The sequence below is a fragment of the Anomaloglossus baeobatrachus genome, chromosome 9 (genome assembly GCF_048569485.1).
Source record: "Anomaloglossus baeobatrachus isolate aAnoBae1 chromosome 9, aAnoBae1.hap1, whole genome shotgun sequence".
NCBI lineage: Eukaryota > Metazoa > Chordata > Amphibia > Anura > Aromobatidae > Anomaloglossus > Anomaloglossus baeobatrachus.
The window spans coordinates 92,909,335-93,021,833 of record NC_134361.1 but is presented as its reverse complement, the minus strand read 5'-3'; the positions used below and the strand labels follow the sequence as shown (position 1 = coordinate 93,021,833).

At 45.7% G+C, this 112,499-nt stretch overlaps 1 protein-coding gene across 2 annotated transcripts; it reads right to left on the bottom strand.

The window, feature by feature from the left end:
• Positions 1-27,938: 27,938 nt before the first annotated feature.
• Positions 27,939-88,881, bottom strand: C9H8orf48 (chromosome 9 C8orf48 homolog). Of its 2 annotated transcripts, none has more exons than XM_075322699.1 (7): positions 88,825-88,881; positions 82,698-82,842; positions 73,966-74,369; positions 53,994-54,080; positions 46,196-46,416; positions 45,870-46,022; positions 27,939-29,076 (listed from the first exon to the last, which is right to left on the bottom strand). In XM_075322699.1, exons 3-7 carry the CDS (start codon positions 74,360-74,362, stop codon positions 28,972-28,974), a joined length of 963 nt encoding a protein of 320 aa, XP_075178814.1. In that variant the 5' UTR covers positions 74,363-74,369; positions 82,698-82,842; positions 88,825-88,881; the 3' UTR covers positions 27,939-28,971. The 2 variants fall into 2 exon arrangements, with proteins under 2 accessions (XP_075178814.1, XP_075178815.1); XM_075322700.1 differs by having other exon boundaries at positions 82,698-82,798; positions 88,825-88,870.
• Positions 88,882-112,499: the final 23,618 nt, after the last annotated feature.

The following is a 112,499-nucleotide window of genomic DNA, read 5'->3' as shown; positions in this document are numbered from 1 at the left end:
GTGCGCCTTTTGTGCCCTTGTTCTCGGCAGCACAGGTCCTGTTTCCACAGAACAATGTGCAGCCGAGGGTTAGGACAACAATCTTTTGTGCCAAATGTTTGTTTAGACTACACGATTATCATGAAACGAGCTGTCCTAGGATAATCGTGTAGTGTAAATGGACCTTAAGTGAACTCTTTTATCAAACCCCAGGCTACAATAGGTAGCATTATAAAGCAGAAATAAAAATAATAAAAAAGCAAAAACATGTATCATTAAAATAGCTTTAAAGTCTATGGGCAACTTTTACGTGGAAAATATGATTGTAATATAAGTTAGTCGTTATCTTGGGTTAAAAAGTAGTATGCTAAAATCTTAATTTCTCTGTTATTTTCAGGACCCTTAGGCTTTTTCATGATGAGTACTTGTTTAGTTTTCCTGCAGTTTTTTACATGTATTTTTAACCTTTTTTTTCAGCTGCCATTTTTATTTCTTTTTAGCATGTGATGCTGTAAATGAAACGGTTTCGTTTTCTACCTGTTTGCTGAGTCGCCTAGTTATAATAAAAGTTTATTGATAAAGTCATGTGTGGATTACATTTGTTTTGTTGTTGTTGTTTTTGCATTTCCATAGCGGAAAACCAGTAAAAATGCATATGCAGCTTTTTTTCCAGCAGATTTTCTGCTTCTCGTTTAAGTCTATGGTGAAAATAAAAATCATATTTAACACAAGATAACCGGGCATGCTGACAATTTAAAAAAATGCACCGCATGTTAACCTCCACAACGTTAAAAAAAACAGCATGGGCATATATAATATGTGCACCATAATCATTGTGAAAATTTAGCCTTATATAAAGTCTGCAATCTTGTTGTACATTTTTCTCATTTGGGAATACCCCTCCTACTAATACTTACAATTGGTAAGGTTCTGTGTCTTCAGGATGCTGCTGTCTTTTCTAGATTTCATGTATCGACACAGCCTAATTACTGGATCATATCTCCCTTGAGCTGATGGACATTGATGTTGAGGAGCTTGTGCGGAATCTGCCTCCCTCTCGCTGTATAACTTACTGTGATGCTTCAAAATTTGTAAACCCTTCAGAATTTTCCATATTACTACATAAATTTGACCTAAAACTACATCAAAATTTTGCACAAGTCTTAAAAGTAGATAAAGAAAATCAAATTACGGATTATAAAATGCACTTTTACTCCCAAAAATTTGGGAGGAAAATGAGGGGTGCATCTTATAATCCAAATGTATCTTACCGGGGGTGGTGGAGAGGGGGGCACAGGAGGCAGGGGAGATGATGCGGACCATGGGCGCTGTGCTGCGGGCAGTGCTGCATGCTGTGAGGTAGTAGTGTGAAGGCCTAGGCTATGAATCGTTTGTTCAATATAATAATAATAATAATAATAATAATAATAAGATTATCTGTCTTTTGAATGCTTTATGTATTGCTTCTCCATATATTCCTAATTGAAATATTAACGGAATGTATAACAAAATCAAATTATGCTAAGGTCTTCTATGCCCCTGTGATATCTACCATGCTTGCTGCCTATAATAAGAGCTGCCATGTTTGTCAAACTTGTAACACGGGAAGGACAGAAGAAGTCCCACCCAGACACCTAGCAAATCCCCTGTACCCGTTCCAGAGGATCCAAGTCGACCACATCCAGTTGCCCAAGTGTGGGAGATACTAATACTGCCTAGTAGTAGTGGATGCTTTCTCCAGTTGGCCTGAAGCCTTCCCAGTGACCAATATGACGGCCAAAACAACAGTAAAGAAATTAATCAGTGAAGTTGTATGCAGATATGGAGTACCTGAAGTAATTGAAAGCGACCAAGGACCTGCCTTTGTAGCAACCGTCTATCAAGAACTATTGACCATGCTTGGAAAAACAAGTTGCACTGCATACCCCATATCATCCTCAATCCAATGCGAAGGTGGAAAGAATTAATGGCACCCTTAAGAGGAAACTGACTAAAATGATGCAGGTGTTGGCCGAGGGATGGCCGGATCTACTCCCAGTTGCTCTGTATCATGCGAGAACGACCCCATTGGCAGACACTGGTTGTCCCCTTATGAGATTTTGTTTGGATCAATTTCCCCGATTGCAGGGTTCAGCCCCCAGGAATTGTCAGAATCAAATGATAAGATTGTGCAGTTTGTGGTTAACCTTGCTAAAGAACTAACTAACACACATTCTATAGTTTCTTCCTCTCTCCCAGACTCTACAGGAAATGACACTTGCCACCGTTTGAAGCCAGGAGACTCGGTGTTGGTCAAGAGACACGTCAAGAGACATTGCCTAGAGCCACTGTATGACGGTCCCTACCAAGTATTGCTGGTGACTCCCACATCTGTTTACCCCAGTGGTAAACCCTATGAACTATGGGTCAATATGACATCACCTGTGAACACTTTTTTTGACTACTGCTCAGTAGTGGACTGTTTGGGGACTGCCTGGGCGCAGAGGGGAGCGCAATTTATATTTTATCTGTGCGTAACATAACGCTGCACATGTCAGCTGTTCAAATCAGCTGATATGTGGAAGTATCGTTGCCAGTACCTCATGTGTTGTGAAAAGGTTAAGGAAAATGGCGCCCATAGGTGGCACATGCGCAGATGAGATCTCCCCTGGTTATTGAGCCGAGAGCTCCATCTGCGCAGGCGCCAACTCTGGGCTCCATTTCTTTGAAGCCTGCACAGTTTCCGAATGCTTTTTCTGCCTCACAATGCCAGCAGCGAGCAACTAGGACACCCGCTACACCGCCCGCAGCAACGCCCTACTCCACCATCGCCCCTACCGCCTGTGACACTGCTCCACCTTCGCTGCCACCTCGCCTTTAGTAAGACACCTCCGAATTATAAGACAGACCTCATATTTTTTACCCTTTTTTTCCTCTAAATTTGGGTTGCGACTTAAAACAAAAAGTATGTTAAGCAAATTAGTAAAAAAATATCTTAGACTTTGTCATATAAAGATATCAGATAAATATGACTAACAAAAGTATGTGAACCTTTGGTTCCAGAATCTGCTGTGACTACTTTGTGCAGCAATAATAGCATCTAAATGTTTCCAGGTTGTTCATTTTTCCTGCATTTCAGCTTGGAGGAGCTTTAGCCCATTCCTCCCTACAAAACAGCTTCAACTCTGTTATGTTGGACCTTATCATTCACATCACTCCACAACATTCTTATGGGATTAAGGTCATGATTATGACTTGGCCATTCCAAAACTTTAACTTTGTTCTCTTTAACCAATCTTTTATAGAATGACTTGTGTGCTTTGGGTCATTGCTTTGCTGCATGACTCACATTCTCGAGATTAATTTCATGTATAGAAGTCCTTACATTTTCCTTTAGAATTTGCTTGCATAACTCAGGTATAATTCTGAATTTGTGGATGGCAAGCCGTCCACGTGTGGATGCTGCAAAACAGGCCCAAATCATGGTGCTACCACATTTCACAGATTGTATAAGGTTTTTATACCATAATGCAGTGTTATTCTTTCTCCAAACAACTAAAAATCTCTATTGTGGTCTCTTTCATCCACCAAACATGGTTCCAGTAGCTTACTTGCTTGTCCAGATGATTTTTACCATACTGCAGGTAAGCAGTTTTCTTTTTGGAGACCAGTGTCTTTTTCCTTGCAACCCTATGCACAGCATTATTGTTCAGTGTTGTGTCCAGATAGTGGATTCATGTACATTAACATTGAGTAGTTTGACAGAGGCCTTTAGTTGCTTAGAGATTAACTTGGGTTCCTTTGTAATCTCACAGACAATATTATGCCTTGCTCTTGGAGTGATCTTTGTAATAATGGTCTGAATTTCCACCATTTGTACATAATCTAAGTGTGGATTGGAGGAGTATAAACTCTTTAGAGATAAGTTTTAACCTTTTCCAGCCCGAGGAGTATCAGCAAACCCTCTGAGGTTCTCCAAAATTTCCTTTATTAGTGCCATGATACATTTCCAAATATTTGTTCTGTAGATCACACTTTGATAGATCTTAGTTCTTAAAATAAAAGCGACCCCACGCTCACTTTCATGTCATCCCATTGATTAAAAACACCAGACACCTATTTCACCTCCAAATTGTGTGTTAAAGGGAACCTGTCATCAGAAATTTTGCACTAAACCTAAAAGATTCCCCTGTTTGCAGCTCCTGGGCTGCATTCTAGCAAGGTTTCTATTGTTCTTGTGCTCCCTTTCAGACCAAAATAAAGACTTTATAAAGTGGTACCTTTTTGTATTCAAATCTTGATAATGGTACACGGTGGCGGGCTCTCTGGTGTCCGTTAGTCTGCCTCCTGCCGCTTTAGGCCATCCCCCATCGCGCAATTTCATACCTCAGGAGGCCGCCCAGACTATGTACGTCAGTAGCTCCTCTCCGTGTCTCTTCCTGATCACTGGTGTCCTGCTCCGCTCCTCCCATCTATTTCCTGATCCAGGGCAAGATGGGAAAGAGGTGACGTGAGGTAAGCTGGCCAGCGCTTGCGCAGAACGGTGGAGGCGGCGGTGAAAGCGCGAGCATGAGATTATGGGCGGGTACTTGCTGATGAAAATCACAGCGCCGCCCATAATCTCTTGCCTGCGCAACACGTCACCAGCGGTCACACTGTGCACATTGTACAGTCCCGCTAGAGTGGCACGGCGCATGCGCGAGACCTTGGACGCACTGGGCGGACTTCTGAGGTATAAAATTGCACAATGGGGGACGGCCTAAAGCTGCAGGAGGCAGAATAATGGACAACAGACAGCCCGCCCCCGTGTACCATTATCAAGATTTGAATACAAAAAGGTACCACTTTATAAAGTCTTTATTTTGGTCTGAAAGGGGGCACAAGAACAATAGGAACCTTGCTAGAATGCAGCCCAGGAGCTGCAGAGGGGGAATCTTTTAGGTTTAGTGCAAAATTTCTGATGACAGGTTCCCTTTAATCCTAAAGGTCCATATACTTTTGACACTCACAGACATTTGATAATGGATAATTTTCCTCATTTACAAAATGACGAAGTCTAATATATTGGACTTATTTTTTTTTATTTGGTTCTCTTTATTTACTTTTAGGACTTGTATGACAACCTGATGTAGTTTTAGGTAGATATATGGAAAATTCTTAAAGGTTCACAAACTTTCAAGCACCACTGTATGTAATTCACATTGTCTCGACCTTTGCATTCTTCCATACCTATCAGCTTGTGTGATTTGCTCTCCAAACTTGGATGCTTTCCAACCTTCATCTCACTCTGCTCTGTGTTCTTCAGCCACCCAACCTTCGTTACATTCTAAGTGATCTATAGCCATACGTTTTCACCACACTCTGCTCTGTTCTACAGCCTCTCCACCCGCACTACTCTCATCTCTCAACAAGAAAGTGGAAAGGAGCCAGCCAGAAACAGTATGCGCTGAGAATCTGCAGAACAGCTATCAAGATGAGTTATTTTAGCTCTACAACATTGACAAGATAGGACATTATTACATTTAAGAAGACTATTTAGAAGATTTCTTAATCTTGTAAAAGAATAATAAAATAAAATTTCAATGAAAAGGTGTTCATAACTTTAAAAGGGGTTGCCCAATACCAAAACTCATATAAAAAAGTTAAAAATAAACAATCCATCATAGCGGTTATTCATCTTCCACTAGGTTAGGGACAAGTGACTATTAGAGATGATGGAGCCTCCAGTAGAGAAAACTGGTGGAAAATGCAGAAGTCACGTAATGGTTAGTAATAGTGTTTTTCTTCATCTACACACATAAAAGATGTATTCTGAAACTGTAGGTAAGTTTTAATATCAGGTTCAAAACTGTTAAAATGGACTATACAGCCTATGTTATTTACAAATAAGGCTACATGACCATGCGGTTTGGGTGCAGTGTATTTTTGCTGTTTAAAAACCTCCGTGTTGTACAGTACAAGCACAGTGAATGGGATTTATGTAGGATTTATTTATGCCCACTATGTGTCTACGGCCCGCAGCAAAAATTGACCCGCGGTGCGGCTTTTCGAGCCCCAAGCATGTCAGTTCATTACTGCGGAGTCGCAAGCATCCTCCGTAGGGAGAACACAAGTGAGAGACTGCAGCGCACTGAACCCTGATCATGGGCATCTGTGGTCTCCTGTAGAGGAGACTCGTGGCCCCGAGTGTCAGGAACCGTCAAGTCCAGGACACAGCAGGTCCTGATCGTGGGCACCTACACTTAGATGCCATAGTGTAATCAGCTATTTTTTTAATTATATTTAAAAATGTATCCAGTCTGTATTGTGAAATCTGAGGACAGAGCCACTTCAAACAACATTGACAGGTTTATATTTTAAGACATATGAATGCCAAAGAATGAGTCTGCACATATGGAAGTGTCGCGGGCAGAGGAGGGGACGCTGCGCTCACGCACTGCTCGGGTCCGGCTGCTGCTGCTCGGTGGCTCGAGCGGTGGGCCGGATCCCGGGGACTCGAGCGGCGTTCCTCGCCCGTGAGTGAAAGGGGGTGGTTTGGTTTAGGGATATTGTCCGTGACGCCACCCACGGTTGTGGTGAGGTCGTGACACCACCGCTGCTCTGGACGGGGATCCCGTGAGCGATGACAGGGAGCAGCTTGGATGTTGGTTCTCCCCTCCGTGGGTAGGGGGGTTGGTAGTCCCGGGGCCCGGTGAGGGGTAGGGATGGATGTCAGGCGGGTTACAGGGCCTGGTGAGGTGCAGGGTCGCGGGGGCAGCGCGGTGCCGCACGGCACGGTGGTACTCACTCAGCCAATGACGAATGCAAAGTCCTTGGTAAAACACACGGCTGGATGGACGGGGCCCACTGACGGCTGCGGTGGTTTCTGCTCCCGGTAGGTTGATGGTGACTGTCTTTCCCTGCACCTTTGGTTTGTTTGTGGTACTGATGGCTTCCCACCGGTAACCCGCTCCCCAGCTTGGATGAATGCTGAAGGAGCCCCTTTTGCCCGCAGGCTCTGGCCCTGGGAATTGTAGCCTTGGCGGTGACTGTGTTTCCCTTTACGGTGTGAGCTGTTGCCTTCAATCGGGTCTTGACTGCTGGGAAACCCCGGAGGTTCCCTTCGCTAACGGATTTGACCAGTTTTTACGGCGACTCCTAGCCTGGTCGGGGTCCGTAAGCCCTGCCGAATGGTGATGGCTTCTCTTTGCTCCCCGATCCGGTACCGTCGGGCCACCGCCCATCCCCGGTCCTTATGGTTCGCTCCATGCAGCCTCTCCTGCAGACGGTCACCACCGTCTGCCAACCTTGCTGTTCCGTCCGGGCCACACACCCGGACACGGTCAGTCTCCTCAACTGCCACTTCACCTCTCTCCTCAACTCCAAAACTAATCTGACTCCTTTTCCCGCCTCCAGGACTGTGAACTCCTCGGTGGGCGGGGCCAACCGCCTGGCCCACCCCCTGGTGTGGACATCAGCCCCTGGAGGGAGGCAACAAGGAATTGTGTTTGACTTCGGTGTGCCTAGCCGGGGTGTGGAGTGTGTTGTTGTAGTACCTGTGACGTCCTGGCTTGTCCATGGCGCCACATTCCCCCTTAGTAAAATGCAGACCTGCCCGTCCATCATCGGTTTTATTTTTGTTTTTAACTGAAAAAGAGTAAAACATGTAAAACATAAGCATTTCTTCAATCTTCCCACAACGGGAGGCACATTCTTAAACGTTACTAAACGGAAGAAACTAAGAAGTGGGCAGCACCCCTTGACCCCAGTCCATGACCAGGCTGCCCGAGCGGGTTCTGTCAATTTCAGGGGACCCACGTCCATGGGGGACCCCTGAACCCCCGGAGGATCACCACCGGTTATGGTAGTGGCGGGCCTGGGCCATCACTTTCCTCCAGGCCCATCCTCCCAAATCAGCCTCTCTGGAGGCGGTCACGGTATCAAGCCAACAAATTTTTATTTACATCCCACAAGTTTGTGGTTGCCCTGCTAGTTCTCGGGCTTGTCCGTAGCAGTTTCTACGCAATGGTCTCAAGGGTCCCTACGGGGACAACAGTTCTTCGTAGCCAACGGGCTACCACAAACAAAACTGTAGGGTCCTAACGGAGACTTGCCGTAGGGTCCCAACGGGGACTGTTAGCTGGGTCCCAGGGGCCGTCCACAACACCTGGCTCCGGTACAGCTTCCTCTTGCAGCTTTCCCACAGTCCACCATCGAACAGCATGAGCCCCCAACGCTACCCTCACACAGGGGTGACACTGTCCCACAGGACTACATTTTCAGCTGCCGATGATGCGGGTACGACTGCTCCTCCAACCGGACTCCTTAGCCTTGAGGGCCGTCTGCAATGTCAGCAGAGTCCCAATGGGGACCAACAGCAAGGTAACCGAGAACCGCTACCATGCTCTAACTTTTCTTACTTCAAGGCCGTCCATTTGCAGGGCACTGACCTGCAAAGTGCCCCAGTTGCCAGCAGTACCTGCAGCACGCCACCCACGTGTCTCCGAAGGCGCGAATGACGAGCGGGGTCTCATCTTCCGACAGGGACTCCGTATCTTCCCCTGATCTACCTCCATCTGTCATCTCCTATCCCGAGCTGGCGCCCCCTGGGTCTTCCGCGCCGGCCGCCACTCCTGTCACAGTCGGGCGGATTGCTGGGGCAGACATCCTCCCTGCGGCAGGCGGGCCGCTGTCAGCTGCCGCGCGGGGAATTACTGCCGCATGCTCGGGGCCCGCTGCTCCTGTGACCGGGGTAGGGGCTACAGCCATCTCGCCATCCTCTGCCCCCGCAGGCGCCGCCGCTCCATCGGTCGGCGTGGGGTTAGCATCAAACTCGGGAGCCGACATCTTCCATCCCGTTCCCCCTTAGTCTTTTTCCGGCTCCTCCTCTACAGGGGCGGGGTTTTGGCTTTCGCACCTCCACTACTCGGGAAGACGCTTGAGCGGGGACTTTTCGCGCCCAAAATGGCAGCTTCTCAAAATTTTCGGCCGGACACCTCCGGCGGTCACAAGGCGCACCTCTACCAGACGGCAGAGCAGTAAGATCCTGTTTGTGACGCCAAGTTGTCGCGGGCAGAGGAGAGGACGCTGCGCTCACCCACTGCTCGGGTCCGGCTGCTGCTCGGTGGCTCGAGCGGTGGGCCAGATCCCGGGGACTCGAGCGGCGTTCTTCGCCCGTGAGTGAAAGGGGGTGGTTTAGTTTAGGGATATTGTCCGTGACGCCACCCACGGTTGTGGTGAGGTCGTGACACCACCGCTGCTCTGGACGGGGATCCCGTGAGCGATGACAGGGAGCAGCTTGGATGTTGGTTCTCCCCTCCGTGGGTAGGGGGGTTGGTAGTCCCGGGGCCCGGTGAGGGGTAGGGATGGATGTAGGGCGGGTTACGGGGCCTGGTAAGGTGCAGGGTCGCGGGGGCAGCGCGGTGCCGCACGGCACGGTGGTACTCACTCAGCCAATGACGAATGCAAAGTCCTTGGTAAAACAAACGGCTGGATGGACGGGGCCCACTGATGGCTGCGGTGGTTTCTGCTCCCGGTAGGTTGATGGTGACTGTCTTTCCCTGCACCTTTGGTTTGTTTGTGGTACTGATGGCTTCCCACCGGTAACCCGCTCCCCAGCTTGGATGGATGCTGAAGGAGCCCCTTTTGCCCACAGGCTCTGGCCCTGGGAATTGTAGCCTTGGCGGTGACTGTGTTTCCCTTTACGGTGTGAGCTGTTGCCTTCAATCGGGTCTTGACTGCTGGGAAACCCCGGAGGTTCCCTTCGCTAACGGATTTGACCAGTTTTTACGGCGACTCCTAGCCTGGTCGGGGTCCGTAAGCCCTGCCGAATGGTGCTGGCTTCTCTTTGCTCCCTGATCTGGTACCGTCGGGCCACCGCCCGTCCCCGGTCCTTATGGTTCGCTCCATGCAGCCTCTCCTGCAGACGGTCACCACCGTCTGCCAACCTTGCTGTTCCGTCCGGGCCACACACCCGGACACGGTCAGTCTCCTCAACTGCCACTTCACCTCTCTCCTCAACTCCAAAACTAATCTGACTCCTTTTCCCGCCTCCAGGACTGTGAACTCCTCGGTGGGCGGGGCCAACCGCCTGGCCCACCCCCTGGTGTGGATATCAGCCCCTGGACGGAGCCTAGCCGGGGTGTGGGGTGTGTTGTTGTAGTACCTGTGACGTCCTGGCTTGTCCAGGGCGCCATAGAAGTTGCCATCATATAAGCCTGTGTGACCAGTAGGTATTACTGACAACACACCTTGAGGGGAAACATTTTATCCTTCTTTCTGTAACAAGTCATGTATCTGTTTATACGACCATCATAGGTTCTGTTGGCAGTCTTGATGAAAACCACAATGGAACCTCTTTCACCCATTAGCTTCCAATGTGATCCATCAGCTGCTGCTAGTATCTGTTGTACATTGGTTCCAACAGAGAATTGTGGCAACATAGCCCAAAAACGTTGTGGCATATGACAAGTTCTCGTTAAATAACCTTTATCCCTTGGTTATTATGAAATATCTGTTAGATCTTAAATATTGTTTAGTTTCTGAATATATTTAATGCTGTGATCTGTGTTTCCGCATACTGTAGTAAGTTATACCCAGTTTCGGAACTAACCCCCTTCATGGTAAAAATGTATTTAAATATGATCATCATATTTAGACTGATTGAAGCCGAATAACCAGTTTTCTAATATGAGTCATATTATTTTTTGGAAATGGTTCATAGTGCTTATCAGAATTGTAATATATATAGCTAAAGAAAACTATTAAGAATATTCTGGTCATAGATTTGTATTCTTTGTATCATTATAAATTATGTCTTTCAAGTTTTTTGGAGAAAAATACCCCAAAAGTACAATGGCTTTCTTTTATTTCTATTTATTTGTATATCAAAAGGGATAACCTCACTTCTCCCTCATTTCTAAAAGCAATTTTAAAAAGTAGTATCCAAAAAACAAACCCCACTAAAAGATGAAGCTTTCTTAGATGGACATTAAAAAAACAACAAAAAATCTAAAATCACGCTAGATAAATATTCACAAAACACATATAATGAAGGAGATACATACAGATAGGCAAAATGGTAAAGGGGTTAGGTATTGTTCTCGCCAGTCCCTAATTTAACCATTCCTAACCATATAATATATAGATATTTTGTTGGAATCCAATATTTCACCTCTCCACCTTGTGGTCACAGAAGTTACTCAGCACATATTCCTTACACGTACTGTATTGTGATGATTGTTAACTTTTTTTTTTCATACGTCCCCTGATGAACCTCAAAAATTTCTAGGGGAAAATATGTTGGGAAAGTGGACTTCAGCTAAGTAAGAACATTTCTACTTGTCTGCAGTTTGCTAAAAATCACATGGACAAGTCATAGGGATATTATATCAACGTACTGTCGACAGATGAGCGGAAAAAAAAGCTTTTTTGTTAAAATGAGAAGTGTTATATTTGGAAAAAGAATAACACTGTACTACAGCATGAAAGCCTCATCTGTGATTCACGATGAAACAATGAATTCTGAATTTTACCAGCAAATTCCAAGGAAAATTATCAGAACATCTGCCCGTGAGCATAATCTCAACAGAACATCTGTCATGCAGCAAGACAATCACCCAAAGCACACGAGCAGTCCAATAAAAAAATGGTTAAAGAAGAATAAAGTTTTGGAATGGTCAAGTCAAATTCTTGACCTTAATCCTAAAAGAAATGTTGTGGAAGGACCTGAAGAGAAGAAATCTGTGTGAGAAAATCAACCAGTATAACAGAGTTGAAGCTGTGCTGAAGGATGGAATGGGCTGCAATTTAGTGTTTAGCGAGTAGTTGACTATTTGTACTCGCTGTGCTGTTAGCGAGTACTGTCCGCTACTCACATATTCGCTACGAGTAGCGAAAGCAATGTAAGTCAATGGGAAATACTTGCTAACTAGCGAGTAACCCGAAAGCCGTACTATTCGCTACTTGCACGAAAAGTATGGCTTTCGGGTTACTCGCTACTTAGGGGACTATTTCCCATTGACTTACATTGCGCCCGCTACTTGGAACGAATATGCGAGTAGCGGACAGTACTCGTTAATAGCATGGCGAGTATGAATAGTCAACTACTCGCTCAACACTAGCTAAAATTCCTCCAAGCAGATGTGCACAACAAGTCAACAATTACCGGAAATGTTTAGATGCAGTTATTGCTGCATAAAGCAGTCACATCAGATATTAATGGCAAAGGTTCACATACTTTTGCAACTCACAGACATGTGACATTGGATCATTTTTAAATTAAAAAATAAGCCTAATATTTTTTACACATTTGTTTTATGTGATTCTCATTTTCCTAATTTAGGATTTATGTGAAAATCTTATGCATTTTAAATCACATTTCTGGAAAATTTTGAAGGGTTCACAAACTATCAAGCACCACTGAAAATGAGAAACTTCTTTAGACCACCTATTGGTTGTTTTTTTGGTACAGAGAGATATGTAAAGCACAATAGGGTCTGATCAGGGTAAAACAGTGGAGAGGGGGAAAGCTGGGAGTTTACTCACCTGGTAGGGTTACATGTGACACTACCATTATAGTGTGTAGTTTCAGGCTTTCTACAGCATCCAAAATGAAATGTAAAACATTTCCATTGGGACGGATATAATGTGGCTGCTGACTTAGGCTGCTTTCACACATCAGTTTTTTGCCATCAGTCACAATCTGGCAAAAACATGAAAAAACGGATCCGGCGTCTGCTGCCGCCGGATCCGTTTTTTCCCCATAGATTTTCATTAGCGCTGGATTGTGCATGGCCTTGCATTTCATCTGTTTTTTTGCCAGATTCGGCAAAATTTACTTGTTCGGCGGCCGGATGAAACGTTCAAGTGAACATTTTTGTGTCCGACAAAAAAATATGGATCCGGCGCCGTATGGCATGTTTTATAATGGAAGACTATTTACACCGGATACGGCGTAATGCGGCAAAAACCGGATCCGGCCACCGGATCTGTTTTTTTGAACTGAGCATGCTCAGAATCACACCCGATCTGTCAAAAAAACTTATGCAACTGATCAATTTTTTCGCCGAATCCGTCGCATCAGTTTTTTCGCAGGATCGTGCCTGATGCCAAAAAACAGATGTGTGAAAGAAGCCTTAAGGAGATCCAGAAGCTGATAGATGAATGGTGGTTTAAAGGGAACCTGTCAGGTGCAATATGCATCCAGAACCACGAGCAGTTCTGGGTGCAAATTGCTAATCCCTGCCTAACCGTCCCTGTATACACTAGCATAGATAAAGAGATCTTTGGAAAAAGTATTTCTAAAGATGTTTTATCTTATGCTAATGAGCGAGGGGACTAGTTGTGAGGGAGTTACTTCCCCCGACTAGCGACCCTCTTAGCGTGTTAGTACGCCCACAGGGGTACTAACATGCTATTCAATACAGCATCACCAGCGGTGATACGCTTACCTGTGTCCGCGATAAACAAAGAGCTTATGAACACCCGCACTTCCAGTCATGTGCAGTGTGAAGCCAGGTGTACGCATCCTGGCTACAGACAGGTCTGGTGGGCATGACCGGAATGCGGGACATTCAGCTCAGTGTTCACCGCAGACACAAGTACACGAGGTACCGCTGGTGATGCTGCATTGAATAGCATGTTAGCATGCCCCTGTGGGTGTACTAACATGCTAAGAGGGCGGCTAGTCGGGGGGAAATAATGCCCTCACGACTAGTCCCTGGCCTTATTAGCATATTATAAAGAATCTTTAGAATTAGTTTTTCTAAAGATCTCTTTATCTATGCTACTAGATGCTGGGGCAGTTAGGCAGACATTAGCAATAGGCACCCAGAACTGCTCGTGGTTCTGGGTGCATATTGCACCTGCCAGGTTCACTTTAATGTCAACACGATTCTGAGTAAAACAGACTAAAGGGCCATTTACACGCTAACGATATATCGTCGGAGTCACGGTGTTTGTGAGAAACATGTGGCGTCGTTAGCGACATCGCAGCATGTAACACCTAGAAGCGACCTTAAACGATCGCAAAAGAGAAAAAAATCGTTGGTCTGTGATACGTCGGTCATTTACCAAAAATCGTTGTCTGGTCAGTAGCAAGGTTGTTTGTCGTTCCTGTGGCAGCACAAATCGCTATTTGTGACACCGCAGGAATGAGGAACAACCTCGTACCTGCGGTTGCCCAAAATGAGGAAGGAAGTAGGTGGCCGGGATGTTCGTTGCGCTCATCTCCGCCCCTCTGCTTCTATTGGACGGCTGCTGTGTGACGTCGCTGTGACGCCGCACGAACCACCCCCTTAGAAAGGAGGCGGTTCGCCGGCCACAGCGACGTCGCAGGGAAGGTAAGTCCGTGTGACAGGTGTAAGCGATATTGTGTGCCACAGGCAGCGATTTGCCCGTGATGCACAACAGACGGGGGCGGGTACGCTCGCTAGCGAGATCGCAGCGTGTAAAGCACCCTTTAGGGTCTGTGTGCACTGGGTAGATGAGTTTCTTAAGCAAAATACGCACCCTCTGGCAGAATTCTGCATCTGCGGCAAAAAAAAGCACCCAAAATCCGCTTGCGGTTTTACCACGGTTTGTTGCGGTTTTGTCCCTGCGGTTTCTACTCATTATCAATGGCAAAACCGCAGGTACCTGCGGAAAAGAAGGGACATGCTGCTTCTTTTTGCTGCAGAAAATCTGCAGCAAAACCTGTAGGGAAAAAAAATTGCAGTGTGCACTCAGCATTTTGGATTTCTCATAGATTTAGCTGGGGAAGGACTGCATGAACTTTCTGAACAAAAACTGCACCTTTTCTGCAGCAAAAATCGCGGCAATTCCGTGTCAAAAAACAGTGTGCGCACAGGGCCTCAATCCTCAGAACAACCACATGGTTTTTGGTGCAGAATTTTTGAGACAGAATTCTGGCCCATTGATAATCCAATATTTGTTTAGCCAAAACAAAGCCATGTATAAATCTATATTGCTCATATTAAAAATACATTTTCATAACAAAAGTCAAAACACACACAAAAATGAGATTGATTGGGCATAGAGATATACTGTCCTCAATTACATGTCCCTGTTTAACCTGTAAAATAGAAGTATGAGTTTAGAGTGAACAGGGATAATCAGGAACCAAATAAAAGTGGGACTTTTCTGCTGTAAGAATAACGAAAATCCAAAAGTGCTGAATAAAATGTAGGTGGTCTTATTTTATGCGTTTCAAGTATGGCCTCACTTCTTCATCAGAAAACCCACCGATTTAAACTGATGAGTTTAGAGTGAACAGAATTTACACCATGTATTGCTATTTGCGAGCTTCTCGTAGAAAGACCCGAGAATCAGCTGCATTTTAGACCTTTGTTTACGTGATTGCGTTTCACATGGAGAGGACGGCACTTCTAGTGACAATTCTTCACTTCATACTTGTGGAACAGCTTGATAAAAACTTGCCTATTTTTTGCAACCCCTTTGTCATATGGTGTATCAAATAATACAGCAAAAAGACTACATCATGCACATGCAACATATATACTGCTACAAATGTTTACAAGGTTTGGTAAACTGTGCAGACATTTTCAATTATTTAAAAATAATTATTTTACAAAAGGTGCTTAAAGAAGCAGATTGTGCCATGAAAATAAAAAAAAATCAATTTATCATTTTGTATTTGTCTTACACTGGAATCCAAGTTGCTTCATAAATTAGACATCAATGGTACTCATTTATATAGCAGTCGTCCCCAACCTTTCCTACCTTGAGGTCCACATTCAGCTCTTAGAGAGGGAAACAAGCCACATTCAGATTTCCCCCGAGTAGTGACATCCAGCTCCTGCTCTTCATCTCACCTATAGTAGTCACATCCAGAGCCCCCATTAACGGTGTGATAGTCAAAGCTTCCCCTAAGAGATCCAACCATGGCAGTATACCTGAATATAGGGGTTTGCACCTTACCTAGATTCGGTATTCTCACCACATCGAAACCAGCTATAAGTAACTCCTCTGACTGGCAGTATCATTCCATACCAAGGTCAATATATAAAAAATGAGCCAGCCCGCATATCAGCAACTGCCACCAAATCCCAAGAGACGAGCTAAAAATTATCTCAAGGTGGTACATGGTCCCCTTCTCTCTCCACAGATGGTATCTAAGGGTAGAAGAGTGTTGGAGGTCTCGGGGATCACGGTGCCTAGACGGCCTGAGGCTGTCCTGCTTTACATGTTCCCTCCCAAAAAGGCATACAAAAAATCTCTGCTCAGACACCTCCTTCAGGCTGCCAAGATGGTTATCCCCCATCTTTGGAAATCCCCTGCCTCCCGAACTCTGGAAGAGTGAGTCGATGAAGTGGATACGATCTACTGGGTGGAGAGGATACTACCCCAGTCTCGGAACGACGTTGTAGCTATGGAAACAAAGTGGTTTGACTGGGAATCCTACCTGGCCAGTCCTAGTTTCCATGCTGCAGTTGACTCGCAGTAACTGATGGAATTCATGCTGCAGACTACCCAGAGTTGCACTTGGCCACCTTAAGATGGTCCTGTTGCTTTCTAGGTGGTCCTTGTGGTCTCCTCCTCTTCTTCCTTTCCTCTTCTACTTCCCTCTATCTCTTATTCTAGCCCCTGCTCCTTTCCCCCTTATGGATAATAAAGGTTTATTGTTGCACGTGATAGTCACACCTTGTGGCGCTAACAGCGTCTCTTGACCATTTCGGTTTTCTACACTCCCTTTTGTTTTTTTCATGTGGTGTCACCTGAAGCAGGATTCTCTGCTGTGTCAAGGATCCATGCCTACTATGTCTATTTTTGGTTCTTGATAAGATCAATAAAAATGTTAAATACAAACAAATGAGCCAGAGCATAAGTCGTTATATGTATATATAGGAGCACTTTCACACCATGGCCATTTCACAGACAAAACCCGAGACAAAAGCATATAGCCTGTAGTAAACTAAATAATTAAATAGTAGAAGTACATTTAAATAACATTGTGTACTTGGTTAAAACTGATAAAGCGTAAAAGCCATGCCACCAGGACAAGTTGTACTCAGTTGGGATGGTCATACTCTAGTATAAAATCTTACCTTGTGTCAGAGATATCAATGTGGTGTGAGGTAGCGTCGTCGGCTGCGCTGCAGAAGACACGGGATCCAGGCACCAAGGTTCACAGCACACGGTTTATTCCAAAGAAAAAGTCCACAATAGTACATATGTGCCTTTCCGGCAGAGAACTCAGGGAGATGTGATCACTCCCTCACACCCGGCACACCTGCCCTTGTTCCTGAATCTATTTAACCCTCCCTACAGCCTGTAGGGAAACAGCATTAACCCTATAGTGGATTATCATGGAGTGAGCACAACCGGGGCGAGACATACCGGCCGTCATAGATAACCCCGGTCACAGTCTCACACACCCCCCCCCCCTCAGTTCAAGCGTGCGGGGTTGAACTCCTGCCATCAAACACGGGCCGCGGGACAAGGCATCGGCGTTGCCCTGCAACCTACCGGCCCGGTGTTCAACCGTAAACCGGAAGTTCTGCAGAGAAAGGAACCACCGGGTAACCCGGGCATTCCGTTCCTTGGCGGACCTCATCCAGACCAGTGGAGAGTGATCCGTCACCAAGCGAAACTGACGTCCCAGCAGGTAATAGCGTAGGGACTCCAAGGCCCACTTGATCGCCAGGCACTCCTTCTCCACTACGCTATAATTCCGCTCGGGAGGGGTGAGCTTCCTGCTTAAGAAGGTGACGGGGTGTTCCACCCCCTGAACCACTTGAGACAGCACTGCCCCCAGGCCGACCTCCGAGGCGTCAGTCTGTACTATGAACTCTTTCCGGAAATCAGGGTTTACAAGAACGGGCTGTCCGCACAGGACCCCCTTCAGGGCCCGGAAGGAGTCCTCGGCCTGCGGAGTCCAGCGCACCATGACGGACTTCTTGCCCTTGAGAAGGTCCGTCAAGGGGGCTGATAGTCCCGCAAAATCTTTTACAAACCTCCTGTAGTACCCCACGATACCCAGGAAGGCCCTAACCTGCTTCGTGGTCAGGGGTCTAGGCCACTTCTGGATCGCCTCAACTTTGTTAATTTGGGGCTTTATCACTCCTTGGCCTATCACGTAGCCCAAGTAGCGGGCTTCCGTGAGTCCCAACGCACATTTCTTGGGATTGGCTGTCAATCCGGCTGTTCGAAGCGCGTCTACCACCGCTTGTACCTGTTCCAAGTGGGTCTGCCAATCGGAGCTGTAAATAATGATGTCATCAAGGTACGCTGATGCATACGCCTGGTGCGGTTCCAGCACTAAGTCCATCAACCTCTGGAACGTGGCCGGAGCGCCATGTAACCCAAAAGGCAAGACAACATAGTGGAAGAGACCCTCCGGCGTAACAAAAGCGGTTTTCTCCTTGGCGGACTCCGTTAGTGGCACCTGCCAGTACCCCTTGGTCAGGTCGAGCGTGGTAAAATATCGCGCCTGTCCCAGCCTATCAATCAGCTCATCCACCCGGGGCATGGGGTAGAGATCAAACTTGGATATTTCGTTCAATCTCCTAAAGTCATTGCAGAACCTTAAGGAGCCATCGGGTTTTGGTATTAGGACAATCGGACTAGCCCATTCACTCCGGGATTTTTCGATGACCCCCAGGCGTAACATTGTCTTTACTTCCTCCGATATGGCTTGTCGTCAAGCCTCCGGTACTCGGTATGACTTCAGGCGTACCTTCAGGTGGGGCTCGGTGACAATATCATGTCGTATCAGACTGGTCCTACCGGGCAGCTCGGAGAAGACATCGGGGTTCTGCTGAACCAACCGTCTGGCCTCTCGCCTCTGTGTCTTGGTGAGGGCTTCTCCAATCCTTACTTCCGGTTCGTCCTCTCCAGAGGTCGCTGGAGCCGGATGTGAACGACCCGAAGAGGAGGGAGGTGGGGAAAAAACAGCCATCAGGCTTTCCCGTTCCTGCCACGGTTTTAATAGGTTGACATGGTATATTTGTTCAGGTTTCCGCCTACCGGGCTGCAATACTTTATAGTTAACCACCCCGACTCTTTCCTTTATCTCGTAGGGGCCTTGCCACTGAGCCAGGAATTTACTCTCCGCCGTGGGGATTAATACCAACACCCGATCCCCGGGATTAAAGGTCCGCACGGTGGCTTGTCTATTGTAGCGGCCGCTTTGCGCGGCCTGAGCCTCCTGTAAATGCTCCTTCACAATTGGCATGACCGCGCTTATGCGGTTCTGCATACCCAAAATGTGTTCAATCACACTTTTATGGGGGGTGGGCTCCTGCTCCCAGGTTTCTTTTGCCAGGTCCAACAATCCCCGGGGATGTCGCCCGTATAACAATTCAAAAGGCGAAAACCCCGTGGATGCCTGTGGCACCTCTCGTATGGCAAACATCAAATAGGGAAGCATCATATCCCAGTCTTTCCCGTCTTTGGAAATCACCCTTTTGAGCATGGTTTTCAGGGTTTTATTGAATCGTTCCACTAAACCATCCGTCTGAGGATGATACACGGACGTACGCAACTGCTTGATCTGGAGTAGCCGGCATAGCTCTTTGGTCACTTTAGACATGAATGGGGTCCCCTGATCCGTAAGGATCTCCTTGGGCAACCCCACCCGGCAGAACACAGCAAACAACTCCCGAGCTATAAGCTTGGCTGCAGTATGTCTGAGAGGTATCGCCTCTGGATACCGGGTGGCATAGTCAACGATCACTAGGATATGCTGGTGCCCTCGAGCAGACTTTACGAGGGGCCCCACCAGATCCATCCCTATCCGTTCAAAAGGGACTTCTATAATGGGTAACGGTACCAACGGACTGCGAAAGTGGGTCAGGGGTGCGGTAAGCTGACACTCCGGGCAGGTTTCGCAGAACCGTTTTACCTCCCCAAAGACTCCGGGCCAATAGAACCTTTGCAATATTCGCTCCTGCGTTTTCTTGACCCCTAGGTGACCACTCATCAGGTGTTTATGAGCCAAGTCGAGGACCCGCCGGCGATACGGCTGGGGCACCACCAACTGCTCTACCCCTACGCCCCGTATTTCATCTACCCGGTAGAGTAAATCCAGCTTAAGAGCGAAATGGGGGTATCTTACCTGGGCACCAGGCAGCTGTGCCACCCCGTCAACTACTGTCACCCGACTCCGGGCATGTATTAATGTAGGGTCCTGGAGTTGGGCTGTCCCAAACGTATCCGGGGACGCCTCCAACTCCGGGATGGGCTCGACCGTCTCAGCCTCTCCTGCCAATACCTCTAGGGGCGACCTATCAGGTTCACATCCTGTCCCTATCATGGGGACCCCTACGGCAGGCGTCCCGGATTCAGGATTGTAGGGCTCAGGTCCCGGACTGACCAATATCTGAGGGGACTTAGGAGGTCCCTTCCATAAAGTCCAAAAATAGGGCAGATCCCTTCCTAGGATCCCATCATAGGGAAGAGTATTAATAAGTCCCACCTCATGTTGCACCTGACCGCAAGGTGCTGTGATGGTGACTATCCCCGTGGGATAGTCTCGGCGGTCCCCATGTATGCAAACCACCCCCACGGTACGTCCTGTGGCCTTTACTTTAGCCCTTAGGGTTGATCGCACAAGGGTCACTAAGCTTCCGGAATCCAACAAGCCTGTAACCGGACATCCATTCACCTGAATTTGGCACAAGTGGGGCTCAGTCTCTGGGTAGACCAGGTCAGCGGTATACACCACCTGAGCATACATTGAACCCCGCCGGGTAACCCCACAATCCATGGGCTCCGTGGTGAGTGGACACTGGGCTTCCATATGTCCCACCCGCTGGCACCGCCAACATCTAATAGGGAAGGACACCCCCTTGACGATTTGTCGTTTAGGGTACATAGTTTTCCGGACCTCAGGGACGGAGGGTGCGGCTTCAGACGGGACGGTAGCGGACTCCCGCACCGGTGTCAGCGGTGGGTCCTTGGCCCTAGGCTTGGAGGGGCCGGACCGACGGGCGGTACGCAAAGTCTCAGTGTCCCGTATCAAGTCCTGCGTAGCCACATGCCGCTCTACCAGGGACACTAATTGGTCCAGGGTACTCGGGTCACCCTGTCCGACCCACCGTTGAACGGTGACGGGTAAAGTGCGCACAAAACGATCCACTACTACCTTTTCCACCATTTGCGCCGGGCTCAGAGTGTCAGGCTGCAACCACTTTTTTACAAGATGTAACAAGTCATAGGCCTGGGAGCGTACGGGTTTGGCTTCCTCAAAGAACCACTGATTTACCCGCTGTGCCCGTACATAGGTATTCACCCCCAACCGAGCCAGTATTTCGGCTTTCAGGGTCACATAGTCAATGGCGTCCTCGGTACAGAGGTCCAGGTATGCTTTTTGGGGTTCCCCCGTCAGATAGGGTGACAATACCTCAGCCCACTGCGGGGTCGGCAGCTTTTCCCGCTTGGCCACCCGTTCAAACACCGCCAGGAACGCTTCCACATCATCACCCGGGGTCATCTTTTGCAACGCTTGTCTCACCGCTTTCCGGACGCTGCCGTCGTCACCTGGTCCCTGGGTTGTTGCTGCCGGTCCGGCACGGATCGACTTGGCCAGGAGAACCATCTGTTCTTGGTGCCTTTTTTCCTGCAATTGCAAGGCTTGCTGCTGACGTGCATTGGCCTGATCCATCTGTTCTTGGAATTTTTTTTCCTGCACTTGCAAGGATTGGAGCAGGTGTGCATTGGTCTGTTGCTGCTGTGCATTAGCCTGTTGCTGCTGTGCATTAGCCTGAGCCAAATGCTTTATTATGTCCTCCATGGCGTCGCCGGGTTTGGGCTGTAGTATAGCCGCTCGAATCCAGGACATGCGCAGCTGGGTCACCAGGGATGGATGCTACACCTCACCGGCTGTCATGCCCGCCGATTCTCCACCATATGTGAGGTAGCGTCGTCGGCTGCGCTGCAGAAGACACGGGATCCAGGCACCAAGGTTCACAGCACACGGTTTATTCCAAAGAAAAAGTCCACAATAGTACATATGTGCCTTTCCGGCAGAGAACTCAGGGAGATGTGATCACTCCCTCACACCCGGCACACCTGCCCTTGTTCCTGAATCTATTTAACCCTCCCTTCAGCCTGTAGGGAAACAGCATTAACCCTATAGTGGATTATCATGGAGTGAGCACAACCGGGGCGAGACATACCGGCCGTCATAGATAACCCCGGTCACAGTCTCACAGTGGTTAAGGGCAGGGATGCAGAGTGCTCCAACTACAGCCATCTGGCTATGGGAAGCTAAATAGAAGAAGTGCCTAGCTCAGAAGGGACCCACATTGAACAGATGTATAAAAACATACCGGAAAGCTTAAAAAATGAGCCAGAGTAGACGTTGGTATCCGTGCAATAGTAGCATATTCAGATCATGGTTATTTCAGACAAAACACAAAATGAGCATATACCCTATAATAAAGTGAATAGTAGTAGGTCATTTAAATAACATAGGGCTCTGACCCCATTCCAGACCACAAGTTATTTCTTCTAATACGTCTTTGTGAAGGCCTTTCTAGGTATCTAAGCAGGTCCACAGGATGTATGTCATTAACTGCTAAACAGCCAGAGGGCAGATCTGGCTGCACTGATCAGCCACATGACTTGGAGACTGAATCAGTCCTAGCTCTGCCTCCACGGTATATCCTGTTGACCAGCATCAGACCTTACAACATGGCCTTGTGTGCACTATGGACAGGTAAAGAAAGCGACACAGGTGGAAACAGGCAGCCCACCAGGAATCTGCCCTACCGAGCAGAAGGCCAGTCTAGGGCTCATATTTGGTTTTAGTTTATTTGTGATCTTTTAGAAAGAAGATTTTTTTTCCCACATTTTAAGGAAGAACCAATCATTAATATAGTCCATGGTCATCTTATAAATGTACTTCATTCTTTTAAAGGTAGGAACACACTAAAAATTAAAATCTTGTGGCATAAGGGTATGTATATCAATAAATTTTGCTCATATTTCATGTGTTACACTCTTGTTCTTTTTTGCGTAGGATGACAAGAGCTTCCATATGTATTCAGCCCCCCTCTTAATGTAGAATACATATAACAAAGCATTCTACATATGTGCCCATATTGTTATTCCAGAATTCATATCTGAAACAATCTGTTTTAACTTGAAAGAACATATTGTATGATAATATATCTTTCCTATGTACAATACAAAAGAATACTCAGAGGGTTGTATGGATAGTAATGGATTGTAAGACTGCTAGGAGAGTAGGTGTTTATATAGCAGGAAAGTACATTCATGGCTTCTCGATGAAAAGCTATGTTTTACTGTTCGCGGTGTTTCTTTGAACAGCATACAGTAAGTCAAATGCAAACAGAGCTATTAACATGAATGTTTAACAAGTGAGCTAGGAAATAATAAGCCTCTCATATTGTAGTGTCAGGATATTACACTGTGTTTGAATAAATACGGCTCTTAGTAATTATCTTAATGCTTCTGTTCTTCGCAGTGAGGTTTGCTAAAAGGCACGTTGTGAGCCTAACCTTCAATTTATCTTATTATTTAGTGGAAAATAAAAGAGAATACAATGACTCTGAGTTTAGTGTTGCTCATGTTGGCTTAGTAGATGGAGAAAAGCAAAATAATAGTTTAATTTGAATATAATAACTATGACGTTTATCCAAAGCCAGAAAATCAGAAAAAAACAATGTGTGACTATAATGAACTCTACATTCCTCACTTAATACATGAAAATTCATTAGGGTAAAGCCTGCTTTACACGTTACGATTTCGTATACGATATCGTATGCGATCGTAACCGCCCCCATCGTATGTGCGGCATGTTCAATTTGTTGAACGTGGCGCCCAAACGATTAACCCCCGTCACATGTACTTACCCTTCCATACGACCTCGATGTGGGCGGCGAACGTCCACTTCCTGGAGTGGAAGGGACGTTCGGCGTCACATCAACGTCACGCGGCAACTGGCCAATAGAAGTGGAGGGGCGGAGATGAGCGGGACGTAAACATCCCGCCCACCTTTCTTCCGCATTGCTGGCCGGGAGCCGCGGGACGCAGGTAAGATCTGTTAATCGTTCCCGGGGTGTCACACACTGCAATGTGTGCTACCCCGGGTACGATGAACAATCTGACGTTCAATTCATGAGAAATGAACGATGTGCGTGCGATGAACGTTTTAACGTTCAATCGCAATCGCACGTACCTGTCACACACTACAATGTACCTTACGATGCCGGATGTGCGTCACTTACGACGCGACCCCGCCGACACATCGTAAGATATATTGTAGCGTGTAAAGCGGCCTTTAGTAATCCAGGACTGCACTTTGTCCATAAGTCCCACTGACACTAAATGGAGCAGTAGTGATTACGACTCTAGTAGCGCCATTCCTCCAAGGTCGTTCAAATTTGGAGAGTAAAGGGGTAATAGGCCGCGCTGCCGTAGAAAAGAGGATCCATATGGAAGGAATGATTTTATTTTGTCTAAGCGTTTCAAAGGCTTATGGCTTCTTCCTCAGGACAAATAATATATGATCTATTACCGCCTTTTCTCTCCAAATTTGAACTGCATCTCTACGTGGGTTCTGCTGCAGCCATATTTACGCCAATACAGTGGTTGTGACTCTCAACCACACCAGGTGAGTCTACCCTTACAACACCTTTGCTGACAGTGTTTTAGCATAAGACCATATTTGCACTTACTATCTCTTCCAGCATTTTTAACCATTCCTCCAATGTCAGCACTGCTATTCTTTGTTCCACATACTTTAGCACTGCAGAGGTCAACTCTCGCCTTTTTGTTACTATGTTTCATATTCAGTTTGTACCTGTTCACATTAGAAAGATAGGATGTGAGTCTTTTTCTTAGATTATAGGGTCATGCCTTCTGATTGAGCACTCCTACTCTTCAGCCAATTTTAATTCTCCATTTCCAGGTTCCTGTCCACCCATAAATTGTAATGTTTTTTATTCCAAAGAGAGGCATTAGCTTGATAGGGACCCAACAAAAGAGGTCGCCTTGCCGTTGGCCATTGGCCTCACACAAAACTGCCCATTTTTTTGTGCTAAGTATCTAAATTTTTACATGTTTTTCATAACAGTAATGCATATCTATATGCCTATATTCATTGTTAAACATATCTTAGCACTACAGAGTGCAACTGTCTCCTTTTTGTTACTATATTTCTTATTCAGTTTGCACCATTCACCTTAAAAAAGTAGGAAGTGCCATCAGTCTTTTTCTTAGATTACAGAGTTATGCCTTCTGATTGAGCACTCCTGCTCTTCAGCCTTCGGCTATTTTAATTCTCCATTTGCAGGTTCCGGTCTGCCCATAAATTGTAGGTTTTTTTTAACCCAAAGAGAGGCATTAGTTTGATAAGGACCCAACAAAAGAGGTCACCTTGCCATTGGCTATTGGACTCACATGAAACTGGCCATTTTTGTGTGCTAAGTATATTTACATGTTTTTCATAGAAGTAATGCATGTCTATATTCCCATATTCATTGTTCCACATATGTTAGCACTGCAGTGAGCAACTGTCTTTTTGTTACTATGTTTCATGTTTAGGTTGCACCTGTTCACATTAGAAAGGTAGGATGTGCTTTCAGTCTTTTTCTTAGTGAAAAAAGGGGTATTTCAGCTCACCCATATGTGCTCTCTCAGTTCCAGTGGGGTGCACGTAGTCCACCAGACAGGCAGGTCTGTAGGTAGAGTTGAGGAGGAAAGAGGTAGGGACTCAGCACCAATGCCAAAAGAGAATTTTTTTTTTCTCTTGGCATTGGTGCTGGTTCCCTACCTCTTTCTTCCTCAAGTCTTTTTCTTAGCACTGCTTTACCCTGTGGGTCAGGTGACACTGCTGTTTCGCGTGACCACTGCAGCTGATGACACGTTTTGAGGCAACAGGGTTACTGAGTGTTCAGCCAGGACACGGCGACGATCGGTAAGCAGAGAGGTTGTGGAGGACATTGCGAGTGCATTCATTGAACAGGGCACGAACAACCCTGCCAGGAACAGCAGTGCACAAAGTGTTTCTAGCACAGTTTGGAAAATTCTCCAAAAGGTCTTGTGGGCACACCCGTACAAAATTAGCCATCATCAACAAAGTCTTCCTCGTGACAATGATACCTGCATGACATTTGCATTCATGTTTCTGGAGAGAATGGAAGTGGATGGCAATTGGCCATGGAATGTTCTGTGGGGCGATGAAGTGCATTTTTGCCTGAATGGAACGGTGAACACAGAAAACTGTCGCATAAGGACAGCCGAAAATCCGCATGCGGTCGAGGGGGCTCTACTGCATTCGCCAAAGGTAACCGTTTGGTGTGGCTTCACCTCATCAGTCATCCTCGGACCATTCTTTTATGAAGAAATGAAGCCAACTGGGGTTGCTACCTGTTCTGTGACAGCAGCGAGATACCAGACAATGCTGGAAACAGTAGTCGCTCAGCAACTCCAACAACGGCAGTGTCTTCAGACGACCACCTTCATGCATGATGGAGTACCTCCTCACATCGCAAATCGTTTGAAGAATGTTCTGCGTGTAAATTTTCCCGATGACAGGATCTTGAGCCACTTCTTCCCTAACGCATGGCCACCACATTCGCCCGATCTCAATCCTTGTGATTTCTGGTTGTGGGGACACTTGAAAGAGCGTTTTTATAGGGGAAATGTCGACACCCTGGCTGACCTCAAAGACCGCATGATTTTGGAAGTGCACAGCATCCCACCAGACATGTTACACGCAAGCATCGAGCATGTTCTGCATAGGATGAACATGATCACCATACATGATGGTGGCCATATTGAACAGTTATACTAGTCTGTGGAGCAAATGTGACATCTCCAATTATCGGCACATGGTTTTTGGGCTGCTTGCTCACTGTACAGCACCACTTTTTCACCTGGTGGGGAATTTTGGTTTAAATTTTTTTTTTAAGATGCCTTCCATTTCCCTATGCTATGAATAGCACACATCCAATTTTCAGCCAATTCTGTCAGTCTGCACATAGCTCCAAACACCTTAGGTTATTTTATGGCCACCTTGTATTTTGGATGATTGTCATATTGGAAAAGTGCACATCTAGCAAGGGCACAGAGTGTTAGTAGCATCTTCTCTTTCAAAATAGAGCGGTACATCTGTGAATTCAGGATACCATTATTGAAATGTAGCTCCCCGATATAAACAGCACTTAAGCAGCTGCACATAAGGACACTGCCACTACCATGTCTCACTGTGAGAACCAGGCATTTTTCTTTATACTCCTCACCTTTACGACACCATACAGCTTTGAAGCCATCAGTTGCAAAAACATTTATCTTGGTCTCATCACTCCAGAGTATAACGTCTATAGTAGTTTTGATATAGGCCAGGCATATTGTAAGCAGGCTTTTTTTTTTTTTGCATGGGCTTTAGGAGAGGCTTTCTTTGTGGTCAACACACATGCCATTCCCCTGAAGTGTATGTCATATTTTGCCACAGGAAATACCACAGTTTGGGTTTCTACTTCTGTGGCGACGGAAGTGAACTTTCTTCTTGACTGTCTTTAACTCTTCTTAACGGAAGATGCTTCTGTTTAGGTGTTAAAGACAGTGGCTGGCTTGGACAGCTCTGTGGCTTGGTTGCACTTCCATTCATTTTTGTATCATTTTTGCTACAAAATTCTGACTGATAAATAAAGCTATGCTGATCTTTGTGTAGCCTTCACTTTTCTTATGTAAAAAAATTATTTTCTTTTTCTGGTCTTGTGACATTTTTCTTCAATGTGGTGCCATTGCTGACAGCATGAAATGGGAAGAGGTTTCCTTTGCGAAAGCGGTGGTCAGGGACCTAAAATGTCCTTGCCAAATATGCTTCCACTTTTATACACAATACCCTACACTTCTCTTTAGTTAATCCCAAAATGTTTTACCTCACTTCCTGTGAAGTTTTGTCTGAGAGGAGTCTCAAATGGGACGCCATAAGAGGCTGGGGCTGCACTCATTTCCTGCAGCGTCTAGCTCTCCTCCTGGCACAGGATATTATCAGTGGCCACTGCTGCAGTTGGTTACTGGTTTGTTGAATCGCCGCTCCCTGTATAGACGTCCAGGTGTCAATGATTATCGACTCTGTGGAAGATGTAAGTGCAGTGCTGGCTCTTTGCTTTTACCATAGCATCTAACTGAAAGAAGACGTAGTGTGGGGGGCCAAGACAGAAGCAGTGACAGCTGCTGCTCATTATGACGATTCATTGATGGTAGTGCTAGTAGTTGTCGGACAGTGCATGTTGTTACTTAATGCTTCTATGCTTCTATCTCTTTCCCCTGATGATGTCTGTTACGCTCTCACTGCCGGGGGATGGGGCAAGTGCGGGGATGACGCATATCCGAAGGGAGAGGTGGATCCACTGGACCACAAGGGGAACCCGAACCCACCTAGACAAGTGAAGGCTGGCGTCCAGGGACTGTGGAAGCTGAACCAGGCTAGGTGAGCAGGACGGGGGACAGTTCACAGTTCAAGGTCAGACACAACTAGCACCCGAACACTACAGTTCAGGCAGGGTTCCAGTGATAGAAAAATAATACCATACAGTTCTGAGAAAACGGTGACAACATTTTTTAAAAAAATTGGAAGAAAAAAAAAAGCCTAAAAATGAAAATTAGCCTTCAAGAGAAAGGGATTAATCTTCAGTGTGTTCATCCCAGGAGTCCAGAGTTTCCTATTCCTACCCACATATAACAAATACTGTAGTGTGTAAGGAGCATTGATGGAGCATGGGTGCCGCTGACACTTCATACAAGCTCTATGCGCTGAACTTAACTGTCTTCATTTTCTCATAACTACAAAACCTCAAAGAATAAAATAAAATCAAGCCTTGATCAATAAACTGTATGTAGTGGGGCAGACGGTGACAGATGTGGAAATAGAGGGCACAATATGAAAGATCTCACATCAGTTTCAGAATCAGCTTTGTACAAAATGTTTACACGTTCCTCTGTGTGAAATCTTTTCTTCAAAGTTTATTTTCACATTTTAAGATACAAATAAGATCTAACATCAATGAAAACACTGTGCTTCACCGAGACACGAGTTCACGTCTTCATAACACCGGTGGACAGTCTGTGCCAGATAGCAGCCGGGTCCTCGGAGGGTTTGGGCAGAGTTTGGAGGATTTCTCCAATACAAGTAACCAGATCCTTAAAGAAAAAGTCATTATTAGTACAAAGTTAAGCAAAGCATAGCAATAAGACTTGAATACACAGCTGATTGTCTCATAGACTTGTATGTCCTAACTGCACAATGTTGGCATAGACTAATGAAGGTTATGGGAGGCCTGTATGGGGTTGACCAACATGTGCCAAGATGTATTGGTAGGGTGATGTGCAGTGAAATAGACTGCTTTTTTACAGTAAATGTCAATTTTCGCTGATACTCATGTTTTTAACATGCTTAACCTACAGTGCCTACAAGTAGTATTCAACCCCCTGCAGATTTAGCAGGTTTGATAAGATGCAAATAAGTTAGAGCCTGCAAACTTCAAACAAGAGCAGGATGTATTAACAAATGCATAAATCTTACAAACCAACAAGTTATGTTGCTCAGTTAAATTTTAATAAATTTTCAACATAAAAGCGTGGGTCAATTATTATTCAACCCCTAGGTTTAATATTTTGTGGAATAACCCTTGTTTGCAATTACAGCTAATATTCGTCTTTTATAAGACCTGATCAGGACGGCACAGGTCTCTGGAGTTATCTTGGCCCACTCCTCCATGCAGATCTTCTCCAAGTTATCTAGGTTCTTTGGGTGTCTCATGTGGACTTTAATCTTGAGCTCCTTCCACAAGTTTTCAATTGGGTTAAGGTCAGGAGACTGACTAGGCCACTGTAACACCTTGATTTTTTCACTCTTGAACCAGGCCTTGGTTTTCTTGGCTGTGTGCTTTGGGTCGTTGTCTTGTTGGAAGATGAAATGACGACCCATCTTAAGATCCTTGATGGAGGAGCAGAGGTTCTTGGCCAAAATCTCCAGGTAGGCCATGCTATCCATCTTCGCATGGATGCGGACCAGATGGCCAGGCCCCTTAGCTGAGACACAGCCCCACAGCATGATGCTGCCACCACCATGCTTGACTGTAGGGATGGTATTCTTGGGGTCGTATGCAGTGCCATCCAGTCTCCAAACGTCACGTGTGTGGTTGGCACCAAAGATCTCGATCTTGGTCTCATCAGACCAGAGAACCTTGAACCAGTCTGTCTCAGAGTCCTCCAAGTGATCATGAGCAAACTGTAGAAGAGCCTTGACATGACGCTTTGAAAGTAAAGGTACCTTATGGGCTCGTCTGGAACGGAGACCATTGCGGTGGAGTACGTTACTTATGGTATTGACTGAAACCAATGTCCCCACTGCCATGAGATCTTCCCGGAGCTCCTTCCTTGTTGTCCTTGGGTTAGCCTTGACCCTTCGGACAAGCCTGGCCTTGGCACAGGTGGAAACTTTCAAAGGCTGTCCAGGCTGTGGAAGGCTAACAGTAGTTCCATAAGCCTTCCACTTCCGGATGATGCTCCCAACAGTGGAGACAGGTAGGCCCAACTCCTTGGAAAGGGTTTTGTACCCCTTGCCAGCCTTGTGACCCTCCACGATCTTGTCTCTGATGGCCTTGGAATGCTCCTTTGTCTTTCCCATGTTGACCAAGTATGAGTGCTGTTCACAAGTATGGGGAGGGTCTTAATTAGTCAGAAAAGGCTGGAAAAAGAGATAATTAATCCAAACATGTGAAGCTCATTGTTCTTTGTGCCTGAAATACTTCTTAATACTTTAGGGGAACCAAACAGAATTCTGGTGGTTTGAGGGGTTGAATAATAAATGACCCTCTGAATAAACTTTTCACAATTTAAAAAAAAAAAAAAAAAAAAAAAAAAGAAATAACATTCTTTTTTGCTGCAGTGCATTTCACACTTCCAGGCTGATCTACAGTCCAAATGTAACAATGCCAAGTTAATTCCGAATGTGTAAACCTGCTAAATCTGCAGGGGGTTGAATACTACTTGTAGGCACTGTATTAATCTGTACATGAAAAACACAGTTATTTCGTCCCCATGCCAAACAATCATTGCATGCTGTCACGTATAGCAACAACCCTGGCTAAATCCTAAAAACTAGATATATACAGTCATATGAAAAAGTTTGGGCACCCCTATTAATGTTAACCTTTTTTCTTTATAACAATTTGGGTTTTTGCAACAGCTATTTCAGTTTCATATATCTAATAACTGATGGGCTGAGTAATATTTCTGGATTGAAATGAGGTTTATTGTACTAACAGAAAATGTGCAATCTGCATTGAAACAAAATTTGACCGATGCAAAAGTATGGGCACCCTTATCAATTTCTTGATTTGAACACTCCTAACTACTTTTTACAGACTTACTAAAACACTAAATTGGTTTTGTAACCTCATTGAGCTTTGAACTTCATAGGCAGGTGTATCCAATCATGAGAAAAGGTATTTAAGGTGCCACTTGCAAGTTGTTCTCCTATTTGAATCTACTATGAAGAGTGGCATCATGGGCTCCTCAAAACAACTTTCAAATGGTCTGAAAACAAAGATTATTCAAAATAGTTGTTCAGGGGAAGGATACAAAAAGTTGTCTCAGAGATTTAAACTGTCAGTTTCCACTGTGAGGAACATAGTAAGGAAATGGAAGAACACAGGTACAGTTCTTGTTAAGCCCAGAAGTGGTAGGCCAACAAAAATATCAGAAAGGCAAAGAAGAATAATGGTGAGAACATTTAAGGACAATCCACAGACCACCTCCAAAGACCTGCAGCATCATCTTGCTGCAGATGGTGTCAATGTGCATCGGTCAACAATACAGCGCACGTTGCACAAGGAGAAGCTGTATGGGAGAGTGATGCGAAAGAAGCAGTTTCTGCAAGCACGCCACAAACAGAGTCGCCTGAGGTATGCAAAAGCACATTTGGACAAGCCAGTTACATTTTGTAAGAAGGTCCTGTGGACTGATGAAACAAAGATTGAGTTGTTTGGTCATACAAAAAGGCGTTATGCATGGAGGCAAAATAACACGGCATTCCAAGAAAAGCACTTGCTACCCACAGTAAAATTTGGTGGAGGTTCCATCATGCTTTGGGGCTCTGTGGCCAATGCCGGCACCGGGAATCTTGTTAAAGTTGAGGGTCGCATGGATTCAACTCAGTATCAGCAGATTCTTGACAATAATGTGCAACAATCAGTGACGAAGTGGAAGTTACGCAAGGGATGGATATTTCAGCAAGACAATGATCCAAAACACCGCTCCAAATCTACTCAGGCATTCATGCAGAGGAACAATTACAATGTTCTGGAATGGCCATCCCAGTCCCCAGACCTGAATATCATTGAAAATCTGTGGGATGATTTGAAGCGTGCTGTCCATGCTCGGCGACCATCAAACTTAACTGAACTGGAATTGTTTTGTAAACAGGGATGGTCAAATATACCTTCATCCAGGATCCAGGAACTCATTAAAAGCTACAGGAAGCAACTAGAGGCTGTTATTTTTGCAAAAGGAGGATCTACAAAAGATTAATGTCACTTTTATGTTGAGGTGCCTATACTTTTGTACCAGTCAAATTTTGTTTAAATGCGGATTGTACACTTTCTGTTAGTACAATAAACCTCGTTACAAACCAGAAATATTACTGAGTCCATCAGTTATTAGATATATGAAACTGAAATAGCTGCTGCAAAAACCCAAATTGTTATAAAGAACAAAGGTTAACATTAATAGGGGTGCCCAAACTTTTTCATATGACTGTATTTAAAAGGGAATTTGTAACTATGTTTTTGCCCCTAATCTGTCCAGTTGTGCACGTTAGAGCAAGGGAGAAATTGTAATAAGAAAATGACAAAGTTGCTTGTTTGATCAAGCACTTTGCAAAATCCCACACCCTCACCCAGTTTTTTAGTAAATTATATGGTAAAATGAATGGCGTTATTAAAAAATTGCAATTCATCCCACAAAAACAAGCCCTTAAATGTCTATGTGGGAAAAATTAAAAGTTATGACTTTTGGAAGAAGGGGCGCAAGGAAGTACTAGAATTTCCTGGGTCATTAGGGGTAATAAGTTAAGACAACTCCTTTAAGATGACAATCTGCAGCCAGGGAAGGTTTGACTAAATATTATTTATTAGAAAAAAACCCAATGTATTTTATTGGGATGTTATGTGATATACTAACAAAAACTAGCAAATATTTGTGAAGTGTAACGGAAATTATACTTGGTTTTCTAAGTATTTTAAAAATATATTTCTGATAATAGCGACGTAAACTTGTATTCAACCCTCTGTAGTCTGATACCTCTAAATAAAATCCTGAGTGACTAATTGCCTTTGTAAGTCGCCTAATTAGTAAATTGAGTCCAACTGTGTAGTTTAATCTCAGTATAACTACAGCTGTTCTGTGAAGAAAGGAGAAGGGTTTTTTTTTAGAACATTAGGGATGAAACAGCATCATGAAAACCAAGGAACTCACCAGAGAGGTCAGAGATAATGTAGTGGAGAAAAGAAAATCAGGGTTAGGTTATAAAACAAATAGCCTAGGCTCTGAATATCCCACAGAGCACTGTTCAATCCATCATCCAAAAATAGAGGAAGTATGGCACAACTGCAAACTTACCAAGACATGGCTGTCCACCTAAACTGATCCCAAGCAAGGATAACACTAATTAGAGAAGCAAACAAGGGGTTCATGGTCACTCTGTAGGAGCAGCAGAAATCCACAGTTCAAGTGGGAGAATCTGTGTACAGGACAACATGTAGATTATCTCATCTGAGAGAATTGGGTCAATTATGCTAATGACACTACAACCAAACTTTGAGTTTAATCCAAGTGTCAGCACAGTGTGATCCGAATTGTCCGGATGAGAAAATCTAAGCACAGTGTGAGGAGAAGATGGAGGACAAAATGTGTCCACGTTCTCCCTTGTGTGAGTACGTGATTTTATCAGAGTGCAGTCCAATGTAGGGGACACAGCTAGCATTTGGAAGAAGGTGCTATGGTCAGATGACACCAATGTAGAACTCTTTGGGCTAAATGTAAAACGGTGTGGCAGAAAACCTACACTGCACATCAACATGACAACACCGTCCCCATCGTTTCGCATGGTGGTGGCAGCATCATGTGGGGAGGCACAGGGAACCTGGTCAGAGTTGATGGGAAAATGGATGGAGCTAAATACAGAACACTTCTGGAGGAAAACCTGTTAGAAGAAAAAGACTTGAGACTGCGGCGTTGGTTCTCCGTCCAGCACGAGAACAACCCAAACATCCTGACAGAGCTACAAATGGATGGTTCAGATCAGAGCATAGTCATAACCGTCGACCCGTAGCATTTTCATTTTTCGGGATCTATGGCTCAGTGACAGCTTATTTTTTGCATCTCGAGCTGACGGTTTTAACGGTATCATTTTTGCGCAGATGCTACGCTTTGATCGCCTGTTATTGCATTTAGCGCAACATTTGTGGCGACCAAAAAACTTAATTTTGTCGTTTGGAATTTGTTTGCCACTACGCCATTTACCAATCGGATTAATTGATTTAATATTTTCATAGATCGGGCATTTCTGAATGCAGATATACCAAATGTGTGTATATTTTTCATTTTTTTAACCCTTTAGTTTTCAATAGGGCAAAAGGAGTTGATTTAAATTTTTAGGTTTATTATTTTTTAATTTTTTAAAACTTTTTTTAAACTTTTTTTTTTTTATTTTACTAGGTCCTCTAGGGGACTGTTATGATCAGCAATCTGATCGCTCATTATTTTCTCCTGATCAGAGCAGCACCGTTCAGACCGTGAGAATTGATCATCTCTTGTAACAAGCAGCACTCGGCTGTTTCTTACAGGATCTGAGTCATGTGAGCACAGGAGTCATCACATGACCCTATGCTACCATGACAACCACCAGATCCAAGTGATCACGTCACATGACTTCTGATATTGGGCGGTGAGTACGGATCTAGTGCTATTGCCACACCGTGACAGCGCCATTTAAGGGGTTAAAAGGCACGGGCGGATAACGATTTCGCTCGTGCCTATGGGTACACATGTCAGCTGTATAAATCAGCTGAGATGTGCGCTGATCCCCACCTGCAGCCCGCAGCAGCAGGTGGGGATTAACGCTATGACCGCTAGGATATAACTTTACTGCCCGCGGTCGTTAAGGGGACAAACTTCACAAATACTTGTTATTTAGTGTTGGTATATCACATAAAATCCCAATAAAATACATTTAAGTATGTAGGTGTAAGGTGAATTTCTCAAGGCACTGTAACAATCCCTGATTACCATATAAAGGACCCAACTTTCTAGTAAACGTTGGGCCTGACCTTCAGGATTGTGGGATCTCTGCATGCTGCGCAGGATCCCATAAGCCCTTACGTCCACTGTAACCCTCCATGGCCGTTACTGACAAAGTTCGAGATCTTACACTTAACTAAAATAGTGCTGCATATTTTGTACGGAACAGTTGCAGAGCAATAACATATGTCACAAGAAACTTGAAATCTCATGCATTGACCGTAAAGGGTGCTTTACATGCTGCGACATCGCTAGCGGTAGCTAGCGATGTCGTGCGCGATAGCACCCGCCTGTTACGAGGGGGACCCGGGGAAGCGTGCCAAGATGGGAAATGGACTGCTTCCGCCGGTCAAGGTCCACTGTGCGGTGTAAGGGACCGCCGCTATGGTGGGTGAAGAGTGAGCGGGTTGCTGCTAGCGATCGTCTGGAATGTCACAGACGATCTATGTACACCGATCTGCCCTAACCCGTGAGGGTTGTATGGCACAGATCTCACGTCTCGGTGTACCTGTTGCACGGGGAAGCACAGAGGTGCCCACGCACGTGTGCCAGTGGAAGTCACGAGAATATGGCACGAGGGTAGCACAGAGGTGCCCACGCACGTGTGCTTTCAATAAGCAGGTGAGTCCAATGGAGACTTGAGGAGCTCACCTGGGACAGGAACACGGCCTGTTGACGGGGGTACTGCCGGAGCAGCAAGGCAGGAACACGGCCTGCAAACGAGGTACTGCCGGAGCAGCAAGGGCCAAGCCCACAAGAGACAGTAATGCCTGAGCAGTGGCGTGGCAGCACGCTGCCAGACATCCAAACATAGAAGGACGGTCGCGCGCCGCCATGATGGCAGGGGGAGCTTTTAAGGAGGTGCAGCTCCACCCGAGGGCGGGCGCGAGGCGGAGATGACGGACTTGACCCAATCAGGGTCCACGACGTCCCAGCCTGGCCAGTCAGGATTGACCACGTCACCAGCCTTGTCATCAAGCCGTGTGACGTCAGTGAGCGAATCAGGACCCACCACGCATTGCACATGCTCACCCTCCTGCCTCTGGGAAATAGAGGCGGGATCCTCGGTCTCACAATGTGCAGAGATAACGGGAATCTCACTGCTTCCCTGAGCAGAAAACCTCTGCACATTGCGCAGCCTCGCAGACCTTCGGGGCCGCTAAGCAGGAGAGTCTGCGGCAGGCCAGGAATGGGAGACCGCTTCACTCCTTGTAACAGGAGAACCACTAGGTGTCACCCTTCTGCTGCCTCTCTGAGAAGGTATCTCCTGCACACTGCGCAGTCTGGCAGACCTTCGGCGCTGCTGAGCAGGAGTGCTCGTGGCAGGCAAGGAATGGGAGACTGCCTCAGTCCTTGCCCCAGGAGAGCCACGAGATGTAACATTACCCCCCTGTCTAGGCCCCCCCCCCTGTCCGTGCTCGAAGGCCGCTATCAAACCCGGGGCGCGGATATGATCCTCCAACTCCCAGGATCTATGCTCCGGACCACGGCCGGCCCACTCCACGAGGTAGTACCTCTTGCCCTGTATGACTTTTGTCTCCACAAGTTTTGCCACCTCAGGGTCGTCGGACGGGGAGTCGGTTTGAGCCGGCAGGGACCCCGAGAATTTATTAAGTCGTACGGGTTTCAGGAGGGACACGTGAAAGGTGTTGGCTATAGCCCAGCGTGGAGGGAGCTGGAGTCGGTATGCCACTGGGTTTACCTGCTGTAGTACTTTAAACGGACCCAGATACCTAGGGGCGAATTTGGCTGCCTGTACCCGTAGGTTAACATTCTTAGAGGACAGCCATACTAGGTCACCAGGGGCGAAGGATGGTGCAGGGCGGCGGCGAACATCAGCCGTTGTCACCATCCGGTCTTTAGCCCTTTTAAGAGCCTCTTGGGTGTCATCCCAGATCTCCCGGGCCTTGGTAGCCCAATCCTCCACTCTAGTATCGGGTGACGTAATGGGCATCGGAACCGGGATTCTGGGATGTTGTCCGTTATTGAGTAGGAACGGAGTCTGGCCAGAGGATTCATGGACCGAATTGTTAATGGCAAATTCGGCCCAAGGAAGGAGGTTAGCCCAGTTGTCGTGGTGCGCGGATATAAAATGGCGGAGGTAAGTTACCAAGGTCTGATTAGTCCTCTCCACTAATCCATTGGTCTCGGGATGGTATGCGGAGGAGATGTTCAGCTCTATCTGCAGGAGCTTACAGAACTCTCTCCAGAAGCGAGACGCGAACTGGGGACCCCGGTCGCTCACCACCTTGTCAGGCATGCCATGCAACCTAAATACATGCCGAATGAACAAGGTGGCGAGAGCACGTGACGTCGGGAGTCGTGGGAGAGGCACCAAGTGGACCATTTTAGAGAAGTGGTCCGTGATGACCCATACGACCCTGTGCCCTGCTGATTTGGGCAGATCTCCCAGGAAGTCCATCCCTACCACTTCCCAGGGACGATCCGGCACTGGCAGTGGGTGAAGAAGACCTGCCGGTCTCTGCCGGGACGGCTTATTCCGAGCACACGACATACAGGCTCCCACATATTCCTGTATGTCCTGGGGTAGTCTCGGCCACCAATAATGCCTGGTCACCAGGTCTCTGGTCCTTTTGACCCCGAAGTGACCCCCGACCTTGGAGGCATGGGCCCACGATAGCACCTCGTTCCGTAGTTCAGGGGGAACGAGGGTTTTGCCAGGTGGCACCTGGTCCAAAGAAGTGGGAGTGACCATCCTCAAGCTGTCCGGGGGTAGTATAAGACGAGGCTCCTCCTCGTCCTCCTCCAACACAACCATACAACGTGACAAGGCATCGGCCCGTACGTTCTTCTCACCGGCCAGGTGGCGGATAATAAAGCGGAACCGGGAGAAGAATAAAGACCAACGGGCCTGCCTTGGGTTCAGGCGTTGTGCTGTCTGGAGGTATGTGAAGTTTTTGTGGTCAGAAAAAAACTCAAATGGATGCTTCGCACCCACCAGGAGATGCCGCCATTCCTGGAATGCTAGTTTCATCGCCAGTAACTCCCTATCCCCTATGGAGTAGTTCCTCTCGGCCGGAGAAAAGGTCTTGGAGAAAAAGAAACACGGATGTTTCCTTCCTCGTTCGTTTTTCTGGTACAGGACTGCACCTGCACCGACCGAAGAGGCGTCTACCTCCAGTAGGAAGGGTTTGGAGATGTCTGGACGATGAAGGATGGGAGCTCTAGAGAAGTGAGTTTTGAGAGTGTGAAATGCCTCTACCGTTTCCCGTGTCCATGCTTTGGGATTAGCGCCCTTGCGGGTAAGGGCAATGATGGGTGCTGCCACCGTCGAGAAGTTGGGAATGAACTGGCGATAATAATTGATAAACCCCAAGAATCGCTGGATCGCCTTCAGCGAGCGGGGCTCAGGCCAGTTCATCACTGTCTCCAACTTCCCCGGATCCATTGCTAACCCCTGACTGGACACTATGTACCCCAGGAACGGCAAGGATTCCTGTTCAAAAACGCACTTTTCCAGCTTAGCATATAACGAATGGGTGCGAAGCCTCTTAAGTACTCGGATGACATCCCTCCGATGGGTGGTAAGATCGGGGGAGAAGATAAGGATATCATCCAGGTATGCAACCACGGAAAGATACAAATCCCGGAAAATGTCATTCACAAAGTCTTGAAATACGGCGGGGGCATTGCAGAGTCCAAAGGGCATTACTAGATACTCGTAGTGACCGTCCCTGGTGTTAAAGGCGGTCTTCCACTCATCGCCCTTTCGGACTCGCACTAGATTATACGCCCCGCGTAGATCCAGCTTTGTGAAGACCTTTGCCCCGCGGAATCGATCAAATAGCTCAGTAATGAGGGGCAAAGTGTATTTGTTCTTGATTGTGATTGCATTTAATCCCCTGTAATCGATACAGGGGCGCAGATCCCTTTCCTTCTTCTGCACAAAAAAGAACCCTGCACCAGCCGGTGAAATAGACTTGCGAATGAACCCCTTCGCCAGGCTGTCCTGAATATATTTGGACATAGCCTCCGTCTCTGGAGCAGAGAGTGGATACACTCTGCCCCTAGGGGGCTCGGAGCCTGGCTTCAGGTCTATTCGGCAATCATATGGCCGGTGGGGAGGAAGAGTATCTGCGGCCCTTTTGGAAAAGACATCCCTGTAGGCCTCATAAGGTGTCGGTAAACCCGGCCCCTCAGTATTCCCTGAGGACCCAACCGACCTAATGGTAGCGGGTGGTTCGGTAGTCACGAGGTGCTCTCTACAGGATCCTGCCCAGGATGAGATCTCCCCTGTTGCCCAGTTGAGTATAGGAGCATGCTGTCTCAACCAGGGAAGGCCCAGTAGGATCTCATCCGTCCCCCCTGGAAGCACCAGGAAGGACACCTGCTCATGGTGTCCCGGTGGTACATCCATCCTGAGAGGGATGGTGATCTGGGTGATAGGATCGAGTAGTATGGACCCGTCGACTACCCGGACCCTGAGTGGCTTGGGCAACAGAACCAGGGGAACTGAGTATCGGGTTGCCAGGGAGGTCGAGATGAAATTGCCTTCAGCGCCTGAGTCCAAGCAAGCCAGGGCAGAGAAGAGAGTAGTGCCGAACTGCAACTGGGCGCTGATAGTCAACCTAGAGGGAGAGGTAGCGTCTAGAGTCCCCCCTCTGATAGAAACTAGACGCTGTCTTTTCCCGACGGTTTGGGACATCGGGTAGCTATGTGTCCCCTCTGCCCACAGGAAAAGCAGATGACACAAGACCGAGAACCTGGGGCAGAGGAGACCACCTTGGACACCTCCATTGACTCCACGGAGTCGCCTACAGGACTGGCTGGGGGACCTGTCTGATGGAAGACGGGAGTCAGACGCATTTTAGGCCGGGAAGACTTGGGTGCTGAAGAGACCTCGAGCCTTCGCTCCGCCTGGCGGATGTCTATGCGAGAGGCAACCTGAATCAAGGACTCTAAAGTGGCAGGCACCTCACGTGTAGCCAGTGCGTCTTTGACAAACCCTGCCAGGCCCTCCCAAAACACAGGGACAAGGACCTTATCCGGCCAGTCCAGCTCTGCGGCCAGTGTCCTAAAGTGTACAGCAAAGTCCCCGACTGAAGCAGACCCTTGCCGAAGTCGTAGGAGGCGCAGCGCGGAATCGTGGGTGACTTGAGGCCCGAGGAACACCATTCTCATGGCCCCAAGATAAGCTGCTAAGTTATTCACCACACGATCTCCGCGCTCCCACAACGGCGTGGACCACTTCAGCGCTCTCCCTGTGAGCAGGGACTGGACGAAGGCTACCTTCGCCTTTTCGGTAGCGTAAAGAGTCGCGGACAGCTCTAAGTAGGTGGTAACCTGGTTTATAAAACCACGGCACTCAGAGCTGTTGCCGCTAAAGCGCTCTGGAAGCGCAAGGCGAGGAGACCTTCCGCCCAATAGCACAGCCTGGGTAGCCGCCTGGGTGGCGACTGTCGTCAGAGTAGTCTTATCGGAGGAAGACTGCTCCACTGCTGCCAATCGTGACTCCAACTGCTGCACATAACGCAGCAACTGCTGCTGCTCTTCAACCATAGCCAGACCTTTGGCGCGACCGTAATGTTACGAGGGGGACCCGGGGAAGCGTGCCAAGATGGGAAATGGACTGCTTCCGCCGGTCAAGGTCCACTGTGCGGTGTAAGGGACCGCCGCTATGGTGGGTGAAGAGTGAGCGGGATGCTGCTAGCGATCGTCTGGAATGTCACAGACGATCTATGTACACCGATCTGCCCTAACCCGTGAGGGTTGTATGGCACAGATCTCACGTCTCGGTGTACCTGTTGCACGGGGAAGCACAGAGGTGCCCACGCACGTGTGCCAGTGGAAGTCACGAGAATATGGCACGAGGGTAGCACAGAGGTGCCCACGCACGTGTGCTTTCAATAAGCAGGTGAGTCCAATGGAGACTTGAGGATCTCACCTGGGACAGGAACACGGCCTGTTGACGGGGGTACTGCCGGAGCAGCAAGGCAGGAACACGGCCTGCAAACGAGGTACTGCCGGAGCAGCAAGGGCCAAGCCCACAAGAGACAGTAATGCCTGAGCAGTGGCGTGGCAGCACGCTGCCAGACATCCAAACATAGAAGGACGGTCGCGCGCCGCCATGATGGCAGGGGGAGCTTTTAAGGAGGTGCAGCTCCACCCGAGGGCGGGCGCGAGGCGGAGATGACGGACTTGACCCAATCAGGGTCCACGACGTCCCAGCCTGGCCAGTCAGGATTGACCACGTCACCAGCCTTGTCATCAAGCCGTGTGACGTCAGTGAGCGAATCAGGACCCACCACGCATTGCACATGCTCACCCTCCTGCCTCTGGGAAATAGAGGCGGGATCCTCGGTCTCACAATGTGCAGAGATAACGGGAATCTCACTGCTTCCCTGAGCAGAAAACCTCTGCACATTGCGCAGCCTCGCAGACCTTCGGGGCCGCTGAGCAGGAGAGTCTGCGGCAGGCCAGGAATGGGAGACCGCTTCACTCCTTGTAACAGGAGAACCACTAGGTGTCACCCTTCTGCTGCCTCTCTGAGAAGGTATCTCCTGCACACTGCGCAGTCTGGCAGACCTTCGGCGCTGCTGAGCAGGAGTGCTCGTGGCAGGCAAGGAATGGGAGACTGCCTCAGTCCTTGCCCCAGGAGAGCCACGAGATGTAACACCCGCCCCCGTCGTTCATGCGACATTTGGTCATTGCTGCCGTAGCGAACATTATCGCTACGGCAGCGTCACGCGCACATATCTCTTCAGCGACGTCACTGTGACCGCCGAACAATCCCTCCCTTAAGGGGGAGGTGCATTCGGCATCACAACGACGTCCAATAGCAGAGGAGGGGCGGAAATGAGCGGCCGGAACATGCTGCCCACCTCCTTCCTTCCTCATTGCTGGTGGACGCAGGTAAGGAGATGTTCGTCGTTCCAGCGGTGTCACACATAGCGATGTGTGATGCCGCTGTAACGACAAACAACCAGCGGCATGCACCACCAACGATATTATGAAAAGGAGCGACGTGTCAATGATCAAAGATTTTTGACGCTTTTGCAATCGTTAATCGTCGCTCCTTGGTGTCACACGCTGCGATGTCGCTAACGGCGCCGGATGTGCGTCACTAACGACGTGACCCCGACGATGTATCATTAGCAATGCCGCAGCGTGTAAAGCACCCTTAAGGGAGGATATGAAGGAACCCACAATACGGAAGTTCCCACCCGGTTTTTGTTAGATACAGTTAGGTCCAGAAATATTTGGACAGTGACACAAGTTTTGTTATTTTAGCTGTTTACAAAAACATGTTCAGAAATACAATTATATATATAATATGGGCTGAAAGTGCACACTCCCAGCTGCAATATGAGAGTTTTCACATCCAAATCGGAGAAAGGGTTTAGGAATCATAGCTCTGTAATGCATAGCCTCCTCTTTTTAAAGGGACCAAAAGTAATTGGACAAGGGACTCTAAGGGCTGCAATTAACTCTGAAGGCGTCTCCCTCGTTAACCTGTAATCAATGAAGTAGTTAAAAGGTCTGGGGTTGATTAAAGGTGTGTGGTTTTGCATTTGGAAGCTGTTGCTGTGACCAGACAACATGCGGTCTAAGGAATTCTCAATTGAGGTGAAGCAGAACATCCTGAGGCTGAAAAAAAAGAAAAAATCCATCAGAGAGATAGCAGACATGCTTGGAGTAGCAAAATCAACAGTCGGGTACATTCTGAGAAAAAAGGAATTGACTGGTGAGCTTGGGAACTCAAAAAGGCCTGGGCGTCCACGGATGACAACAGTGGTGGATGATCGCCGCATACTTTCTTTGGTGAAGAAGAACCTGGTCACAACATCAACTGAAGTCCAGAACACTCTCAGTGAAGTAGGTGTATCTGTCTCTAAGTCAACAGTAAAGAGAAGACTCCATGAAAGTAAATACAAAGGGTTCACATCTAGATGCAAACCATTCATCAATTCCAAAAATAGACAGGCCAGAGTTAAATTTGCTGAAAAACACCTCATGAAGCCAGTTCAGTTCTGGAAAAGTATTCTATGGACAGATGAGACAAAGATCAACCTGTACCAGAATGATGGGAAGAAAAAAGTTTGGAGAAGAAAGGGAACGGCACATGATCCAAGGCACACCACATCCTCTGTAAAACATGGTGGAGGCAACGTGATGGCATGGGCATGCATGGCTTTCAATGGCACTGGGTCACTTGTGTTTATTGATGACATAACAGCAGACAAGAGTAGCCGGATGAATTCTGAAGTGTACCGGGATATACTTTCAGCCCAGATTCAGCCAAATGCCGCAAAGTTGATCGGACGGCGCTTCATAGTACAGATGGACAATGACCCCAAGCATACAGCCAAAGCTACCCAGGAGTTCATGAGTGCAAAAAAGTGGAACATTCTGCAATGGCCAAGTCAATCACCAGATCTTAACCCAATTGAGCATGCATTTCACTTGCTCAAATCCAGACTTAAGACGGAAAGACCCACAAACAAGCAAGACCTGAAGGCTGCGGCTGTAAAGGCCTGGCAAAGCATTAAGAAGGAGGAAACCCAGCGTTTGGTGATGTCCATGTGTTCCAGACTTAAGGCAGTGATTGCCTCCAAAGGATTCGCAACAAAATATTGAAAATAAAAATATTTTGTTTGGTTTTGGTTTATTTGTCCAATTACTTTTGACCTCCTAAAATGTGGAGTGTTTGTAAAGAAATGTGTACAATTCCTACAATTTCTATCAGATATTTTTGTTCAAACCTTCAAATTAAACGTTACAATCTGCACTTGAATTCTGTTGTAGAGGTTTCATTTCAAATCCAATGTGGTGGCATGCAGAGCCCAACTCGCGAAAATTGTGTCACTGTCCAAATATTTCTGGACCTAACTGTAGTTGGGTCCTTTACTCGCTCATTTGGTACTGAAACTTCTAAGTGTTATTTAGCCAAATCATTTGGTTTTCTGCTATCCATCATTTTCTTAAATAAAACGGGCAGCCGCAGACAGATGAGAGATAAGTAGCTCCAATATAGGACTTAATTTACATCATTGCCAAATACTAACTTTAGAAATGAAATTGGGCTCCAGAATAGTAACATTTTATGGTGTTTTAATTATTTAAGCGTGCAAGGCATGGAGTTATACCCTGGGTAAGTGCCGTGTTAAATCAATTTTCACATCTGTTACATATACATATATATATATATACATATATATATATCCAGCAATCTTGTTTGGTGAGAGATCTGCTGGACACTGAACATTCAGGAGTGACGGCAGGAAAAAAAGTTAACTCCTTAAGATCTATTTTACACTTTTAAATGTCATCTTAACTAAAAGAAGCCTCACTGTAGATTTCACGTCTTCCAGCTAAACGACTTGTAAGTCTGCGTGCCCACGATGAGTTTTACCTGTGTTTTTGCTCTACGTGTTTTCGCTGCATCAAAAATGCAGTGTTTTACAGTACAAGCACAGTGGATGAGATTAATACAAATCTCACGTCCACTGTGCTTTTTTTTTTTTGCGTAAACTGCCCTGCGGCATATTTTTCCAAGCCGTGGTATGTCAATTTCTCTTGCGAGTATGCTGAGATTTCTGTGCGGAATTTTCCCATAAGCTTGCATTTGATGTATAAATTCTGCAGGTAAAAAAACAAAAAAAAAACGCCACACCTGTGTTTTTGTTACGTTTACATGGCAGAAACACATAAAAAATGAATGCATGTAATCCAAAAAATGAATGCATGTAATCCGCACCTTTTGATGTCAATACCAGGAAGTTTCAAAAAAACTAAATTGGTTTATTTAATAGATGACACACCAAATTGAGACAAAAAACGCAGAGTAAAAATACATAAAAAAACACAATTTAAAAAATACAAGTAAACTAAGGTGCGGAGATGGTGCAGAAATTCTGCAGCATCAAAAACTCAACAGGCGCTAGTCTTGGGAACGTAGCCTAAAACCCTGTGCCCATGCTGCGGAATTTTTGCGTAATTTGCCGAGATTTTTTTGCGTAATTGCAGCGGATTTCTCAAAATTCCGCAGTACAGTGTGTCCCCAACCACTTCTATGGCATTTTGGAATTGATGTGCCCATGCTGCGTTTTTTCCCGCAGCGGAAATAGTGCGGATTTCCCTGCGGAAAAATCTGCAGCATGTGAATTAATCCTGTGGATTTTTCCGCATGATCCTATACTTACCTGCCTTGATAGCAGACACCAGCGTCACTTTCTCCGGTGCAGAGGAGCACGGTGGAGCCAGGAGCAGGAAGTGGGCGGGGTCTGCACGAGCTCCGGTCATGTGACAGCCGGAGCTAGTTCAGACCCACCCACCTTCTCCTGCGAGTGCAGACAGACACGGCCGGAAAGTGACGTGCTGCGTGATTGAGGTAAGTATGAACTCCCCGATCACTCCAACTCTTGTTCTGCATTGAGGATGCAGTGCCGAAGCCATGGTATTGTATCTTCAATGTAGAATGACCGCAGGATATCCACAGGACATTCCGCAATAAAACCGCAGCATGTACACAGACAAAGTTGTGCTGCTGTTTTCTGGGAGCTCCTGCGGATATATCCGCAGGACACTATCCCCGTGGGAACATAGCCTAAGGGTGTGGAGGTGAAAACTTGCATTCATGCAGCCATTAACACTTTAAGATGTAACTATACCTTACTACACTTGTCTTCCTCTAATTTGATGTGGAGCAAATCCGCTTCCAGTTTGGTCTTTTTCATCCTAATAAAGTGACGTTTCGCCAGTTCGGCCCGTTTCTTGCAGCAGTCAGCGCAGGAGGCAGGATCATGTATCTCAGTCCTAATTACCTGAAAAATAAAATGCTGACTTACCGACCTCTGTGATTATCATCATTATTAATAATAATCGTTATTGATACTAATCAGTGCCTAGCTTAGAGATAATCAATCAAGGAGTAATCATGCGAATACTATAAATGATCGTACTAGATGATTCTATTTTCTAGCATGTGAATAGTTACCTGATTTATGGTTTCTGTCAAACGCTGTAATTCAAGTCTGTTCATCAATTCATGGGGCACACGACATGACGGATGGACGCTTACTGCTTTGCTCGGATGGGTTAGTGGTTGGTCTTTTTTACGTCTGGGACTTTTTGGTGGTTGGCGCAAATGTTTTATCTTCAAAGCGCAATAAGACTGCAATGCCGTACTCCGGTTACCTGGAGACTCTTTGAGAGTAACTGTGAAAAGGGATCATAGATAGATAAATTAATGGCAAACAGGTAACCACTGCATGTAAGAACTGGGACAAAAATATGATATGATTGAATTCACTACTATTTACAAGATCTCCGCTTGCAATTAATGAATTGAGGGGCTACTGTTTACATTTAAAGGATGATTGATAAAGTATACAGTGCATTAAATGGAACCAGTAAGTCCTTTAAGACTCCCAAACCACCCCATGATGATTTTGAGCCATAATCCAGCAATAAAACACCCTTGATGCATCGTAGTATTATTCACAAGTCCACAAAAAAGGACTTTCATTGCTGTCGCTCACAGAAACAGATGATGTTGGATTAACCTGGAGGAGGAGTACAGTGCGGTTTCACGCACCCTTATGTGCATGATTGACATTCTCCACACTGCCCACATCTCAAGACAATTGCAATCTTGCATATTTATGTGACTCCTTTCCTTTGTAGGCAGGTACAAGTGATCACTTTCTCCCTAGAAAAAGACTACACGTCGAAACGTGCGTCGGGCTCTTGGACTGGGCACATGTTTGGTCAGGTAATGTTTACTTAGTTGATTTATTCTTTTTCACCTAACCTCCTTGCTGGGACTTTGTTATGCATCAGCGTCAGCAATACATATTGGCTTAACAGATGAAACTGGGTCCCTGTGGTTACCACTACCTACAGATATACTATTTGTTCTTGGCTATTATTTAATTAATTGTATTCATTTATATAGCGCTATTAATTCCACAGCGCTTTACATACATTGGCAACACTGTCCCCATTGGGGCTCACAATCTAGAGTCCCTATCTGTATGTCTTTGGAGTGTGGGAGGAAACCGGAGAACCCGGAGGAAACCCACACAAACACGGGGAGAACATACAAACTCCTTGCAGATGTTGTCCTTGGTGGGATTTGAACCCAGGACCCAAGCGCTGCAAGACTGCAGTGCTAACCATTGAGCCACCGTGCCGCCCACCTATTTGAAAGTTCATTATACTGGACAATACGATTATTGCTCCCTTATGATACTGGTTAAGTGTGTAGCCTGAGAGGTCCCTGTAATTTCATTGAGACATATTATCACGTTGATCTGTATGGTACTGTTCATCTATATAGCCTAGGAGGGTTTATGAACATACTGGATGTCGGCTTACCTTGTTTACTATATCCATTATTGGAGATTTATATTTCTATGTACTTTGGGGTTTCTGCTTCAATATTTGATGTTGTTTATTGATTATGTTTCAATTGTGAATTGATATTATCATTTCAATTGTTACCATATTTCCCTGTCCATGCATGTGTCTTTATGTCCTCATTTTTTCTGCTGTTATCATGATCAAAAAAATGTTTTTGAATGCATTAACAATAAAAAAATTATTTTATTTTCAGTATGTTTTTTTGCGCAATTTCTTCATATGATTTCTAATTGTTCAGCACTGACGCAGGGTCGCGTACTGTGTCTTGGTCTTAGATAGCCTTGATTTGGCCTTTTTGTGGGCTAGGTTTTGATCTATATACCCCGAGATGTACAATACCTAGGTTTGGGGTTTATAGTTACACTGATGTGACCTTTATCATAATCTTATCAACTCTGAAACAAATTCTCTAAGAATAATGTATATGGTTTCCAAATTCTTGAAGAAACATATGGAGTTTATAGCACAACTGTTACTTATAAATAAAAGGTATGGACATGTAAGAAAACAGCGATTCATAATTTATCAATCACTAAATAATGTTGTAGAAAATATAAACTTGTACCGTGCTGTAGCACTAATACATTCCAAAATTGTCTAAAGTCACAATAAATGAATAGTCTAGCCCAGATCTGGGCTAACTATGGGACTAGGACAACCAAAACTCTGGTGGACTGCACCGTGTCTCATCACTCTTCCCCCCGGCGTCTTGATATCAACAGTATCTCCATTTTTGGGATAGAGGATAACTTCTCAATTGCTGGGGTTCTTAATGCTTGGACCCCCACCGATCTTGAGAACGGACCAAATAAAGCGGCGGCTCATCATACGCACTAGCATTCCATCCATTCTTATGAGAGTGAGAAAGATCAGCAAAATGACATGCTTAATCATCTTCGGTGGTCCTATTAAAAATAAATGGAGTGGCAGTGTGAATGATCGACTATCTCTTCAGAACCCTTGTTCTTGGGATCAGTGGAGATCCCAAGGTGGGTCAAACCCAAAGCAATTAGGAAGTTTTCCTCTATTCCCCATCTATGGATAGGAAATACCATCCAAACTTTGGATCATCTCTTAAAATGTCGCTACATTGTCTGTTCGATTCCAGTCTGCAGCCAGAAGGATCAAAGCTATAACAACAATTAATTTATTTACGAGCCCGTGAAAGATAAGCTTACAGGAGATGAGTAAATAGAAGAAGTATATTAGGAAAGGGTTAGTTAGGAAAAGTTAAGATAAAAGACAGGGGGTCACATTAGTAGTGGAAAACCTCTTTAAGACTTGGGTGAATAAAGATCACCGTTGTTCTTTAATCCTAGAGAACTGCTTTCATCTGTTTCTATTTGTCTTCACCCATCCCTTGCAGATTGTGAGCCCTTACGGGTCTTCTCCTCCTGTACCAGTCTGTGCCTTGTATTGTTCATGCTTACTGTACTTGTCTATGTATGCCCCTCCCCTTTTTTTCACATGCAAAGAGAATAGTGCTATGATAACAAATAATAATAATAATAATAATAATTTGTGAGTTTACGAGGAATTGCAACATAGTTTTGTTTCAATAGGCCAAGCAACTTTCTCTAGAATGGTGCAAACCTGCTCAATCCACTCCCATTATATATTATTTGATAGTGCATAGAAAATAGACCACACCATTCACCAGGGAAGCGGAGGACATGAGCCACTTCTCAACCAATTTGTATTTTTAAAGGCTCTAAGGTAAATGAACACAGTAGGCGCGCAATGTTCAGCCTCTACAATATATTCTACCTCATAGCCGCTCCTCGGAGGAAGTCTTCCTGCATGTCTTATGAATACTCTTCCAGGAAGAGCACAGACTTTCAGTATATGTATATATGCCATGTTGTGCTTAAATCAGCATCATTGTAACGTATTAGAAACAACTGCCGACTATATTACAGGAGAAGAGCATATGCACGCTCTGCTTATTAAGCCTTAATGCACTAAATCTATAGAAATCCATTAAAACCTTTTATTTGAAGTATTGTGCAAAACTGTTATCTTATTATATCGACTATTAACGCCTTAATGCACCTTGCTTCATGAAAAAAAATACTTTAATTACGCTGCTGAATGTATTAAATGGGATCATCTACAGTTTGCACAAAACAATTAAGAGGTAATCAAGGCTGCATCTAAGTGTATAAAACAATAAAGCAAAGCCCCGGGGACAATGGTGAAAGCGTCAGGGCTGACTGAAATAAACAGATGTTTGTTGCACTTTGGAAATTGAAGATTACCATCGTAATTGATTTAGCTCCACTTTAACTGTTTAAATAATGAAATAAACCATTTAAAGCCAAAGCCAAGATGTAGCATGAAATAAGGACTGTAGGTAATGCTTTAAAAGCAAAGACAAGATTATCTCCCTGTTTATTAGTCTACAGGATTTCCTGCATGTTCCTAAAATAGAGGTTGGTAGAAATCCTGGAGAGAACGCAAGGTTTAGTCTCTTCTTCTGATTTCTTCCCTATGAGGCCTAAGCCACACAGCGAGAAAAACGGTCCGAGTGGAGTGCAATAAAGCATCGCATTGCACTCGGACCAATATTAGCCTGTGTGTCAGCACACATGAGCGATTATTTTCTCAGCCCTAATCGGACCGAGAAAACAATTGCAGCATGCTGCGATTGTAATGCGAGACTCTTTCTCTCGCACCCTTTCAAGTGTATGGGGTGAGAGAAAAATCGCACTGCACTCCCGGTACACCGGTGTACTGAGAGGCAGAGCGAGAATCGCAATAGCCGGCTATGGAGGAGAGAGGGAGAGAAATCCCGCCCCTCCACAGTGCCGGCCCGCCCCTCCTATGTGCCGGCCCGCCCCCCGCATCTGAGGTCCGCTCGCACAGCCGGACCTCAGACGCAGGGATACTAGTATGACACTCAGCTCTGCTGTACTGCCAGTATGAACCAAGTGTCATGCAAGGATCGCACTAGTGCCCCGTGTGGCCCCGGCCTAAAGGTCACATTCAAATAAGCGTATTTTTAAAAAAACAGCACACAGACCAAAGAGAACGGGCTAGGTTGGTGAGCGTTTTTCAATAAAGGACTGAAAAAAGGACTGTGGGGAAAAAGGCGCAGCATGCACTAGTCTCTTCCGTAGTTCAGATGAGTTTTGTCCATAGAACTCAAGAGATGAGCTTAAAAAGAAGGACGCTATACTGACATTATTTATGTGGCACCCATTTTTAACAGATCCATTACAAACATTACATATTAAACTTAATTATGCCTTTTATTATGGATGGATACATGACATTAGAATATGACACAGGACATCTTACGGCATATTCCCATGATCATATTTTATTTTCCATGCTATAGTCGCTATGTCCAGTTTAAAGGGTTTGTCCGTTCAAAATCCAAAAGTCTGCAGTTACTCTATGTGACTGCAGACTTGCTAATCCTCACACTGCTCTGTAAGGATTTGCTGGTTTAAGAGCCAGGAATAATAATCGCATGGACACAAGTATGTGATATGCAGACTCCAGGCCAGAAGCCAGCTAGATGGGCTTGACCTCACTCAAAGCAAATATATTAAGTGAGGATGCGTCCCTCTAGTCGGCTTCTGGCCTGGAGTCTGCGAATCCCCACAGTGTCCAGTGCACACGATGTGAGAATTAGTAAGTCTGCAGTAACATAGAGTAACAGGGGACATTAGAGAACAGTCTTTTTGCCCTGCTACAGACACGGAGGCTTCGGCTGCAGCTACTTGTCTTACAGCCACCCACAGGATAGTAAGGAGGATGGACATAGCTCAGCTCCTGAGACACAAAGAAGACTGCTTTATAGATTTCTCAGTATTAATTGCAATAGCTAAATAGGAGAACAAAGCATTTATTATTTTATGCATAATTTCCATAAATTCCTATTGAAATGAGGGTACAGAGCTGAGAAGACACCAGCAGTGATGGGCAGGGTGTAATGTTTCACTGTTGCTCCATGGATGACACAAGGAAAAAAAGCATGTGAATCTGTGTAACCAAGCAAGGCTCCCAATGTGCGGCTTTTGTATATTGCGAAACCTCGACCACATCGATAATTAAAATGCCTCTATATTTTACACTTTTATTCAGAAACGTACATACATTAAAGGGAACCTGTCAGGTCAAAAAAGCGTTATAACCTACAAGCAGGACCCTGTGTGAGCTGCTAACCCCTTCCTACCCATCCCTGTGTTGTAATAATGTGTAATATGAAAGTAATAAAATACATTTTATTACTTACATATTCACTATGTAAATAGCATAGGTCTCTAGCCCCATGGGCGTAGCATCTCCATGTGGGCGTTTGCATGCTTTCCAAGGTCTCACGCTACATGGATTTATATGAGCGACCTCACGTCTGCTCCTTCAGAATCCTGCGCCTGCGTGCGCGCTTACCATTCTTGCTGCCTTCTCATCCTGGTTGCTTCTCGGCTTCAAACGCGCAATGCGCATGCTCAGAAGACTCCTGCGGTTCCGGTCATGCGCAGCACGCGTCTGAACCCGGCAAGTAAACACCAGGATGAGAAGACCTCGAGAATGGTAAGCGTGCACGCGTGGGATTCTGAAGGAGCAGACTTGAGGTCGCTCATGTAAATCCATGGTATCATGCCCACAGGGGCGTGATACCATGGAAAGCATGCAAACACCCACAGGGCGATGCCACGCCCATGGGGCTAGAGAGCTATGCTATTTACATAGGGAATATGTAAGTAATAAAATGTATTTTTTACCTTCATATTACACATTATTACAACACAGGTATGGGTAGGAAGGGGTTACTAGCTCACATGCTCCTGCTTGTAGGTTATAACACTTTTTTGACCTGACAGTTTCCCTTTAAAATAAACGACAGATGGGTTGAGCATTGAAAAACATTTATTAATTAGGCTAACTTCAGACATCCGTTTGCGCTCTGTTTTCTGGGTTTTTATGGATAGAACACGTATTGATATGTATGGGGGCTGCTCAGATAGTTGGGGTTTTTCTTTAGTTACAAGTATCCGCAAAAAAAGGAGACGTTTGTTGTTGATCCACATCATTGATCAAACTTGACAATTCAAAATGGACCACACACAAACATCATCAGAGTGTCATCCGAAAGCTGTCATTTTTTTACTGTTCAATGGGGAAGGTTGGAATTTTGTTTTACTAATTTACTAATAAAAATCTTATCTACCCAGATGAAAATCACCCTGTTCTAATCACATATCAAAAATAAACGTATATCTGAATATATGTGGGATTCCTTACACTTCTGCCATTCACAAGAGTGATAAATGGACTTGTGTTGCCTATCTAAATGGGGCAACGGTCACACATATCCACCATTGATCACACATATGCACCATTGGTCAGACGGAGCAATCTTACAGACGGAGCTAACGATATATCGCCAGGGTCACATGGTTAGTGACGCACATCCGGCGCCGTTAGCAACATCGCAGCGTGTGACACCAATGAGCGACGATCAACGATCTCAAAAACGTCAAAAATTGTTGATCGTTGACACGTCGCTCCCTTTCAAAATATCGGTGATGGTGCATGCTGCTGGTCGTTAGTCGTTCCTGCGGCATCACACATCGCCATGTGTGACACCGCAGGAGCGCCAAACATCTCCTTACCTGTGTCCACCGGCAATGCGGAAGGAAGGAGGTGGGCGGCATGTTCCGGCCGCTCATCTCCGCCCCTCTTCTTCAATTGGACGGCCGTTTTGTGACGTCGCTGTGACGCCAAACGCACCTTCCCCTTGAGGGAGGGATTGTTTGGTGTCTGCAGCGACGTCGCAGAACAGGTATGTGCGTGTGACGCTGCTGTAGCAATAATGTTCGCTATGGCAGCGATCACCACATATCGGCCGTACGACGGGGCGGGTGCTATCGCTTGCAACATCGCTAGCAATCGCTAGCGATGTCACAGCGTGTAAAGCACCCTTTACATTCATCACCAATCCTGTACATAGGTGGATACCTATTTCTCATGGGTCAAAACTTTAAATTTTCTAAAAAAAACCACCAGTCTTACATTAATTTGTCGCAACATATTATCTATAAGACCACCTAACTGACTGTAAATAGACTAAACTTTTTAAAGAGGAACAATACTTGTAAATCAAGGTTCCTGTCAACTAATAACCTTGAGGAATGAAATGTCTATGACATGCTATAAATCCATAGACATCTCATTAGGCAGCCGATGCTTGGACGTCCTTGCGTATGTGACAGTCATCCTGTGTAAGTTGCAGCTAAAAGTCCAGTGTAAACCTCGACTGGTCTCCGTACTGGCTTTTAATATCTCTGATTCACACATAACTATATAATGTACACACAGATGCTCAATCATCAGGAGGCCTCCAGAAGTTTATTACTCACCAGTTTTATGCGGTTGATGAAATGAATTATTTGGCTTGAGATTCTCATCAAGAAGAGTCTTTATCCAATTCTCAATCCGGCCTTTTCCTACAATGAAATCCGCAAGGTCAAATATTTCAATGACTTATTTCACTCAACAAAGCTGTCAACATGACAGAGCCATCTGTTCATTACAAGACAATTCCCACCGACACTCATAAGACTAAACAAGATATCACGAGAATCAAAACTGCAAATTTATATGTACTGTACTGTTTTATTAACAAAGTGTCCAAAAGACTAAAGAAGTGATGGAAATAAAAGTTAGAATTTCCTGATTGACGTTTACTAATGGCCACTAATGATTTTTGAAGTCGTACTAGTATTGAGTCCCGGTAGTGCAAGTTTATTTTTTGGCCAGGGATTGATAAAACAAGTTGGCTCCATACACGCCAGATCATAGCTGCTGTTTGATACCACATTTATCCCACATAAGTTTAAGGAGACATTTTATAGAGCGTCAAGAAAACAAATTTTTTCAAAGAGATTTTAGAGAAAATCTACTGGTGAGGCAAGACCATGAACGAAAAAGATCTGATAGTCATAAACGATGACTTTGATGGCTGTCTTTTTCTGCGGAGCGTGGAATACTGCCCTTTAACTGCGAGAACAAGAGATAAGAGACTTTGCTCATAGCATGCAAGCTTTATAATAAACGCTTTGTATATATTCCTGCGGTCTTAAAAGTGTATCTCCAGGCAAAAGAACGACGTCTTACAATGCAGATATCTCAAGGACAACATCCTTCCTATAACGACAGCCTCAGTGCAATCTGCATCAGTAACCGCTCTCACTGATGAATATTACAAGATCTCGCAGAGGAGGTAAGAATGAGCGGCTCGTGACACCTCTCTATACAGGGACCATACACATTATAGATGGCCAAGGATGCCAATTCCATTGGGACTGGCTGATCATCTAATGTACATACTGAGAAACAGCATTAGTGCTTGAAGGTAGGTCTACTGATGAGCTAAAACTTAGTATTGATTTACAAGGGACTGTAAGATTAACTGTTCAAACCAAATACAGGCACTCGGTGCATCATTATGTTGCCAAACCATCAAATGAACCTTCCCATCTGCTTATTTTCCTTCTACCACTGCTCTCTTCTATGATTGACAGCTCTAGCTTCACAGAAAAGTGCAGAAATAGAGTTTGGTAAACAAGCATGTGAACTTTAATGTTTGTCCTCACCATGATGCACCGAGCGCCTGAACCTAAAAAGTTGTCCAGCCACAAAATCCCCAAAAAACTTCTAAGCTAATCTGTGCTGTATTGTCATCTAAAACACCCCTACATTATTTTTGGGAGGGTTTCTAACTTTTGATCCTCTTCAATCATCACTATTTTCTGCTGCCACTTTATTTACCTGCAGCTCAACCCAACATGACATCTTCCTGTACTTGTTTGCCAAACTTCACAGTCAGAGCTGGCACCGCCCGGCCTCACTGTCCAGCCCAGCTGGCACCGCCCGGCCTTACTGTCCAGCCCCGTCCTCTGCACACACATTGGCTCTCAATACTCTGCCCCAGCACCTTATAAATAAATGAATACTGTGTAATGAAAACTATATATAACACCTAATGTGAGTCTATATTACATATATACACCATGTGTAAAGGAATACAAATAAATATAAATAAATATATACTGTATATGTGTATATACTGTATATGTGATCTGTTTAACCCCTTCACGACCATGGATGGATATATCTGTCATGCAGCGTGTCCCGTTAAGCCCCGCCCCCTGCCGCGGGCAGGCGGCAGCGGTCGGCACATATCAGCTGTTTTCAACAGCTGACATGTGTGCCTGCTAGCCGCGGGTGGAATCGCTTCCACCCGCGGCCATTAACCCCTTAAATCTTGCTGCCAAAGTCTGGCAGCAAAATCTATATGCGCGCGGCCATGTTTTTTACTTACCGCCGCCCCCACCGGAAGTCACGTGCGTGATCACGTGACTTTCGGTGGTTGCCATCGTAGCACAGGGTCATGTGATGACGCCTGCAGCTATGATGTTTCACTTTCGTTTTCCCTGGGCACGGAGCAGAGGGAAACAGAAAGTGACTATCTGCTGTTTACAGCTGTATAGCTGTGATCAGCAGATAGATAAGAGCGATCGGATTGCTGATCGCTATAGCCCCCTAGGGGGACTAGTAAAATAAAAAAAAAAAAGTAAAAAAAAAAAAGTTAAAAAAAAAAAAACAAAACAAAAAACAAAAAACCTAAAAGTTCAAATCACCCCACTTTCCCCCCATTGAAAATTAAAGGGTTAAAAAATACATAAATATACACATATTTGGTATCGCCGCGTTCAGAAATGCCCAATCAAAATATAAAATCAATTAATCTGATTGGTAGATGGCGTAGTGGCAAAAAAATTCCAAACGCCAAAATTACGCTTTTTGGTCGCCGCAAGTTTTACGCAAAATGCAATAACAGGCGATCAAAACGTAGCATCTGCGCAAAAATGGTACCATTAGAAACGTCCGCTCGAGATGCAAAAAATAAGCCGTCACTGAGCCATAGATCCCAAAAAATAAGAACGCTACGTGTTTCGGAAAATGGCGCAAAACGTGCGCCACTTTTATTGGACAAACTTGTGAATTTTTTTTAACCCCTTAGATACAAGTAAACCTTTACATGTTTGGTGTATACAAACTCGCACCGACCTCAGGCATCATACCCACACATCAGTTTTACCATATAGTGAACACCGTGAATAAAACATCCCAAAAACTATTGTGCCATCACACTTTTTTGCAATTTTTTTGCTGTTTTCCAGTACACCATATGGTAAAACTTATGGTTTCATTTAAAAGTACAACTTGTCCCGCAAAAAACAAGCCCTCATATGGCAAGATTGACGGAAAAATAAAAAAGTTACGGCTCTCGGAAGAAGGGGAGCAAAAAACAAAAACGGAAAGTGCCACGGGGCTGAAGGGGTTAAAAAAGCAGTAATCAAAGCAAAAAGGTGGCTACTTTGAAGAACCTAGAATATAAAATCTTTGAATGAGGTGTCCAAACTTTTGGTCTGTACTAATTACCGTATATATATATATATATATATATATATATATATATATATATATATATATATATATATATATATATATATATATATATATATATATATATATATATATATATATATATATATATATATATATACACACACACACTAGAAGGTGGCCCGATTCTACGCATCGGGTATTCTAGAATTTATGTATTGTGTAGTTCATGTATGATTTTTGTTATATATATATATATATATATATATATATATATATATATATATATATATATATATATATATAGATAGATGTTGTTGTGTGTAGTTACCAAGTGTTTGTGTAGGGCGCTGTACATGTTCTGGGTGTTGTCTGGGTGTGGCGGGGGGTGAGAGCGGTGTTGTATGTGTGTTGCGTGTGTTGCGTTGTTTGTGGAGCGCTGTGTGTCTGTAGCGTTGTGTGTGTGTTGCGCGGTTTGTGTGGGTGTGGTGTGTTTTGGGGGGAGGTATGTTTTGTGCAATGTGTGTGTTGTGCGGTATGTGCGTATATTTATGTATGCCGCGGTGTTTGTGTGTTGGGTGTTGTGTGTGAGAGGAGTATAATAGGAGGACTATAATGGAGGAGTAGTCCTGGGGGGAGAGGAGTATAATGCCGGCTCCCTGCACATGTGTACCGGGAGCCGGTGTACGCTGGTAACTATGATACACATCGGGTAACTAAGGGACCTTAGTTACCTGATGTGTATAATGGTTACCAGCGTTCACCGGCTCCGTCAAGATCCAAGCATCGCAAGGTTATGTCTGGCGCTGCAGGGATCGTGACGGAGCCGGTGTACACTGGTAACTATGATACACATCGGGTAACTAAGGGACCTTAGTTACCCGATGTGTATAATGGTTACCAGCGTTCACCGGCTCCGTCACGATCCCAGCAGCGCAAGGTTATGTCTGGCGATGCGTGCGGAGGGCCGGGGCGAGTGGCCAATCCATGCGGAGGGCGGGGCCAGGCCGAGGCGAGCGACCAATCCGTGGGGGGTCGGAGCCGAGGCGAGCGGCCAATCCGTGCGGGGGGCGGGGCCATGGCGAGCCCAGCGGCCAATCAGCTTTGTGTCACAGTAAGGACACAATTTTGGAGCAAGACAGACAGACAGACAGAATAAGGCAATTATATATATAGATATATATATATTATACACACATACACATTTTTTGCTGAATAGACCAATAAGTTCAGATATGCATACACCAGATACGTGTGCATATATATATATCTATATATATATATATATATATATATATATATATATATACTAGAAGGTGGCCCGATTCTACGCATCGGGTATTCTAGAATTTACGTATTGTGTAGTTAATGTATGATTTTTGTTATATATATATATATATAGATGTTGTTGTGCGTAGTTACCAAGTGTTTGTGTAGGGCGCTGTACATGTTCTGGGTGTTGTCTGGGTGTGGCGGGGGGTGAGAGCGGTGTTGTATGTGTGTTGCGTTGTTTGTGGAGCGCTGTGTGTCTGTAGCGTTGTGTGTGTGTGTGTTGCGCGGTTTGTATGGGTGTGGTGTGTTTTGGGGAGAGGTATGTTTTGTGCAATGTGTGTGTGTTGCGTGGTATGTGCGTATATTTATGTATGCCGCGGTGTTTGTGTGTTGGGTGTTGTGTGTGTGCAGCGTTGTCTGTGTGTGTGGGTGTCTGTGTACGGCGGTGTTTGTGGTTCCCAGTGTGTGTGTGGTGTGTTGTGTGTGTGTGTTGGGGGGAGGTGTGCACCTCCCATCGTGCTCCATCCCAAATGCTGCGCACCCCCCATCGTGCTCCATCCGCCATGCTGCGCACTCCCAAACGTGCTCCATCCGCCATGCTGCGCACTCCCAAACGTGCTCCATCCGCCATGCTGCGCACTCCCAAACGTGCTCCATCCGCCATGCTGCGCACTCCCAAACGTGCTCCATACGCCATGCTGCGCACTCCCAAACGTGCTCCATCCGCCATGCTGCGCACTCCCAAACGTGCTCCATCCGCCATGCTGCGCACTCCCAAACATGCTCCATCCGCCATGCTGCGCACTCCCAAACGTGGTCCATCCGCCATGCTGCGCAGTCCCAAACGTGCTCCATCCGCCATGCTGCGCACTCCCAAACGTGCTCCATCCGCCATGCTGCGCACTCCCAAACGTGCTCCATCCGCCATGCTGCGCACTCCCAAACATGCTCCATCCGCCATGCTGCGCACACCCAAACGTGGTCCATCCGCCATGCTGCGCAGTCCCAAACGTGCTCCATCCGCCATGCTGCGCACTCCCAAACGTGCTCCATCCCCCATGCTGCGCACTCCCCATCGTGCTCCATCCCCCATGCTGCGCACCCCCCATCGTGCTCCATCCCCCATGCTGCACCAGCATCAGCCTCTCTGCCCCCAGCATCAGCCTCTCTCCTCCCAGCATCAGCCTCTCTCCTCCCAGCATCAGCCTCTCTCCTCCCAGCATCAGCCTCTCTCCTCCCAGCATCAGCCTCTCTCCTCCCAGCATCAGCCTCTCTCCTCCCAGCCTCAGCCTCTCTCCTCCCAGCCTCAGCCTCCCCCAGCATCAGCCTCTCTTCTCTCAGCCTCCCCCCTCCCAGCCTCTCTCCTCCGAGCCTCCCCCAGGATCAGCCTCTCTCCTCCCAGCCTCCCCCAGCATCAGCCTCCCCCAGCATCAGCCTCTCTCCTTCCAGCCTCCCCCAGCATCAGCCTCTCTCCTCCCAGCCTCCCTCCTCCCAGCCTTCCCCAGGATCAGCCTCTCTCCTCCCAGCCTCCCTCTTCCCAGCCTTCCCCAGCATCAGCCTCCACCTCCCAGCCTCCCTCAGCATCAGCCTCCCCCAGCATCAGCCTCTCTCCTTCCAGCCTCCCCCAGCATCAGCCTCTCTCCTTCCAGCCTACCCCAGCATCAGCCTCCCCCAGCATCAGCCTCTCTCCTCCCAACCTCCCCCAGCATCAGCCTCCCCCTCCCAGCCTCCCCCAGCATCAGCCTCCCCCAGCATCAGCCTCTCTCCTTCCAGCCTCCCCCAGCATCAGCCTCCCTCAGCATCATCCTCTGCCTCCCAGCCTCCCCCAGCATCAGCCTCTGCCTCCCAGCCTCCCCCAGCATCAGCCTCTCTCCTCCCAGCCTCCCCCAGCATCAGCCTCTCTCCTCCCAGCCTCCTCCAGCATCAGCCTCTCTCCTCCCAGCCTCCCCTAGCATCAGCCTCTCTCCTCCCAGCCTCCCCTAGCATCAGCCTCCCCCTCCCAGCCTCCCCCAGCATCAGCCTCTCTCCTTCCAGCCTCCCCCAGCATCAGCCTCCCCCAGCATCAGCCTCTCTCCTCCCAGCCTCCCCCAGCATCAGCCTCCCCCTCCCAGCCTCCCCCAGCATCAGCCTCTCTCCTTCCAGCCTCCCCCAGCATCAGTCTCCCCCAGCATCAGCCTCTCTCATCCCAGCCACCCCCAGCATCAGCCTCCCCCAGCATGAGCCTACACCCTCCCAGCCTCCCCCAGCATCAGCCTATCTCCTTCCAGCCTCCCCCAGCATCAGCCTCTCTCATCCCAGCCACCCCCAGCATCAGCCTGCCCCAGCATCAGCCTCTCTCCTCCCAGCCTCCCCCAGCATCAGCCTCCCCCAGCATCAGCCTACACCCTCCCAGCCTCCCCCAACATCAGCCTCCCCCAGCATCAGCCTCCCCCTCCCAGCCTTCCCCAGGATCAGCCTCTCTCCTCCCAGCCTCCTCCAGCACGCCGTGCTCCTCTGCCGACACTCACAGATCCGATCGCATACACTCACACACACACCCACCCGATCGCATACACTCACACCCACCCGATCGCATACACTCACACCCACCCGATCGCATACACTCACACCCACCCGATGGCATACACTCACACACACCCGATCGCATACACTCACACACATCCGATCGCATACACTCACACACATCCGATCGCATACACTCACACACACCCGATCGCATACACTCACACACACATTGACGATATTGCACATACGCGCTCACACTCACAACATCCGGAGATACCACATGCTTCTGGCCATGTGATCCTCCGGCAGGTCCTGGAAGCTCACAGCACAGTATCGCGGCCGAGAAGCAAGCGATATCTCCGGATGCTGTGAGTATGTGGATGAGATCTGATGTGTGTGTGTGAGGTGTGTGTGAGAGTGAGTGTGATCTGATATGTGTGTGTGTGTCTGTTGTTATGTGTGTGCGTGTGGATGTTCCGCCGCTGCAGGACCTTGATGCGCTGGTAACTATGCTACCATGGTTAACAGCGCATCACGTACCCCACTCGCACGGGAGCCCACACCAGCATACGGTGGCAAACCACAGCAATGCGAGGGTATGTGTCGGCTGGGTCGGCGGCGTATGCTGTTGTGGGCTCCCGGGGGTACAGTACTCACCTGGGAGTCGTGTCTCCTTGTCAGTTCGGGGGATGCGTGCAGGGGCGGGGCCAGAGCGAGCGTGCATTGCGTGAGGGGGGCGGGGCGTGGCCGAGTTGCCAATACGTGCAGGGTGCCGGGGCAAGAGGCCAATCCGTGTGGGGGGCGGAGCCTGTGCGAGCGGCCGGCCAATCCGTGTGGGGGGGAGCCAGGGCGAGCGACCAATCCGTGCGGGGGGGCGGGGTCATGGCGAGGCCAGCGGCCAATCCGCTTTGTGTCACCGTAAGGACACAATTTTGGAGCAAGACAGACAGACAGACTAAGGCAATTATATATATATAGATATATACATATACATACATACATGCACACTGTATATAATATATATATATATTATATATATACACACATACATACATACATACACACGCACACGTACATCTCAATATCTTAGGATATCATCAAAAAGTTAATTTATTTCAGTAATCCAATACAAAAACAGAAACGCATATATTATATAGAGTCATTACACACAGTGATCTATTTCAGGTGTTTATTTCTGATAATGTAGATGATTTTTTTTTTTTTCCTTGTCTTCCTTCCCTAAGCGCGCGTGTGTAGTGGGGCGGGCCAGCATGTCAGCCAATCCCAGACACACACACACAGCTAAGTGGACTTTTAGCCAGAGAAGCAACGGCATGTGTGATAGGATGTCCATGTCACATATCCATGCATTATAAAAACGGACATTTTCCTCCAACACGCCATTATCTGCCTTCTGCGTCTTGGTGTCAGTCACCGCTGGCGTAGCTCCTGTCTCCGATACTGCTGTGTACGCTCTATACACAGCGCTATACAGAATAGGGATAGAAGTTTCTATTAGTCCTTGTAAGGGCTAATACCGGCAGGGTCAGAGCCATAGGTGACAGTCAGGTCCATGAAAACAGATTTTAACAAGATGACAGCGTCTGTGTAGCTAAGGTCAGGGATTTCCTCGCTGCATTTCCCCATTAGGAGGGATAGAAAGGGAGGCTTCCTTTCCTCTACCCAGACCCACAACCCTGCCACTGTACCCTCCTGCCCTTTGCACACTCAAACTCATTGTTACTAAGCCATTATACTAGCAAACACTGAGGAAACTTAGTGGCATCCTAAAAGTGGCTGTTGGACTTCCATTAGTGTCCCACTGGTGCAAACCTATGTGCAGCACCTCTGCATTGCACACTCAAACTCATTGTTACTAAGCCATACTAGCAAACTATGCTGCCAGTTTAAGGGCCATAGTTGCATTGTCAGGGATAGTTATTGTTGTTTATTCTGCTGTTAATAAAGCTAGACCACCGCTGCAATCTACACCACCTCTCAATTTTTACTACCACATTTAAAGTGCACAATCTTAACGCAATCAAAATGAGTGGCAAAATGACAGATGCTGGTGGAAAGGGAAAGAGGCGTGTTGGAAAAGGAAAAAAAGGGTTTGTCCGTAGGGAAGGTGGCAAAGTTCCATTAACATCTGCTGAAGATAGACCATCTTCCAGCAAAAGTAAGATGTCTACTACTTACCGTGGACAATCCGATGTGCTCCCTTTTTTACGGACAACTGGAACAAAAGGTAGATGATGTCCAAAAAAAGAAAATGCTTGAATGGATCTCAAGTGGTCCAACAAGTGCCCTCTCAGCCACTTCAAGTACCGCATCCAAAAAACACCAGTCCTCTGAGTTGTCATCCCAATCACACTTGCTTTCTCCCAGCTCTGAAGTCTCCATCTGCCCTGCACAGTATGGTGGAACTGAGATGGCTGAGTCTGCAGAGCTGTTCAGTCACACTATAGCCTGGGAATCAGAGGTCTGCTCCCAAGCTACAGTGAGTACAGACCAGGAAATGGTCTGCAGTGATGCCCAGAACCTTTGTGACTCTGATTCAGGCCGTGATGACCAAGTTTCTGAGCATAATGTTGACCCTTTTTCACAAACTGTAACACCTGTTGTAATAGACAATGAGGAACATACTGATGACGATGAGACGCAGATACCAGATTGGGATGACAACTTAAATATTCGGTCAGGGCAAGAAGAGGCTCGGTCTGAGGGTGAGGGGAGTGCAAACACAACAATTGATGAGGAAGTTCTAGATCCCACCTACTGTCAACCCACAGTCAGGCCCTCGAAGAGGTCAACAGAGGCGGTGGAGGAGGATGCAACTGACGACGAAGTTACCTTGCGCCTTCCTGGACAGAGTCGGAGTACTGGTAGCACGTCTACAACTGCATCCTCAGCCACCAGTCGGGGTGGATCAGCAGGTCGCATGCCCTCTAAGCCTTGCCTAGCCTGGTCCTTTTTTGACATAGCAAAAGATCGCCCAAATTATGTGATCTGTAAAATTTGTCTTGATTCTCTTAGTAGAGGGCAAAACCTCAGCAGTTTGACAACTTCTTCCATGAATCATCACATGAATAAATATCATATGTCCCAGTGGGAAGCTCACCGTGCTGCAATGCGGCCTAGCGGAGCAAACCATCCACCGCCTGCCCCTTCCAGTGCATCCGCGCGCTCTTCATCTTCTAGGACTGTGGGGACAGCTGTCACACTTGGTTTTCCACGCACAACTTCCACCACTGTAACCGCAACAGGCAGTTTGCTTGGTAGGTCGTCAGTTGGTTTGGAAGGGGAAACAAGTGCGTGTGTACAGCTCTCTCAGACATCGATAGCACCAACGTTGGATGAAGGCAACATCATGTCTACGCCTGCACTTTCCTCACAAACCTGCATTTTTCCAGGGACACCCTACTCAACACCGTCTACACACAGCAGCCAGATCTCTGTCCCTCAGATGTGGACAAATAAAAGGCCATTTCCTGCGACCCATGACAAAAGCTAAGAGGTTGACTTTATCCCTCTGTAAGCTCTTGGCTACCGAAATGCTGCCTTTCCGCCTGGTGGACACACAGGATTTTAGAGACCTTATGTCTGTCGCTGTGCCCCAGTACCAGATGCCCAGTCACCACTACTTCTCTAAGAAAGGTGTGCCCGCGCTACACCAGCATGTCGCATACAACATCACCGCTTCCTTGAGAAACTCTGTGTGTCAACGGGTGCATTTCACCACCGATCCTTGGACCAGTAAGCATGGACAGGGACGTTGCATGTCGCTGACTGGGTACTGGGTAACTATGGTGATAGATAGTGAAGGGTCTGCTGCACAAGTCTTGCCGTCCCCACGACTTGTGTGTCAATCCTCTGTCTGTCCAAGTTCCGCCACTGCTTCTCCCTCCTCCACCTCATCTGGGTCCTCCACCTCCGCCCCAAGCCTGCCTGGTCAGGCCACCAGTGTTCTCACTGCTCAGAAGGAATCACGCACCCCTCATTACTATGCTGGCAGCAGAGCGCAACGGCATCAGGCGGTCTTTAGCTTGACATGTCTTGGAAATAGGAGTCACACAACGATGAGTTGTGGGCAGCTCTGGAGACTGAGTTTAATAAATGGTTGTCTCCACTCAACCTGCAGCCTGGTAAGGCCGTGTGCAACAATGCTGCAAACCTGGGTGCGGCCCTTCACCTGGGCAAGGTGACACACGTGCCTTGTATGGCTCACGTGTTGAACCTTGTTGTCCAGCAATTTTTAACACACTATCCCAGCCTAGATGGCCTTCTGAACAGGGCACGAAAACTGTCTGGTCACTTCTGCCGTACAACCACAGCTGCTGAGCGACTTGCATCGCTCCAGACGTCTTTCGGCCTGCCGGTTCATCGCCTGAAATGCGATGTGGCGACACGCTGGAATTCGACTCTCCACATGTTACAGCGACTGTGGCAGCACCGCCGAGCTCTGGTGCAATACGTCATGACGTATAGCCTGGGCCAACGAGATGCAGAGGTGGGGCAGATCACCCTGATGGAGTGGTCTCAGATCAAGGACCTATGCACCCTTCTGCACAGTTTCGACATGGCGACGAATATGTTTAGCGCTGACAATGCCATTATCAGCATGAAAATTCCAGTCATTTACATGCTGGAGCACACGCTAAACACTATTCGGAGTCAGGAGGTGGGACAACAGGAAGGGGAGGAACTACAGGAGGATTCATATGCGCAAGACAGAACAACATCACCAAGGTCCAGACGTTCATCATCACCAACGCGGCAGGCATGGGACCATGGGGGACAGGGATCAACAAGGGCGCATGGTAGCAGGCGAAATGTTGAGGAAGGTGCAGGAGAACATGAAGAAATGGAGGACGAACTGTCCATGGACATGGAAGACTCAGCGGATGAGGGAGACCTTGGTCAAATTTCAGTTGAAAGAGGTTGGGGGGAGATGTCAGAGGAAGAAAGAACGGTTAGCACCTCTATGCCACAAGCACAGCGTGGACTTGGTCTGCATGGCTGCGCAAGACACATGAGTGCCTTCTTGCTGCACTACCTCCAACATGACCCTCATATTGTCAAAATTAGAAGTGATGATGACTACTGGCTTGCCACACTATTAGATCCCCGGTACAAGTCCAAATTTTGTGACATAATTCCAGCCATAGAAAGGGACGCACGTATGCAGGAATATCAGCAGAAGCTGTTACTCGATCTTAGCTCGGCTTTTCCACCAAACAACCGTGCAGGTAGTGAATCTCCCAGTTGTAACTTGACAAACATGGGACGGTCTCGTCATCTTCAACAGTCTACCCGTACCAGTAGGACCGTATCTGGTGCTGGTAACAGCAATTTTATGGAATCTTTTCAGAATTTTTTTAGACCCTCCTTTGCAAGGCCACCAGAGACAACAAGTCTGACACATAGTCAACGGCTGGAGAGGATGATACAGGAGTATCTCCAAATGAACATCGATGCCATTACTTTGCAAATGGAGCCTTGATCATTTTGGGCTTCAAATCTTGAAAAATGGCCAGAGCTCTCCACTTCCACTTACGCCTTGGAGATTTTGTCGTGTCCAGCTGCCAGCGTTGTCTCTGAACGTGTCTTCAGTGCTGCTGGGTGTGTGCTGACAGATAAGCGCACGCGTCTGTCCAGTGACAATGTGGACAGACTGACGTTCATCAAAATGAACAAGTCATGGATCCAGAAGGAATTTACTACCCCTATGTCATCCTGGGGAGAGTAAATGCTTGTGGAATTGGAATGTGCTTGATGCAAATCTAGCTGTGAAGTGTACAACTAGGGCACAAGTGCTGTCACTGATGGGGTGTCTGTGTGGCCCAATTTTTGGAAAAAAGGGAGACTCTTCTTTAAGTAACCCTTGATGTGTTTTTAAAAATGATCCAAGATGCACAGAGCTGGGATCAGGAAAGACTTTGCTACCTACCCCGGTGTCATCCTGGGGACGGTTAAGTATGGCGTATTTTTGAATGTGCTTGATGCAAATCTAGCTGTGAAGTGTACAACTGGGGCACAAGTGCTGCCACTGAAGGGGTGGGTGTGTGTGGGGCCCAATTTTTGGAAAAAAGGGAGACTCCGCTTGGAGTCACCTTGCGGTGTTTTACATGATTTTAGAAGGGCGTGCCATGCCTTTATCTGTGTCTCCTTCTCTTTTTCCTTGTCCAGCTGTTTTGTTTTCGCATGAGTATATGTCCTTGTCAGTTTCCCATGTGTTTGTGTTGTGTTGTGAGTTGTTTGTCACCTTTTGGACACCTTTGAGGGTGTTTTCTAGGTGTTTTTATGTGTTTGTGATTGCCTGCCATTGTTTGCTATGCGGTTCGAGTGGTTCGTCGAACCGAACTCGAACGAGACCTCCGTTCGGCAAACCAAACTCGAGCCGAACCGCGACCGGTTCGCTCATCTCTAGTCTGGATCTTCAGGTGCTGCTGCTGGTACCAGGTGCAGAAGGGCCCAGCGATCGTCCAGACGTTAATGGACACTGTCCCTTTAAGGACTTAATTTAGTGTTTTTTCTGTTTCCTTGCCAGGTTGAAGGAGCCTTTCCTCCAGCTGGTAATTAAGGGCCTCTCACTCCTCCAGTGCGAGTTATACTCTTCACGTGGAGAAGTTGCTTGCTTAGAAGTGCATGTGGCTTCAGACTACTGTTGCTGTATATTCTGAAGATTCCCTCTTAAGATAAGTTGTTGTTTTTCCTTTTTCCCTTTTTGCTGTTTATTTTTGTGTTTGCGTTTCCATCCGTGGATTGGTGGGTGGTGGGATTTAGTCCTAGGGTCTTGGCTAGGAGACAGGGGCACGTTGGCAGGCCACACCTCCTATCCCTTATAGGTACCTGTGGGTTGAGGGCAATTGCAGGGCCCCCCAGTGTCAGGGTTAACGCAGGAGCCCCTGGTTTCCCCCCTCATCTATGTTTCAGCCACCCTTATTCCCAGGAGTCCACTTGCTGGGTGTCTCTCCCCACACACAGCGTAACATTATTAAACCAGGTATTGGTACTTTTGGCAGTGTGGACAGGTGCCAAGTCCTGCTGGAAAATTAAATTTCCATCTCCAAAAAGCTTGTCGGCAGAGGGAAGCATGAAGTGCTCTAAAATTTCCTGGTAGACGGCTGCGCTGACTTTGGTCTTGATAAAACACAGTGGACCTACACCAGCAGATGACCTGGCTCCCCAAACCATCACTGATTGTGGAAACTTCACACTAGACCTCAAGCAGATTGGATTGTGGCTAGGGATGAGCGAGTATACTTGTTACTACTCGGTACTCGCCGAGTAGTACGGTATTTGGACTACTCGTTACTCCGCGAGTATCCTCGTAATTACTCGTTAGGAGTAGCGAGTTCAATGTAAGTCAATGGGAAATGTGAGTAATTGTCTGCTGGACCCTACAAAGCGGTCTGGGGGCTGAGTAAAAGATTGAAATTAATGCATAATTGTTTAAAAGCCGGGCGGTAAAAAGCCGCCGGCTTTTTTAAACAATCATCTAATTCACACTCCCCGCCCGGGTCCTTCGCTCCCTGTTGCCCTGTACTTCGCTCCCCGCTCCTTGGTGCTTCGCTCTCTGCTGCCCTTTGCTTTGCTCCCCGGTGCTGCACATATATACACATACACACACATATACATATATGTTACAGGCAATGTATGAAAACCCGGCATTCTATAGAACAGGCAAGGTATGAAATATCTGCGTTGTTCTATACCTTCCCTAGGCATTACATAAAATGTCTAGATATTAAAGAGAATGACAAGAACTGCTCAGGCAAAGTCTGATATAATGCCCAGATTGGAAAAGTCAGCCATTACATAAAATGTCTAGGTATTATAAAGAATGACAAGAACTCTCTTCTCCCTGTGCACTCTCCCCCCCCAGCACACAGCAGGAGAGAGTGCACGGGGGAGGAGGGGGAGTTACCCATGCCCCATACATCATAAAGAGCTGGGGGCACCGTCGGGCAAACAGCGCTGACAGTGTTCCAGACATTGAATGGGCCCCCCTGTTTTTCCAGAGCCCCGACACATACAGAGCAGGGGAGAAGTGCACAGATAGTAGCACACAGGGGGAGGGGGAGAGTACGGAATATGGGGAGGGTGCGGGGGAGGATGAGGGGCGTCTGTTGTAATGCCAGTCAACAAGGCGGGACATAAGCTCCTGCCCATGTCGATGTGACATCACAGGAAGTAGAAAAATCCCAGTAAGAGTGGTTATATGACCTCTCTGAGCCAGGAGAGAGGGGTTGACAGCAGGGCAGGTAGGTAGTTGGCATCTACCTACATGCCCCTATGTAGCCCAATAGTGAAATAAAAAATAAAAATAAGCAAAATAAACCGGATAACCCCTTTAATATGAACAGTCATTCTGGGCTGACTGAGTCCCTTTTAAGAGGTTTTCCACTCATAATGTGACCCCCTTTCTTTTATCCTAACACTTTCCAAATATAGCATTCTGAACCTGCCCGACGCCTGCACATTGAACCCCACTACCGGGAGGAAATTAACTTTAATCCTCCTGAAGTATTCTGGTTTGAATCATGGGTGAGGCACCAAATTAGGTATTATCATCACTCTGTAAATCTAGACCGGTTGTAACCGCACACCCCAACACGGACTGACAGCTGGGTCTAATGCTGAGTGGATGACAGTTAGTGCAGTGGGCGCAGTCACATCCGCTGCTCTAGATTCAAAGAGCGGTGACTGAACCCACGCTGGCGTCTCCCCCATGTCATAAATCCGAATGCTAATAGGAGGAATAAAGTTCATTCCCTCCCGGCAGAGGTTCAATGTGCAGGCGCCAGGCAGGTTCAGAATGACATCAACGTGCAGATTAACCCTATATCTGCTAGTTAATAGCATTTTTTGGGATGGGACAGGTTCCCTTTAATATTTACTGACAGTTTGTTAGAAGCCTGGCTGAGTAAAAAAACAAAACAAAAACACAAACTGCAGTTTGTAGAAACTCTATAGATTTGTGGGTGGACAGAAAATCCATTTTAGAATTCAATATTGAGAATGAAAAACATTGTAGACACATCGCTTCCAGCTTTCATGGTGCTCTCATGGCGATGGTGCACAGGTCAGGGTGAAGCATCATAGGGTCTCTTATTACTCTAGTTAATACTTTATTCTCGAAGCTGGGGAAACAGTCACACAAGTTTTCAGATGACACCAGTCTGTCATGAGTATATTGAACAAGTTTCCAATGCTGATAGATACAGGTGAACATGGTTAACCTCTTAACAACCTGACCATTTTAGATCTTAATCTAACAAAGCCTATACTCACCTACGGCGCTAGCCTGGTTCCCGTGGAGTCAGAACTCACATTCCCAGACCCCACATGGCATTGTTATGACTCGTGAGCCCCACTATCAATCAGCGCCGGTTTCGTTCTCCCCGCCTTCAGACATTTAAGCAATTAATAGGAAGGGAGCGCTACAGCTGCCACTCACTTTCTGTTAATTACTTAACTGTACAAAGAAAGGGAGAAGGGAGCCAGTGCTGATTGGCGACGCGTCTTGCATTTCATAACAATGTCATTTGTGGCCTGGGAATGTGAAGTCTGATATCGCTGGAACCCCGCTGGCACCATAGGTGAGTATAGGTCTGGTTATTTTTATGGGGTGAACATTGGTAATGAGAAGGGGTTGTCCAAGTAGTGGACAACCCCTTTAATATGATTTGCATTCATTTATGAAAATATCAAAAAAAATTGTACAAAAACCCCCTAAAAAATACAATTTACGAACTTTTAATTTTTATGCCTTTAAACCAGATAGTGATTTCACACAAAATAGTTAATGGATAACATTTTCCCCATGTCTACTTTACATCAGCTTCATTATAGAAACATTTTTTTGTTAGGAAGTTAAAAGTTAATGGTTTATCAGCAATATCTAAGTTTTACAACAAAATTTACTCTCCACTAATGGAGCGGAGTGGGGCCTGGTTTTTGTGGGACAAGAGGACGTTTCCAGGAATACCATTTTATTTACAATAGACTTTTTGATTACGTTTTATTCCACTTTTTTTGTTTCAGTGGTATGATGAAAAAGCATATTTTTTTACCATGTTTTTTTTTTTTCTTTTTCTTATGTTGTTCACTCAAGGGGCTAAACTAGTGTGATGAGTGTGATCGGGTAGTTCTGTACGCAGCAATACCAAATATGTATACTTTGTATATTTTTTTTCATAATATTTATTGGTATAATATTTTTTTTCCTTCTTTTATGTTTTTTTTTTTTACTTGTTTACCTAGTCCCAGGATAGAAACCATCTTTCTCTGGTCTGTAGGTGATCTAATACTCTGCAATGCTTTTACATTTCAGGGTATTAAATTACTGAAACAGTAACAGGCAGGAGACGTGTCAGGTGCCGTTCAAGGAAAAGCATTGCAGGCCAGTACCCAGGTGACCTGGTAGCCATTATTCAGCCCGAGGTCTCCAATCGGAGCAGACAGCTCCCTCCCTCCCTCTGGTAAGTAGATTGATGCCATTATCGCTATTAACAGCGGCATCAGAGGGGTTAAGCATGCATGATGGTTGCACTAATCATTGGTGTTAGGCAGGCTTTGCACGTTGCGACATCGCAAGCCGATGCTGCGATGTTGCACGCGATAGTCCCCGCCCCCGTCGCAGGTACGATATCGTGTGATAGCTGGCGTAGCGAAAATTATCGCTACGCCAGCTTCACATGCACTCACCAGCCCTGCGACCGTCGCTCTGGCCGGCGACCCGCCTCCTTCCTAAGGGGGCGGGTCGTGCGGCGTCATAGCAACGTCACACGGCAGGCGGCCAATAGCGGCGGAGGGGCGGAGATGAGCAGGATGTAAACATTCCGCCCACCTCCGTCCTTCCGTTGAGCTGCCGGCAGCAGGTAAGGAGATGTTCTTCGCTCCTACGGCTTCATACACAGCGATGTGTGCTGCCGCAGGAACATCATCGTATCTGTCGCGGCACCGGCATTATGGAAATGTCGGTGAATGCAACGATGATACGATAACAATGTTTTTGCGCTCGTTCATCGTATCATCTAACATTTACACAGTACGATGTCGAAAGTGACGCCGGATGTGCGTCACTTTCGATTTGATCCCACCGACATTGCACGTGCGATGTCGCAACGTGCAAAGCCGCCCTTACAGCAGGATATCAGCTATGACATATAGCTGACACTCGCTGATGATTTTACCAGCTCTGCATGTGAGAGGGAGCGATCGCAGGGCCGCATAAGTTAGTGGTTTACAGGAACGCACCTCCCACAGCACCATACGTGTACAGCGAATGTTGTGAAGGGTTAAGGACTGAAATTTTTTTTTCCATGATATACAATCAAGTCCAGAAATATTTACACAGCGACACAAGTTCTGACATTTTAGCTGTTTATTAAAACATATTCAAGGACAAGTTATATAAACAATATGGGCTTAAATTGCCGACTCTCAGCTTTAAACGTATTGTCCACTGCTAGGACAACTGCTTCTGGTTCCACATATTTCTCCCAGGTAAAATACAAAAAAAAGCTTATACTTGCCTCCAGTGCCAATGCTGTTCGAGTGGTGTCCGGGCTCATGTTCCCGGGACTCATGTGCCGTGAGCCCCGGCCACAGCCTTGTGTCTCCCCATCTTCAGATGCAGGAAGCAACAAAAAGTGAGCAGCAGCCGCAGCGCTTACATCCTGTTAATTAACTAATTTGTCTGAAGGCAGACACAAAAGCTGGAGGGGAGTATAAGCTTTTTTATTTTACCTGGGGAAAACCTGTGGAATAAGAGGGGATTATCCTAGTAGTAATGGTACTGATGTACAATAAGCCAAAACATAAAATAACCAAGGAGTTTTTAAAAGGCAAAGATGAACTTGTGGAACCTTTTCGAGTTGAGGATGAAGTGATGCTCAACTCCCAGACCTACTTCCAGTTTCTGGAAGACAACTTCTTCAAGCAGTGGTACAGGAAGAAGTCGGTATCATTCAAGAAAAACATGATTTTCATGCAGGACAATGCTCCATCACATGCATCCAACTACTCCACAGCGTGGCTGGCCAGTAAAGGTCTAAAAGATAAAAAAAATAATGACATGGCCCCCTTGTTCACCTGATCTGAACCCCATAGAGAACCTGTGGTCCCTCATAAAATGTGAGATCTACAGGGAGGGGAAACAGTACATCTCTCGAAACAGTGTCTGGGAGGCTGTGGTGGCTGCTGCACGCAATGTTGATCATAAACAGATCAAGCAACTGACAGAATCTATGGATGGTAGGCTGTTGAGTGTCATCATAACGAAAGGTGGCTATATTGGTCACTAATTTTGGGGGGTTTTGTTTTTGCATGTCAGAAATGTTTATTTCTAAATTTTGTGCAGTTATATTGGTTTACCTGGTGAAAATAAACAAGTGAGATGGGAATATATTTGGTTTTTATTAAGTTGCCTAATAATTCTGCACATAATAGTTACCTGCACAAAAAGATACCCTCCTAAGATAGCCAAATCTAAAAATAAACTCACTTCAACTTCCAAAAATATTAAGCTTTGATATTTATGAGTCTTTTGGGTTGATTGAGAACATAGTTGTTGATGAATAAAAAAAAATCCTCTAAAATACAACTTGCCTAATAATTCTACACACGGTGTAAAGCAGAAACTGCTGTATGAATACTGGCATGAAAAATACAATAGCTATATGTGAGAATGAAAATATGACAATGGAATCTGCATAACTGCCATGAACTTAAGAATAAAGAGAAATTTAGCTATTGAATTGATCAATACGACAGTGCCCCAACACCTCGTCACGGTATTCTCTTACATTGGGGTCCCTAGCTAATGTGTGTCCTCTCTTGCAGTTAAAAAACTTACCGTGAATGGGAAGCTGAGACCCAGGCTATATATGTATAATGTGGACTGGCAATATGGACTGCCAAATCTGGACCACCCCTTTAAGACCCATCTTCAAGAATGCATTGGACTTAACAAAATGACTACATTAGGACCAGGTTTTATTAAGCCCTTCCTCTTTTATGGTCTAGTTTGAGGGACTGTTGCAAAAATGGTACCTAAATACTATTTATTAGTATTTGTGGATAAATAGAATAGAATATTTGGAAATATTTTTAAATTACATTAACATTAAATACCTTTATCATCCTCCGTCTGGTCATCTTCCACTGAAGCAGACTCTGGATACGATTTCTCAGAAGAATCAGTGTGATGAACGTCCAACTCAGAGGAGAGTGAATCAAAAGATTCAATTTCATAGTTCCTACTAGAATCATTAATAATGGGAGTGAAGGACTCACTCCTCTGCCGATGATTGGATTCACGTGCGGAGGATACAAAGGAATCACTGCTAAGCTTTTCAGAATGTTCATCTGTGATGGAGTCAAAGGTGTCACTTTTATAGCTGTCATCTGATCTGTCGGAGCTAGATTCAAATGTATCTCCAGAATACAGTGATGCACGGCTCACAGAGTCACTCTTGTGCAGAACCTCCTCATAATTTGGACTTTCTTCACTAACAGGGGATAGAGCCATCACAATCCTGTACAATAAAATATACTAGATTAAAAAATATATTGGAAGCAAAAAACGTAAAATGTTAGCTAATCTATGGAGGAATGAATAATAAATTAAAAATAAAACACCAATGTATCGGTATCTAATACACTATGTCCACATTATCCAATGATGGTATGACCATTATATTTATGCTCTTACATTGCTGTCCAAGTGCAAGCAGTAGCCTGCCATTAAAGGGAACCAACCAGTAGGACTTCCATATATAAAGTAAAGCCAGTGCTATACTGGTGCTAGGACGCTGAATGTAAACACAGCTTCTGTTCTGAGATTGGATGTTTTATTTCACAAATACGTGTATGTAAAGTTCCAGCAAGCACTGCTATTTGATTGACAGGTGCAACAGGAAATTGATATGACGGTCGGGTTTTGCTATCTATTCCCGGCCCTGTTTGCCTGCCTGGTCTTCCTTCCCCTGTTACCATCATAGATGTTAATTCCAGCGCAGGCAGGGTCGGGAATAGATAACAAGACCTGACCCACATATTCCCTTCCTGTTGCACCTGTCAATCAAATAGCAGTGCATTACAGTAACTTTACTTGCACATATTTCTGAAATAAAACCTCCAATCTCAGAACAGAAGCTATGCTTACATTCAGCATCCTAGCGCCAGTATAGCACTGGCTTTACTTTATATATGAAAATCCTGCTGGTTGGTTCCCTTTAACCCTTTGATATCTGCTATAGCAGTGAGAAGCTATTACTTCTATGTTGTTTTGTCCCAAAATGTAGCATGCTCTAGTTGAAAGAGGTTTTCTTTGTTTTTCCATAGGATTCTCTATTGCAAAAAAATAAACATTTTGTTCATTAAAAAAAAAAATATGGATGCGGTTACTGTTATGGGAGCATGTTATAGAGTTTTTAATAGGGTAGCATTTCAGATTCCGGAGTGTCTTCACAAAGGAGGTGTAACCGAGGATGGGTTAGGAGGGAATACTGGAGGACTATTTGGCCTTTGAAATGAGAAAACTGCGGTGAGTTTTCTCATCTAAGATTGTAGGGTCATGGCTTCTGACTGGGCACTTGTTCCCAACAGCTTAAGTTGATTTTTAATTTTCTATTAGCAGGTACCTGCCCACCCAAAAAATTATTGGCTTTTCGAACAGGGTACATATATATAGGTAGGTACCCAGCAACAGAGATACGCCTTGACACTGGCTGATGGGCTCACATAACACTGGCCTTTTTATGAGCTAGGTGTCTCAATTTTTTATTTTATCTCCTTAGCAGCAGTGCATGTCCAAATTCCTATATTCATGTTTTCATACCTTAGCATCCCAGAGTGCAGCGGTATATTTGTTACAGTACATTTGGCCTTTTGGACCTGAATGTATAGTTACTGTATGTTGACAGAAGTGATAAGACCTGATCTTTCTGTTGGCAGAGCACTATATTATTCTGGTACCAGATGTTGTACCTCCTCCACATCGTTTACTCGCTACCATAGATGACAGCCATCTGTTACTCCATTTGACTTAAAGAGAACCTGTCATGTCATTTTTTGATATTCAACCCTTTCCAATGTGCTGTAAATGATGCAACGTGCATCACTAACATAATTTAAAAAAATAAATAAAATTCCATGTATTTAATCTTAAAAAAATACTTTATATGATTAGGTAAATGCAGTAAATACCTTGGGTTTCAGTCATGGGGTGGAGCTTTTGCTGGGATCAGTCACTATCACTCAACCTAACTGAACATGACATAAAATACAAAAAAAGACAGTTTGCGCTCTGATAATGCTAAAGTATGGAAACCATGAATGTGTGAACATGGACCTGCATTACTGCTAAGGAAAATCTAAGAAAAATGAGATATTTAGCATATAGAAATGGCCATTTGTATATCTGCCCAGTTGCCCCTTCATGGCATATCTCGTAACTGGGTACCTAACGCTATTCTGAAGCCTCTCTCTGGGTTAAAAACCTCCTGTGTATGGGCAAGTAGGAACCTGCTATATAGACATAACGCTATATAGCGTTAGGTACCCAGTTACGAGATATGCCGTGAAGGGGCAACTGGGCAGATATACAAATGGCCATTTCTATATGCTAAATATCTCATTTTTCTTAGATTTTCCTTAGCAGTAATGCAGGTCCATGTTCACACATTCATGGCTTCCATACTTTAGCATTATCAGAGTGCAAACTGTCTTTTTTTGTATCACTCAACCTAAGGCATGATTCTGTAGCGCCCCTGAAGCCATCAGGGAGCTACAAGGTACTGCACCCCCACTGCAGACTGCAGACCCCTAAGAACTAGAAGCTTGATTAAACTATTTTAAATCCTAGTCCATGAATTTTATTTTCAATATAAACTGAGGCAGAGACTTTTATCTAAAAGACTTCACTTTGCTGTCAATGCAGCCATGAAAGTCAATGAGTAGGTGAGCTGATCCCAGCAGCATTTATAGGGTTTTCTGTGCTCTTATGAGGCCATGTACCAGCACTGTGACCCCACACTGTGCACACTAATAGGTTTTCAAAGGTCATAAAAGAACAAAGGATTAACATTAATCAATCAATCTGATGGCCCACTATGTACAATGGAAATTAAAAGGGAAGAAATGTAAAAGAAAACTAATCTACAAGGCTGAGTACTTTTGTAACCAATGGAAACTGCCTTTCGCCTAATGAAATGTGATGGAAATTTCCAGTGAGATCCTCTTTTCCATTCCTTTCTGGTTTTTGATGTATTAGGAGTTCCGAATTCTTGATTCACATCCATACATCTTTTCCAGTTTGAACCACCACACCAGGTCCAAGTGGCCAATTTTCTGCTCCTATTTTATTCCTGCTACTCCTCTAAGTATTGTTTTGTTTTCTTTAATGCTAATGTTCACACATTGTATTTTTGCAGTGTTATAAATATGTTGAGTGCACTCTGATAAAAAAAAAAAAAAATCAGATTGCACTTGCACCAATGTTAACCCCTTCATGACTGGTACGTCCTCGGTCATGTCGCGGTAATAATAATAATAATTAATAATAATTTTATTCATTTATATAGCGCTATTAATTCCACAGCGCTTTACATACATTGGCAACACTGTCCCCATTGGGGCTCACAATCTAGAGTCCCTATCTGTATGTCTTTGGAGTGTGGGAGGAAACCGGAGTACCCGGAGGAAACCCACGCAAACACAGGGAGAACATACAAACTCCTTGCAGATGGTGTCCTTGGTGGGATTTGAACCCAGGACCCCAGCGCTGCAAGGCTGCAGTGCTAACCACTGAGCCACCGTGCAATCACCGCACATGTCTGCTGATATGAACAGCAGACATGTGAGGCTAACAGGAGCGAGTGGATCTACGATCCACCTGCGTCTGCTTGCCTCTTAGATTAGATTGCGCTGTCAAAATGTGACAGGGCGATCTAAAAGGCCACAATGGGGATTTCGCCGTTCCCCATCGCTATCAGCGGCCCAATGATGCGATCACGGGGAGCCGATGGTTTCCATGGTAGCGAAGGCTCATGTGATAACCCCTGTCGCTATCATGGACAAAGTGACAATTTTAGTGGTACCATTTTTTTTTCTCTACACTTTTCGATCACTGTTTTTGAACAATTTTTGCTCGTTTATTATAACAAACATGCACTTTCTTTGTTTAAATACATAAAAAAAAAACATTTTTGATGGTAAAAAAATGTTATGCTTTATTTTTTTTACATTTTATCCCTTTCTTGTAAGCAATATAGTAATTTTGGCCAACATATTTTTTTATGTCCCTCATCGTGTTCCCCTTTTAGAAGTAATGTCCCCATCCTTGTCCCATCCTGTAGTAATGTGCCCATCCTGTAGTAATATGCACATCCTGTTCTGCTTCTTGTAGTAATGTGCCCCATTCTTGTCCCCATCCTGAACTAATGTGCCCATCCTTGTCCTCAATTACAAATGTGCACTATCCTATAATAATGTGCCCCTTCCTGTAGTAATGTGCCCAACCTTGTCTCCTTTTACTAAAGTGCCCCATTCTTGTCCCCATCCTGTAGTAATGTGCCCCAGCTTTGTCCCCTTTAACTAATGTTCCCCATCCTTGTCTCCATCCTGAAGTAATGTTCCCCTTCTTGTCCCCTTTTACTAATGTGCTCCATCCATGTCCCCATCCTGTAGTAATGTGCCCATCCTTATCCCCTTTTTACTAATGTGTCCATGCAGGTCCTCCTCTTGTACTAATGTCTCCTTTACTGATCCTCTTCTAGTAGCAATGCCCCATCCTTTTTTTTTTTACATAGTTACATAGTTACTTAGGTTGAAAAAAGACCTAGGTCCATCTAGTTCAACCTTCCTCCACCAGTTGTACATTTAGTCACTAAGTCATTTATAACCAACAATGTTTTGTGTACTGAGGAAATCATCCAGCCCTTTTTTAAAAGCTGTTATAGTATCTGCCATTACTACCTCTTGTGGTAGGGCATTCCACAGTCTGACCGCTCTAACTGTAAAGAACCCTTTCCTATTTTGGTGTCGGAATCGCTTTTCTTCCACTCGCAGTGAGTGCCCCCTGGTCCTCAGTATTGTTTTCGGAAGAAATAAGTTATGTGCCAGTCCTTTATATTGACCACACATGTATTTATACATATAAATGAGATCTCCTCTGAGACGTCTTTTTTCTAAGCTAAACATATCTAACTTTTTCAATCTGCCATCATATGGGAGGCCTTCCATTCCTTGTAATAGTCTAGTTGCCCGCCTTTGAACTGACTCTAACTTCTGAATGTCCTTTTTAAAATGTGGAGCCCAAAACTGGATCCCGTATTCCAGATGTGGCCTTACAAGTGATTTATAGAGGGGTAACAATACGTTGGGATCACGGGATCTAATCTCTCTTTTTATACACCCTAGAATCTTGTTTGCTTTAGCAGCTGCTGCCTGACATTGAGTGCTGCTGCTCAGCTTATTTGTAATTAGAATACCCAAGTCCTTCTCCTGTTCTGTAGTCCCGAGTTTACTTCCATTTAATGTATACGCAGCTATAGGATTACTCCGTCCTAGGTGCATTACTTTACATTTATCAACATTAAATCTCATTTGCCAAGTATCTGCCCATTCTGACATCTTATCCAGATCTTTTTGTAATATTGTACTATCCAGGTCAGTTTTTAATATCCTACATAGTTTGGTGTCATCGGCAAAGACTGACACTGTACTATCAATCCCATCCACAAGGTCATTAATATAGAGAGTAAAAAGAATTGGTCCTAGCACAGATCCCTGCGGCACCCCACTGCTGACTATAGCCCATTTAGAGAATGTAGCATTTATGACTACTCTTTGTTTCCTATCTTTTAGCCAATTCCTTACCCAGTTGCATATTGTGTCCCCTAGTCCTTGCTTCTGGAGCTTTAGTATAAGGCTATTATGTGGTACAGTATCAAATGCCTTTGCAAAGTCCAAATAAATCACATCAGCTGCATTACCAATATCCAGGTTTGCACTTACCCCCTCATAGAACCCCAACAGGTTGGTTAGACACGACTTATCTTTCATGAATCCATGCTGTTTGTCAGTTATCATATTATTTTCTGCAATATATTTTTGCATGTCATCCCTTAAAATGCCCTCAAAAACTTTGCATACTACTGATGTCAGGCTTACTGGACGGTAGTTGCCTGGATCTACCCTCTTACCTTTCTTAAATATCGGTACCACATCAGCAATCCTCCAATCCTGAGGCACCAACCCTGTTACAAGTGAGTCTAAAAAGATGAGATACAGCGGTCTGTCGATTACGGAGCTCAATTCCCTCAATATTCGTGGATGAATGCCATCTGGCCCTGGGGATTTGTCAATGTTTAATTTACTCAGACGTAGGCGTACTTCATCTTGTGTTAAATTAATTATATCGGGTGGTGGACTTTGATTTTTCACTTGTTGAATGATCCCTGGTACAGTCAGTTCCTTGGTGAACACAGATGAGAAATGCCTATTTAATATCTCAGTTTTTTGTTTGTCCTCTATAACTAACTTGTTATATTTTAAGGGTCCGATACTATCCTTTGTTTTCCTTTTGGCATTAATGTATTTATAAAAGATTTTGGGATTTATTTTAATGTCATTGGCGATTTTTGTTTCAGTAGCTAGTTTTGCTTGTTTGATTTCTTTTTTGCATTGCCTATTGATATCTTTATACTCCTGCAATGCTATTTCTGTATTCTCAGCCTTTAAGATGTTAAATGCCCTTTGTTTTTGTTTTATTATACTTTGTACAGTCTTATTTATCCATAGTGGTTTCTTTTTATTCCTGGACATTTTATTACCAGAGGGTATAAGTTTTTTACAGGACTCTAGCAGTATATCCTTAAACTTACCCCATTTATGTTCGGTATCCCCAGTTACCATGACTCTGTCCCAATCTACACATTTAAGCTCTTCCCTTAATTTGTTGAAATCAGCTTTCCTAAAATTCCAGGTTTTAGCATTCCCCCTTTGAAATGTTCTATTGAATATTATGTCGAAGCTTACCATATTATGATCGCTGGTGCCCAAGTGCTCCCGGACCTGTAGATTTGAAATTGTATCCGGTCTATTTGACAGGACCAGATCTAGCAAATTATCTCCCCTGGTCGGTTCATCTACCATCTGAGAGAGGAAATGGTCCTGAATGGTAGATAAGAACTTACAGCTTTTAGCAGAACCAGAAGATTCTATGTCCCACTGTATGTCTGGATAGTTGAAATCCCCCATAATAAGAACCCGATTATTATTATTAGCTGCCTTTTCAATTTGTTCCAGCATTTCACCCTCTATTTGTTCAGGTATGTTAGGAGGCTTATAGCAAACTCCAATTAGCATTTTTCCATTATTCCCCTCCCCATGTACATTTACCCATACTGACTCTACATTGTTGCTGTTCCCCTCAATGTCATCATACAACACAGGTTTTAGGTTAGATTTGATAAATATACACACCCCACCACCTTTTTGGCCTTTCCTGTCCTTCCTAAATGTACTATAACCCTGTATGTTTGTCACCCAGTCATGGCTTTCATCCAGCCAGGTTTCCGTAATGCCCACCACATCATAATCCATGGTTGACATAAGAGTCTCCAATTCATTCATTTTGTTTGCAAGACTTCTTGCATTTGCCAGTAGACATTTAATCCTATTAACACCTTTATTACTCCTAGCCTCCCTACGTTCCTTGTATGTCCCATCCCCCCCTAATCCTTCATTGACCCCTACCGTCTCCCTGTCTCTATCTGCTCTATCTATCCCCTTATTTGCTCCACTACCCTCCCTCCCCCCCGATCCTAGTTTAAAAGCTCCTCCATCCGTCTGACCATTTTCTCCCCCAGCACAGCTGCACCTTCCCCATTGAGGTGCAGCCCGTCCCTACCGTAGAGCCTGTAGCCGACTGAGAAGTCGGCCCAGTTCTCCATGAACCCGAACCCTTCCTTCCTGCACCAATTTCTAAGCCACATATTTATCTCCCTAAGCTCCCGCTGTCTTTCTAGTGACGCTCGTGGCACCGGTAGTATTTCTGAAAACACCACCTTGGAGGTCCTGGACTTCAGCTTCTCTCCTAGTTCCCTGTAATCATTTTTAAGGACCTTCCACCTGCCTCTAACTTTGTCATTAGTACCAATGTGCACCATGACCGCTGGGTTTTCCCCAGCCCCACCCAGCAATCTGTCTATCCGATCCACAATATGCCGAACCCGAGCACCCGGCAGACAACACACTGTTCGGCATTCACGGTCTCGGCGACAGATGACCCTGTCTGTCCGCCTAATTATAGAGTCCCCTACCACCAACATCTGTCTGGGCTTTGCTGCACTCCTATTTCCCTCCTTCCTACAGCAGTTGTTTTCCTGGTTGCTAGGAGCAACGTCCTGCTGTAGTGACCCTAGTCCAGGCCCTTCATTCCTAATGTGCCATTCTACACACACACACACACACACACACACACACTGGCAATGTCTCATTCTGGTCCTCTATTGTGCCATTCAACCCCCCCACCACCACCACCACACACACACACTAGCAATGTCCCATCCTGGTACCCTATTTTGCAATTCTACCCACACACACATACACACTAGCAATGTATTTTCAGAGAATATGAATGATAACATAAAATTGTTTTTTCCACTCATAGTTAGTGGTTGGGTGAAGTCATTTATTGTCCAACTACTGTGTTTTCTCTTTTTAAATCATAATGAGAACCAAAAACATCCAAATGACACTGAATAAAAGTTCACATACCCTGATGATTTTGGCCTGATAACATGCACAGAAGTTGACACAAATGGGTTTGAATAACTAATAAAAGGTAACATCCTCACCTGTGACCTGTTTGCTTGTAATCAGTGTGTGTACATAAAAGCTGAGTGAGTTTCTGGGATCCAGACAGGCTCTTGCATCTTTCATCCAGCCACTGACGTTTCTGGATTGTGAGTCATGGGGAAAGCAAAAGAATGGTCAACGGATCTACGGGAAAAGATAGTTGAACTGTATAAAACAGGAAAGGCATACAAAAAGATATCCAAGACATTGATAATGCCAGTCAGCAGTGTTCAAACTGTGATTAATAAATGGAAAATCAGGGGCTCTGTAAAAACCAAACCATGATCAGGTAGACCAACAAAAATTTCGGTCACAACTGCCAGGAAAATTGTTCGGGATGCAAAGAAAACGTACCCCCTGGGTCAACCCATCATTTCGGGGGTGAAACTGATCACTGCACATCTTTCCCATTACATTGATCTATTCCTCCAATAATATGTAATAAATCTAGCCTCACATATACGGGATTCATCCCATTTAATATTGGAGTTGATAAAAACTTGTGCTGCCTCCAAACTGTGTTTTTGCCACTTTGGATTTTGTGCATTGTATTCCAACATTGAACACTGTTTAGGAAGGGAGGCTATCCAATATTTGTTAAGTTAAGACAACTCCATGCCAGATTATCAGAGGAAATTAATTCTACGGAGTATCAAATTTATATTAAACCACATTTTCTCGTTCAAAGAGGTGACTTAGGGGCTGTGGCATGTGGACAAGATTCGCCCCCAGTTTTTCAAATCTCTTTATGTGGCATTTTGAGTCCTTTTTCATCGGACGGTCCTTCCTGCCGATGGGTCACATTCTACATTACAAAAGGTTCATAGATGACCTTTTTATCATTTGTGTTGGGTCTGTTGAGAAAGCACAATCCTTTGTGAATGATCCGAATAAAACTCATGGGGTCTAGAATTTATTTTTTCCTATTCTTAAACCCATATTGAATTTTTGGAGTTAGTGATTTCCAAAAACAATAATAGGGAGATTTGCACAGCCACTCATTTTAAAAGCGTGGATGTAAACAGTTACCAGGAATTTTCCAAAATGGACTAAAAACGTGCCTTATAACCAGTATTGAAGCATCCATAAAAAGTACAAAGATGAGGAGGATTTTAAAATCCAAACATGTATTTTGCAGAAGACATTTAAAGAAAAGGGCTATCCCATCGACATATTGAGGGATGCTTATAAGAGCACCAGTGAATTGAAACAAACCGAGTGTGTAGACCCAAAGATAGGGAGAAACTGATGTCTAAAAAGAGAGTCTACACTGTATAATAGTTTCAAATATAGCGTTATTACTACTTCTATTAGTTCACATAGTAATATTAGGGGAATACTAAATTAATATTGGTGTAAGAAAAGAACCTTTTTTATCTGTTAATTTAACTAAAACTGTATTGTTTTTAGGAGGAATATGATGTTAAAATATCACACTGCATCCGGCTGTATAAAGATATTGATTAAAAAAAACAAGAAGAGCTATCCCTTTTTCCAACACTAATGGGGTCTTATGGGTGCAGGGTTCCCAGATGTCAATGTTCTGCAATGGTCACACACAGTTGCAAACAAGTCCAATCAAATACCACTGGAAAAAAAAAAAAAAATTATCAGTCAGTTTTTAACCTTAAGTACATGTTTTGTGGTCTACCTACTGGAACGTAGCTGTAACTTCCAATATCTGGGCAGTACGATCCAACCAATTCACAACAGAATAAACAGGCACAGAAATAATATTAGGAATGGGGTAACGAATCATAGTCCAGCTTGACATATTCTGATTGAATGCTCCCCAAAATTTGCCACTTACAATATTGGAACAAATTCTCAAGAAACACCCGCATCGGTTCATTATTAGGGATTCTGGATTTTTAAATGATCCAATTTGGTTCCAGAAAGTGAAAACAGAGAGAATATGTAATAGAGTAGCACCAACTGGATAATACTTTATTACTGATGGGTATTTGAACATTGTTTCTTCATTAATGGATTTTACTCATAATTTTAAATATGCTTATTTATACAAATGCACTTGACATGTATTCCTCTAAAAGAAAAATTCTCTTTTTTACATATAAAAAAAATTGTTTTGTTTTTCACTCTTTGCTACATGTATTTATGTGAAATATCACACTGAATTTGCAGGTCATGGTATTTGCCTGGTAAAAAGCTGCATGAGGATGTGTCCCTATAAATATGCTGCATCAGATTGTTATGTCACTATCTGACCCCTATAAAGGTCAGGGCTGACATCCAGTGATTATATCTGAAGAAGGGGACAGATCGTTCCTGAACCTACTGTGATCGTGTGCTAATCTATCCACGGCAGCGCCCAGATGATACAGCATCTCTTTCTCTCCACGATTATAAAAATTAGCACTGATTAAAAAGGTTGTTTTCTTTAGAGCCATGTGGTGGATTTAACAACTTAACGACCCCTGACATGCTAAGTACATCCTGGGTCGTGTCCTTGAAGCAGGCTTGCGCACTGAGCCCGCATATTTCCCTGCACATGTTGGTTGGTTTAAAGGGAATCTGTCACCAGCATAATATAGGGGCAGAGATCTTGATTCCAGCGGTGTTTCCCTTAATGGGCTACTTAGTGTAGTTTTGATAAAATCACTGTTTCATCAGCAGGTTATCATTACAGGACTACTTGGCATGCTGCAGGTAGTCCAACATATTAATGAGCTTTGTATAACTGCTAGATCTACAGCAGAAAAAACAATGATTTTATCAAAATAACAGCAAACAGCTCAGTAAGTGACACATCGCTGGAATCAGGGTTTCTATCTCTACATCATGCTGCTCTCAGATGAGGGAGCGAAAACCTGAGGACAGTTTCCCTTTAAAAGGGGCTGTACAGACTTGGGGTTGAAATCTACAGTAAAGGCCCTGTCACACACAGAGATAAATCTGCGGCAGATCTGTGGTTGCAGTGAAATTGTGGACAATCAGTGCCAGGTTTGTGGCTGTGTACAAATGGAACAATATGTCCATGATTTCACTGCAACCACAGATCTGCCAAAGATTTATCTCTGTGTGTGACGGGGCCTTAACTCTGTGGGACTGCAGTCTTGTGAATCCTTACAGCGCAGTCAGGCTTCTTTGGTAGGCACAGGGATGGCTCGTAACTGTGACTTTCATATACAGTCATATGAAAACGTTTGGGCACCCCTATTAATGTTAACCTTTTTTCTTTATAACAATTTGGGTTTTTGCAACAGCTATTTCAGTTTCATATATCTAATAACTGATGGACTGAGTAATATTTCTGGATTGAAATGAGGTTTATTGTACTAACAGAAAATGTGCAATCCGCATTTAAACAAAATTTGAGCGGTGCAAAAGTATGGGCACCCTTATCAATTTCTTGATTTGAACACTCCTAACTACTTTTTACTGACTTACTAAAGCACTAAATTGGTTTTGTAACCTCATTGAGCTTTGAACTTCATAGGCAGGTGTATCTAATCATGAGAAAAGGTAATTAAGGTGGCCACTTGCAAGTTGATCTCCTATTTGAATCTCCCATGAAGAGTGGCATCATGGGCTCCTCAAAACAACTCTCAAATGATCTGAAAACAAAGATTATTCAACATAGTTGTTCAGGGGAAGGTACAAAAAGTTGTCTCAGAGATTTAAACTGTCAGTTTCCACTGTGAGGAACATAGTAAGGAAATGGAAGAACACAGGTACAGTTCTTGTTAAGCCCAGAAGTGGCAGGCCAAGAAAAATATCAAAAAGGCAGAGAAGAATGGTGAGAACAGTCAAGGACAATATACAGACCACCTCCAAAGACCTGCAGCATCATCTTGCTGCAGATGGTGTCAATGTGCATAGGTCAACAATACAGCGCACTTTGCACACGAAGAAGCTGTATGGGAGAGGGATGCGAAAGAAGCAGTTTCTGCAAGCAGCCACAAACAGAGTCGCCTGAGGTATGCAAAAGCACATTTGGTCAAGCCAGTTACATTTTGGAAGAAGGTCCTGTGGACTGATGAAACAAAGATTGAGTTGTTTGGTCATACAAAAAGGCGTTATGCATGGAGGCAAAAAAAACACGGCATTCCAAGAAAAGCACTTGCTACCCACAGTAAAATTTGGTGGAGGTTCCATCATGCTTTGGGGCTGTGTGGCCAATGCCGGCCCCGGGAATCCTGTTAAAGTTGAGGGTCGCATGGATTCAACTCAGTATCAGCAGATTCTTGACAATAATGTGCAAGAATCAGTGACGAAGTTGAAGTTACGCAGGGGATGGATATTTCAGCAAGACAATGATCCAAAACACCGCTCCATATCTACTCAGGCACTCATGCAGAGGAACAATTACAATGTTCTGGAATGGCCATCCCAGTCCCCAGACCTGAATATCATTGAACATCTGTGGGACGATTTGAAGCGTGCTGTCCATGCTCGGTGACCATCAAACTTAACTGAACGGGAATTGTTTTGTAAACAGGAATGGTCAAATATACCTTCATCCAGGATCCAGGAACTCATTAAAAGCTACAGGAAGCGACTAGAGGCTGTTATTTTTGCAAAAGGAGGATCTACAAAATATTAATGTCACTTTTATGTTGAGGTGCCCATACTTTTGCACCGGTCAAATTTTGTTTAAATGTGGATTGCACATTTTCTGTTAGTACAATAAACCTCATTTCAATCCAGAAATATTACTCAGTCCATCAGTTATTAGTTATATGAAACTGAAATAGCTGTTGCAAAAACCCAAATTGTTATAAAGAAAAAAGGTTAACATTAATAGGGGTGCCCAAACTTTTTCACATGACTGTACAGTATGTGCACACATGCTGACTAAACACAAACAACCTTGCTCAATACAAGTGAATTGAGTGAGGGTGAACATGTCTTGTCAAAATGTGCCTGGAAGTACAGAAACCACATACTTGTCACACGCCCTCCTGGTATTGGAGAAGTCCAACTGTGCGATGTGAGGATTCACAAGTCTGTAGTTACATAAAGTGACACATAAGAGCGACCACATAGGAGTGACACAGAGCCTGTAGCCTTGAGCCCCAAGCCTGGACAGCCCCTTTAAATGAAGTTGCAGCTCCATGCACAGCAGTAGGGCGGGGTCTCATCTGTGGCCCCCAGTGATCAGAATCCTATGTTATATCAATAGCAATTTGATAATATTCAAAGGGTAATGCTCTGTATTCTATAACCAAAATTCATTATTAGGGGATAAAATCGTTCTAAAAGACATGACCAAAATGTCTAAAAGTATCTAACTTGCCAATGTATGGAAAGCGCTGTGGAATTAATAGCGCTATATAAATGAATAAATATTAAGAATAATAATTTTTTATTATTATTATAAAAAAACCTGTGCACCAGGGGTCACATATTAGTGACTCCATGACACCCCTTAGGCTACTTTCACACATCCGGCTTGAGCTCTGCGGCTCAATCCGGCTGTGAAGCCTATGCAACGGATGCGGTGAAAACACCGCATCCTTTGCATAAGTTTTTTACATGCGGCCGGTCCGGTTTTTGCCGCTTGCAGCATGCTACTGAGCATGCGCAGTGGCAAAAACCGCATGCGGCGGCCGGATGCGGTTTTTGCCGCATCGCGCCGCATCCGGCATCCATAGGGATGCATTGGGAAAAGCGCCGCATCGGCTGGATGCGGCGCCATGCGTTTTTTTTTGCTGGAGCAAAAAACGTGCCAGGGAACGTTCCATCCGGCCGCCGCATCGGCTAAATCTGCCGCATGCGGCAAAAACCGGACCGAACGCAAGCCCATGCGGCACTAATTAAAGTCTATGCAGGAAAAACGCAACCGGCAGCAAAAAAAACCGGTTGCGGTTTTCCTGCAAAGTGCCGGATTGTGCCGCATTGCAAAAGCCGGATGTGTGAAAGCAGCCTTATAGGATGGCGGCCAGAGGGTCACTACTCTACATACTGATAATAAATAACACATCCTACAATGAAGGAACTGCAGCAAATGTAAACAGTGTGTACAGCTGTATCCATAGCAACCTGCACTTCTCATAGGTCGCCGCCTACAGCTGACACCATAATGTCCCACATCCCCGGGAGTCCGCACCGTGCAGCCCCCGGTACCCGGCCACACACTGCTACAGAGGGCTCACAACTTACACAGGGTCCGGAGAGGAGCACGTCCCCTGCACACCCGTCTCCTTGGTTACACTGTGCAGCACGAATAACAGCCCGGGCACAAGCTCAGACGGAGACTTTAGTTCCTAGACACAAATTGACCTACCTCCTCAGATGACGCTCTGCAGGGACTGAATGTACACTGTTCATAGGCAGCACTGCTTATTAATATTTATGCATTTAAACGTGTTTGTTTTTTTCTTGTTTTCTTAAAGGAGTATTCTCAAGTCTAAAACCTACTTCCTATCTATGGAATAAATTTCCTGAACACTTGGGGGCTCCGTCCAATACGACCCCCTCTAATCCCATGAGATGAGGCCCTGTGTACTCTGAGTGGTGGTCATTCATGTGTATTGTCCCTCTATACATTCTGTAGGGACCAGCGGAGACAGCCAGCGTTGGTCTATGGCACTGCTATAAGAATAAATGGAGCGGATGTGCTATCGACCACCATTCCTGTCATGTAGGAAGTAGAGATGAGCGAACCGGTCCCGGTTCGGCTCGAGGCGGTTCGCCGAACGGGGGGTCTGGCTCGAGTTCGGCTCGTCGAACGTTCGACGAACCGAACTCGAGCCCATAGGAAACAATGGCAGGCAATCACAAACACAGTAAAACACCTAGAAAACACCCTGAAAGGTGTCCAAAAGGTGACAAACAACTCACAACATAACACAAACACATGGGAAAGTGACAAGGACATATACTCATGTGAAAACAAAACAGCTGGACAAGGAAAAAGAGGGAGACACACAGATATATGAGTATATGCAAAGAAACATCGATTCCATTATTGTGCAACTTGAGCCCTGCTCATTTTAGGCTTCCAATCTGGATAAATTGCCTGAGCTCGCCACGTACGCCTTGAGGATCTTGTCGTGTCCTGCAGCCAGCGTTCTCTCGGAACCTGTCTTCAGTGCTGCTGGGGGTCTGCTGGCAGATAAGCACACGTGTCTGTCCACTGACAATGTGGACCTGGCTCTCAGAGGACTTTTCTTCCCCTGGGTCAGCCAGGGGAGGCGAAAGGCACGCGTATTTTTGAGAGTGCTTCATGCAAAGCATCTTTTTCTTTTTCAAAAGGGGGCTCAACCGATGCCAGTCAAGTGGGGTGTGTGTGGCCCAGTTAGTGGCAACGAGGGAGACTGTGGTTGGAGTCCCCTCGCTGTGTCTCTAAAAGAACCAAGATGAACAAGTCATGGCTCTCAGAGGACTTTTCTTCCCCTGGGTCAGCCAGGGGACGGGAAAGGCACGCGTATTTTTGAGAGTGCTTCATGCAAAGCATCTTTTTCTTTTTCAAAAGGGGGCTCAACCGATGCCAGTCAAGTGGGGTGTGTGTGGCCCAGTTAGTGGCAACGAGGGAGACTGTGGTTGGAGTCCCCTCGCTGTGTCTCTAAAAGAACCAAGATGAACAAGTCATGGCTCTCAGAGGACTTTTCTTCCCCTGGGTCAGCCAGGGGACGGGAAAGGCACGCGTATTTTTGAGAGTGCTTCATGCAAAGCATCTTTTTCTTTTTCAAAAGGGGGCTCAACCGATGCCAGTCAAGTGGGGTGTGTGTGGCCCAGTTAGTGGCAACGAGGGAGACTGTGGTTGGAGTCCCCTCGCTGTGTCTCTAAAAGAACCAAGATGAACAAGTCATGGCTCTCAGAGGACTTTTCTTCCCCTGGGTCAGCCAGGGGACGGGAAAGGCACGCGTATTTTTGAGAGTGCTTCATGCAAAGCATCTTTTTCTTTTTCAAAAGGGTGCTCAACCGATGCCAGTCAAGTGGGGTGTGTGTGGCCCAGTTAGTGGCAACGAGGGAGACTGTGGTTGGAGTCCCCTCGCTGTGTCTCTAAAAGAACCAAGATGAACAAGTCATGGCTCTCAGAGGACTTTTCTTCCCCTGGGTCAGCCAGGGGACGGGAAAGGCACGCGTATTTTTGAGAGTGCTTCATGCAAAGCATCTTTTTCTTTTTCAAAAGGGTGCTCAACCGATGCCAGTCAAGTGGGGTGTGTGTGGCCCAGTTAGTGGCAACGAGGGAGACTGTGGTTGGAGTCCCCTCGCTGTGTCTCTAAAAGAACCAAGATGAACAAGTCATGGCTCTCAGAGGACTTTTCTTCCCCTGGGTCAGCCAGGGGACGGGAAAGGCACGCGTATTTTTGAGAGTGCTTCATGCAAAGCATCTTTTTCTTTTTCAAAAGGGTGCTCAACCGATGCCAGTCAAGTGGGGTGTGTGTGGCCCAGTTAGTGGCAACGAGGGAGACTGTGGTTGGAGTCCCCTCGCTGTGTCTCTAAAAGAACCACTTTTCTTCCCCTGGGTCAGCCAGGGGACGGGAAAGGCACGCGTATTTTTGAGAGTGCTTCATGCAAAGCATCTTTTTCTTTGTCAAAAGGGGGGCTCAACCGATGCCAGTCAAGTGGGGTGTGTGTGGCCCAGTTAGTGGCAACGAGGGAGACTGTGGTTGGAGTCCCCTCGCTGTGTCTCTAAAAGAACCAAGATGAACAAGTCATGGCTCTCAGAGGACTTTTCTTCCCCTGGGTCAGCCAGGGGACGGGAAAGGCACGCGTATTTTTGAGAGTGCTTCATGCAAAGCATCTTTTTCTTTTTCAAAAGGGGGCTCAACCGATGCCAGTCAAGTGGGGTGTGTGTGGCCCAGTTAGTGGCAACGAGGGAGACTGTGGTTGGAGTCCCCTCGCTGTGTCTCTAAAAGAACCAAGATGAACAAGTCATGGCTCTCAGAGGACTTTTCTTCCCCTGGGTCAGCCAGGGGACGGGAAAGGCACGCGTATTTTTGAGAGTGCTTCATGCAAAGCATCTTTTTCTTTTTCAAAAGGGTGCTCAACCGATGCCAGTCAAGTGGGGTGTGTGTGGCCCAGTTAGTGGCAACGAGGGAGACTGTGGTTGGAGTCCCCTCGCTGTGTCTCTAAAAGAACCAAGATGAACAAGTCATGGCTCTCAGAGGACTTTTCTTCCCCTGGGTCAGCCAGGGGACGGGAAAGGCACGCGTATTTTTGAGAGTGCTTCATGCAAAGCATCTTTTTCTTTTTCAAAAGGGTGCTCAACCGATGCCAGTCAAGTGGGGTGTGTGTGGCCCAGTTAGTGGCAACGAGGGAGACTGTGGTTGGAGTCCCCTCGCTGTGTCTCTAAAAGAACCAAGATGAACAAGTCATGGCTCTCAGAGGACTTTTCTTCCCCTGGGTCAGCCAGGGGACGGGAAAGGCACGCGTATTTTTGAGAGTGCTTCATGCAAAGCATCTTTTTCTTTTTCAAAAGGGTGCTCAACCGATGCCAGTCAAGTGGGGTGTGTGTGGCCCAGTTAGTGGCAACGAGGGAGACTGTGGTTGGAGTCCCCTCGCTGTGTCTCTAAAAGAACCACTTTTCTTCCCCTGGGTCAGCCAGGGGACGGGAAAGGCACGCGTATTTTTGAGAGTGCTTCATGCAAAGCATCTTTTTCTTTGTCAAAAGGGGGGCTCAACCGATGCCAGTCAAGTGGGGTGTGTGTGGCCCAGTTAGTGGCAACGAGGGAGACTGTGGTTGGAGTCCCCTCGCTGTGTCTCTAAAAGAACCAAGATGAACAAGTCATGGCTCTCAGAGGACTTTTCTTCCCCTGGGTCAGCCAGGGGACGGGAAAGGCACGCGTATTTTTGAGAGTGCTTCATGCAAAGCATCTTTTTCTTTTTCAAAAGGGTGCTCAACCGATGCCAGTCAAGTGGGGTGTGTGTGGCCCAGTTAGTGGCAACGAGGGAGACTGTGGTTGGAGTCCCCTCGCTGTGTCTCTAAAAGAACCAAGATGAACAAGTCATGGCTCTCAGAGGACTTTTCTTCCCCTGGGTCAGCCAGGGGACGGGAAAGGCACGCGTATTTTTGAGAGTGCTTCATGCAAAGCATCTTTTTCTTTTTCAAAAGGGTGCTCAACCGATGCCAGTCAAGTGGGGTGTGTGTGGCCCAGTTAGTGGCAACGAGGGAGACTGTGGTTGGAGTCCCCTCGCTGTGTCTCTAAAAGAACCAAGATGAACAAGTCATGGCTCTCAGAGGACTTTTCTTCCCCTGGGTCAGCCAGGGGACGGGAAAGGCACGCGTATTTTTGAGAGTGCTTCATGCAAAGCATCTTTTTCTTTTTCAAAAGGGGGCTCAACCGATGCCAGTCAAGTGGGGTGTGTGTGGCCCAGTTAGTGGCAACGAGGGAGACTGTGGTTGGAGTCCCCTCGCTGTGTCTCTAAAAGAACCAAGATGAACAAGTCATGGCTCTCAGAGGACTTTTCTTCCCCTGGGTCAGCCAGGGGACGGGAAAGGCACGCGTATTTTTGAGAGTGCTTCATGCAAAGCATCTTTTTCTTTTTCAAAAGGGGGCTCAACCGATGCCAGTCAAGTGGGGTGTGTGTGGCCCAGTTAGTGGCAACGAGGGAGACTGTGGTTGGAGTCCCCTCGCTGTGTCTCTAAAAGAACCACTTTTCTTCCCCTGGGTCAGCCAGGGGACGGGAAAGGCACGCGTATTTTTGAGAGTGCTTCATGCAAAGCATCTTTTTCTTTGTCAAAAGGGGGGCTCAACCGATGCCAGTCAAGTGGGGTGTGTGTGGCCCAGTTAGTGGCAACGAGGGAGACTGTGGTTGGAGTCCCCTCGCTGTGTCTCTAAAAGAACCAAGATGAACAAGTCATGGCTCTCAGAGGACTTTTCTTCCCCTGGGTCAGCCAGGGGACGGGAAAGGCACGCGTATTTTTGAGAGTGCTTCATGCAAAGCATCTTTTTCTTTTTCAAAAGGGGGCTCAACCGATGCCAGTCAAGTGGGGTGTGTGTGGCCCAGTTAGTGGCAACGAGGGAGACTGTGGTTGGAGTCCCCTCGCTGTGTTTTACATGCTTTTAGAAGGGCATGAAATGGCTTGGAGGTTGACTTTCATCATATGCAAACTGTTGGCTACCAAAATGCTGCCTTTCCAACAACTGTGGTTATAGGCAATGAGGAACATACTGATGAAGATGAGACGCAGATACCCGATTGGGATGACAACTTAAATATTCGGTCAGGGCAAGAAGAAACTCGGTCTGAGGGGTAGGGGAGTGCAAACACAACAATTGATGATTAAGTTCTAGATCACACCTACTGTCAACCCACAGTCAGACACTCGAGGAGGTCAACAGAGGCGGTGGAGGAGGATGCAACCGACGATGAAGTTACCTTGCGCCTTCCTGGACAGAGTCGGAGCACTGGTAGCACGTCTACAACTGCATCATCAGCCACCACTTTGCCTCTGAGCACTAGTCGGGGTGGATCAGCAGGTCGCATGCCCTCTAAGCCTTGCCTAGCCTGCTCCTTTTTTGACATAGAAAAAGATCGCCCAAATTATGTGATCTGTAAAATTTGTCGTGATTCTGTTAGTAGAGGGTAAAACCTCAGCAGTTTGACAACTTCTTCCATGAATCGTCACATGAATAAATATCATATGTCCCAGTGGGAAGCTCACCGTGCTGCAATGCGGCCTAGCGGAGCGAACCATCCACCGCCTGCCCCATCCAGTGCATCCTCGCGCTCTTCATCTTCTAGGACTGTGGGGACAGCTGTTACACCTGGTTTTCCACGCACAACTTCCACCACTGTAACCGCAACAGGCAGTTTGCTTGGTAGGTCGTCAGTTGGTTTGGAAGGGGAAACAAGTGAGTGTGTACAGCTCTCTCAGACATCGATAGCACCAACGTTGGATGAAGGCAACATCATGTCTACGCCTGCACTTTCCTCACAAACCTGCATTTTTCCAGGGACACCCTACTCAACACCGTCTACACACAGCAGCCAGATCTCTGTCCCTCAGATGTGGACAAATAAAAGGCCACTTCCTGCGACCCATGACAAAGCGAAGAGGTTGACTCTATCCCTCTGTAAGCTGTTGACTACAGAAATGCTGCCTTTCCGCCTAGTGGACACACAGGATTTTAGAGACCTTATGTCTGTCGCTGTGCCCCAGTACCAGATGCCTAGTCGCCACTACTTCTCTAAGAAAGGTGTGCCCGCGCTACACCAGCATGTCGCACACAACATCACCGCTTCCTTGAGAAACTCTGTGTGTGAACGGGTGCATTTCACCACCGATACTTGGACCAGTAAGCATGGACAGGGACGTTACATGTCGCTGACTGGCCACTGGGTAACTATGGTGATAGATGGTGAAGGGTCTGCTGCACAAGTCTTGCCGTCCCCACGACTTGTGTGTCAATCCTCTGTCTGTCCAAGTTCCGCCACTGCTTCTGCATCCTCCACCTCATCTGGGTCCTCCACCTCCGCCCCAAGCCTGCCTGGTCAGGCCACCAGCGTTCTCACTGCGCAGAAGGAATCACGCACCCCTCATTACTATGCTGGTAGCAGAGCGCAACGGCATCAGGCGGTCTTTAGCTTGACATGTCTTTGAAATAGGAGTCACACAGCGACTGAGTTGTGGGCAGCTCTGGAGACTGATTTTGATAAATGGTTGTCTCCACTCAACCTGCAGCCTGGTAAGGCCGTGTGCGACAATGCTGCAAACCTGGGTGCGGCCCTTCGCCTGGGCAAGGTGACACACGTGCCTTGTATGGCTCACGTGTTTAACCTTGTTGTCCAGCAATTTTTAACACACTATCCCGGCCTAGATGGCCTTCTGACCAGGGCACGGAAACTGTCTGCAGTGCTCACTTCCGCCGTTCAACCGCCGCACCGGAGCGACTTGCATCGCTCCAGAAGTCTTTCGGCCTGCCGGTTCATCGCCTGAAATGCGATGTGGCGACACGCTGGAATTCAACTCTCCACATGTTACAGCGACTGTGGCAGCACCGGCGAGCCCTGGTGCAATACGTCATGATGTATAGCCTGGGCCAACGAGATGCAGAAGTGGGGCAGATCACCCTGATGGAGTGATCTCAGATCAAGGACCTATGCACCCTTCTGCACAGTTTCGACATGGCGACGAATATGTTTAGCGCTGACAATGCCATTATCAGCATGACGATTACAGTCATTTACATGCTGGAGCACACGCTAAACACTATTCGTAGTCAGGGGGTGGGACAACAGGAAGGGGAGGAACTACAGGAGGATTCATATGCGCAAGACACAACAACATCACCAAGGTCCAGACGTTCATCATCACCAACGCGGCAGGCATGGGACCATGGGGGACAGGGATCAACAAGGGCGCATGGTAGCAGGCGACATGTTGAGGAAGGTGCAGGAGGACATGAAGATATGGAGGACGAACTGTCCATGGACATGGAAGACTCAGCAGATGAGGGGGACCTTGGTCAAATTTCAGTTGAAAAAGGTTGGGGGGAGATGACAGAGGAAGAAAGAACGGTTAGCACCTCTATGCCACAAACACAGCGTGGACTTGGTGCGCATGGCTGCGCAAGACACATGAGTGCCTTCTTGTTGCACTACCTCCAACATGACCCTCGTATTGTCAAAATTAGAAGTGATGATGACTACTGGCTTGCCACACTATTAGATCCCCGGGACAAGTCCAAATTTTGTGACATAATTCCACCCATAGAAAGGGACGCACGTATGCAGGAGTATCAGCAGAAGCTGTTACTCGATCTTAGCTCGGCTTTTCCACCAAACAACCGTGCAGGTGAAGGGAGTGATTCTCCCAGTTGTAACTTGACAAACATGGGACGGCCTCGTCATCTTCAACAGTCTACCCGTACCAGTAGGACCGTATGTGGTGCTGGTAACAGCAATTTTATGGAATCTTTTCATAATTTTTTTAGACCCTCCTTTGCAAGGCCACCAGAGACAACAAGTCTGACACATAGTCAACGGATGGAGAGGATGATACAGGAGTATCTCCAAATGAACATCGATGCAATGACTTTGCAAATGGAGCCTTGCTCCTTTTGTGCTTCAAATCTAGAAAAATGTCAAGAGCTCTCCAGTTACGCCTCGAAGATTTTGTCGTGTCCAGCTGCCAGCGTTGTCTCTGAACGTGTCTTCAGTGCTGCTGGGTGTGTGCTGACAGATAAGCGCACGCGTCTGTCCAGTGACAATGTGGACAGACTGACGTTCATCAAAATGAACAAGTCATGGATCCAGAAGGAATTTACTACCCCTGTGTCATCCTGGGGAGAGTAAATGCTTGTGGATTTGGAATGTGCTTGATGCAAATCAAAACATCCTGTTTGCAACTAGGGCACAAGTGCTGCCACTGATAAGGTGTCTGTGTGGGGCACAATTTTTGGAAAAAAAGGGAGACTCCGCTTGGAGTAACCCTTGCTTGCTGTGTTTTTTAAAAATGATACAAGATGAACAGATCTGAAGGCAAGATGAAGCCAACATCATGTCTCCGCCTGCACTTTTCTCACAAACCTGCATTTTTCCAGGGACACCCTACTCAACACCGTCTACAGACAGCAGCCAGATCTCTGTCCCTCAGATGTGGTCAAATAAAAGGCCACTTACTGCGACCCATGACAAAGCTAAGTGGTTGACTCTATCCCTCTGTAAGCTGTTGGCTACCGAAATGCTGCCTTTACGCGTAGTGGACACACAGGATTTTACAGACCTTATGTCTGTCGCTGTGCCCCAGTACCAGATGCCCAATCACCACTGCTTCTCCAAGAAAAGCATGCCCGCGCTACACCGGCATGTCGCACACAACATCACCACTTCCTTGAGAAAATCTGTGTGCGACAGGGTGCATTTCAACACAGATACTTGGACCAGTAAGCATAGACAGGGTCAGTACATGTCACTGACTGGGCACTGGCAAACTATGGTGAGAGATGGAGAAGGGTCTGCTGTACAAGTCTTGCCGTCCCCACGAGTTGTTTCAATCCTTGTTCTGTATGTAGAAGTTAATACACTGCTTCTGCCTCTTCAACCTCGTGTGGGTCCTCTACCTTTGCGCAAACCCTGTGTGGTCAGGCCACCCTTCCTTGCAACTGCGCACAAGGACTACCACACACCTCCTTACTATGCTGGCAGCAGAGCTCAATGCCATCAGGCGGTCAAAGTTTTACTTTGAAATGTATGGGAAATGTGAGTCACACCGCTATTACAGAGAATAGTAGTCAGGCAGGGTCAAAACATTAATTGAGGAACAGGAACAGAATGGGACGGCCAGGACTTAATCAGAAAACAAGCAGAGGTGAAATGCGTATCGGCCAACAAGGTACATAAACAGCAAGCAGGAAAAGTAGTCAGGTAACAAGCACACAAAATCATAAAACTGAACTGGGGGTAAAATTAACCAGAGGTTCATAGCTATGTCTGGCAGTGGTCTGCAGACAGGATGGGCATAAAAAAGGGTGTGGTGTCTTCCCATTGGTTGTAGCTGAATGATGGTATTTCATCTGTGAGATACCCACCAGCTACATTCAGCCAGAGATTCTGCATCTGTCAAGGTAATGCAGCCCAGTGGGTGAGCATAACCTGCGTCCACCTGCGCCGCTGGCATCGACTACTCTCCCATCATCAGCACTATTCATGAAAGGAACACGTTGTCACCTGGCGACCGGAGTACAAATTGACGGAGCGGACTCCGTTGGTGACTTAACAGCCGTGTGCGGCAATGATGCAAACCTGGCTGCGGGCCATCCTCAGGGCAATGTGACACACGTGCCTTTTATGGCTCACGTGTTGATCCGAATTCTCCAGCAATTTTTAAAACACCATCACGGCCTCCATGTCCTTGTGCAGCGGGCACGCTCGCTATGTGCTCACTTCCATCGTGCGCACACAGCAGCTCAACAACTTTCATCACTCCGGAAGTCTTAGGGTCTGGCAGTTAAACGCCGTAAATGCGATGTTCCGACACGCAGGAATTGGAATCTGCACATGTTGCAGCGTGTGTGGCAGCAGCGCAGAGCCCTGCTGAAATACGGTAAGACATATAGCCTGGGATAAGTTGATCCAGAGGTGGTGCCGATCACGCTGCTGGAGTGGTGTCAGATCAAGGACCTATGCACCCTGCTACACAGTTTTGAAATGTCGACGAAGATGTTTAGCACTGGCAATGTCATTCTCAGCGTGACAATTCTGGTCATCTACATGATGGAGCACACTGTAATTATTATTCGGAGTCAGGTGTTGGGACAAGAGGAAGGGGAGGAAGTACAGGAGGAGTCATATGCGGAAGGGATAACAAGATCTACGAGGTCCAGATGGTCAGCGGCACCTATGCGGCAGTCATGGTGAGGGAGAGGGATTAACAAGGGCGCATAGTATCAGCAAAAAGTGTTGATGAAAGTGCAGGAGCCCATGAAGAAATGGAGGACGAACTGGCGATGGGCATGGAAGACTCAGCAGATGAGTGAGAGCTTGCTCACATTTCGGTTGTGCGAGGTTGTGGGTAGAGGGCAGAGGAAGGATGCACGATTCTCACCTCTCTGCCACCAACACACCAAGGACTTGGTCCTCCTGGATGCACAAGACACATGAGCGCCTTCTTGCTGCACTACCTACATGACCCTCGGATTGTATGAATTTGAAGTAATCCTGAATACTGGGTTGCCACACTGTTAGATCCCCGGTACAAGACAAAATTTGGCGAACTAATTCCTGCCATAGAAATAGACGCACGTATACAGGAGTATCTGCAGAATGTGGTACGCAATCTTAGATCTACTTTTCCACTAAACACCAGTGCTGCACAGAGTGAATCTCAACACTTTGTCATGGATAGGAGGAAATGGTCTTTTACTTGTCCACATCGGAGGGACCGAGGGATGGCTGCTGTGCTGAGATGGCGTTGAGTACGGTGTCCCTGCACAGTTGCACTTTTGGTCATATCCCAAAATGAGTTGAAAAAGGACAGATGCTGTTGGAAAGGGGAACAGGTGTGTTGGAAAGGGGAAAAAAATTTTGGTCCGTGGATTTGGTGGTTAAACAACTGTAACATTTGCTGAAGAAACAACATCTGTTACAGTGGGACTGGCAGATTTGGATAAAGTGGTATATAATCTGTGACCGCTATATAACAAAAATTAATAAGAAAAGAAAGAGAAAGGTATATATCACCTTCAGCAGTCAGTGTCCACCGTGCTCCCAGTTGGAAAAGGAGAGGTTGGCAACTTGAAGGTTTGGTGGAGGATACAGAGCTGTGTGGCTATGAAACTAATAGTAGCCTGAACCGAGTTAGACGCCATTCGGATCTGGAGACTGTGAGCCCTGTTAGCGTCACAGGGTCCACATGCCCACCCAGCCCAGGAACTCCCTGTTAACAACACAGGGGCCATTGAGTACGCTGACCGTGTGCGTAGGGGCCACACCTGTGGACAGCAGGCGCATCAGCAGCAGCAGGCCTGTTAATGCCACTGGGCTGCACAAGCAGGACTGTTAGGACAGGAGCTGGTCTTAACCGTTCTGCGTTACCAACTGTGGTGGTGGCCTGCATCCACCACCCTATCCCTGCCTACCTCTGGCCTAAAGCCGCAATGGGTTCAACACATGGAGGTGTGCTCTTTCGGAGCATAATAGAAGACTGCGCACCTCCTTGTTGGCTCCAGCCCCTTTTATAACCTGGGTCCGCCCCAAACCAGGGTGAACCACAATGCACCTCCTGGAGACAAAAGCAGAGTGACACGTCATGAGTGGCATAACTAGCGTCCTATTTGGAAACGCAACTTCAATGATGACCTCATGGCTGCCATGACCCAAACACCTCACCAGTCATCGTCTGACCATCAATAATGCGGTGACAAGTCATAGGTGTGGGCCTCTGCAAGCCATTTGGGAGGACACCTGATGCCCTGTGGTCTATATGGGACCCCCACATCAGGGCCAGGGCCAAAGAGTTCATTACCGGACCTAGTCTCTGATGCAGGAAGTGCCTGAGCATGCTCAGTAGCATGAAATACAGTCTCTGAAAAAAGACTATCAGCTTTAGCATGGTGTCTAGGCACAAAACAGGACTTAGACCCGGCACAGAATGCAAGCACCTGTGCAAAGAGGCTTTTCACACTTAGTGTGGGAGCATGCGCTGTATCCCGAAATGAAGACTTAGCGTCAGGAATGGCACAGTCAGGCTGAGCATACTCACTAGGCGAAACACTGTAATTATGCTGCAGCTGGGGTACATCGGCACACGCATGCGCACTAGCTGCCTCTCCACACTTAGACGTGGAGGGGAAATTTGTCTTGGAGATGCTGTCTATGAACAGAAGGAAAAGCTAAAGGAAGCCTGACTTTCTATCCCTCCGAATTATGAAATGCAGCAATGAATTCCATGAGTTTGCTATAACATTAGCGTAGCTAAATGTGCATGAGGGTGTGATGTAGAGGTGCTAGAAATAGCTTGTCACCAGTGGGGCACTAATGGAATACAACAGCCAGTTCTATGAAGCCACAAAATGGCAGTATTTTGTGCTATCATTATAGCTTATTAAAAACAGAGCACGAGGTTGTCATGCAGAGGTGCTGCACATAGATTTGCAGTAGTGTGAATAGACAAAAGTACAATAGCCACGTTTAGGATACAACTAGGTACACTGAGTGTTTGCTACTATAAATGGCTGAGTTTAAAAAAGTTTGAGTGTGCAATGCAGGCAGACGTGCTGCAAATAACGTTCCAATACTGTGAATTGACAAAAGTACAATAGCCACGTTTAGGATACAACTAGGTACAGTGAGTGTTTGCTAGTATAATGGCTGAGTTTAAAAAAGTTAGAGTGTGCAATGCAGGCAGACGTGCTGCAAATAACGTTCCAATACTGTGAATAGACAAAAGTACAATAGCCACGTTTAGGATACAACTAGGTACAGTGAGTGTTTGCTAGTATAATGGCTGAGTTTAAAAAAGTTTGAGTGTGCAATGCTGCCAGACGTGCTGCAAATAACGTTCCAATACTGTGAATTGACAAAAGTACAATAGCCACGTTTAGGATACAACTAGGTACAGTGAGTGTTTGCTAGTATAATGGCTGAGTTTAAAAAAGTTAGAGTGTGCAATGCAGGCAGACGTGCTGCAAATAACGTTCCAATACTGTGAATAGACAAAAGTACAATAGCCACGTTTAGGATACAACTAGGTACAGTGAGTGTTTGCTAGTATAATGGCTGAGTTTAAAAAAGTTTGAGTGTGCAATGCAGGCAGACGTGCTGCAAATAACGTTCCAATACTGTGAATTGACAAAAGTACAATAGCCACGTTTAGGATACAACTAGGTACAGTGAGTGTTTGCTAGTATAATGGCTGAGTTTAAAAAAGTTAGAGTGTGCAATGCAGGCAGACGTGCTGCAAATAACGTTCCAATACTGTGAATAGACAAAAGTACAATAGCCACGTTTAGGATACAACTAGGTACACTGAGTGTTTGCTACTATAAATGGCTGAGTTTAAAAAAGTTTGAGTGTGCAATGCAGGCAGACGTGCTGCAAATAACGTTCCAATACTGTGAATTGACAAAAGTACAATAGCCACGTTTAGGATACAACTAGGTACACTGAGTGTTTGCTACTATAAATGGCTGAGTTTAAAAAAGTTAGAGTGTGCAATGCAGGCAGACGTGCTGCAAATATCGTTCCAATACTGTGAATAGACAAAAGTACAATAGCCACGTTTAGGATACAACTAGGTACACTGAGTGTTTGCTACTATAAATGGCTGAGTTTAAAAAAGTTAGAGTGTGCAATGCAGGCAGACGTGCTGCAAATAACGTTCCAATACTGTGAATTGACAAAAGTACAATAGCCACGTTTAGGATACAACTAGGTACAGTGAGTGTTTGCTAGTATAATGGCTGAGTTTAAAAAAGTTAGAGTGTGCAATGCAGGCAGACGTGCTGCAAATATCGTTCCAATACTGTGAATAGACAAAAGTACAATAGCCACGTTTAGGATACAACTAGGTACACTGAGTGTTTGCTACTATAAATGGCTGAGTTTAAAAAAGTTAGAGTGTGCAATGCAGGCAGACGTGCTGCAAATAACGTTCCAATACTGTGAATTGACAAAAGTACAATAGCCACGTTTAGGATACAACTAGGTACAGTGAGTGTTTGCTAGTATAATGGCTGAGTTTAAAAAAGTTAGAGTGTGCAATGCAGGCAGACGTGCTGCAAATAACGTTCCAATACTGTGAATAGACAAAAGTACAATAGCCACGTTTAGGATACAACTAGGTACACTGAGTGTTTGCTACTATAAATGGCTGAGTTTAAAAAAGTTTGAGTGTGCAATGCAGGCAGACGTGCTGCAAATAACGTTCCAATACTGTGAATTGACAAAAGTACAATAGCCACGTTTAGGATACAACTAGGTACACTGAGTGTTTGCTACTATAAATGGCTGAGTTTAAAAAAGTTAGAGTGTGCAATGCAGGCAGACGTGCTGCAAATATCGTTCCAATACTGTGAATAGACAAAAGTACAATAGCCACGTTTAGGATACAACTAGGTACACTGAGTGTTTGCTACTATAAATGGCTGAGTTTAAAAAAGTTAGAGTGTGCAATGCAGGCAGACGTGCTGCAAATAACGTTCCAATACTGTGAATTGACAAAAGTACAATAGCCACGTTTAGGATACAACTAGGTACAGTGAGTGTTTGCTAGTATAATGGCTGAGTTTAAAAAAGTTAGAGTGTGCAATGCAGGCAGACGTGCTGCAAATATCGTTCCAATACTGTGAATAGACAAAAGTACAATAGCCACGTTTAGGATACAACTAGGTACACTGAGTGTTTGCTACTATAAATGGCTGAGTTTAAAAAAGTTAGAGTGTGCAATGCAGGCAGACGTGCTGCAAATAACGTTCCAATACTGTGAATTGACAAAAGTACAATAGCCACGTTTAGGATACAACTAGGTACAGTGAGTGTTTGCTAGTATAATGGCTGAGTTTAAAAAAGTTAGAGTGTGCAATGCAGGCAGACGTGCTGCAAATATCGTTCCAATACTGTGAATAGACAAAAGTACAATAGCCACGTTTAGGATACAACTAGGTACACTGAGTGTTTGCTACTATAAATGGCTGAGTTTAAAAAAGTTAGAGTGTGCAATGCAGGCAGACGTGCTGCAAATAACGTTCCAATACTGTGAATTGACAAAAGTACAATAGCCACGTTTAGGATACAACTAGGTACAGTGAGTGTTTGCTAGTATAATGGCTGAGTTTAAAAAAGTTTGAGTGTGCAATGCAGGCAGACGTGCTGCAAATAACGTTCCAATACTGTGAATTGACAAAAGTACAATAGCCACGTTTAGGATACAACTAGGTACAGTGAGTGTTTGCTAGTATAATGGCTGAGTTTAAAAAAGTTAGAGTGTGCAATGCAGGCAGACGTGCTGCAAATAACGTTCCAATACTGTGAATAGACAAAAGTACAATAGCCACGTTTAGGATACAACTAGGTACAGTGAGTGTTTGCTAGTATAATGGCTGAGTTTAAAAAAGTTTGAGTGTGCAATGCAGGCAGACGTGCTGCAAATAACGTTCCAATACTGTGAATTGACAAAAGTACAATAGCCACGTTTAGGATACAACTAGGTACAGTGAGTGTTTGCTAGTATAATGGCTGAGTTTAAAAAAGTTAGAGTGTGCAATGCAGGCAGACGTGCTGCAAATAACGTTCCAATACTGTGAATAGACAAAAGTACAATAGCCACGTTTAGGATACAACTAGGTACACTGAGTGTTTGCTACTATAAATGGCTGAGTTTAAAAAAGTTTGAGTGTGCAATGCAGGCAGACGTGCTGCAAATAACGTTCCAATACTGTGAATTGACAAAAGTACAATAGCCACGTTTAGGATACAACTAGGTACACTGAGTGTTTGCTACTATAAATGGCTGAGTTTAAAAAAGTTAGAGTGTGCAATGCAGGCAGACGTGCTGCAAATAACGTTCCAATACTGTGAATTGACAAAAGTACAATAGCCACGTTTAGGATACAACTAGGTACAGTGAGTGTTTGCTAGTATAATGGCTGAGTTTAAAAAAGTTTGAGTGTGCAATGCAGGCAGACGTGCTGCAAATAACGTTCCAATACTGTGAATTGACAAAAGTACAATAGCCACGTTTAGGATACAACTAGGTACAGTGAGTGTTTGCTAGTATAATGGCTGAGTTTAAAAAAGTTAGAGTGTGCAATGCAGGCAGACGTGCTGCAAATAACGTTCCAATACTGTGAATAGACAAAAGTACAATAGCCACGTTTAGGATACAACTAGGTACAGTGAGTGTTTGCTAGTATAATGGCTGAGTTTAAAAAAGTTTGAGTGTGCAATGCAGGCAGACGTGCTGCAAATAACGTTCCAATACTGTGAATTGACAAAAGTACAATAGCCACGTTTAGGATACAACTAGGTACAGTGAGTGTTTGCTAGTATAATGGCTGAGTTTAAAAAAGTTAGAGTGTGCAATGCAGGCAGACGTGCTGCAAATAACGTTCCAATACTGTGAATAGACAAAAGTACAATAGCCACGTTTAGGATACAACTAGGTACACTGAGTGTTTGCTACTATAAATGGCTGAGTTTAAAAAAGTTTGAGTGTGCAATGCAGGCAGACGTGCTGCAAATAACGTTCCAATACTGTGAATTGACAAAAGTACAATAGGCACGTTTAGGATACAACTAGGTACACTGAGTGTTTGCTACTATAAATGGCTGAGTTTAAAAAAGTTAGAGTGTGCAATGCAGGCAGACGTGCTGCAAATATCGTTCCAATACTGTGAATAGACAAAAGTACAATAGCCACGTTTAGGATACAACTAGGTACAGTGAGTGTTTGCTAGTATAATGGCTGAGTTTAAAAAAGTTAGAGTGTGCAATGCAGGCAGACGTGCTGCAAATAACGTTCCAATACTGTGAATAGACAAAAGTACAATAGCCACGTTTAGGATACAACTAGGTACACTGAGTGTTTGCTACTATAAATGGCTGAGTTTAAAAAAGTTTGAGTGTGCAATGCAGGCAGACGTGCTGCAAATAACGTTCCAATACTGTGAATTGACAAAAGTACAATAGCCACGTTTAGGATACAACTAGGTACACTGAGTGTTTGCTACTATAAATGGCTGAGTTTAAAAAAGTTAGAGTGTGCAATGCAGGCAGACGTGCTGCAAATAACGTTCCAATACTGTGAATTGACAAAAGTACAATAGCCACGTTTAGGATACAACTAGGTACAGTGAGTGTTTGCTAGTATAATGGCTGAGTTTAAAAAAGTTTGAGTGTGCAATGCAGGCAGACGTGCTGCAAATAACGTTCCAATACTGTGAATTGACAAAAGTACAATAGCCACGTTTAGGATACAACTAGGTACAGTGAGTGTTTGCTAGTATAATGGCTGAGTTTAAAAAAGTTAGAGTGTGCAATGCAGGCAGACGTGCTGCAAATAACGTTCCAATACTGTGAATAGACAAAAGTACAATAGCCACGTTTAGGATACAACTAGGTACACTGAGTGTTTGCTACTATAAATGGCTGAGTTTAAAAAAGTTTGAGTGTGCAATGCAGGCAGACGTGCTGCAAATAACGTTCCAATACTGTGAATTGACAAAAGTACAATAGCCACGTTTAGGATACAACTAGGTACACTGAGTGTTTGCTACTATAAATGGCTGAGTTTAAAAAAGTTTGAGTGTGCAATGCAGGCAGACGTGCTGCAAATAACGTTCCAATACTGTGAATTGACAAAAGTACAATAGCCACGTTTAGGATACAACTAGGTACACTGAGTGTTTGCTACTATAAATGGCTGAGTTTAAAAAAGTTAGAGTGTGCAATGCAGGCAGACGTGCTGCAAATATCGTTCCAATACTGTGAATAGACAAAAGTACAATAGCCACGTTTAGGATACAACTAGGTACACTGAGTGTTTGCTAGTATAATGGCTTAGTTAAAATGAGTTTGAGTGTGCAATGCAGGCAGACGCGCTATGCAAATGTCTTTGCACTAGTGGGACTATAGCAAAGTCCAATAGCCACGTATAGGATGCCACTAGGTACACTGAGTGTTTGCTAGTATAATGGCTTGGTTTTAATGAGTTGGAGTGTGCAATGCAGGCAGACGCGCTCTGCAAATGTCTTTGCACTAGTGGGACTATAGCAAAGTCCAATAGCCACGTATAGGATGCCACTAGGTACACTGAGTGTTTGCTAGTATAATGGCTTGGTTAGAATGAGTTGTAGTGTGCAATGCAGGCAGATGTGCTCTGCTAATGTCTTTGCACTAGTGGGACTATAGCAAAGTCCAATAGCCACGTATAGGATGCCACTAGGTACACTGAGTGTTTGCTAGTATAATGGCTTAGTTAAAATGAGTTTGAGTGTGCAATGCAGGCAGACGCGCTATGCAAATGTCTTTGCACTAGTGGGACTATAGCAAAGTCCAATAGCCACGTATAGGATGCCACTAGGTACACTGAGTGTTTGCTAGTCTAATGGCTTGGTTAGAATGAGTTGTAGTGTGCAATGCAGGCAGATGTGCTCTGCTAATGTCTTTGCACTAGTGGGACTATAGCAAAGTCCAATAGCCACGTATAGGATGCCACTAGGTACACTGAGTGTTTGCTACTATAAATGCCTTAGTTAAAATGAGTTTGAGTGTGCAATGCCGGCAGACGCGCTATGCAAATGTCTTTGCACTAGTGGGACTATAGCAAAGTCCAATAGCCACGTATAGGATGCCACTAGGTACACTGAGTGTTTGCTAGTATAATGGCTTAGTTAAAATGAGTTTGAGTGTGCAATGCCGGCAGACGCGCTATGCAAATGTCTTTGCACTAGTGGGACTATAGCAAAGTCCAATAGCCACGTATAGGATGCCACTAGGTACACTGAGTGTTTGCTAGTATAATGGCTTGGTTTTAATGAGTTGGAGTGTGCAATGCAGGCAGACGCGCTCTGCAAATGTCTTTGCACTAGTGGGACTATAGCAAAGTCCAATAGCCACGTATAGGATGCCACTAGGTACACTGAGTGTTTGCTAGTATAATGGCTTGGTTAGAATGAGTTGTAGTGTGCAATGCAGGCAGACGCGCTCTGCAAATGTCTTTGCACTAGTGGGACTATAGCAAAGTCCAATAGCCACGTATAGGATGCCACTAGGTACACTGAGTGTTTGCTACTATAATGGCTTGTTTAGAATGAGTTGTAGTGTGCAATGCAGGCAGACGCGCTCTGCAAATGTCTTTGCACTAGTGGGACTATAGCAAAGTCCAATAGCCACGTATAGGATGCCACTAGGTACACTGAGTGTTTGCTAGTATAATGGCTTGTTTAGAATGAGTTGTAGTGTGCAACGCAGGCAGACGCGCTCTGCAAATGTCTTTGCACTAGTGGGACTATAGCAAAGTCCAATAGCCACGTATAGGATGCCACTAGGTACACTGAGTGTTTGCTAGTATAATGGCTTAGTTATCAGTTGGAGTGTGCAGAGGACAAGAGGGTACAGTGGCAGGATTGTGGTGCTCTGGGTAGAGGAATGGAAGCCTGCCTTTCTATTCCCTCCTAATGGTGAAATGCAGGTAGGAAATCCCTGACCTGGGCTACACAGACGCTGTTGCTGTTTGCAGGACCTGTCACCTATGGCTCTCTGACCCTGCCGGTTGGAGCCCTTAAAAGGACTGCTATAAAGTGCTCTCCCTAAGCTGTCTAACGCTGTGTATGCAGCGCATACAGCTGTATCGGCTATAGGACTCAGGAAGACGGAGCTGCGACAGTGATGTCTGACACCAAAGACGCAGAAGGCAGATAATGGCGTCCGTGAAGAAAATGTCCGGTTTTATAATGCAGGGACATGTGACATGCAGATCCTATCACACATGCCGTTGCTTCTCTGGCTCAAAGTCCACTTAGCTGTGTGTGTGTCTGGGATTGGCTGACATGCTGGCCCGCCCCACAAGACGCGCGCACTTAGGGAAGGAAGACAAGAAAAAAAAAAAAAAAAAATGGCGATCGCCATTATAGAAACAGCAGTGATCTGAAGGCGCTGTTCACGCACACTATACACTGAAATGTGATAATAGTTTGATTCACAGAGTGACTTACACTATTACAGCAGAAACCAAGCTATGATTTAGCTGTTTTTTGGCTGCTAGAACCGTTCTCGAACGTTTCTAGAACTACCGAGCTTTTGCAAAAAGCTCGAGTTCTAGTTCGATCTAGAACATGCCCCAAAATCACTCGAGCCGCGAACTGGAGAACCACGAACCGCGCTCAACTCTAGTAGGAAGAGTAGAGTTGAGCGCGGTTCGTGGTTCGTGGTTCTCCAGTTCGCGGCTCGAGTGATTTTGGGGCATGTTCTAGATCGAACTAGAACTCGAGCTTTTTGCAAAAGCTCGGTAGTTCTAGAAACGTTCGAGAACGGTTCTAGCAGCCAAAAAACAGCTAAATCATAGCTTGGTTTCTGCTGTAATAGTGTAAGTCACTCTGTGAATCAAACTATTATCACATTTCAGTGTATAGTGTGCGTGAACAGCGCCTTCAGATCACTGCTGTTTCTATAATGGCGATCGCCATTTTTTTTTTTTTTTTTTCTTGTCTTCCTTCCCTAAGTGCGCGCGTCTTGTGGGGGGGCCAGCATGTCAGCCAATCCCAGACACACACACAGCTAAGTGGACTTTGAGCCAGAGAAGCAACGGCATGTGTGATAGGATCTGCATGTCACATGTCCCTGCATTATAAAACCGGACATTTTCTTCACGGACGCCATTATCTGCCTTCTGCGTCTTTGGTGTCAGACATCACTGTCGCAGCTCCGTCTTCCTGAGTCCTATAGCCGATACAGCTGTATGCGCTGCATACACAGCGTTAGACAGCTTAGGGAGAGCACTTTATAGCAGTCCTTTTAAGGGCTCCAACCGGCAGGGTCAGAGAGCCATAGGTGACAGGTCCTGCAAACAGCAACAGCGTCTGTGTAGCCCAGGTCAGGGATTTCCTACCTGCATTTCACCATTAGGAGGGAATAGAAAGGCAGGCTTCCATTCCTCTACCCAGAGCACCACAATCCTGCCACTGTACCCTCTTGTCCTCTGCACACTCCAACTGATAACTAAGCCATTATACTAGCAAACACTCAGTGTACCTAGTGGCATCCTATACGTGGATATTGGACTTTGCTATAGTCCCACTAGTGCAAAGACATTTGCAGAGCGCGTCTGCCTGCATTGCACACTACAACTCATTCTAAACAAGCCATTATACTAGCAAACACTCAGTGTACCTAGTGGCATCCTATACGTGGCTATTGGACTTTGCTATAGTCCCACTAGTGCAAAGACATTAGCAGAGCACATCTGCCTGCATTGCACACTACAACTCATTCTAACCAAGCCATTATACTAGCAAACACTCAGTGTACCTAGTGGCATCCTATACGTGGCTATTGGACTTTGCTATAGTCCCACTAGTGCAAAGACATTTGCAGAGCGCGTCTGCCTGCATTGCACACTACAACTCATTCTAAACAAGCCATTATACTAGCAAACACTCAGTGTACCTAGTGGCATCCTATACGTGGCTATTGGACTTTGCTATAGTCCCACTAGTGCAAAGACATTTGCAGAGCGCGTCTGCCTGCATTGCACACTACAACTCATTCTAAACAAGCCATTATACTAGCAAACACTCAGTGTACCTAGTGGCATCCTATACGTGGCTATTGGACTTTGCTATAGTCCCACTAGTGCAAAGACATTAGCAGAGCACATCTGCCTGCATTGCACACTACAACTCATTCTAACCAAGCCATTATACTAGCAAACACTCAGTGTACCTAGTGGCATCCTATACGTGGCTATTGGACTTTGCTATAGTCCCACTAGTGCAAAGACATTTGCAGAGCGCGTCTGCCTGCGTTGCACACTACAACTCATTCTAACCAAGCCATTATACTAGCAAACACTCAGTGTACCTAGTGGCATCCTATACGTGGCTATTGGACTTTGCTATAGTCCCACTAGTGCAAAGACATTTGCAGAGCGCGTCTGCCTGCATTGCACACTACAACTCATTCTAAACAAGCCATTATACTAGCAAACACTCAGTGTACCTAGTGGCATCCTATACGTGGCTATTGGACTTTGCTATAGTCCCACTAGTGCAAAGACATTAGCAGAGCACATCTGCCTGCATTGCACACTACAACTCATTCTAACCAAGCCATTATACTAGCAAACACTCAGTGTACCTAGTGGCATCCTATACGTGGCTATTGGACTTTGCTATAGTCCCACTAGTGCAAAGACATTTGCAGAGCGCGTCTGCCTGCATTGCACACTACAACTCATTCTAAACAAGCCATTATACTAGCAAACACTCAGTGTACCTAGTGGCATCCTATACGTGGCTATTGGACTTTGCTATAGTCCCACTAGTGCAAAGACATTAGCAGAGCACATCTGCCTGCATTGCACACTACAACTCATTCTAACCAAGCCATTATACTAGCAAACACTCAGTGTACCTAGTGGCATCCTATACGTGGCTATTGGACTTTGCTATAGTCCCACTAGTGCAAAGACATTAGCAGAGCACATCTGCCTGCATTGCACACTACAACTCATTCTAACCAAGCCATTATACTAGCAAACACTCAGTGTACCTAGTGGCATCCTATACGTGGCTATTGGACTTTGCTATAGTCCCACTAGTGCAAAGACATTTGCAGAGCGCGTCTGCCTGCGTTGCACACTACAACTCATTCTAAACAAGCCATTATACTAGCAAACACTCAGTGTACCTAGTGGCATCCTATACGTGGCTATTGGACTTTGCTATAGTCCCACTAGTGCAAAGACATTAGCAGAGCACATCTGCCTGCATTGCACACTACAACTCATTCTAACCAAGCCATTATACTAGCAAACACTCAGTGTACCTAGTGGCATCCTATACGTGGCTATTGGACTTTGCTATAGTCCCACTAGTGCAAAGACATTTGCAGAGCGCGTCTGCCTGCGTTGCACACTACAACTCATTCTAACCAAGCCATTATACTAGCAAACACTCAGTGTACCTAGTGGCATCCTATACGTGGCTATTGGACTTTGCTATAGTCCCACTAGTGCAAAGACATTTGCAGAGCGCGTCTGCCTGCGTTGCACACTACAACTCATTCTAACCAAGCCATTATACTAGCAAACACTCAGTGTACCTAGTGGCATCCTATACGTGGCTATTGGACTTTGCTATAGTCCCACTAGTGCAAAGACATTTGCAGAGCGCGTCTGCCTGCATTGCACACTACAACTCATTCTAAACAAGCCATTATACTAGCAAACACTCAGTGTACCTAGTGGCATCCTATACGTGGCTATTGGACTTTGCTATAGTCCCACTAGTGCAAAGACATTAGCAGAGCACATCTGCCTGCATTGCACACTACAACTCATTCTAACCAAGCCATTATACTAGCAAACACTCAGTGTACCTAGTGGCATCCTATACGTGGCTATTGGACTTTGCTATAGTCCCACTAGTGCAAAGACATTTGCAGAGCGCGTCTGCCTGCGTTGCACACTACAACTCATTCTAACCAAGCCATTATACTAGCAAACACTCAGTGTACCTAGTGGCATCCTATACGTGGCTATTGGACTTTGCTATAGTCCCACTAGTGCAAAGACATTTGCAGAGCGCGTCTGCCTGCGTTGCACACTACAACTCATTCTAACCAAGCCATTATACTAGCAAACACTCAGTGTACCTAGTGGCATCCTATACGTGGCTATTGGACTTTGCTATAGTCCCACTAGTGCAAAGACATTTGCAGAGCGC

Bases quoted from the DNA above. Each gene is read 5' to 3' on its own strand.
- C9H8orf48 (XM_075322699.1), bottom strand. From the start codon at position 74,362: ATGGCTCTATCCCCTGTTAGTGAAGAAAGTCCAAATTATGAGGAGGTT. The intron at 46,417-53,993 runs GTGAGTAATAAA...CCCTTTTCACAG, and splicing joins TCATCAACCGCATAAAACTG to TTACTCTCAAAGAGTCTCCA. The intron at 29,077-45,869 runs GTATAGTTACAT...TTTTTCTTTAAG, and splicing joins AGGAAGACAAGTGTAGTAAG to GATCTGGTTACTTGTATTGG.